The 121,896-nt window shown below is 40.1% G+C and overlaps 3 protein-coding genes across 24 annotated transcripts in view; 2 read left to right on the top strand and 1 right to left on the bottom strand.

Annotated features, from left to right (window-relative positions):
* The first annotated feature begins 1,221 nt into the window (after nt 1-1,221).
* On the top strand, nt 1,222-51,215 carry DDC (dopa decarboxylase). Its single transcript, XM_062610901.1, has 13 exons — nt 1,222-1,564; nt 7,056-7,169; nt 7,843-7,962; nt 11,882-12,016; nt 15,188-15,331; nt 24,696-24,762; nt 26,829-26,923; nt 28,730-28,797; nt 31,132-31,208; nt 34,948-34,967; nt 35,708-35,806; nt 42,768-42,869; nt 47,097-51,215. Exons 1-13 carry the CDS (start codon nt 1,364-1,366, stop codon nt 47,319-47,321), a joined length of 1,467 nt encoding a protein of 488 aa, XP_062466885.1. The 5' UTR covers nt 1,222-1,363; the 3' UTR covers nt 47,322-51,215.
* A 1,827-nt stretch (nt 51,216-53,042) lies between these two features.
* FIGNL1 (fidgetin like 1) lies at nt 53,043-58,474 on the top strand. Of its 3 annotated transcripts, none has more exons than XM_062610876.1 (3): nt 53,043-53,151; nt 55,733-57,808; nt 57,943-58,474. In XM_062610876.1, the coding sequence occupies exons 2-3, from the start codon at nt 55,741-55,743 to the stop codon at nt 57,990-57,992; spliced, it is 2,118 nt and encodes a 705-aa protein (XP_062466860.1). In that variant the 5' UTR covers nt 53,043-53,151; nt 55,733-55,740; the 3' UTR covers nt 57,993-58,474. The 3 variants fall into 3 exon arrangements, with proteins under 3 accessions (XP_062466860.1, XP_062466861.1, XP_062466859.1); XM_062610877.1 differs by lacking the exon at nt 53,043-53,151 and adding an exon at nt 53,463-53,653; XM_062610875.1 differs by lacking the exon at nt 53,043-53,151 and having other exon boundaries at nt 55,493-57,808.
* Nucleotides 58,475-72,976: 14,502 nt separating this feature from the next.
* Nucleotides 72,977-121,896, bottom strand: part of IKZF1 (IKAROS family zinc finger 1) — a 106,348-nt gene continuing 57,428 nt past the window's right edge. For 11 of the 20 annotated variants that reach the window (XM_062610896.1, XM_062610893.1, XM_062610891.1 and 8 more), the window contains 7 exons: nt 121,495-121,614; nt 96,555-96,614; nt 94,184-94,444; nt 88,364-88,531; nt 86,259-86,384; nt 81,685-81,819; nt 72,977-77,495 (listed from right to left, as the gene is read on the bottom strand). In XM_062610896.1, the coding sequence (XP_062466880.1) occupies nt 76,789-77,495; nt 81,685-81,819; nt 86,259-86,384; nt 88,364-88,531; nt 94,184-94,444; nt 96,555-96,614; nt 121,495-121,614 (1,577 nt within the window). In that variant the 3' untranslated portion in view covers nt 72,977-76,788. The remainder of the gene's footprint in view (nt 77,496-81,684; nt 81,820-86,258; nt 86,385-88,363; nt 88,532-94,183; nt 94,445-96,554; nt 96,615-121,494; nt 121,615-121,896) is intronic. The other 9 variants (XM_062610882.1, XM_062610887.1, XM_062610885.1 and 6 more) reach the window with 9 other exon arrangements.

Here is a 121,896-nt window from a genome sequence, read left to right as displayed (position 1 = left end):
TTATTTCTTCCTCACTTTATTTTAGGATCACTGTCATATCAGTCATATCAGTAACCACCAGGCGGTTCTGGCAAAGCTTATCTTAGTAATTTCCTTTTCTCTATAGTTGCTAACAAAGCCTAACGTTCTTGAGGTTACTTGTTTGCAACCCTATTCTCCAATCCCCCCCATTCTTCAATCCACCCTATTCTTCAATCAATACCATTCTTCACCAAATAGCTGATATCTAACAAATTGTCTCTTAATTACCTAATATTCACATTGTGCTTAATATAATTATTTTATTAAAAAATTGAAGATTTGAAGGTATGTGAACTACGTGTAGTAATTGTTTACAGTAGCAGCGAGTATCCTTGCTTCACTTCCCAATTTTCTTATTAGATCACAAGGAACAGTATCACTCAGAGTGTATAAAGACTCTTGGACTTTTTTCAGGCACTGTTGTCTCAATCTTATATTTACTGAACACTCAAAATGCACAGCCACATACAGTTAAAAATGCTGGGCAGGCCAGGATAGCAGGAGCAGGCACTATAGCAACACGAATTATGCTTACACAGCACTTTGCAGGCAAACTCCAGCTTGTCTTAGCTGAGCCATGTATCACCTTGGGTGTGCTCACGCAGTCTCTGCCTAGCTTAAAGCACCCTTAGAGCTCCTGCACAACATCTTGAAAACAGGGACAGCCCCAAAGAGCTTTCTCACATCTTGCAAAATACAGCACAGATCACATCTGAGTGTATTCTAATTGAAGTAAGATTTTGTAAATGACACAGCATGTGCATTTACAGTGAAAAAGTGTGGAAGCTAAGTCCTGGGGCAAGACAGGAGGTAAGAAGTAGATAAAATGACAGGGCAGCAAAATGGATCACTGTGATAACTGTGATTATTATAGCTCATTATTATAGATGATATTAGAGACACACAGCATGCTATTTTCTTAGACCTTTTCTTAATGTGCCACATAACAGTGCCACATCCTTGTGTCAACTGACAACAGCAGGAATTAAGTCTGTGATTCCTGAATCTTCACTGATGCGCCTTTACTGCTTTTCTGTGCTAAAGATGCAGCCTATCTGTGTTAAGGTAATCTACATTGTGACTTAGGCATCAAAGATTTAACAGTGTGATTTACTTCTATACGATATTCAGCTGATACTGGTGTGAAGCAGAATGCAATACTGTATGAGTATTGGCCTAATATGCAGAAATGAGAGCATATGGTCTATTCAGAAAGGCCATATGAGTCATGCTATAAATCTGAATAACAGGTTTAAAGCTGGTAAAATTTTCTTTCAAAAAGTGACTTTTCCTTTTTCTTTTATTTTTTAGTTTTTTTTTCTGGTCCTAAACTCTGATATCCATGGATGCTGCAGAGTTCCGCAAGAGAGGGAAGGAGATGGTGGAATATATTGCAGATTACCTGGAGACAATAGATAAAAGACAAGTCTTCCCAGATGTGGAACCAGGATATCTAAGGCCCCTCATTGCAGACTGTGCACCCCAGGATCCTGAGAGCTTTGAGGATGTCTTTAAAGACATTGAGAAGATCATCATGCCAGGGGTAAGAACAATGGATCCCTAGTGTAACATTCAATACTGCATGTAGGCTTTCAAAGGCTTTAGGGAAAGTGTGGATTGAAGGCTGTGCAGCTAGACTTTACAAACATAAGTATCTACACTGATGCTTTTAGAAGGCAAGATTCTGCTTTGTATCCCTAGTTAAATATGACCTAACACTTTACACAACAAATGTTTTCTGTTCTTGCTAAAAATAATCAAATCATTCTTTTGCTTCATGCGATGATTGCTTTTGGAAATAATCCCCTTTCCTCTCCTTGAACTGGTTAAGGCAAAGCTTCATAACTTTCAATTTTATGTGATATTTTTGCTACTTGCAAAGTACAGTAAATATTTTATAAAATGTGCTTTTTTTTTTTTTTTTTATTAGTTTGCTGTGTCTAAAGTGTTCCTTCAAGCTGATCTTTAAATGTTAAAATTCTCTTAGGAGACTTCCTTTCATTATAGGGCTGATTAGAAAGGATTCTTCTTTATACTTGTTCTGTTGACTTACTCTCCTAAATGTCAACTTCTAGTAGCTTTTAAGGCAGATGGCCACTACCTAAATATTAGTCCTTGGACAGTGTTGAACAGACAATGCAGAACAAAGTTTTGAATCTTTCTTGGTTTTCCACTCTTGGTATACCTTTTTTATTTTAAATATATGTTTGTCTCTTAAGGCCTCTAAATAACTTGAAGAGGACAGGATTATTAGTAAATGTTAAAGAGGAATCTCTCTTTGGATCTCTGCAATAACAATTTTGGGTTCCTTCTCTGGATGTAGCTAGGTGATGTGACTAGAACCACTGCTCTGCAAATGTGCTTAGTCAGTGTACTATAATACCAATTCCTTTTCATTGACCAATGTAAATATTTGATATTCAATATGGCTTTACCTTGTTTCCCTTGGAGCCAACGCTGCTGTCCTTTCACAGGCAAAAGCTCCACTGAAGTTAATGAAAATTTCTCCACTCTTCTCAAAGATTTGTGGGTGAAGTCTTAAATTCAACAGAATTAATTAGACAGGTGAATTATGTCCAACACATGCAAATACTTTCATTGCTGCTCATAGATGTGATTACCTTTTCTTTTTCATTGGATAAAAATACTAAACAATTATTTTGTCTGTGGTGTAGAACAGAAAACACTTTGCTTCAAACAAGTAAGAACATTCAAGAAAATAATATCAAATTAAAATAGATGAGTCATATGAGAATAGAAAGTGAGACATCGAATTCCAATTATGCCATCAATATGCCATATTTCCTCTTAATTAAATTGATTTTTTTCTTGATATTTACATGCCCTGCAAGTAAATTTACTTCTACAAGGTGATACATGCTGAAGAAGAAATGTTCTATCCAAAACTTTCCTCTACTGTGAAATGTTAGTGGTTTTGACACAAAGAACACAAGTACATAAATCCCAGTTCTTATAGTAACTCTGGTTCTGCCTATGTTGTTTATACTAAATATTGAAGACTCACATGAGCATAGAATCATAAAGTCACAGTGTAGTAGAGGTTATATGGCACTTCTGGAGATCATTTAGTCCATCCCCACTGCTTAAAGCAGAGTTAGAGCAGGTTGCTCAGGACAACGTCCAATTGGGTGTTAAATATCTCCAAGGATCAGCTCTTCACAATCTCTCTGTTGGGTTTTAAAAGCTAAATTCCTGTTATCAACACTAGGGTCAACACTCAGGTTGCTTGGGTGCTTCACTACACACAGCTGTGCCCCTAGTCCATCTGCAGCTAGGGCACTGAACCTCTTCTGTAGTTGCAGACCTGCAGGTGGAGCAGAAGCCTTCCTTCCTTCTCGTGCCAGTAGTTGCAAGCTTCTACTCTCCACCAGTGTGGGACTCCATTCCCCAATGCAATAAGCAGAGACTCTGACTGCTCCTCCTTTGCTGTGTTTTGGGGTTCAGGCTTTTGTATCTGAGATACTTAGTGCAGTGTCTTGGGAAGATCTCTTTTTTATCATCTCTGGTACTGCACAGTCAGCAGCACAAGATCTCCTTCCATTGTGTAAAACACAGACCCTCCACTAGTGCGTACCTCCTGCAGGCTAAAAGACCATCTTGCACTGCCCCAACCTAGGCAAGAGGCCTCGTCATCTCTGCAATCCCAGGTCTGTAGAGCTGCATACTCCATTGGGAATTTAGTCTGAGTTGACACCTATGATGTTCCGGGGGAGTTGTCCAGTTGCTGCTGGGGACTGTACCTTATGGAGTGTCACAACCACTGTGGGGCCCACTTACACTGGTCTTAATAGTGTTTCTGGACCTCTTCTATGCGTCGTGCTGCACAAGCTGTTGCTTCTGTTGGCTGTGTTCACAGAAACTGAAGTGTGAAAATGATGGTGCTGTACAAACACATAGAGGCAGAGAGTATACATTTGGTTTAGTATCCTTTAAAATCATTTGTAATTTGTTTTAGGGATTTTAGAAATTGGCTATAGGGACAATCTACCCCCATTATATTTTTCCTTAATCTTCTTCCCATTTTTTCCTGACAAGACTAACATTTTTTAAGTACATCTAGTGTTCTTCAGCTATAGTGATTTTCTAGCATTTCACTGGGGAATATCTTATTTCCATTTTATAAATGAGGAACTGGGCTTTTTCAAACAGAATAAGTAATGAGGCAGAGGTCATAGAACCTTGTTTTACCATATGCTATCAGTGGCCCATAAGTGATTCTTGTTTCCTTCATGCTGATATCTTTACTGTGTTAGTTGTGTTCAGATATTTACCACATTGGATGATTGAAAATGTGAAAATGGTGTTCCTTCAGAGGAGGAAGAATCAATTAATTGTGTAAAGTAATAATGCAGTACCCACTGCTGTCTCTACCCTGTAGGAGAACAAGTATTCATGTGTGGAAAAGCTTTTCTATGGAAACTTCTTGTGAAATCGGAAGTAGGCCTTCAAAGGGCTGTCCACTAAATGATAATGACCATAATATGCACACAGGGACTGAGGGAACAACTCCTGAACTCTGATCTCCACATCCAGAAGCCAAGGTGGAAAGGGTCTGCATATAAAAATATCAATGGGAGTCACCTTTCTCTCTCAGATTTCCTTTGTTCTTTTGAGATATATGTCCACTTTTAGAGCCAAGAATTATAAAATTTAGTTGTAACTGCAAGTAGCAGTTATGAAGATGCTAATTTTCCTCACATTGGATCCATTAATCTATGAACTCTCAGCTGAAGTACCTATCCTTAGTGTGTGATAAAGGAAGACTTGCTGAGACTAAGCAAGCCATAGAAAGGAAGACATCCTTGGACAAAATCTGAGCAATGAAATGTCTCTGAGAAGCATTACAGTGGTAATTACCAAAATCAAGACACTTGTGTACCACTGTTTATCAGCAGAGGGCTGAAAAAACAAGCATCAATTATATCACACTCTTTGCAATATTTGACCATGTGTGTCTGTTCCAACATGGCAAAAGAAATGAATTATACAGTTGCTTCAAGAGAAGGGGGAAGGGGAGAAAGGAGGAAGAACTGCAGCTGCACTTGCCCTAGGGCTTTTGGCTTTTTTGCTTTGTGTGAGTGGTGCAACTGAAATCTGCTGTGTTTCATCAGACAAATGCTCCCAGCAAGTAGGCAGTTTAACTTGATTAACCCAAGATAAATGTCACAAGTCTTACAGATCACAGAGGATTAGAGCTGGGGACATGAACAGTGACAGCCCTTGCTCATTGTAGAACGTCAGTGAAAGTCTGTGCATGTGGGTCCTATCAGGGACCACTGTTTATCAGGTATTTTTAGATCTGTTGGTTGTTTTTCTGTGAAGAGCCAAGTCCCATCACATTTTTTTTTCTGATTTGTGAAGGTAGGTGTTTGCCACAGGTGCTCTAAAGCTTTCTTACAGCAAAGAAAGAGATCCTGACCAGTTAAGACCTACAGCTAAAAATGTTCACAGTGGCTGGTCTTTGGATACCTGATTTGAGCAGGTTTGGATCTAGTGACAAGTTGTGATATAACCGCAGCTGACAACTCAGTTTGCTCACTTGCCACCCCTCCCTCCTCCATGGCATGGGGATGAGAACTGGAAAAAAGGTAAAACCTGTGGGTTGAGATAGGAACAGTTTAATAATTGAAATGAAGTCAAATATAGTAGTAATAATAACAGTCATAATAATTGTAATGAAAAGAAAGATAACAAAAGGAGAGAACAAATAAAACTACAAGAAAAACAAGTGATGCACAATACAGTTGATCACCACCAATGCAGCAATCTGCCCCTCCCAAGTAACTCCCCCCCAGTTTGTATACTGGGCAAGATGTGCTGTGGTATGGAATATCCCTTTAGCTAGTTTGGGTCAGGTGTCCTGTCTCTGCTTCCTCCCATCTGTGCCCCTCCTCACTGGCAGAGCATGACAGACTGAAAAGTCCTTATCAGAGTAAGCATTACTTAGCAACAACTAAAACATCAATGTGTTATCAGCATTGTTCTCAGGCTAAATCCAAAACACAGCACTGCACCAGCTACTAGGAAGGAAATTAACCGTATCCCAGCTGAAACCAGGACACCAGTAAAACAGAAATCTTGAACCTACCATGTACAGGACTAGTTTAGACAGTGGAAAATTGTAGTGGGTTGGGACTGTTTTCATATGAAAGAGATAGGGGCATCTGAAATGTTCTATATGGTATATGACACCAGAGAAAGTGATATCTGATTCATTGTGTATACAAGAGTTAAGACAGTTTCCCCTTAGCTCTTCCCTTACAGGAGAGCTGGTTGTTGGCATGAAGAAGGCTAGGAGAGGAAATAAATACATGGTTATTTGCAGCATGTAGAACAGCATGGTACAGTGACGCCTGAGTTAGCTCTAGAACTAAAAACCTTATCGCAGACTGGGAGAGAGGGGAGTATGATAGGTAAAATTCATCAGAGGTGGGAATGCAGAAGAAAACAGGAAGGAAATGTTACAGGGAGATAATAGTTACAGAAAGTATTGGATACTGGAAGAGATTGTTTCATTTTGCGGTGGAGGGCTGTTTGGCCAGATTCAGAGCCTGAATTTTAGAAAATAACTCCAGAGCATGGGCAAGAGTGTTCTGTGGACCTCTGCTGCCCTGAAGATACACTTGCTAGGTCAATTGCATGTCAGAGATGAAAGAGTAAAATATCCCCGAGTCCCTGAAAGCAGAAGCTCAAGAACAGTGCCCTGCACAGAAACTCATGGTGCCACTGCCCATGCAAGTCTTGTCTTCTAGGCAGACAAATGGAGAACTCTGATTTTGGAACTGCTGAAAGGCAGGGGCAAGAAATAATTTATTATAATTTGAATAAAAGATAGATACAAAACAGAGAAAAATACCAAGAAAAGCTATTCTAAAAAATATAACACTGAAAAGTGTTACAGAGAGGTAGTTGAGAACTGTTGAGCGGTCCTTACCTCTGATACTTTCTGATTTTGTGACAATTTGTTTCTGCTTCCTGCATTAGTTAAAATAACTATTTTTCCCTTAATACAGGTGACTCACTGGCACAGTCCATATTTTTTTGCCTACTTCCCTGCAGCCTCTTCCTTCCCAGCTCTTCTTGCAGATATGTTGTGTGGTGGAATAGGATGTATGGGCTTCTCTTGGGTAAGTTTACTGGGATATGTACTGCTGTGTGATAATGGTGCTTCACCTTGCCAAGATCTTAAGCATTTCAGTATCATTTTTCAATGAAAATATTGGTTAATAGCAGTGAAGTCACAGGAGTATTTTTACAGGTAAATTTCCTTGACTAATTAAGTGTTTTCACATAGCCTGTATGACTCAAGGAATAAAAAGCTGTTTCCTCATAGAAGTTTCTCTCTTGAAAGATCACCAGCATTTAGAATCACTGGTAGCAGTGCAAACTTACTGGTAATTCACTGAGTAGTATGACTGTTGCCTATCACCCAGTGTTGTCACTTCTCTTATCAGCTGCATGAATGGCAAATTGTCTTAAAAATTCCCCCCCATTCATAAAAGATGGGCTTTTCTCAAGAGGTTGTTACTTGATGTCAAAAAAAGCCCAACCCCAAGATGCAAATCTTGGCTTTGACATTTGATAGTCAAGATTCTATGTGAGGCCCAGTTTGACTTTCTTTTCAGTATTAGAAAAACATGCACAGAGTGGTCTTCAGGTCCCTAATTTGGCTGGGGAAGTTAGTCAGATAGTCTTTTCCTCTATAGTTAAAAGACAGAAAGAGTTATTCTTGCTCTGGCAGATTCTATTTATCTTCATGGTCTAGTGAGGTTATTCCCTCTGTTCTGTTTTTCAACCCAGGCTGCAAGTCCAGCTTGCACAGAGCTGGAGACTGTCATGCTGGATTGGCTAGGGAAGATGGTTAATTTGCCTGAAGAGTTTTTATCACAGAAGGATGGCCAAGGTGGAGGAGTCATTCAGGTAAGAGGGGATATGAAGAAAGAAATCAGGATGACTTTGTGGGTTGTTTGATTTTGTAAAACCTTCATACCAAAATACTACTAAAGGAATATTAAGGTAAAATGAAGAGCTGCTTAAAATTTCAACTTAAATGGCTCTATCAGTAAATAACAGAATTTTCAGACTACACTGCAGTATCCAAAATAGACCAAATCCCCCAAACTTTGATGTTAACTGCTTAATGAAGGCCTGAATTAACAATTAATACAATGTCTGAATGGAGTATCTGTTAGATAATGAATATATCATCAATGGGCAAACTTGCATGCATAATAAAGCTATGTTGTTTGACAACCATGGTTCACTAGCACATGGTCTTTCTGCAAATGCAGACTCTGGTCACAGCTATTAATCTGACTAAAATAGATCTCTACTGTGAAAAAGACTGAATTTTAAATAGTTGTTCTGTGCTCCTTTGATAGTCTCTGGAGTCTGGTAATTGGAAAGCAGTCAGGGCACAATCCGTTTTATCCTAAGATAGGCTTCAAAAATACATCTGAATTACATTCTAGAAGTAGGGGCTTCTTTCTTTGATCTCAGCTGCAAATGCCTATAGCATTTTCCAATTAATTCTTCCTAACATCTTCCCAGGAAAGTACGAATTTAACCCGAGTGCTTTATTTCTCCTAGGCAGAGCTGCACCTACACGACTGTATTTCCAGCATAGCTCTTTACTCATCTGCTTGCTCTCTTAGGACCTTTATTATTATGATGACTGGGGAGGGGGATTTGTTCAAGAAATCAAGCTTTTGTCACGCATCTCAGCAGTATTTATTTTGTACCAGTGAAAGCAAGCAATTATACCTGATGGTTATCATCAGGAAATATTGCCCTTCCAGGCTAACAATGCTGGATTGCTCATAATTTTCATCAGAAACCAGTCAGTTTCAAGATTGAATGTGGGCTCTGTGTTCCTGCTTAAGATGAAGTCATTTGTGCTGCAGATCTTCTTGTCTTGCTCTTGAAACAATAATGATACAAATAAGACAGCGTGAGGCAAAGACAACAGAAGAATGTGAAAGTGCCAGTCATTCTCTTGGTAAATACCAAGTAATTATTGTCATATTGGGTACAGCAGCCTATGAAAATTGGCTCTTAATTACATTTGGAAGTCTATGTCAATATGAAGCACTTTGTTGTGTGCAGGATGACACTTGAAAATGGCAAAAGATGAAAGGAAATTTCAGTTCAGAGCTCTGGTGGACATGAACTTCAGCTCTTGCTGATATTTCTTCCGCCTCTTGAGCCTGCTTGCCATGGCAACCTTTGTTTGCTTGCAGTAAAAGGAAAGGTATCATCATCCGTCACTAAATGCAGAATACAGCATTCAAGAGGAGAAAAAAACAGCTTTTAAAAATAAGTGAGAAAGCAACTTTCTTCCTGAAGCTTGTATTCTGCTGTTCATTCTAGATAAACTGCTGAAAAGTGTACCTACTCTGAATTTTAAAGAGTTCTTGCTCTGCAAAGAAAAGGTATGTTTAAGGGTGAAACAAAATGAGATTCAACCTGTCTTTGGCCTGGCAAGGAACACTGATGATTTATCCTTCTTGTAAATTAGTCAAGTAGTTCAAGAACCAAGTTTTGTTTTCCTCAAAAATATTTAGCACAAGGTTGATGGCAGGTGAATAGAGAGATGTACCGTCCATGTTCTGTAAACACTGTATGCTTCAGTATAAGAAAGGTGACTTATGGAAACAGAGGTAAGGTGAAAAAGCCTATGTCTATTGTGAAACATTCAAAAATGTTGCTGGATTCAAGTGCCTTTAGGCTGCGTTCCAGCTGTATATCAGGAGGGAAAATTCAGCTGGGCAACAGGCCCTTTCCTTTTCATCCTTCTATGTAAGAAAATTGATACAAGAACTGTTGTATGCACTGATTAAACACCAGCATGGATGAGCTGCCAGGATGCCAGGGCATCTTGTGGCACTCCTTAGAAGGCTGAGGCTATTCTTGAACCTAAGTCATTTGCCTGCCCATCCAGGCAGTCTCCAGAATAGTGGGGGCTTAAATTTCCAAATCTCAAATTAATGCCTGAACCTTTGGAATTTCCTACAACTGTTTACTTTTATACATTTGTGTGCATTTCTTTTACATGTATGTTCCTTACATGTCCTGGAAAGACAATAAAGATTTTACAGGACCTTATCATTGCCAAATACATTTTAATAAAAGTAATAGTATGTTTTCCCACATACTAAAAGCAAGGGTGCTAGAGCTACCTTTACTGTGAAGAACCCAGGTTTAGAAAGGTTGCTTTCAGTGACTTGCCTGATGTGAGTTCTTCCACACAGGCTTTGTGTTGCCCAGCTTCATTATGAGGACATGCAGCTTACCTGAAACACATCACAATAAGCTGCAGTAGTTTGCACAAACAAAAATTATTCTCACCTGCTGAATTTCTGGAAAGGGTATTTCAGACAACATTGTCTGATAGCATGCTTAGACTACTACATTATATATTGCTTGTAAAAAAATCAGGAAAGAAACCAGCTTATCAGAAAATAGGTGATGTCCTTGACTGAAACATTCCTTGCATCTCCTGGACATCTGCAACCAGAGTAATTATATTCTAGCTCACAGGACTGTTGGGAAGCACAAGTATTTTTTCCTGCTGCTACTTCACTATTGTGCTGAGCATGGAAGAAACAGTTTTGCTAACAGAGACATGATGACAGAAGTTTCTCATCAGAAAACTTAAATTCTGTTGGGATGCTGCCAGGTATAGAAGGCAGTTTCGTCTTTATATAAACAGCTCAGCTAACTTCAGTTTTAGCAGAAACACTGAACTCATTGGGAACATTCTTATATATGAAATTGTAAGATCAGGCACACAGGTCTTCAACAGAGGGAGCATAGAATTTTGGTACAGGATAAGAAAGATCACTCCAAAATTAGCTTGTCACTGGGGATATTCCTGAAATATTAATATAAGCAACTGTATTCATTGCCCTGGCAGAGGAAGATTCACACCACAGTTGTTCAACTTTGAAAGTACCTAAAACCAAAATCTTATGTATGGACACTCAAACCCACTGAAATTTATGAACATGTTTACAAACTGTTACTGTATTTTAAAGGAGCAGTTTAGAGCATGTTTCATCTGCCTGTTCTAGAGGAAAAACAGTGAGAAAAATTGTGGGATCTTGTATTCTCTTGTGAAGTTTACAAATCAAAATTCCTCTCTTTGTTGTTGCAGAGTATCCAATACACAATTTATACCCATGTTTTGTGAATCAAAATGCAATTTAGAAATAGTGTGTGACTGTTTGTTACATCTGCGTGGTTTTGATGAAGAAAACATACATAACTAATACTTTGAAATGCAGTTAGCTGTATTGAATCATAACTTTTTTGCTTTGTCAATGTTTTTTTCTCCTTTAGCTACAATAGCTGACTTGCCCAGGATAACTGTAAATATTAAATAAGCATTATAATTGTGTATATTGCTTGATAGAAATGAGAGTTGACAGCCAGATTCTGGTGGAAGTTTGCAGAAATCCAGCATAAAAGAATTCAGCAGCATAACAGAATTCAGCAGTTACTCTGCCATTGTCAGTGATTAACAAATGATTGGTGCGTGGTTGGAGAGCCTTTTGCCATACGTTTATGTCTTGAGTCCCGCTTTCTAGCATGGATTGCAAGGCTGGTGCCTAAACTGAATAAGTGTAAAGAGAGCAGACAGAGGCATCAGGAAGGAGGACATTAAGATCAAATAGAGATTCCTCACTTGCTGTCACACATATTCTTAAAAAACTTGAGATTGTGCAGTTTCTCATATGCAGTTTCTGTTGACCACTTTGCAGATTCATACATAAGAAAACATTGCTTTTCTTCTTCTGGAATGTCTTCCTTTTGAACTTTCCTTCAATTTGTCCCATAGGGAAGTGCAAGTGAGGCCACCCTGATTTCACTGCTTGCTGCAAGAACAAAAACTATCCGACGGGTGCAGGCAGAAAAGCCCGAGCTAACAGAAGCAGACATCATGGGCAGGCTGGTGGCCTATGCTTCTGACCAGGTGAGTACCTCTCAAAACCATGTAAACATGGGGTCTATACTTAACAATTCATTCATCTCAATAGACAGGTGAATTAAGTATAAACTCTTTAGATTGGTAACTATATGGTTTTGTGTGTCTGTGTGTGCACACGTTTTCCTCCTATATATACATGTGTGAACATCCATCCATCCATCATCCTCCCCCTGTATGCATGCATAGTTGCAGGTGCATGCACACAGAAAACCTGATGCATGAATATAAAGTAAATTGGTTGTAGTGTTTCAAGAAGCCCAAAACATTATATCCTTTTTTTTTTTTTTTTTAAAGAAAAAAACTCTGCAAAGATCTTAATGTATAAATCCAGCTAAGAAATCTTGTAAGAAAACATAATCCTTGATTTCTGGCTGTGAGTGGTATTTAGCAGACTGAGCTAGGCTAAATTCTCAGCAGGCCAAGACCATGAGAGGCTTTTACTGTTAATGAAACCAAATTTGAATCTTGTGAGTTCTGCTGCTACTACCCTTCTGACACAGTAATCCTACTGAAGGGCTAAGCAATGTTGTTTCTCTCAATAGCTGTGACATTTTCATATCTAAATGTCAATGAGACAGAAGAAACTTAGCACCTGATGTTTAGTTTAAAATCATATCTGATTATGCAGAATAAAATGGCCAAGTTTTAGGCTTACCTTGATTTACTATGAAGTGTATGTATGTTCAAAAGCACTGGAAAGCAAGTTAGAAGAACACAGCTCTTTGCTGGTGGGAAGAGGGACTACACTTGCAGGGTGAGAAGAGTTAGAACAAGAAATACGAGAAAAAATAACTGTTTTTAAAAGGCATAAATGATATTTGTGGTTTTGTTTTTGTTTTTTTTTTTTGTTTTTGTTTTTCTGAGACCCTAAGGTCTGTGCTGTGCAGACTGCCGGTTCCAGAGCTCATACTCTGACTCAGTGATGCTCAAAGCCTTTTACTTGTTTTCGGGTTTTGTCCCATGTAAGTGGCTGACCTGAAATAAGGTCTGACAGGCCTTACTGCTTACTGAAGGTCAGAGGATCTTATGTTTACAGAAGGATTTGCCTTAAGATAGTGCTGCCCTTTCAAAGCAGATTGTTGCAGAGCTCACCGGTCCTCCTTCATTAAGAACAGACCTGTGTGACTCACAGACAATAATCCACAAAAGAAAGTAAGCCTAAGCCATTCTGTGGGAGAGAAAGTCATGCACAGACAGAGCACAATATTGCAAGAAAGCATTAGGAGGGAGGTAAAAAGGTGGCTAGTAAGGAGGCCCAGAGCAGAAAGCTAAACTCAGATTTTATACATCTTCCTAGGCATTTCTAGAAAATCTTTATCCCATTGAAATAATTTTGCTTTGTGCTAATGAGTACAGAGCACAAGTGGTAACAAATCTTTCCCCAGTAACTACCTGGGGGGTTGGAGACAACAGATTTTCTTTTAGTGCCTGGGCTATCCTGGCTGACATTTTGTTTGCAAGAGACACTGAGACCTAGGAGCTGAAAGGAGCATCTAAGAGCTACCCCTGACAACAGACACCTGACTGGGACTAGGACAGAAGTCAGGGTACTTTTTGATGGTCTCAACTTTTCTCAGGCCATTTCTTCATCAACCTTTTTTTTTACCATGTTTATTTGGCTACCTTAAGCAGCTGCCCACTCATTTCACTGCTTTCTGCTTGGTTCCTTGCCCTCCTTAAAGGTGGTGGGAGATTACTTAGTATTTTGCTGAGGACTAGGAATTCCGTGGAGCAGCAGGTTACTGAAGATGTGTTATAATGCAAAAGCATCTTGGCAGTTTTAACCTTAAGACTGTGAATGGCTGTGCTTATCAGAGAGCCTTATTACCATTTTGGAGATTCGAAGATGCAGTTCAGAGGTTCTGACTGGCTAACAGCCTCAGTGTATTGTTATAGTTTGCTTAGCTGCAATTCAGTTATAAAATACCTCTTTCCATTGTACACTTGAATGAAGTATGGTATTGTCGTGGTACACACATTGTTTTCCACTTTAAAAGTTATATTTCAAGTCTAGACTTCCAAATTTGCTCAAGTTGTTGCCTGATTAGTTTACCAAAGTACTTTAACAAGAGACAGTGCTGAGATGCAAGCTGACAGTAAATCTGCCTTGTCATTCTATGGGAACGTGAAGTTGAAAGGCAGAAGCTTGTATCTTCATCTGGTCTTGTTCAACCTGTGCTTTAGCTTAATCTTTTCTGTGTTTATATGCTAAATTAGAATAGAATTAGCACATACTCTTGTAGGCAGTAGCAAGAACTAATAAGAGTAGGATGGAGATTAGGAATGAGAATAGTCACAATATGAAAAGGTGAGAAATTATTCAAATTAGTGGCAATTAGTGAAATTGTAGAAGATGAAAGGTAAAATAGCTTTTTGGGGGGTTAGTCATGCTCTAAAGGAGTATTTTCTGGCTAAAGTTATTATTGTACTTCACAAATTTATAAGAATTTTTTAGTGATAACTTTGATTTTATTTACTAATATGTGCTTTATGTTCTAAAAATACTGTTTCTGGAGAATTCAGATCAAGTGGATTATAAATAAAATAATGTATTGGGAATGATCCTTAATTGGCTTACAAAATGAATGAATGATTGAGCCACAATTTAGTCAGTGTGTAATCTAAAAAGAAAGGATTATCATGTAAGAAAATATCTCATTCTATACCATACCATGACATTAACTTTTTAGAGTTCTGCAAAGCTGTATGCCATAAAAATATGGTAGCAAGCAACTGAATCATTGTCAGGCAAGCTGATTATCTGCATGTCTTTTGGTTGATTTAGAGCCAAATCCCGAAGCTCTTTATCACTCCTACCTAGCTGTGAACATGTTAATTAAAGCTCTCTCTAAGGTTGATTGAACTCTTGTCTGAATGATGCCATGGCAATAGTCTCAAGAATACTTCAGGGTTTCCATCAGTGTATTTTGTGTGTGTGTGTGTATGTATGCATATATATGTATGTGTGTCCATATGTCTGTCTATCTGTATGAAAGAGGGAGAGGTATGTGTCTGTTTGTTATATACCAGCAACGGTCCCAGGATCTCAAGTATTCCTTTACTTAAGGGAAATTGTTATTTTATTTTTAAATTCAAATTAACTTCTTACATTCCAATAAAAAGTATCTGTCTTAAAATTTGTCCATTTCCTTGTAGGCTCATTCATCCGTGGAAAGGGCTGCACTAATTGGGGGTGTGAAGATTAAAAATATTTCTTCAGATGATACATTTAGTGTTTGTGGTTCAGCCCTAAACAAAGTTTTGGATGAAGACAAAGCTTCTGGTCTTATCCCATTCTTTGTGAGTACTGGATTTAATTAATCACTGGATTTATTGCTTCTGATAAGCTATTTTTGACGTGAATAGATGATCTCATCCCTAACAGAGGGGTCAATAGGCAGCCTAGCTAGAATACTAGAATAGGTTCCATGAGTGTTCTAAATACACCTTTCTGTGCAGGAAGATAAACGAATTTGAGCAACTGGCTGCCTTTCTCAGCAAAAATGATGTTTTAAAAGGACTTGAGGTTATATTAGACAGCCGAATAAATGGAGGTGAATTTTTTAGTTGCAGTGTTTTAATCTCCTAACACTTGAATTCTGAACTGCCAGTTTTATAAACTTATACGGTTATTTTTCAGGTTCTAATTTACCCATAAAACAAGTTTAAAAGCACAAAATTAAATGATGGTATCTCACACTTAAATATTTTTAAGAAACGGTAGTTTCCCCTCCTCACTACTGTAGCAAAGAAATGAACCTCCATAATATACTCAAGTATCATCAAGATCAGACATTGTCAGGCAGGTATTTGTGAATATGTAACTTGCCTCTAACTGTGGAAGCTCTAGGTGTCATCCTTTCTTGTTATTTGTCCATTCTTTCCACAGATTTCTGCTTCCACAGCAGTCTAGCAAAAGCAATGGGTTTATATCTCAGCAGCAAAAGCTCATAATCCCCCCTTTTTTGACATAAAACAGTGTTAGACTGGATAAAATTCTAAAGTTTGGTTCTACTATAAGTACCTGATCAAAAAGAACATTTGCTTACTTATCAGAACTACTCTTCCTGTCAGTTCAGAACACCATCCTATTATTTCAAGTTAAAACAAGATTTTGCCTTTCGGTTTTGGATTGTTCTTAGGGTTTTTGTTTGTTTGTTTGTGGTTTTTTTTGTGGTTTTGCTTGTTTGTTTTTTGTTTGTTTTGTTTTGTTTTGTTTGTTTTGTTGTTTGCTTTCCCCCCCCTCCATGGACTAAGTAATCTCTGTACATCATCAACAAAATTATTTACTCATTTCTAAGCAAATGGCTGTCTAAGGAGTATAATACGCTACCAAGAATATGTTTTTACTGGCCTCCACTGAAGGAAAATTGGAGAAAAAACTACCTCTATTTTAGAAACCCAGAACTTTAGAAAGGGGATTTTTTAAGGCAGCCAAAAATATGTCAACATTTTTTCAGAAAAGTCATGTGTGACTTGATAGTTGTTTCTTTACTTTCATGTGGTAACATTTTGAAAAGGGCTAAAGCGACTTAAATTTCCATGAACTGTTTTCAGAAGAATTAGCAGATTAAGTTTGCTTATACTTGTGGTTAAGTGCCAAGTGGGACAAAGAAGCTTAAATTTCACCAAGCTCTTTTGAAAATTTAATCTTTTTACTCTTCTTGTTATTAACCTTCAGTGTCTGTTTTTATGTAGTATAAGAATGAATAAGCTGAAAAGTGGTTTTGATACGTGCAGAATGCTGCTAATTTCTAGTCTGACTATAACTAGTGAGTCCTTAGGATGACCAAGCACTTCCCATCAATTTTTTTCCAATATAATAAGACTCTGACTGAGATACAAAGCATTTCTAGGTATTCCAAAGTGAAATTTCTTCTGTGGGCTGCACCTATTGAAATGGAGATGTGCCATAAGGTATGGTTTATTTCTTTGTTATATGGTACCAGCTCATAATATCTTATATTATGTACTATATCATATCTCCATACACTAACTGCAAAGTTAATGTGTTTTTTCCTCATCTTTTGTCCATTAGGAAAAAAAAAAAAGCAACTTGCCACTCATAAATATTTATTTCTTATTTTTTTATGTGTAGCAAAAGGAAATAAAAATTCTCTTTTATGTATTCAGTGACATCTTTACAAAGGGTGATTTAAGTGTTGTTGTTCTTCCTCTGTTTGCCTAGCTGTGCAAAACAGGCTTTCAAAAACAGTAGAGGCTGGTCTGAGTTCATATGGCCTGTACCAGGTCTTCCATTTATTTGTATACATAAAACATGTCAGCTTAGATTAAACTAGATCTCATTATCCTTATGGATGGCCTCTTAACTCAAAAGGTGTGTTAATTCTCTGTCATGCTGAGCAACAGTCCATGCACTCTATTAGTGCTCTGTTTTCTGGCTTGCAGATTTCAAAAGCCTTTCCATTTCTTTTGTTCTTGAGTATTTTGGTGCAATTTTATTTTGTTCTGGTGCCAAAGATATGCACATTGCCAAGGAAACACCTCATGCCATGTTATTCCTTGTCTCCCTATATTCACTGATCCTTCACTAACGGCTGTGATTCAACATCAAAGCAAAAGGTTTAACAGAAGAAATTCTGCCTAAAGAGACTTGCAGCAGCAGAGAGATCATTCCTAATGAAGACATCTTGGCTGCATGCAAGCTGATGCAGTCTCCCTTATAAGAAAAGAAAAAAAAGTTTTGTAGAGGATTAAAAAGAACATGCAAGCAAATTACAGTGCCTTGTAGGCATGATTCTCCTCTTGTATTTAAGGAACAAATGAGGAATTATTATCCTGAACTTGATAGAAGTCTCTTGCTTGTAGAGGTGAGTGGAGAATAAGTGGAGAATTTGCTTGATGTGAAACAGGTTCTCTCATTGCAGCCATCTGGTATTTATAGGTTTGCTTTTTATGTACACAGGATTTGGCAGTCAGTCTTGTTTAGGGACAGGCATTGTCTTTAAAATGAGTCTTTGGATTCCTATTCACCATCAATATCTTTTAGCACTAGTAATGTGTATATAATTTTGTTCATTGAAGGCTCTTGCCAGTCAGTGTACCCAGACCTCTGCTTTTGTTTCCTTTTTTTAAAATTCAGATGTGTGATAATTTGTCTCTTTCAAGATACTTTTGCAGAAATTGAAACAGATACAGTTTTGTATAGCAAAGCAAGCAGACTGTGCAAACAAAGCACTTGTGTCCAATGTTAAGGCACTAAAGTTGCTGCAATTTACCGAGGAGCAATTTCCAAGGGTGGCTGATATGCAGCCCTTCATCTGGCCACCAGATAACAGGGAGCTTTAAAGCATATGCTGAGGTCATGACCATGTCAATAATTACAAACATTAGGTGGTGGTTAAGCGCACACATAAATGACTTTCTTGGTTGGACCCTATATGCTTCCAGCTTGAGACAGGCCTGTACTTTGGATGAGCTCAAATATGGAGACCACCAAGTAAAGCACTGCTAAGTTCATGTGTAGAGTCCACTGCATTCAAGCCTAGTTCACTTGAATGTGTCTAAGTGGCCTGTGAGCTTTACTCTATCTTTCACAATTCAACACTGATATATTGCAGCTGGCATATATATAGTACAATGTACTTCAACAACCTCATCCAGTATAAAGCTTCTATAACATAATTGCCTTGCTGCTGAACAAAGGCCTGCATGAAATCAATCTGATTCTAGCTGAAATGACTCTTCTGAATGATGATCTGCAGGATATTATGAAGCAGGCTGTTTGTATCTGGACTCACTTGGGAAACAATAAATCAGAATTTGAGTGACAGAGGAGCCATCTTTTCAGTAGAAGTTAACACTAAGATCCTGATCACAGATTCCTGTTTGGAAGAAGGATTCTTGAGATATGTATAGATGTCCAGGGTGATGTTTCTTAATCCACAGTTTGTGAATGATCACTGTTTTGTAAAATACTGAATGGTTTAGTAAACTGCTGCACTTTTCTTCAAGCCACAGACATTCTCTTGAGTGCAAGATGGCAAACAACTGAGTAGGGGAAAATAAATACAGTAAGAGAACATTGAAGGTTCTGCCTCATTATAGTTAACTGCAAATGAAAAGCCTTGTGGTGAGCCTGTGACTTTTCCAAAAGGTGTAAGGGGTCTTCCAGTTGAAAAGATTGAGAGTCATTGCTCTCAGGCATCATAAAGATTCATGCGTGTTTCCTGACATAGCTCTTCATTTCAGAAAAGTAGTATATGAGATGACTGATGCAAGCACTTCTGCTGCTTTGTATTAGCAACCAGGCTTGAGTCAAATTTGAAGTGCACAGCCTGAAAAGGATAAGGCCTGCAGGCTATACTGAGCCATCAGTCCCATTTCTGTGATGCAGCCTGTCTCCAGCCCTTTGCACAAATGTGATTTTGCCAGTGCTATACAGGATACAAATTGAGTTAGATTTGTTGTGTAGAAGTGAGACAGGGTAATGAGAGTCCTGACAAGAGCAGATGCTGCCACTTTAAGTGGTTTCTGAGAGTTAAATCAAGTAGCTTTGAGGCTTAGACTCCTGCAGAGAGGACAACAAAATTATGTTAGAAACTGAGGTACGCTTTACAGAATAAGCCATTATTTAAATAACCAAGCATATGTTTGAACTCATAAAATCTCTTACTGAAGCAACATATTCTGATTAGAAGGAGAATACTTTAACTGCAGTACAACACTAATAACAATAATATGTAACTTTTCTGTTGTGAAATCTCTGTCATTATTTTAATTGCTGGACTAGCCAAGAAAATTTCACTCTCATCCTGTCAGAAAGACTACAACACATTATCATAAAATATATGTATAAAAGCAGAACTAAGTCTATAGTCTACTCTTTATTAGGGTTAATCCCTATTCTTTATGTATATAGAAACCCCAGAATTTTCTTTCCATTTCTTGTGACCCAATTTGTAGATCTGCAGTTCAAAGATGAAACTCAAGCTTCTCCTGGTTGTGGGAACATCTTAGGTAGACAATAATGTGATAAATATATTTTGACTCAACACATGCACGCCGCCTTCGTAAGAAAAGAAACCAAACTTACTTCTTTTTAAAAAAAAAATATCCTGCAATCTTTTACAAGCAACCTTCCTCAAAGGATGATTAAACTTCCAGAGAAGTCATAAATGTACCTCAAGGCACTGTAATTATTCTGTTCTTCTCATGTGTCTCAGAAATATGGGTAGGCCCAGCGTAAAGATTAGATTATTCTGAGAGGAAAATGTGCTAGCAGCAAAATGCTCAGCTCATTTGCAGAACTGTATTTGTTTCAAACTCAGGTTCTTGGTAGCTTGATTTAGAAAAACATACTGATTTTTCCCTTTCTTATTTTATAAAAAATTATAATTATTATTAATAATTATTTTTATTATAAATATATATAAAGCAATACTATTATTTATTATTATAAAATTAGAATAATATATTCCCCACAGCTGATATTTTTAATTGGCGCAATGAAACATGATGATAGCTATTAATATTGCCGTAATTGTGAAGTTGGGGGAACATGTGTGCTGTCAGGGATAAAATGATTTCAGCATTTTCTATGACTACATTGAATCAGGTCTCTGCTAACAGGATACGACTTCCTCTAAGAGTGTACATAAATTCATATGAATAGAGTACTATCTGAGTACTTTCCACTAAACAGAAAAATTCAGCCCCCTACAACAATTTCAAATGTCTCTCAGGTATGCAGTATGATATAGATAGGGAAATGTTCGAAAGTGTACTTAAAAGAGGGGGTTTACCTCTAGCAACAGATTATTGATTATTTCAATATTCTTGGGATGTGTAGTTTTAAATATGTGGCTTTTCGAATACATCTCCACCTGCGCATCTTACTGAATGCTCACGCTAGTGTGGGATTTCCTAGAAATTTTGAAAAATCCAGTTTGATGAGTAGTGAAAAAGCCATCTCTCATGTTGTGTGAGTTCTCTAGAAACCTGGCACTAGTGAATGAAAATCCTAACGCATTTATCCAACTCTCTGTCTCATAATCAGATTATTTTTGTCAAGCTGCCAGGCCTTTCTAATGTGCTGTTGCTGCTTTATTTCATAGAATGAAAAGAAGAAAAAAAAGCCTGATGGGAAATGTGAAAAGCAAAAATAAACAAGCATGTTAAAACCTCATGAGAAGTTATGGAGAGGACTAGTTAGGGAACCCCCAGAAGGACTGGTTCTGAGATGTGCACAGGACCTGCTTCAAGATGTGACCGTAGATGATTTGTAACAGTCTCCAATATCCAACAGCTGGTAGAAGTGAAAAGGCAATAAAATCTCTATCTTGAAAGCAGGTGACAATTTATGAATGAGGATGAGTGTTCAAGGGAACAAATAAAGGGTAAAATATTGGTAGCTATCAAGCATTCTGTCTAATTAGAGCAGAAATACTTAGTGCAAACGTGTACCGCCTTTTAAAAAAGAGGGAAAAAACACCCTCCTTTAAAAAGCTGTTGTTGTTTGAGTATGGGAACCCCTAGAATTAAAGAAGTATCACTGAAATGCAGGAGAGACAGCATGTGAATGTCCAAGCCAGAACAGTAAAAAAGCATACACTTGGCAAGTGAAACATGGTATTAGGCTAAAACAGATGATAGGATTTAGGCAAACAATTTGCTAATGCCATAATAACATGGAATTATTTTTCTCAGAAGTAGAAAGCTTGTGCTAGAGTAAAAGCTGAAGCAGATAAGGCCACATCAGGTAACACAAACATGAGCAAAATCATTTACTAAGGAAGTGCTTACTCACATCATGATGATTGTAACTGACAGGCCAAAAGTCCGCCCTGTCCCCAGCTGCAGCTCTCAGCTGGTCATCAGCAACAAGTCCCCATTCTGCAGGAGCTCCACAACTGCGAAGCAATGACAGATAGCATAGCAGGAAAACCTACTGTCCTGGACAAACTAAACAGATGCTTAGAAACAGAAGATTACTTGGCATGTTGGATGGGCCAAAGAAGTCCAGTGCAGAGAAGGAATCACTGGAAACTTTCCCTCATGGCATCACTCCTTCTGCAAGGGAGGGCAATGAACCCAAAGGCTCTGCATAGGTACTCAGTATGGAGCTGTGACCCAAAATTGCACTGCATGGAGTTTTAATGCATAATTGTACCTATATTTTGCTATGAAGGTATGGTTTTGTTCTTGAAAGGTCTCGTGGATGGACAGGTATCATCTAGGCGTTCCTTTATCTTCTTATAGGTCTTGTCATGAGTTCACTAAGGGATGTGGACACACAACAGAAAAAATGTGGCTACTTGCAGATCTGAAGGGAAAAACAGTGAAAGCAAAAGATAGTGCACTGACAGTGTACTTGGCAGAAAAAGTAACCAGAAGTACAAAAATAACCCCCCCAGAATCTGGATTTCACGTATTTATAGTCATGCCCTGGCTGCATTATAGTTGTGTGTGACCTTGGATAAATGATCCAATTCCTTTGAACTTATGGTGGGGCTACAGAACTGATGGACAGGGGTAGAGCAGTTGATGTCATCTACCTGGACTTGTGTAAAGCGTTCAACACTGTCCCACATGACATCCTTGTCTCTAAATTGGAGAGACATCAATTTGATGGATGGACCACTCAGTGGATAAAGAACTGGCTGGATGGCCGCACACAAAGAGTTGTGGTCAATGGCTCAATGTCCAGCTGGAGACCAGTAACGAGTGGTGTCCCTCAGGGATCGGTGTTGGGACCAGCCTTGTTCAACATCTTTGTCGGTGACATGGACAGTGGGATTGAGTGCGCCCTCAGCAAGTTTGCTGATGACACCAAGCTCTGTGGTTCAGTTGATACCCTGGAGGGAAGGAATGCCATCCAGAGGGACCTTGACACGCTTGTGAGTGGGCTGATGCCAACCTTATGAAGTTTAACCATGGCAAGTGCAAGGTCCTACACCTGGGTCGGAGCAATCCCAGGCACAGCTACAGATTGAGCAGAGATGAGATTCAGAGCTGCCCTGAGGAGAAGGACTTGGGGGTGTTGGTTGATGAGAAAATGAACATGAGCCGGCTTCAGTGTGCGCTCATGGCCCAGAAAGCCAACCGTATCCTGGGCTGCATCAAAAGCAGCGTGACCAGCAGTTCGAAGGAGGTGATCCTGCCCCTCTACTCTGCTCTTGTGAGACCTCACCTGGAGTCTTGTGTGCAGTTCTGGTGTCCTCAACATAAAAAGGACATGAAACTGTTGGAACAAGTCCAGAGAAGGGCCACGAGGATGATCAGGGGACTGGAGCACCTCCTGTATGAAGACAGGCTGAGGAAGTTGGGGCTGTTCAGCCTGGAGAAGAGAAGGCTGCGTGGAGACCTCCTAGCAGCCTTTCAGTATCTGAAGGGGGCCTATAGGGATGCTGGGGAGGGACTCTTCGTTAGGGACTGTAGTGATAGGACAAGGGGTAACGGGTTCAAACTTAAACAGGGGAAGTTTAGATTGGATATAAGGAGGAAATTCTTTCCTGTTAGGGTGGTGAGGCACTGGAATAGGTTGCCCGGGGAAGTTGTGAATGCTCCATCCCTGGCAGTGTTCAAGGCCAGGTTGGACAGAGCCTTGGGTGATATGGTTTAGTGTGAGGTGTCCCTGCCCATGGCAGGGGGGTTGGAACTAGATGATCTTAAGGTCCTTTCCAACCCTAACTATTCTATGATTCTATGATTCTAATACTCTTAACTAAAACCCAGCATATTTTATTTGCCTATTTAACCTATGAAGTGTCTTCTATTGTATAAAAATCCGGAACAAGGCAAAAATCAAACCCAGTCTTTATTAGCACTTGCAAAAAGGAGACAAAGTGTTTAAAGCAGAAGTGTAGCAATGAAAAATAAAATAATGTCAGTTTATATGCACTTGGTTTTTGGGGGTTATAATTCTACCTGCATATTCTCAGTAAGTTACCATAGCTCATTTTCACCTAGTTATATTCTTTTTTTTACTGTGAAAATACAGTATTTATGTTGCTTCTGCCTTTTGCCCACTGATAATGCAGCATGATACATTAAAGGAGGCATTAACCGAATGAAGGAAGGGTGTTTCTGGTATTTTGGGATGAATTTGGGAGAAAATGTTTCTCTGGCAATATATCTTGCAAACCTAATGTGCTACTAGTGAATAGGTCCCAGGCTGCAGATGCTTTGAGCATGAAGCACTTACAAGTCTGTTACAGAACTGTGGCTCTTTAATTCAGGCAGTAACCTTTTATAATGGGTTCTGTCAACAGCACTTCCAGCACCTTTAAGTTGTTCAAGTTCAGAGCTTGCTTATAGACCACAAACTGCAAATCATTATGGTGATAATTGTATACATGAGGTTAGTATTGGGCCACATGGTAAGCATGTGGAACACATGGGAAATCTATAAAATATATCATTAATGTAATACTGTGACTGTGTTGCATTATTTGTCAGTCAATTTTAGATTAATATTTGATTTTATGCATCTGTTTCAAGAGATGCCTATGGGAGCTTTGAAATAATTGATTCTCAAAAGTTCCCCTGAAGGATGGTTACTGGCTGCTAAAATCCATTTCTTTTGCCCTGTATCACCTATTCTCTCTATTTATTGTTGCCTTTGCAGACAGGGTTTTTTTTTCATTTGATACTGTTCTTTGCTGTAACGTATTTTTTTGCCTTTGTGTGTTTGGCTCTGCAGTTCTGTGCAACACTTGGAACCACACCTTGCTGCTCCTTTGACAAACTGTTAGAACTGGGTCCTATCTGTAAGTCTTTGCTGCTACTTTTTAAAATTGCAGATACCAGTTAAAGCCATGCTGAGTCATTTCCAGGGTATTGTGCAGCATCAGTGTCCAAATTCAATAAGGCTACTTGTAGATGAGACCTTCAGTTACAGTTTTCTTTCTAATATTAGGTCAAGCAGCAAGCTTGCGTTCTCAAACTGTTATAGTGTACAGAGGACATTGCCCCAAGGGTTTCTGGGTGGGGAGTATTTTGGAACACTCAGTTAAAAATTAGTGTAAGTGCTTCAGTTTGTAACATTTTTCTTCAAGTCCTTTTACCTGCAAGTGCATTAGAGCAATGGTCAAGAATGTGGAAAAACTGAATTCTAATTATCCTGTGCACCAAGTGTTTTGCTTCTGTTTGGTTCTAATGACTATAAAAGCAGGGAAGTGTGCACCAAAAATCCACGTATATTCTCCTTAATCCTCCCTCTCCCTTTGCCAGTTACTTTCTCAAGAAAATAGAACATGTGCCAGCCTGTTTATAGTGATCGAGTCATGGACTCAAAATATGTATTTCTGTGCTATAGTTTGCTGTGCCAAAAGCACACACCTGCTGCCCCATGAAAATGCACAGAAGTGCATGGTATCTATTCTCAAGGGTGCATTTAGATCAGGAAATTTATAAGCAATTGGAAGCACCCTCATAGAAACACAGCTAGATTTGATGTTCTGTTAATTTATTCAGGTAGGGCCTAAAACAGTTGGGTCTTTTGTGGAGGTGACTTGCTCTGTGAGGTCTCCTGCCCTCCAGCTCAAGGCCCACAGACTCAGTTTCTCCCAACCCTCCTTTCTACAAATGTTTCTAGCATTCTGCTTAGCAGCTAGAAATTTTACTGTTCAGGTGATTTCTATAGACCTGGCCTAATAAAATAGTGACACCTATACTTCTAGGTATAGCAGCTAATCGTGTGTGTTTCACCCATTGCTTTCAATGATTTCCTCCTTGAGCAGCAGAGACCAGCAGAAAGATTGCACACTACTCAAATCATAATCGCTGCTCAAATCATAATCGTTACTCATGCTAGTTTTTCTGTGTGCAGGTGAATTTTTCTTAATATACATGAGCAGTAGTCTATGAAATAAAGGCAGTGTCTCAAACCAAGTATGTTTAAAAATACATAATCAGTTGAACTTTGACCATGTTTTCAAATAAACCTAAGTCATGGATGTTATGAATAGCACTTTATTAGCTTTTTCCAGATATTCATGCAAAAATATAATGTAGTTCACAAGAATGCACATTCCAGCATGAACTTGGTGCCCAACTGCATTTGAATTGATATACCTCTGTATGTGGAAATACCCATCAGAATTATTTGATGACCAGTGTAAAGATGTTATGTGGGCTTCAGTCACCAACTTACAGACCAGAATTCTTACTATTTGCATTAATAGAGGTGATCTGTAACAGAGAGTGAATATTAAATTACACAGGATACATAAGAGGCTTAAATGCTTAAATATTTCTGCAGAAACCATTCAGTGACTAATCAAAACTGGTACTTCCTTAACCTTTCAGTCCTTGCTCTTGCTTGTCTCAGTCCTTGAAATAAATAGCTTGCTGCACATAGTTCAAAAGCATAAACATGCACACATATCAATACACAAAAAATACTGTTTAAAAATGTGTTTGTGATTCATGAGTTAGAAGTGGGGAGCACAGCTAAACCCCTAGCTCCTCTTGCCAGCATAGATAGTTTTAATGCTATAGAAAGAATAACTACACCTCCAGATACATATTTTTAAAGTGCATTTTATAATGGTTCTTAAAATTGTTTAATATTTTATTTTGCTTAATATTAATAAGATAAACCTAGACATGAAAGGACTTTATTACCGAAGAAGTGTGGAGGAAGAATAATATGTTATGTATACATCTTTATGTATTAACAGAAACCCAGATGGTAGAAACCTCTTAATTCAATTTTAAGTTGGGAAAATAATAACAACAAAGAAAAATCTCTCAGGCACTTGGCTCATGCAAATGAATGGGGGTTTTTAATCTGCTCTTTATTTACCATTCAATTGCTTTTTTTTATTTTTAGGTAATAAGGAAAATATCTGGATGCATATTGATGCAGCCTATGCTGGGAGTGCATTCATCTGCCCTGAATTCAGGCATCTTTTAAACGGAGTGGAGGTGAATAAAGTGTTTCTTCTCTAGCAGCCTGCTAAAATCTTGCTCTTCCATAGAATCTGTGTGTTTCTTATGCATTCTACATTAACGGCTCTTCTAGAATCTTTGAGTGCACTGCACTTCAGTTTGCACTACAAATCCTTGTATGTTCAATTACATTGCTTGTGTTTATGTAATTTCTGCTGCTTTGTTCTGGAGTATGATAGTTACCACAGTATGTCATTCAGAATAGCAAGTATTAGTGAATCAAAAGTAGTGAAACATGTTTTACAAAGTAGAAAAGAGGAACTTTTTCCCAAATATCCAAAAAGGCACATTTATAACATTGCACAAAAAGGAAAAAAGAAAGAAAAAAGAAAGAATACGTCTAATTTTTAGCTTATATCCTGAAAGTCACAGCCAGTAGCTGTATCTCAAACAGACAGGGTTTAATAACCAAGACAGCTAAATGAAATATTTCTCCAACAGCACTCCTGTTCCTTCCCCCCCCCACCTTCTGAGCTACTTGGCATTCAGTTGCTTAGATAAGAATACTTCAATTTCCTGCTGCTTCCCTCAGACAGTCAGATAAGTCCTTCTCTTCCACATCAGTGGAGAAAATATTGCTGTTTGGTAAAGCCAGAAGTTTAAACACAGCACTGATAGGTAGTGACTAATGAAGAAGAGGAGGGAAAATCCCCTCACAAATAAAGCATTTCTTTCTGCCTCTTCTTTTATCAGCAGATGAAGCTTGTTGTAATTTCCTGTGGGGGAATATTTTTTAAATTATTGTTATTGGTTCCTGAAGAAAATGAAACCGCATCCCTTGTCTGGGACAGCATTTGTTGTAAAAGTAAATATTTAACAACTAGGAACAGGTTTCGTACCTTACACAGTACAGGGAGATAGCTAGATAGATGTATGGATAGACGGAGAGACAGACAATCTTATCTTATTAGAGCAATCATTAATTGTTTACAAATGACAAGGAAGGTTATGAGAAGCAAATGAGAAGAGAAAAGTGCTATATGGAGTAGTTAGACACTGGTGCTGCTCGGCCCTCATCTCTTTTTTAAGGCAGATGGTTTCTGTCTTTGTTAAAATGCAAAACACCAACGAAGCTTTTTCTACAGGATGGCCATCTTACCTAGGTGGGTTTCCTGAGATGCTATTCTTAAACATACATCAAGTAAAACGCGCCTGTTACATGATGTACAAATATGTATTGTGAATGCTCATTCTGTGTTGGTTTTTCTTTTGACTTAGATAAAAATGACTTCTACTAAAAGAAAATACCCTGGCAGTAAAAAAAAAAAAAAAGTAATTTCCTGTTCAGTTGTAATTTTATGAATGAATGTGATAGAGGATTCTGAACTAAATATATCATTTATGTTTATATATGAATTTTGTGTGTGTGTGTTTAATATTCTTGGAAATAGAAAGCTTAGTGAAATGTTCTTGAAAATTGAGATATGAACCACAGTGGGTGTTCCTGAGTATGCAGATACTTCTTTTTAGTTTACACTGATCTATATACTTTTCCATAATATATGTATCTGTGAAGTATAATTGTTAGCAAATGCTCAAAATGTTGATAATGCCAGTAGCCTATCTGCACATCTAACCTGAATTCCATCCCCAAAATAAATGAAGGCTTAGCTACAACAGTTAGTAAGTCAGGTGACACATCAGTGGGAACATTAGCTATAAAGACCGAATCCAGGAATTCATTCATGGTTAAGGTGTACTCAGACAATTCGGCAGCTATATCATTAGCACATGGATCCTTTTCTCTTTCATAATTCTGTTTTTTTATTTATCCGTTCTCAGTTTGCAGATTCATTTAACTTCAATCCTCATAAATGGCTCCTAGTGAATTTTGATTGCTCTGCTATGTGGTAAGTGTTACAGTAAACATTACAAGGGACAAAAGTCTCATGTTAAATTAGTCTGCCTTTCTAGCAGTAGACATTTATTTTCATTTCTCTATTGAATGAGGAATTCTGGGTAGCTTTGACTCTTGTAAATTATTTACAAAATTTACTCTTTTAATATAAGCTTCAAAAAAGTAAAATTTTGAAATAGGCATGAGCTCTGCATGATGTTCCCAAGAGAAATCCTGAAAAGTCTGCAGGTTCATACTTGCTCCATTTTGGGACTGTTTAAAACATACATGAAAAAACTTCATTTAAGGACGGTAATGCAATGAACAGCATGCTAAACAGAGCTTTTTCTTATTTTCAATAAAATTTCTTTTTGTTTGAGCCTTGATTCTCTCAAATGCCTTTTAAAATGCTTTGGATTTTGTACTGAATTTCAATTTCCCCAGATGACAGCAGAGACAACACTTTGACATAAAAAGATGCCAAAATAGAAACCCATGGGCATACTTTGAAACAAAGCAAAGGATAGTAACAGTAATAATAGCAGTAACAAAAGCATTTCATGGAAGATGATTCTGTTGTGTCCCAGTCTGGATCTCCAGAACCTAGTGTCTACCAGTATAATGGCTAATGATACTTATTAGCAAAACAGCTATTCAGTAAATGCAGACTATTTATCAAAATAAATGGGAACATTAACTTGAGTTCTAATAGAAAAAAAAATTGCAAAAAGAAGGAAAAACTGATCATTAGAAAGAAGACTCTAAAACATCATCTATAAGAAGGTCACCTTGTTTAAAAGAATAAATGTGAGACAGTGATCACTCAATTGCCTTTGGTTCACCTTTGGCTCTTTTAATATCCTTTTAATATCTTTTTAATGTCTTTTAATATTTTTTAATATCAGCAAAGTTGACTTTTCCACAGGTATACAGATTATTCAGATAAGACATTACATTTTCTACTTTACTCTTTTTCCTGACATAGGCACTTCAAATATTCCAGGACATTATGTCAGGTTTCTTTTTTTTTTCCTTAGAGCAAATGGCTTCCATTTTGATGCTGAGTCATCATCAGTGGCAGTGATTAATTCAGACTCCAGTTAATAAGTACCCCATAATTAGCAGGGTTTTTTTATTCTGTATATGGAAATAAGAGGATAAAACTCCTTTGCTAGTTTGTTCCCTTCTTTTTCACATCACACGAAGATATTGTTAACTAAGTAGCCACTCAAATCAGACACTACACCATCATTCTGTGTAGTCTGTAGAACAGTCTGGGGCCAGAGTCTATTCCCTACCAGTTTAATTTCTCATTAATTCTGTCTTCCCGAAAACCCCGTGGAACTATGTTAAAAGTGTTTTACCTCTCATATATACATACACTCTCATATATACAATCACACTGTCTGTCAGTTTATGTTCCTATCTCAGGGAATTTTAGTGTCTTCCTAGAACAGCTTACACTTTAGACTTTTGTCATTTAGTGTGTCTGTGTGTTGACATAATTATTACTTTGTAATATATTTATAGGCCTAATATAATGTTGTTACAGTCTTTCCCTTTTTGATTTCTGGTTTCTTTTTCTGCCTCTGCAAACTCCAACATTTGTGGAGGTGAGTCAGTCTTACACATAGAGTGAAGCATAAACCAGGAAAATCTTGTTATTACCTCCTGGCAAAACATAGCTGATTCTCTCTAAAAGGGACACATTGACCTTTGAACCTCAGTATAGTCACACCATGCACTAGCCAGCAATCCTAAGGTATGCTTCCCAGTTCTACATTGTGCTGTAGTACGTTTGTCAGTTATCGTATGCTGGATCCAGCTAAGGGCAGGGTGGTACAAGAGGGAAGCCTGAGTCTGGATCTGATGGCTCATCCTTACTAGTTTCTACCACTGCAGCATGAAGAGACAAGGGCCAGCACCCATAAAGCCTCACCGTGGCTGTGCAAGGTGTCTAGGAAGCCACAGCTCTTCCCACACAGCTTTGTACTGCAGTAATTTCAAGGCAACTTCTGTTGACTGCAAACAGTAGCATTGCTTCAGCTAGTCTCACATTCTGGTGTGAGTGTCTATCACCATAAAAAGATCCTCTGTGTCTGTTTCTTGTCTGTTTTTAAATATGCAATCGTGCAGTCATGCTGCCCGTTCCTGCTGAGCCTTACACTTAACTACTTGTAAGTACAGTACTGATATGGCTGTGAAAAAGCACTGAAAATGGCACAGGCTGTGCTCAGGAAATGCGCCAGTTTAAACACATTCAGTTTGCCTTCGCTTCTTGTGGAAATTTAATCCCTTCAATTTTAATTCTTAGATTTCTCATTTTGATGTCTTTTTTTTTATACAGGGTGAAGAAAAGATCAGATTTAACAGGTGCCTTTAAATTAGAACCTCTGTACCTGCAGCATCACCATCAGGAGTCTGGTAACTTTATAATTGAGACTATTACTATTTTGTTTGCAGATTGATATTTAATGGAAAGAAGGACTCAAGATAAAAACTGAAATTCTTAAGACTACCTATGTTGTTTAGGAGCCTATTCCCATCTTCAGAGTGTCCTAGGCAGTTAAGCTTGTTAAAGTGCAAACACGTCTGGTGAGATTTTAGTTAGTATAAAAAGCAATCGAGGGAAAGCCGCTTTATAAAGCATTATATTAATACTTTTGTATTAGGATTTCCCCAGCTCCAGACTCACTATTGACTCTTTGTAGGAGTGTTGACAAATTTATTAATGATCTTTTGGCAGTCAGATAAACATATTATTGGATGCTGTGTGTGGAGTCCCTTAACCTGCCTTCCCCAACATACCTTTCTTCAGAACGGTTTCAAGATCTGATTTGGTTTTAAAGTTTCTGTAGTCTACAACTTTTTTCTTAGCTATGAGTGCAAGCTCTGATTCAGTTTCAAAAACCCATGTCAGGAGCAAACATTCCCTGAAACCGCAGGCAAGGGGTGAACTGTGCTTAATATCTGTGCTCTATTTTGAGTGATATTATCCTATCGCTCTCGTGTTCTTAGATTGATTGTAGAGGAGGCAGTAAATGCAGGCTACCTGTCTTGCAGTAAATGCAGGCTACCTATCTTGTAGAAAATGCTCGTGAAAGCTTGTCACAAAAGGCTTACAAAGAACTTACAAATCTTAGGCCCCATACAAGGCTTCTTAATGAATTAGTGCTGCTCCTTGCATATACCTAGCAACTGCAGACTGGAATTTGCCATCCTGAAGCCCATTTTTACACATTCAGTTATTAATTGATTAATTGTGAAGGTCCAGAAGTGCAGTGTCAACCTGTGGTGCGAGTTCCCTCACAACTTTCTCAAGAGGGTAAATCACATGCAGATGTTCCTATCATTTACTCTCTCTGATTTTTTTCCTGGAATTACTGGTGCTGATCTGTGTTCAGAAGCATATCCTGAGTACTTTTATCTTCTCTCTGTTATGTCTATGGACGTACTGACATTTAAATAAAATCCATCCAGAATTCCACCTTTCATTAAAAAGCCCTAGGAAAAATGGATTCCTGTGCCTTAATTCTGAACTGGCAGAAATTTTGCCTTTTATTCCTTTTCTACATCTGCAAGCAATGCAAATATAGAGCAGTGCAATAAACAGGAAAATGCAATAACTCTGGAGCTCAGCTTCACTCTCCAAAGGCTCGAATTGTTAAGAAAAGATTTTATTTTTTTTCTTTTTTAAATGAAAAATACAAGTTACAGAAAATACACAGAAGTCACCAGCTTTTACTTACCATACATGAAAAACACTTCAGGAGAAAAAATCCAACCTTAACTAAATTGAAAATATGTTCCTGTGACAAGTGACAGTGCTGACACAAGAACCGTGGGTCTTCCAGATGCTAAATAACACTAGAAGGAAATGAAACCTCTCTTAAAACCAGGTGCTGCCAGTGAGGCCACCTTTCAGCTGATGTGAAAACTTTATCTGCTCAGTTGGATAAAAAGTTGCTCAGCCTTTGTCTTGCCTGCAGAAGCTGTGATAGCTTGTAATGTGATCTGGTCATAATGATTTCAAAGAGATCAACTGATTACTAGCAGTCTAGTGACACTAAATCTTTCTATGCTCTATTCCCACTTGATATTTCCAAAGACCTGGACAACACTTTTCAAATGCAAATGCCCATAGTTAAGCCGTTAAACCGGATCCACAGCTATGCCTTCAATAAACTTAGTCAAATTTGCAAAGGTGCTAGGCTGTTACAGTCCCTATTGATCCCTATGGCATTTATCAGCATAAGAAAATGTGACTTTTCTAGTGGAGGGTCTTATTTTTTGAGTATGTCTCACATCTGAGAATCCCTATAATGGTTTACAGGGCAAATGAAGTAGCATTTTTGAATTTGCTCATCTCTCACTCAAGAATTTAAATGAGCGGAAAAATATCTCTATCTGTGAGCAATTACTCTTAATGACCATATGGCAATTATGTTTGCCCCCGAGGGGAAAGTCTTTATTTTGTCATTAATTATAATTTTATGTTATTTGCATCATCACACCAGGAAGATTGTACTAGCTTGCCTGGCAACTCAGGATATAGGTCAAATCCTAATGGCAGTGTTGGAAGAATGCAGCTTTATGCTCTATTGTGAATGCCATGTATGCTCCCACAATGCTACTCCTCCTGGTTAAATACAGATGTAAGACCAAGGCTTGTAATCAAGGACTAATCATTGATTGCATTCTGCTTCACAGCTTGTGAAAGGCGTTGTTGTGGATCATTAGACATAGCCCCTTTCAGGAGTGTAGGATTATTTATCTGTCACCAGTTGCTTTACTCTCTTTGCTACCAGTCTTGCAGCTATCGAACAAAAATGGCTGCTACAATGCAGAAGAATATGAATGTTATTAAATTACCTCAATACCAAGCTGAGACAACCGTGTTCATTTTGTGAAGTCCAGGAATAGGTTAATGATTGTTGGTTGTTGTGTGATTTTTTTTTTACTCTGGCAAATAACCTAGTAACAGGTTAAAGAACCAAATGTCTTTACACTGCAGGGAGGAAACACCCTGTTTTTTGGTATGTTTTGGCTGTGGAGATGAGAAAACATTTACAAGAGAGCTTGTAACACAGGAAATGCAGTTTTTTTAACTCCTAGAAAATATAAAGCCTGAGAATTATGCAAATGACATAGACTGGACAAATTCAGAAGCTACAGTTCTATATAGAATCTCGTGGTTCATTATTCCACGAGCACTTTGACAGCACTTTCCCAGGGAATTTAAGCAAATACTTTCATATGAGGCTTATACTCCACTGCAGAATAATAAAGCAGAGTAAGAAAGCTAAGCAGATGCTTCTACATTTTCCTAAAGAAGTGCTTTAAATTTTATGTCAGTTTAATTTCTGTCACTGTCTTACTATAAGTAATTCAGTTTTATGTTACAATTTACTGTGAAGTCAGTTTAATTACCTTATTCAAAGAAAAGGTGGATGCAACTTCTCTCTGTGTGCTTCTATAAAAGATAACTAATAATGCCCTCTACTTGCCTCCCTGGACTGCTCTGTGGCTTTCTCAATCACTACATCAAATGAGAAGCCAAAAAAAAATGCAGACTATTATTCTCCAAACAGGACAAGATCAATTCCAAGTCAAATTTTCCAGTCACTTCTTAGACGTGCTGAAGCATTAGGAGCAAATATAAGAATGAGTTGAAAAGGGTTAGAAATGGATTATTTTAAGAAGTGTTAACAGTTCACTAGAGTAAAGGTGGTGACATTTCACAGCAGAAAATGAGTGATGAAGTGAGTTTGGGGATTCTGCAAACTGTTTAAAACACAATCAATAATAGCCGGTTCTTTTGGTACTTCTTTTCCTTATAAGAAGAAAACAAACACAGTCCATCTCTCCCCACTATCTGTGGTATAACAGAAAGAAAAATTGTGTTTCTTCTCTCGTAAACTGTTTAATTTGCTAACGGTATATTCTAACATGCTAATGGATGAAGCTTATTACAAGCACCTTCATTCAGCATGCAGCCAAGTATCCTACTAGTTATTGTGTGGTCCTGTTGACCCTGATGATGCTGAAGTTTGTAGTAAACATAAAGGATAGCTAAGACACAGCTGTTTCAAAAACATTAGAATGAATGCTGGCTTTGTGTGTTGTGATGAAGCAATGTGAACATTTTTCCTTTAATTTCCAGGCCTTGTAACAGATTATCGGGTAAGTACAGCATCAATGTAATAACTAATGCTATTACTTGTATATACTGCTATTTTCAGGACTTCTATTTTCCATTACTATCATAAAACCTATTCACTATCAAAACCTTATGTTTATTTCCAGAAAGCATACAGCTTGCTAAATTTTAATGTTCCTCAGACTGAAACTTTAAACCTTATTTTTGAAATCTGTTTGAAGGCAGAAAACGCCTTGCATGTACAATATCTCAATGTTTAAGCAGCAGGAAGAAAGGACCTAAAATGTTGTGGCTTTTGCTTAAAATGGTGAATAATGCATTTTTAAAAAAATGCATGTGTTTCAATCTTTCCCCAATAGAAACACAGTCGCTTTGAAATGGAAGATGGGCCTGTCATTGTAGATGATAGCCACACAACTGTAAACAAGCCACTGTACACAAGCTTCTAAGATAGACATTTTTCTAAAGCTTTCGAGGAGATTTCAGGATGGACAAAGGACATTTGATTTCCCTTTTGGCCCTTCAGTTCTGACACCAACCTCCTTTTCCAATTTTAATTTTAAAATTTTGAGTATTAAACAGTAAGCCCAGGGCATTAACCAGGAATAGACATTTCTACAATTATTTGACCTACCTCTACCAACTGCCTGTAAGATATGGAAATGTATTACGCTTCAAAATTGTTGTAGAATGTACAGTTTCTGCAGTATCACTGCACTGGTGACTTGTCATGTGGGTGCCCTCCCTTCTCCCTGGCTTGCAGCACTGGCAAATCCCCTTGGGCAGGAGGTTCCGCTCGCTGAAGCTCTGGTTCGTGCTGAGGATGTACGGGGTCACAGGACTGCAGGAGCACATCCGCAAGGTGACTGGAATTTGCTTTCTTTGGTAACCTGTGGTGGGATGGCAAGGGAAAATGAGCAGGCTACCTACCTAATTTCCATGATTTATGGACACATCAGAATGCACAGGAAACTGCTTTTAGCCAGCTCAGATTATCAGGGTGCTGCTCGCTTGCCCCATGTAGTGTTACAATTTCATATGGTGGCAGGCTCAAAACTCATCCATTTTGTATTAAAATTTAGGGAAGACAAGTCTAGGAGTTTGGAATTTCTGTAATGTGGGACCATAGTTTCCTCTCAAGTTAAGCCAGAACACATCCATAATTTTATTGTGGAAAAACATGTTTATTCATTACGTCTTTATTTTATTAATGTGCATGCCATGCATTGATAGCGTGTTTAGATTATGACTAAGGGATACAGTAACTTATTGGGCATGTCTACCTCTGCTCCTTCTTTGTTTCCTGTTTAAAATACATCTCTTCAGGAAAAAGAAAAAAAGAAAAAAGAAAAAAGAACATGTACAATTTACAGTTTGTTAAGATTGCTGTAAGTACTAAGTTTATTCTTGATGTAAAAAGAAGGGGGTTTTTATCAATAAACCCCACATCTGGCGCCAGTCTAAATTACATGTATATTTCCTCTGCAGCAGTAAAGTAAAATTCAAGCATACCTTTCATCTTTATGAAGTTTAGGGAAACTTGTAGTGAGGGGGGGTCCATGACGTGGCTCTAAATATTTACAAAAATATCCATTAGCTAAGGGTCTGGTCTAGTATAGCAAACTTCCTGCAGACACGCATTCCTTTCTGTTGTGGTACTAAACAGATTAATTCTTAAGAAAGACTTTTTCCACTGTTGTAAAATCACTGCATGAGAAAGTCTCTTTAAATTTGGAAAGGTTTCAGAGTGGAGGAACCTCTTTGCTTGTCATTCTTATTACACTATAATTTTCAGCTGACTCGACATATATCAAAATTAGGTTTTTATCCTTAATGAGGCTTTCAGAAATAAATTTTGACAACAGTGGTGAGCTTGATGTTCTGTCATCCTTGTGGCAATCTGATATATACCCTTTTGATGAAAAATTGATGCAAGGTTTGTCAGCACTTCACTAGGCTACCATTACAGTTTCTAGTGTGATTCTCTCTCAGGTTAGATTTCTGGAGACTGCAATTATTTCAACATGATGCCAAGTCTTTAAGTAGGGCTTAATCTCTCACTGGGAGAATAGAGGGTTGGAACCCTCATATCAGTTACATGGCCTTTTATCTTGCTGGTTTCCACAGGTCAGTATTTACATTCAGTAAGTTCCCTCTTTCCCTGTCTCCCAGACATTTCCCTCACTGTCCAGCCAAAAAGTGCTTGTTTTCTTAGAACGATAGCTGAAGACCAGGTTTTTGTATGTTCTGTGACAACACAGTTCAGGAAAGCGAAGCAAATCCATCTTTTTCTGAAGTAAACCCCTAATATGTTCCTTTATTTGTAACAGTAACTCAGACAGGTAGGTTTCCAAGGGCTTGTCGAATTAAGCACGTATCCTTAATATTTCATTAAGGACTAAATTGTTCCCTGGTATACAGAGAAAAATAAGTTATGACCTTATGTTTGCAACTTTGAAAGGGCAAGAGGGGTAATTAAGTGCAGAATTTGGCTCACTGTTTACAACTGTCAAAATGAAGACACTAAGTTAGTTTCTCCTCGCCACCCCCCTCTCTCCCCAGATTAATATTCATTCATTTCAGTGGGTTCCAGAGCAGCTTTTTCTCTTTTCTTAAACAAAGTAACTTCTATCTCTAGCAATTCTCTGTTTAAGCTACATTTCAAGAAATGCTTGCAGTTTGTTTGCTCCCTGCTCTGGCAGAATTTAAGATCTCTTGGGAGTTCACAGGCATGTTGGTAAAGTTCTATCAGTAGCTGCAAAATAACGATTATAAATAAATGTGTTTCATATCTTGCACATTTTCCTCTCTTCTCAGGAATTATTGTGGGTTCCAGTTATATTGTGATGACTTTTCTTTTGGCAGTGTGGTAATGAAGTATGTGAACCAGCCTGATGCTGGTTTGTATTTTCAAATCTATAGACAAGTTTCCAAATGAAAAGTAATTTGGAATTTAACTTCACTTGTTAACTGAACTTTATCATTGCTTATCCCAGTGCTTGGCCTTGGAAAGTGGCTTCCTTTTAAATATGCTGTAGCATCTTGCAAGTAACAGCTTTAATATTCCCATTGTGGGCAAAGGCAGCCCTGAAAAGAATAGCTGGTACTGTATCTTGTGTACCTGTGTAGCTGTGTTTTAAGGGAACCCATGTAGTTGCCAGAATTATGTCTAAAGCTGCATTTTCTTACAGTGGGTGATGGAGTGGCCATAGGTAGAATAAGAGACCTAGAAACAGTGGCAGAAGCAGGTATTGCAGCCTTCAAGGGGAGGGCAGAAAGGCTGGAGCTGGGAAGTAGGAAGAATTGCTCTCTCTCTCTGTTGTGTTATTAAGGAGCTGCTCCAGGGAAAGGGCAACAGAGTCAGGCAGAAGAGTGGAGATTTGAAACAGCTCCTTGGGCTGGGGAAGGGGCTGCCTACATCTGGGATGTAGCATGAAGTCTTACACCACGCAGGTTTCATGCATCAACATACTGTATGTGAGACATGTTGTTTCTGTCCACACTATACAACAGTAACTAAGGCATGCCTGTTCAGATACAGGCCTGGGCCTTATTGAGAGATTCAGGACCTAGGGTTTCAGTTATGTTCTGAGTTTATGAAATTCCCCAAAAAGACACTTCTGCTCCTAAGTCCTAGAAAACTGTAGGAAGATTTATCCAGAGTTTATGGACTTTTTTTGTGATGCCAGGTGTCAGTTGCAAAGTGATTTGAGATTTTCAATAGTAATAAGCTTCTAACATGACATAGAGGGGGAAAATACTGCATAAGCTTCAGAAGCCAGCCTATTTACTGTGTGATTAACAAGATTCTATATGGAGGACCAAAGACATCTGCAACTGTCTCTTCACAAACTTTTTTTCTGGATGTAAACTGTCACAGACCCCCTCTTTGTCTCTCTTTTCTTAAACTTTATTTTTTACTAGGGTGTTTTAAGAAAAAGATGTTTGTTGTGTTTGCAGCCTTAAGGTCTCCATCAAAATGATGTGATAACCACTGCAACCTGGCATTTGCTTGTACTGAGGAAGGCATTTGGGAACTAAAATACTCCTGGGAGATGAGAATGTGTGACTTGGATTTAGATACAGTTACTTTTTTTATTTTCCAAACCTTCCAGTTATGCACTCTTTTCCCACACAACTGACTGCAAAGTATAGGTCTTAAAGCAGTGGTAAAAGAGAGGAGGACAGTCATCTCTGAAGGATGTGGGGAGACAAAAATACAAAATTTGTAGGTAAGTCAGAGGAGATGTACAGAGGGGGCAAACCCAACAACAATAACAGCCTTCTGGACTAATTCCAAACACCCAGAGTTGGTATAAATGTGAAACCCAAATGGCCCATTTGCAAGCTGCTTGACCAGCCATTATTCCTTCCTTGCTTTAAGTCTTCTCAAAGAGCTCAGAAGTCATTTGAGAAATTTAGACTTGTTTGTGATCCCCATGAATATTCCAGCTCAGATGGATCCTCCATAGGATCAGAAGAAATCAGTTCACTGTGTCCTTCTTTCTTTGCTGAGGATAATGGATTCCATTAAAAATTAACAGCAGAGACCAAGAAACTGCAGAACAGCAATGCACTGTTTCAGCTGGGGACTGGCACAGTCCAAGTGGCTGTTGAGAAGACTCTTGACAGCATTTTCCTTCAGAATGTAGTGGGATGCAAGCAAAGGCAGACAGAGGTTAAAATCTATAGGAGGAAAAGAATTAAAATACCAAGGCTAGGCAGGTATGCTTATTTGCACAGTAATATTAATACACTCTGACACTTCAGGGAAGCTCAATGAAAAACTATTTTAGCTCTTGAAGGCTTTGCCCAAAAATCAAAATTAATTTTATACACCTCAATGCAGAAGTAGCTATATTCACACATATCAATACACAGATTTTTTTTTAAAATAGGGACCACACCTTAATGCCTCGCAAGTTTACTGCTCCTATTAGTGATTATGAAAGACACTTCCCTTAATCCTGAATAACCAAATGAGTTACATCCCTTTCTTGCTTCCCTTCTCACTGCAGAAGAGCAATGATTTTCTACCTGAGATAGTGATACACAAAAATTCCATACAAGCTTCTTTTGTTCAGTCTGCTAAATTTCACTGTGAAAAAAAGGGCTGGTATTCTGTTCCTATATACCAAGACTTTTCAGGCCACTATAGAAGTCCTTGTGATTACACTTCGGGAACTCACAGGATAAAAAGATTGTCTTGCTAGAAACAGTATGTGAGTTGGTTTGTAATGGCAGGTGTGGTACTTCAGAGCCCCTCTTACAGAGTTTGAGCTTCCAGGCTTAACAATGTTTATTTGGTTTAATTATTTTTTCCTTGCAACAGTCTTTGCAAAAGCAATTCAGGATAACAGGTGATGGGTCAAAGGTGCAGGCTTCAGTAGCTGTGTTAAGCAAAGTTTGCCCAGGGAAGTGGTGGAGTCAGCATTCCTGGAAGTATTTGAAAGACACATAGATGTGACACCCAGGGTCATGGTTTAGTGGTGGGCTTGGCAGTGTTACCTTAACGGTTGAGGCTGACGATCTTAAGGGTCATTTTCAACCTTCCATGAGTAAAACAGGTGAAACTTCAGTTATGTCTCCACTTTCTCTCCTTCCAGTTCTGTAAAATCTAAAAGACTTGGTGCCCCCCAGTGGCTTTACAAATTATTGCTACATGTTCAAGGATAAAATTGCATCAAAACATGACTCCAAAATACTTCCAGAATTTTGATCTGTGTTTTACTGAATACTGTCCATTTTATCTTGCTTTTATTTCTTTAAAATTCCTTAAAAATTCTTTGGTGCAAAAAGTGGGCATAGATACCTGCTATAAAACATACAGCATGGGTCTGGAGTTTTCTTTTACAAACTACTTGCAGTAAGCCAAATCTTCAATTTTTGTTTTATTCCATTGCTACCCAGGTGAATTCTGGTTAAATTCAGTCTGTGATTACATTCAGATGAACAGCTGTGAAATTCTCATCTCGTTAAACATGAGGGGTTTTATGTCTTTGATTTCCAAGGCGTAGTGTATGCAGTGTGAAATTTTGCAGAGCTGTGTAACAGGCATCACTTTGGTTAAGGCTATAGAACATGAGGATAGGAGGAGACAATAAAAGATCACTGCAACACGTATGCATATTTCACATACTTTTCCATGCACATATGCATACAAGCATCTGTATGTATACAGATATTTCTGGTCACTTTTCATAGCTGTAAACTCATGCTGTTTATATTAGCAGAACATTCAAATGCCTTGGAAAGGATTGGGCATTTTACTGGTCTCAATCCTGACTCGAAGAGCTTTCAGTCTAATTTTAGAGGGAGATGATAAATGGATGTAACAAATAGCAGGGAGGAAGTGGTAACAACAGTAAGACTCTGGTTGTGTAGGGTACCAGTATGCCCAGTATACGATTTTGGAGCAATGTTTTGATTCAATATAAACAATGTTTTTCTATGTTAAGAAGTAAGCAAGTATCACAATGCTATGATTAAGACTGCAAAATATGTTTGGGTTTTGTCCTTTCTTCCTTTCTGTCTCTCTCTCTCTTTCATTCTCTTTCTTTCTCTCTCTTTCTCACTTTCTCACTTTCTTTCTTACTTTCTTTTCTGTAAGTTCTGTTTTTGCCTTGCTCTTGCCCTTTTGCAAAAAGTTCCTGTGAGCTGAAACATTCCACATCTAATCCTAGCCCAAAGTGAAATGTTTAATTTTTGTTTGATAACTGTCCTTGAACATGAAAAAAGGCAAAGTGCAAAAGCAAGAAAAGACACGGGCTTAGTTGTTTATTTTTCCAAAATTATTTGCTCTCATAAATGTATAAAAGCTAAGGAACTTGTAAACATCATTTTAGGTGTTGCTGATAATTTCTGGTGTAGGCTGGCATGAAGACAAACTGTAATTCTAACAGCTTTATTGTTGTCTTTTTTTTTTTTTTTTTTAGAGTAGTGAGTACTAGACTAATGACAGCAGAGATGGGGACTGGGTAAGGTACTACAGGTACCTGATGAGGACAGGGGTTCTTTTTTCCTAAATGCTTTTGTATTAATTTTCTGTTTGGAAGAATGTAAAACGTGGTATGAGAATGCAAGCATCACTGACTGAGTGTTAAAACTTCCCAGTTCGTTGTTAGCATGACTGTTTTTTCCTATTTGTTTGATTTTGGAAAAGCACCAGTTTCTTGTGCTACAAAATAATGGCTCTGGCTTCATGTCCAATGTCACTCTTTTTTACCCAGTAATTGTAAACAGATTGTCTGAGCTTTGCTATCTATTTTCTTGCTTATGCTGCCATCACCCTTCTTTTCAACTGAACCTGAGCACTGAGGTCAGAAGAGCAAGCAAGTTTTCCCCTTCTTTGCAGTTATTCTCATATTAAGTAAACTATTTAGAAAATGTCTCTTTCCAGCTCATTTTGTACTGGAATTTTGATAATTTTCTCTGTATGTCTGTATATCTCTCCCTTTCCCTATAATAACTTTTGCACTCTTTAGATATTCCCAGCCAAAACTAACAGTGGTAGAAAACCTAAAGAAGAATTATTACAATTATTTGCTATTAGTATCATATGAAACCGTGCCTAAATGTTTCATTAAGAAACAGATTAGTACTGCCTAAGATAGACTAAGCTACTAATATAGTAACAACTCAGTCTGGTCTTTGGAAGTCATAAATGGGATGTAATTTAACATAAACAGATGGCAATATGTGAATATTATCATATATGAGAAGAATTAAGAGAGAAAAGAGATTAGGGATGGAAAGAATTTCACACATCTTTTTTCTTGATGAATCAGATTTCTACAATGTAGATACTGTCTTTCTTTTCTCAGCATGTCAGGCTGTCGCATCAATTTGAACATTTAGTCCGTCAGGATGAAAGATTTGAGATCTGTGCTGAAGTTATCTTGGGACTAGTCTGTTTTCGGTTGAAGGTAAGAAAGCTGAGACCTACTTCTTCTGTCATGTTTTATAGCAGTAACTAAAGTAACCTCAATTGAACATAATCTTTGTAGTTAATATACTTTATGATTTTTTAAAGAAAATGAAGAAAGTTCGTGTAGGTCAAAGCACATTAAAGAAAGAAGCTTAAGCAATTTTCTTAAAAATTACTCAAATGCTTAAGAGAAATTCAAGCACATTAGGGTACGCAAGTACACAGTCAAGGCAAACAAATGGGCTACCCAGTCGTACAAAATGACCATTATGTTCTCTGCTTGATGGGCTTTGATGAAGAGGATTGTTTTAAGGTATTTCCCAAGACATTTGGATATGTGTGAGTGCATGTGTGTGTATTACATTTTCTTGTCAAGTTAATTTTATATGTATTTAATGTCCTTTAAAAAAATAATAAAAATTATATATATATACATATAAAATTACTATCATGGATGAAGATTAGAGTAGTAAACCTTGTTTTGTTTTAATTTTCAAAGGATACATTTTCATTTATAAAATCTTACAGTCAGACTGGCAAATTGGAGCCAGATACAAGTAAGAGCAGGTTGCATGGGAACCAGCTTCCCAACTGCTGTTGGCCTTGGTCTGCTTCTTTTTTTTTTCTGTGCTGAACATGATCCTTTTGCCCTTTTCAGCCTTTCATTCCCCAAAATCTCTGTAAGAGCCAAGTTCATTGATGTAGAGACCTTACCCAACAGAAACCTGAAAACTCACTCGGCACTCAGAGCGTAAGAGCTGCAGTAGCTGGGAGGGCTCACTTGTTCAATCAGACATTAAAAAGGGATCAGTATCTTATTTTAGGTAAAGAACACATTTAATAGAGGGGCTTGCAACTAAAGCGTCTATAAAGGACTGGATTGTGACACTGAATCTGAACACTAAGCAATAATAATAACAGCACTGGTGTTTTCCAGTTCACATGATACCTAAATGAGCTTTTTGCTTCTCTGAAGGCTCACAAGCACATCTTGGCTCCTTCTGGCCAGTGTGGTATTACTGCTTTTCACCAGTTCTTTTCTCAGTCATTCAGTTGCCACAGTTACCTGAATGTGATGCAGTTGGCTGAAGGGGCCAACAGATCTTCAATAATAAGGTAATGGTGAATTCATCTGGAGTAGGAAAATGGTTTTGTCTGAATTTATGTTGTTTAAAATAAAAAGAAAAGAAACCAAACATCTGTTGCTAGAGAATCAGAGAGATTACAGAACATGGAGGATTCCCAGTATGAGGAAACATGAATATAATTTATTTCCTAACGGGAACTTTTAAAAGATTTGAGGAATAGGTTCTGAGGCTTTTATTGCTCAATAACAAGATGTTGGTTGTAGTCTGCTCTCTCACATGGAACAGCAAACACTAATTTTGCAGATCCAGAGAGAGCTGTTAGTCAGTGCTCTGCATTTACTTTAAAGGACCAGTCCTGGTGAAATAGAGCATAGCAACAAGGAATTGTCACTACTGATCAGACCAGTAGTTCATCTACATCTGCCATCCTGTCCCTGATGATCCAGAGGAAGAAATCAGATCTACAGGGAAAAACAATTTTACAATAGGAGATAAATATTGGGTACCTAGCTAAGAAACTTTTGGACAAGTTTCTGCTGAAAACCAATGTCAAAACAGCAGTGTTTTCATTGCTTGCTATACCAGTCCAAAAAGCAAAAAGCAAAAAAACTCAAAACAAACCAAACCAAGAAGCTTTTAAATGAAGTTATCGTTATTTTTTGCAGCCTTACTTGCTTTCTCAATCGCTTTTTAAAAAAATGTTTCTGTGATTTCTGTGTTTCATATTAAAATGCATCTTCATCTAGAAGTAGGATACTTGTAACTTTAATTACAGGAGGACTAAGAACTGTAATGCTGCACAGCTGTAAAAAGTATGAAATGTTTTTCCTTCCTTTGTTCTTAAGAAACCTTTTTTAATTTTTTTTTTTTTTGCTTAGCTGTAACTGTTAATTTTTTTGCCTTTTGCACTGTTGCACAAATGCACTAATAACCCAACTTTACAACCATTTCATCAAATGTATCACACCAAAGGGTTAATTTTTGGCCTCCTTGTCAAGTCTGCAGATGAATGCAAGTCAAGCTAGTCATTACTCCAAGGGAGTGAGAATACTGTCTTATTGAAGCTGACAGACTCAATCAGAGCTGGCTTCTCAAAGCTCTGGGAGAGGATTAGTCACTACTAACTTCAATTTGACGTGACAGCCAAGTGTCAGAGCAGCCCCTAGGTGCAGCTGTGAGAGTAGAACAGAAGAAAGATATATAAATCTTTCTCCTGTCTCCCCTCACCCCTGCCAAAGGCACAAACTTAATATCATATAACTGCCTGCATTGCCTAAAAGTTAGAGCTGCACATTTTATATTAAAGGCAAAGACCATAATTTTAATGATGGAATACCTTCGTTAAGAAAATGGGATATCATTGTCACCAGTGACAGACTAATAATGGGTGGGGACCTGCAAACCACCAAAGTTGGTCGTTTTCTTAGTTAGGAACATTCCAGTTGCATGAAAGAGATTAAGGCGAAGCTATGAATTTCAGGCTCTCATCCAAATTCCCTGACAACTTGTGCTAAGGCAGAACAAGGTTTTGACTTGGGTTCAGCTCTAATATGATCCAAAACCATCAGAATAATACATTTATCCTCAGTGCCAAAGGAAAGCTGTGTCTGCCTTATGCTTTGGTTTTATATGGAAAAGGCTAAGCAGGCAAGTCATAACTGCATAGATTTGAGAGAACACGTTTTCTGATACAGATACTTTTGAGATGATCCGTGCTGCTACAGGAACAAAAGTGCTGCTGAAGAGATGCATTTGTCCAATTGTTACCCTTTTACTGCAGTCAGTGTTCAGTAAGGGAACTCTGTGGTAAAAGCACAGGTGCTCCTAGCATCGCCTGCAATTCCGTGTTACCAGCATTGTAAGGGAAAGAGTAAAGGCTGTACAGCAGCTGAGACACTTCCCCAAATAATAAAATTATAGCATTCAAGATCAACGTGGTATATCTTAAGCTATTACAATAATAATAGCTCTTGCCCAGCTTTTGCCCAGCAAAGCTGAAGCCATCTCTTAGTCTGCTAATATTGAAGTTAGACAGATGGGTTCCTTTATTTTGGGTAACAAAGTGTCAAAGATATGCAGCTAGCACTTCATCCTGCGTTGCTGAATCAGACAAAAACCCCAAGATTTTTGAGATCCCTTCTTCCATTGTTTTCATTTAAAGTGATTTACCACTGGTTTTGAAAAATCTGATGACATCTTCAGTTTTATTCTCAAATGCTGACGGACGTGAACTGGGAAAACCACTGATTCAACATTAGCTGAACTCCAAAAAAGCCAGCACTCCTCTGTACGATCTTATTTCTTTTGAGATTTGATATTAAAAGCATACAGCTGCTCTAAAATAAATCCCCACATTCACTATTTGAGCACAAGGAGAATGAAGTACGCTAGAAGGAGATAAAATCCAATACCACATGCAGAGTCCCTCTGACCTTCTGCAAGATATTTAACATTTATATCTTTGTTTCCTGGAATGCAAAAGACTCTTTACTTCCAGTGGGAGGGTCAGTTTACCACATATCTAAAATCTCCTGTCCCTCAAAACCTTCTCTCTGTAGGTCTCTGTGGTGGACACTTCCTATAGAACTTGAGGGAAATACTTAGGATTTCTGCTAATAGTATGAAACTTACTTATGCCAGGGATACATTCCTGTAACTATTTCTTAATTAAGGGTAGGATTTCAATCTTCATATTCAAAAGGCTCTCTCACAGCAGCCATGCTTAAGTGAAGACTGGAGGGTTTGCTTTATGAATGGTAGTATAGCTCATTGCAAAACTTCCTCCCATGTTTGATCAGATCTAAGAAAAGTGTAATGAAATAGATGTAATAATGAATGCTTTTACATGAAGCTACAGAGCTCATGACCTTAGTTCACAAAAAAGCAGTCAGCTATCACAAATGCCCCAGTGTGAACACTGCTTCTAAACCCCAGTTAATCCATAAATCTCTTGTGACTGAAAAAATATCTCTTGCGCCGTCATCTTTTTGTAATCCTTTGATGTCAGAGCACTGAGAGATGGGAAAGTGGCTGCGTGTTACTGGTGGTACTTGGGTTTGGCTGGTTGGCAGGATTTGCATATTCCAAGCTTGTTTCTGAAATTCATCACCATATCCACTGAATTACAATGATTTCAGGGCTCAAATGAACTAAATGAGGCACTTCTTAAAAGCATAAATGAGGCCAAGAAGATTCACCTGGTCCCGTGCCACCTGCGAGAGAAGTTTGTGCTACGTTTTGCTGTTTGTTCACGCACGGTGGAATCCACCCACATCAAGTTTGCCTGGCAGCACATCTCACAGCTGGCAACCGATCTTCTGCAAACATGGGAGCAAAACCACCACCAGCAGAAACAGCAGTGAAGTAGCAGTGGGGAGGAGGTAATTAGCTGGCTTTCTCTGTGTGGCCAAGTTTTATTTTAGGGGCAGGTGGGAAAGTCAGGATATGAAGGGAAAAAAAACAAGAAACCAAAGTCTGTTGTTATATAGCCCAGCTGCAGTAGCAAAATCCTTGCCAGCAAGTTGTGTTGTAACCTTAATCATTCCTTCTCTGTACTGTGGTTTCATCTTGCCTGTTTCCAGGGTGCAGATAGCCATGGAGGCTCAAGCTGTGATTTCCTACCAGTTTGTAATCAGAAGCATTTATTGAACCAGGCAGTGGAAATGGGTTAGTGCTCCCTCTGTTGTCCCCATTAACCTTTAGCACACCCACTCCTTGCTTCACAGATGAAACTGTGAGGAGTCATCAATTCATTTAACATTGCTATGACTTCAGAAAGAATCCAAGTTGGGGAAAATTCAGTAACCTGGATTTAACACTGTTCAGGTCCGATTTAAATAAGCTTGTGCAAAGCTGCTGTCTTGATTTGGGGAACTATCATGTCATGACATGCTGTTTGCTGCAGTACTTTTGTAAATAAAGTTCGTGCTTCAAAACTTTCTGCATTACACAGCCAAATCAAGGGATGGTGAGTACTAAATGAGCATTAACTGTCCTTATGGCAGGGTGCCTACCTTCTCCTAAAGGGTTTGCTTTTAAAACAGACATTTTGTCAAATCTGGCAGCTGGTTTTCACTCTGATCATTCATAATAAGACCTCCTAAAAGCTCCTTCCTAAGAGTTTTGTCAAAAGCCATGTGCTACCTGATATTCTGTATTTTAACAACATTATTATAAGCAGCGATTATTTGAAAATAATCAATGTGTTCTGTGAAATAGAGTGGTGATTCCTTCTTATGGCTACCATTCTGCTTATGTCATTGTGTAATAAATCTTTGACAAAACATGCTAAGAAATGCGATGAAAAAAATGGTTCTCTGTTTCTCAATTCAGGTAACAAACAAGATAGCAAATTACAATAAAAATAGAAATTAAGAGAACCAACCCTAAAAATATGGTGTGGTGCCCCCTCAGTGGTTTTCTTCCATTAACAGTGATGCATGGAATATGAAAATATTGGAAAACAATTAATCTTCAGAGAAAGTCAAATAATGTGTACTTGATACCAACCATTGCTATGTCATACTGTTGAAGGCAGGTACAGTAAAGAGGTGAAATGGAAGTCAGAAATCATATCTGACTTTAATAAGTATTTCTGTCATTTTGAAAATATAAATTCCAGGCAGTTATTTCTATCTAAGTAAGATCAAAATAAATAGCTACTCCAAGAAAAGGAATCTGCAGGATTCATTTCTACATTTGCATTTGTCTTAATCTTTTCCTTTTATTGTTCATATTAACTTCTAAAGCATCTTGAATAACTTGCACAATTATTCAGCTTTCTTCCTCTGTCCCTTGCAAATGTAATTCCTACATATGGGAAGCTGCAGGTAGACCATGAAACATGCACCGAGGCAGTTAATTTGGCACACAGTCTGCTTCAACCCACTGTCTTTCCAGAGGGGATTAAAGAAGTTGACTATGGATCTGGTGACTCCTAATCACCCCACTTCTGCTGTGCAAAGTGGAGAAGGATTAGTATTAACACATGTGCAAGTGGTATGTGAGAGACGTGCATGAATCCTGACAGTAAGGAAAGTAGACCAACCTCTGCACTTCCAAAAGGTCAGGCTGTGTGTCCAGGGTAGATAGTGACATGCCATCCTTCTGTAGGGCTTGCCAGAGCCTGCATTATCCACCCAGATGGAAAAGCTGCTTACTATTTCTTTAAGGAATTGCTTTCACAGGTAACAGATGAAGGAAGGGATGACGAATCTGGCAAAAGCCTGTAATATTTGAGCAGGTGACAGAGCCACTCCACCAGGCACTGCTCTCAGCTACAGGATCAGAAATTCTGATGGCATCATTCTCATTAGCAGAACCAATATGAAATTAAGCTTTTCTGTAGTGGCACAACGGAATAGATTGGTAGACTGAAAACAGCAGAAAAATGCTGGCAGTTGTTTCCTTTCTCTGTTATCAGTTTTTTTAAAAACAACATTATTCAGTTCTCCTGACTTGGGAAATGATATTCATCCATAGCCCATATGGTCCACACTGGTACAATTTCACAGCTTTTACACTATGACAACACTAGAATCTAGGAGCCAGAAAAGAATTACACCTTTGTTATGAGACAGACCAGTGTTTTGTATGTGAAATATCTAACCAGATCTGTCCATGAACATAAAAGAGATCAGATTCTGATCAAAGCTATCATAGAGTAAATCCAGGATAATTCCATTTAAATTAAACGGAGCTGCTTTGGGCTTATATGACAATAATTGAAATTAAAATTCTAACTAATAAGTATTGGAAAAGAAATGCATAAGGTAAGGCAAAACTAGCTGAACACAAGAGGATTTTGGTGGAAATTCTCTCCATGGAAACTAAAGCAGAGGTGGATGATGCACGCCTGTGTGAGCCTCAGACTGCTGTAGAACCAGGATGCAGGCAGAATCCACATCCAAAGTCAGGAGAGGATAAATGCTCCCAACAGCCCAGAATTAGGTTTCTAGGTCCCTCTAGACCTTTGTGGGAAAATGTTGCCAAAACCTGACATTCAATTAAACATTTTTCAGATTACGGGTATCAGTTTTAGAAGGGGCTGCTGTCCAGAGACCAGAACTTCTGGCAAAGAATTTAGGATAGGGGTTAATTTAAAATATTATAAATGCAGTAAATGATTTTTGTTTTTAAGGAAGCGTTGTAAGTAAATCTTCCAAGAAACTGCAGTGACAAGACCCATAGAATTAATTTCCCCACAGCCAGCCCAGTACAGAAATCTTAATTTCACAGTTCTAGTTTTTCTGAGGTGATTTGAATATGTAATTGGTGAAGGGCTTCTTAGGATTGAATCTCACATACCCTCTTTTCCCCACCTGGCAATTCCTTTGCAGACTATAAATGTTAGGTCATCTGAGAATGAAATCTGGTCCACATTATCAACTCCAGAACAAAAGTGTTGAAAAGAACATTCTGAAAGAACATAATTGCTGTTCTGTTCTGTAGCTTTGCAACATACCTGTGAGAAGTACTGTATTTATGAAGAGTTAATATGTGAACCTGGATTTATTGTGCCTTGTGTGCAAAAGCTAATGCTGTCTGTGCTGATTAATACTGTTTGATGTTAAAAATAACTAGTAAATCTCAGAGCTGTGCTTTAGTAGAATATCCACATCTCAAGGGAGAGAGTGCGGCTGCTGGATAAGGGTGGGGGGGAAGTTACTCCTCAATAAACATATGTTTGGTTTTTTTTCAAACTAGCAGGGTGCTAGTACTATACTTACATTCTTAGTAATAATAAAAAATTATATTTTATTACTGATGGTGAGATACTGAAAAGATGTATTTATGAAAATGTTGCTAATATATTATACTCTGAAATGCATTATAATTGTTTAATTTCTAATATTCTCTTGCCTTTACATATAAGATTCTGCTCATGGTTGTTGTTTTGTTGTTGTCTCCTCTAAGGATACCATATTTATGAGCGGTACTTACACTGCACTTGCCTTAACAACAGCAATCTAAACCTTGAGATGTGTGATCTTGCATTGCTCAAAGACGGGAGCAAATGAGAGATGAAACTGAGAACCCTGAAGACCAGGGTGGTGGAGGCAGTTTAAATAACCATTGGTGGCCAAAATCCATACAGCATATGTACAGCCTGTATGACCCAAATGGGAAAATAATCAGATGTTTAGTGCTTTTTTAGTATAATTTATTGAGTTCCTTTAAAATCTGTATCCAGGGCCTACTTGAATGGACATATAGGTTTTAATTGGCAGCATTAATAAATGGAAACAAAACTACAACTATTGTCTGTCTTTGTTCTTTCCCATTTTATTCATGACATATGCACTGTGAGGGGTCCAACTTCCTCGCTGAGTGGGGGGGAAATCAGTGCCCTGATTTTCACCATCAGTGCTTTTTTCTCATTGTCTCAGTGCCTGGCCAAACCAGAATCCTGCAGCTGGATGTGCCACTGGAGCCAGCTGTCCAGCTTTGGCTTTGGTTTCCAGTCTAGGCATCACCAGATAGGAGAAGGCAGCAGCCCATTCCACTAGCCCTGCCTACCCAGAGCCTGTGTTCCTTAGGGGAGCTGAGCTGTGGGCTCCTTCCCTCCCTGCCTCTGCACAGCCCAAGGGAAACTGGGCAAGCACACTTTGGGGGAAGTGGGATGGCAGCGGTGTTACCAGCTACAGACGTTAGCCCAATTTGGTCTCAGATGATAGCTTGCTAGTAGTGCAGACAGTTTAAAATGCTGTTTGCACTAATGGTATTACAAGCTTGACGTAGAACAAAAACCTGACAGTAACAAAAGAAATGTTTCTCACGGGAAATTAAACGTTCACCTACACTGAAGCGACTGTGTTAATACCAGAGGTGTAACTGCAGCGTAGCGTGCCAATTTGCATCAAGATTGGTGTGCTAGTTTGAACTTGGGCTGGTGTGATCCAGCTAGGGACTCCACGACGAGGCTGAGTTCATAGGACATATCCCCCTGAGCCACCATCTTCTGCCTTGTTAGGCATACTGTTACTCGTCTCATTACTCTGACAGAGAGCCCTGCTACTGCTGCCGAGCCCTTTAGCAGAGCTGTTCCCCAGTAAAGGTCTGTTCATCACCTGCTGTTTCTGAGGGTGTTGGACACCATTAGCCTCCAACACTGCCATGGTGGCTGCAGTACCCTGCAGCCTCTGACACAGTACGACAGGTGGAACAGGTGGCCGTGGTGTTCTGGTGCTGTGTGCGCAGAGGTGTGGGTCCCCGCTGACAGCACCCGAACCACCAGCTGAGCTGCAGCTTGTGTCTGGGCTCACGGCATGTGGAGCCTGTCTCCCGTGGAGCTCATCCTGCGCAGAGGGTGGTCGCTGAGGGTAGAGCCTGGCACTCTGCTGGCCCGGCCTCCCCCAGACTGAGTCAAGGGCACCCAGAGGGCCTTCTACTGAGAGAAAGGCGGGCAGCAGTCCACGTGAGGTAGCTGCCCTGCTGTGTGGGGCAGCCATTGAATTCAGCACTGAAGCAGCCAGTAGCACTCCTGCTCCTGCGGTCACTTCATGTGTGACCAAGCCTTTATCAAAAAAGCTTTTCCGAAGCCTGCCTTGGTCCTGTGGGCATGCGGGTACCCTTCTGGGCAGACAACCGGCACCGCGGCTCGCTCACCCCCGGAGGGACGGCCGCCTCCGGGACCACACTGACGCTGAGGTCGGCTGAGGGACCCGCGCGTGCAGCGGCAGGAGGCGGGGCCGACCTGCCTCCCAAGGCACGGATCCCGCGTCTATTGGAGGGCGTACGCCTTGGGCGCAGCCAATAGGGACGCGTGTCGTCCCCTCCCTCTCCATCCCCTCCCATAGCTCCGGTAAGCCCGAGCGGAAGACGAAGGCGCGGCGAGCCGTTCCCCGCTCTTCTACTTGTCCCTCCCTTCTGATCACCGATTGGCTGCGCCACCCAGAGCCCTGTTATCCGATTGGTGGGCGGGAGCGGGGCGGGGCTTGGGGCAGCGCGGGATCTGCAGAGGTGGCTGGTGGGTGTGTGCGTGGTGCGGGTCTGGGTGTGTGGGGGTGGCTCTGCGGGACCCCGTCGGCCCCCGTCCTCTGTGGGTTCCCTGCTTTCTTCCCCCCCCCGCCTGTGCTTGCAGGCGCCGGGCCCCGGCCCGGACGCGGTTGGCGACAGCGGGCGTGAGGGGCCTCGCTGCGCGCCAGCAGCTGAGCCCACCCGGGCAGAACGCTGAGCCCCGGCGATCCAGAGGTGAGGGGTCCCTTGGCCCTGGTGCGGCAGAGCGAAGGCCGCTGGGAGCCCTCAGGGATCTGGTGTCGGCTTCCCCCCCCTCCGGTGTGGCGGGGGTTTGACCTGATGGAAGCTGTGCGGGTGAGGGCTCGTGCGGTAGCGGGTTTCTGGCCGCTGGGCGGCGTCGGGCTGTGCGCGCTCCGCTGGAGCGGAGGAGCTGGGCCGCTGGCGTGGTGCCCTGCTGGGTTCAAGGCCTACGGGCAAGCCTGCTTTGCCCTGGTTTGGGATTACAGAATCATGGAAGGGGTTTTAGAAGTTTCACCCCCCCCTGCCATGAGCAGGGACACCGCATACTGGAGCAGCTTGCTGAAAGCCCTGTTCAGCCTGGCATATGTGTTCATATATGCATGAACGTGGCTTGCAGGTAGTTACTTGCCCCTCGGTTTGCTGAGGCTGAAACTTGCGTGCCAGAGATTCGTTACTGTCAGTGCTTTGGTAAACCCACAACTTCAGACACTTACGTGTAAGTATGATGTCCACATCTGGCAATGGGTTTGGCTGTTGAAGAATGACTGACTATATGTGTACACATTTGGCTGTCTCTTGGGGGAAAATACTGAAGCTGTGAGGACAACTAATAGAACAGGGAGAGAATGTGATACTGGAAGATACTTGCAAATTAAAATCAAACTGAAGTTTTAAACTGGCTACCAGTGTTTACTTATGACCTTCCCTCAATGCTGTGAAGATGATTATTAAATCGTTACTTTGCAGGTGGTGAACTTGAGGTTTTCTATTCTGAATGATGCATATCTATAGAAATATTTCTTGGGAGCAGATGCCCGATACTAAACTTTTTCTGAATTTAGCTTTTGTGTTTCACAAGATGTTTTTGATGCAACAGTTACAAAAAGGTAGCGTGCACAGGGACAGTTATTTAGTATGGTGTTAGAGAAAAGAAAAGGCTCAGCTCTCTATCTCCTGTTCACCTGTTACTCAGCTGCAGATGGGTTATGGTGGGATTGTGTGCCTAATTCGGTAGGTGCAAGCTGGACTTCTCACGGTACAAAAGTTGACAGTGATTTTTCAGAGGAAGTCTTTTTTTTTTTTAATTAGCTTCCTGTTTAATTGCACTGAATGTACAGAGAAAAGGTATTTTGACTTTTCTAAACAGCACTACAAAGTTTTGATGCAGTCCCAAAAAATCCAACATAATTTATCTCCTTATTGTTTACCACATGTGTAACCCCTCCTGCCAAAATCATATTGTGCTCTCTGTTGTCCTAACACCGTTGCAGACTTTCTGGAAATGAATAGGGAACACCCTCCCTCCCTTCAGCTCTGTCTCCCCAGTCTTGTATGTACATTACACCTCTGCCTTAACCTGTGCTCATACATAGTCTGTAGCTGATTCAGGAGAAGACTGCAGATTGATTTGTGCTTTGTTGGAAGGGTTGCAGAATACAGTGTAACAGGTTTTGTTTGAAGTATTCTCTGACTGGAGCATCCTAGTACACAGTGAATTTAAGAGAAAGGAGAATTTTACCTGTCATATCCTATGTTGGGCGCATGTCCCATATGAACAGATGAGAAGATCAGAATTACTGTGTGTTACGAGCTTTCTACAAACCCTGTTGAGGCGGTGATTAGTGACTTGTAATTTTGCCTGTGCCTGTGTCTCTTCTGAAATCATGAATCCTTGACATTACCAGAAATCTCTCTGCACATGAGACATTGCAGAGAAAGACTTCTTTGAAAATATGTTATAAATATGAGCATATCTTTTCAAGTGTAGCAAAATGTGCCTTACCAAACAAATGCCATCTTTCCTGTTTCTTTAGGTAAAAAATTGCTGAAGGAATATAAATTTCCCTTTCTAAAACTGAGAAACAAGCGTTGCTATAAACACACAAGAGCTTTGTGTCTCTAAAATGTAAAATGGAGACATTTTAGTATGTAATAAATGGAACAGTTTTGAACTTTTGCTCTAAATCTGTAAATATTATCTTAATCTGAAAGTTTACTGCATTCAGGGTTATTCATTCCACTTTTACCTCCCTTCAGATACTTTGCATATAGTTTCATTTATTAGCTTCCTTGTTTCATTTTTATTACCATCACTGCAATAGATTTTGTTATTCTGGTGTATAATCTGTCCTCTGGACTGCGCTGTATTCTGTCAAATAAGAGTGAAAGCACTGGTGATTGCATTTAACAAGGCCAAGTTTTGTTTGTCCATCTGTTACCATTCTTTGCACTTTACTGACATCCCTTGGAGACTTCTGATTAGAAGCAAACTCTCTTTTTTGTGGTGGCTGTGTTTTGTTTGGGATTGTTGTTCTTTTTTAGCCTTTCTTTCTTTTGATCAAGGAAGAAAAGAGAACCCCAGTCTAAATGACTTTACACCACAAAGCTGGTTCCTTTTTGGAAATGGTAAAATGCCCAGGCTAAGTAGCTTACAAGATCTACTGCACTATTTCTTTCAATTAAAATAATGTATGTTTTCAGGTATATGTATTTAGGAAAGGGGGAAAGCACCTAAAGCAAATGGTAGTGCGATGCAGTGCATTTTCTAACAGCAGGTATTTTATGTGTATTTCAGTGTCGGTGATGGAAAACCCCAGCCCCAGTGCTGTGCACCTGAGTGACTGGCAGAAAAGTTACTTCGCGATTACCTCTGGCACCTGCACGCCCGGGCAGAAGGCAGATGAATACCGTGCCAAAATCCTGCGTATTCAGTATGCATGGGCAAACTCCGAGATCTCTCAGGTCTGTGCTGCCAACCTGTTTAAAAAGTATGCAGAGAAGTACTCTGCGATTATTGACTCTGACAACATAGAGACTGGCTTGAATAACTATGCCGAAAACATCCTGACTTTGGCAAAGTGTCAGCAGAATGACAGTGACAAGTGGCAATCTGCCCTGACAACAGACAATGTATTTAAGTTAAAGCGTGTGCAAGAGAGGATGCAGGCTGGCAAAAGTTTCCAGAGCTCTCAGATGGCACCAGCAGATGCCTCTGTTCTAGCTGAGAAAGGGGTCAGTGCCTCTGCTGTTCCAGCCTTTCCTAAACTCAGTGTTTTCAGCAGTGCCAGAGAGACTGAGCTCTGTGCTGGCTCAGCAAAATGTATGAGTCAGGGACCAGATCTCCTTGAGCATCCTTCATCTTCAAAGTCTCTTCAAAGCAGTGTGCTTCCTGTGGCCAAAACATCAGATACACTTCCTGCCTCTTCAGCATCCTCAAATGAGCAGGTTAATGCAGGTTTCCAGGCAACTCCACTATTTGGAAACAAAGAAGTGACAAGTAGTAGTTCTCTGAAAACATCAGGTAATTGTCATGATGGACAGAATTTGCTTCTTTCTAATCAGTCAGCTGTACCTGCATGGTCCACGAGTTCTGGGAAAAGAAAAGCATTTTATGGTCTGGCTGATGAAGACAGCACAGCAATTCCTAACCTTGCTCCATGCCAGGCTTACAGTAGTACAGAAACCAGTAGTTTCTCAGGGTATAGAAACAGAAGTGAAGAGGGCAGTGTTCCTGGTTTTAGAACTGCAAAAGAACAGCTGTGGATGGATCAGCAAAAGAAACCTCAAAGCCTACCACAGCGTGCACCAGTCTCATCCTACGGAGGCATAAAAAAGTCGCTGGGAGCAGGCAGATCTCGGGGTGCCTTTGGCAAGTTTGTTCCTCCAGTTCCAAAACAAGATGGAAATGAAAATGGAGGAGCACAGTGTAAACCTCATGCAAAAGGGTCAACAGATCCATCACTGCCTGTAGATGAGCGACTGAAGAACATAGAGCCAAAAATGGTTGAACTCATAATGCATGAGATCATGGACCATGGGCCTCCGGTCAACTGGGATGACATTGCTGGGGTTGAATTTGCTAAAGCTACTATAAAAGAAATAGTAGTCTGGCCTATGCTGAGGCCAGACATCTTCACTGGGCTACGTGGTCCTCCTAAAGGAATTCTTCTCTTCGGCCCTCCGGGGACTGGCAAGACTCTCATAGGCAAGTGCATCGCATGCCAGTCTGGAGCAACCTTTTTTAGCATCAGTGCCTCTTCTCTGACTTCCAAATGGGTAGGTGAAGGGGAGAAGATGGTCCGTGCTCTGTTCACCGTGGCACGATGTCAACAGCCGGCAGTGATCTTCATTGATGAGATTGATTCCCTGCTGTCCCAGCGTGGAGATGGGGAGCACGAGTCATCGAGAAGAATAAAAACTGAATTTCTGGTCCAGTTAGACGGGGCGACAACCTCCTCAGATGATCGTATTCTGGTGGTCGGAGCAACCAACCGACCCCAAGAAATTGATGAAGCTGCCCGAAGGAGGTTGGTGAAGAGACTGTACATTCCTCTTCCAGAAGCCTCAGCGAGGAAGCAGATTGTTACCCGTCTAATGTCGAAGGAGCACTGCTCCCTAAATGAAGAGGAAATTGAACTCATAGTTAAGAAATCAAATGGGTTTTCTGGGGCAGACATGACACAGCTCTGCCGAGAAGCGTCTCTGGGCCCTATCCGCAGTCTTCAGTCCCTGGACATTGCAACCATCATGCCAGATCAAGTACGGCCGATTGCTTTCCTGGACTTTGAGAGTGCCTTCAGAACTGTGCGGCCCAGCGTCTCCCCGAAGGACCTGGAGCTGTATGAAACCTGGAACCAGACATTCGGCTGCGGTAGATAAATTGCACCCTGACAGTTTCACAGAACCATTTCCTTACCACTGTCATGTATCAAACCCAAGATGATTTAGAGTGTCTGCACTTCTTTTTGTTTCTGTCTTTGAAATGTATCTTCTTCTGTTATGCAGGCAGATACCTGGGCCCTGGCCTGAGGTTTCACCAGCTGAAACGACCATGAGAAACTGCTGGTCATGGTATGAGAAACTCTAAACAGTAACAGAGTGAGAAGCTGACAAAAGTTACAGATAGCTGCTGTGAAAGATGGGCAGATTTCAATGGTATGTAAGGAGAAGGTGGTCAAACCTCACAGAGAATTGGAGGGAGTACTTGGGGGGAATCTGGCAAGGCTGCTGTGCTGTATAAGTAACACTGTGCAAGGCTGAGGGATCACAGCTAACGTTACCAGAAATAGCAGTTTGGGGTAGGAACGCAGCAAAACTGGGACCAGTGGGGAAAAGTAGTTCAGGGTGCATTGTCTGGGAGGAGATTGGAGCAGAGGGAGGAAAGGGTTGAGGTGGGCATGGGAAGAACATGCATGGAAAATAAAAAGGGGGGGTAAAAGGGGTTGGGCCCCATGTAAGCAGTGCTCTTGTCTGACTGAGCCCTGTGCCATATCGCTGCTGTCTGCCTCAGCTTCTTATTAAATACTTTTTCTGATGATTTTTGGCCTGACCTTGCTTTCTGCTCTGCATCTGTGTGTGTGGATGTGTGTTACTGGGAGGTCTGGGCACCTGCAGCTGGAGAAGAGACTGTGGGCAACAGGGGCACCAGAGTCGGAGGCCGGCCATGGGCTAGCCAGCGTGTTCACAAGCAGCTGCTGTACTGAAAACTTCACTGACAAAACTTGGTAGCAAGTTTGAAGTGGGACCATGCAGGAAAAAAAACGCATCTGCAAAGAGCCCAGACACAAGCCAGTGGCAGGAGAAGAGGCTCAGCGTGTTGAAGGCTCTGTAAGCATGGTGTCTTTGTGAAGCTGGAGGGTGCATGTCCTGCGTGTCTCACTGGTGCGCTTCAGTCCTGGGTGGCTGGAGGCGAGGGATGAGATGGGATTGTGTTGTTGGATTTGTGTGAGTGCATTTACCATGTATGTGCATGTTGATAAGGTTCTGCTCTGTGTCAGTGTGTGTTTATCTGTTGTTTTGGATTAGGGGTTCAGCCTTACTCCTGGCAGGACTCGCAATCAAAACCAGTGGCAGCTGCATCCATCAAAAGAAGATGAGAGAAGCTATAGTTTGGGGGTTCTAAAGAAAGCTGGAGAGGGACTTTTTACAAGGGCAGATAGTGATAGACTGAGGTGTGTTGGCATTAAACTGAAAGAGGAAAGATTCACACTTGATGTTAGGGAGGTTTGTATGATGAGGGTGGTGAGGCACTGGAGCAGGTTGCCCAGGGAAGTTATGGATACCCCATCCCTGGCAGTGTTCAAGACCTGGTTGGATGGGGCTTTGAGCAACCTGGTCTAGTTGAAAGGTCAACCTGGAAGGTGTTCCTGCCCTTGATGGGGCTGGAACTAGATGATCTTTAAGGTTGCTTCCAGCCCAAACCAGTCTATGATTCTATGGGCTCTAGTGTCTGGGAAGGAGAAATCCCATGTCCCAACATCAGCTGGGTTCCACTGCTTTTTGAATAATCTTCATGTGATAATAATAAAATTCACATTGACCTTGTATTTGGTGTTCTTACCTAAGGTCTGACAGAAATAAAACAGCTTTCATTGACAGAACCTGTCCTTGCCCACTGGCTGGACAGAGCTGCCTCTGAATGGAAAATAAATTGAAAGCTTTCCTTTGGATTCTTTTGCCAGTGTGGCAGAGCTGGCAGCTGTGGTGTCCATGCTTTATTTTCAGTTTCTCTAAAGCACTTTTTCTCTTGGGGAAAGGCAGAGCTTAAAAGCTACTCTTACATAGATTCTTTAAAAGAATGGATAAATGCTGCTCAGCTAGCACTGTTTTAAAGCCATTTGGGAGCTACAGGAGCTGTGACACTACAGATAACCTTCAATTCAGAATGACATAAAAAACTTGGAGTTTCTTAAGAGCTCATCCTGATTTAAACATTAAAAAATCAGTTCTAATGTTTTTAGGGAAGTCCGGTATGTATTAGAAATTGTTTTGCAGAGATGAAAGAATTCAGGTATGCAAATTTATCTTGATTTTAGGAATAGCGCAGGTAGAATAATTAGATTATTTTGTGAGAAAAACTGTGATGGGGTCCAAACTGATTGACTTTTGGCCACTTGGGTAAAGATTATGAGATTAAATCTGCTTTTACAAGTTTAGTATTGGAGAGCTATAAATAAGTACTGAGCAAGATTTTTGCTTTCTCCAAATCTCCCACCCTAATGAAAACACATTTTTTAAAACCTGTTTTTAGGCAAGTGAATAAAAAACCCAGAGAATTTTGTTTAGTAAAACTTAAAGGTAGCTGAAGGGTAGTAAACCCCTTCTGTATGATGCAATAATAACCTTATTTATGCTGGAAATTATCCTGGTAAGCCACGTGAGTGCACTGTGCTCATCTGTGTATCTGAATACCCATATTTTAATGGAAGTGGCCCTACTGAAAAGACTGGTGAGAGTGCACACAGTGTCAGGGAATAAAACGCCTCCCAGGATGACAAGGGCTGGGAGAGAAACACTGCGCTCCTGTGTTTGTCTCCTGCAAAGCAGAACTTGTGAAAGAGATAAAAGGTAGAACCTCAGTGCCAGACAGGAGTATCCTTCCTCTTACTTCAAGGCCACGTTTGACAGGGCTTTGAGCAACCTGGTCTAGCATGAGGCATCCCTGCCTGTGGCAGAGGGGTTGAGATTAGATGATCTTTAAGGTCCCTTCCAACTCAAACCATTCCAGGGTTCTTGTGTTATTCGTTACTTGCGCTCTCTTGAGTTACATGAACATGCTTTTGTTTTAGAAAACATGTAGAAATAGTAAAAGCGACCATCACGTAAAGTTTATTCTTTTTCACTTTTGGTAATGATGCAGGTGATATGACTGTCTTCAGCCATCTAGCAATATTCAGGCTTTGCTGCAGGACTCACAAGTCATCAGGACTTCCAATATTAGCCCCACATGTATTTCACAACCCACTATAACAGTGCCACCAAACAGAATATTAGATTGCCAGGAACATAATTTCACAAATACCGAAAATTGCACAGACATAGGGCATGATTGTAATTTAAGGGAAATGGTGCAGATAAATCCACTTTAATGGATCTGTTTAGTGAATGCAGAAACCTATGTCCTTCATTATTTATTCTTTTTGGCTGGCTGAACTTTGCAAGAACAAATGCAGGACTCTCCTCTGGTTTTGTGGTTCAGCAACGTTTGGTTCACAATCTCAGTTTCTCTTAAATAAAGGTAAATAATTGCAGTCCTGGAAAAGGGAGGTCTTATTAATAATCAAGGCAATCCAGACTCTTCATTTTCTCAGTGCATCTCGTATTCGAGTTAGCTAAATTGTCCCAAAGCAGTCTGAAATCGCCAGATGAGTTTTCATTTGTATAAAGCTGTGCCACACAAGTAGTTAGAAAGCTGATGAAGCAGCAATGATCACCATCTACTAACAGCAAATGAATGAAAACCAGACTGACCTCCAAGAGCATCGTTAAGATTGTCCTATTGAAATAAGTCTATTATTTCTGTGTTTCTAATAGGAATGATGAAACTTCTCCCAAGCCAATATGTCACTGGAATAAAACCACCACCAAACAAACAAAACCCCACTTTTTCTGTTCAAATATTTTTTTGATGGCAGCGACTGATTGGTGTTGGTGAGCACTTGCCTTTACTATGACTTAGTAGATGCTTTGAACTGTGGTGACACAAACAGTGCTTGTGCTTGTCTTCCAACCCAGGAGTGCACCTTCCTTTGAAATGTAAATGGAAAGTCAGGCTTGGGAGAGTTTTGTAAGAAGGTGTCACAAAATGGAGTGACTGCTTACCCTTGCAGATCTGGTGTAACCAGTGAAATTTCTTGTAAGCGTTGTCACAAAACAGCTTGTGCTCATATGCTTAATTCAATATACTGAAGGAGGAGAATTTGGCCTTCATTACTATTTCACCTTTGGATTTATTTTTCCCCAAATATGAGAAGAAATAAGAAGAGGTTTGAGATATTGACACTGGGAGCTTAAATGCTTTCGACATACCGTATTTCTTGCATACTAGTTATTTGTGCTACAGAATGGATATAGACCTGTTACAGTGTGGAATATATCCAAGTAAGAACAATTAGAGAGACTCCTGATTTGTCTTAAATAGTAGAGTATCTTTTTCAGCAACGGCATGAGCTCTGGAAGCTGCTCTGGTGCCAGTTACCCCTAGGAAAACAGGGAAATTCACAAAGAATCAACAGAGGAAATGGAAAGGTGTTGTGGGCAAATTATTATAGAATCATAGTACCATAGAATAGTTAGGGTTGGAAAGGACCTTAAGATCATCAAGTTCTAACCCCCCTGCTACGGGCCGGGACACCTCACACCAAACCATGCCACTCCAGGCTCTGTCCAACCTGGCCTTGAACACTGCCAGGGATGGAGCATTCACAGCTTCCCTGGGCAACCCATTCCAGTGCCTCACCACCCTAACAGGAAAGAATTTCTTCCTTATATCCAATCTAAACTTCCCTTGTTTAAGTTTTAACCCATTACGGTAAAGATGCAAATAAACAAGTGAACTTTGAAGTGATTCTGGCAATGATGATGAGTTTTTCCATGTCTGTGGGTGGTTTAATGTAACTGAATCATTTAGTAGTGATGGCATAAAACTAGGAAAAAGAAAAACTCTGCTTTCATGAATGTCACAGAAACTGTGGGCTGCAGCTGGAGAGGAGGAAGAGGTAGAAAATGCACCTGTAGTGACATGGGAGGAAGTAATAGGTAATTTGCTCCTAGGTTCTGTGATTAATCTGTTATTTTCTAACACCCCTGGTAATTCTTTTTTTCAGTGATTTTAATGATATCTGAGAAGTTCCACCCTGTCACTTCACGTGACAGTGAGCCTTACAGCTGGCTGCAAGGAATTAAATGTGATAATTAAAACACTGTGATATCATTCCAGACCCAGAAGTTTTGCACCAAAGAAACGCAGAAGAACTCAAGATCAGATTTTCACCAACTTGTGCTGTCCTCTGCTAAAAATACACATGAATGCTCTGTGTGTAAATGTCTCAGAAGGGATAAACCTGAGCATGCTGGGGCCTGCTCTGTGGCAGTATCATTCATGTAAACTGTTTCTCACGTGCTTTTAAAAGTAGTTGTGGTAGTACAACACCCCAGATAGTCCCAATAGAACAACTCCTCCTCTAGTGACCCCAGAGTAGGGGTAATTTATACAAGCGAAGGTTACCTTTTATCTGTATGACATAATCCCCATAAAAAAAAATGTCATTTAAGAGACATTACCCTTGCAGCAGTGGGAAAGTAACACCTTACTTGTATCACTGTAGAAGGATGGAGTCATTGTCTGTAGGTCAGTCCTGATGTCCTGGGCACATCTGCCTGTAGACAGGTGGCAATGGTGCTGCTTCTTCTCATCATCCACAGGCTGGGGGTGTCTTTCCTACAGCGGTGTCATCAGGAAAAAGCGTGAGATGGGATACAGGAGCCACAGGAGCTCAAACGCTTTTGCTAGACATGTATTTAGGGCACTATTATTAAGACTAAAAGATGCCCTGCTCGGTGTATCCTATGTAAGGTTTAAAAGTTTATGGGGAAAAATAATTATCCACAACAAATGCGCTGCGTTTCGGTAACATCAGTGTGTTCAAGGGGGAGTAACGCCTCTGTAGTTGTGTTGACGTGCTTCGTTTTATAGCCTGCCACCAGGTGGGGATCTTTTCCCAAAGAAGGCCATCCAATTTCTTAAGGAAAGCCCAAGGGGACTCAAAAGTTGTTTCCTTGTTTTGTCACTTAAAATCATCCAGTATTAGTAACCGGTTACTGCCATTTCATTAAGGGTTATTGTTGATTTGTTGGGCAGAAGAAGATTGTTTTGGAGGGAGCTGTGAAAACCAGCCTGGCATCTCTAGACCTCCCTATTTGACAAAGGTAGGATTTTAAAAGATGAATTTTACCTTGTGTCTCAGGCTGTACTATTGTGCTGGGGTTGGGAAAAGAGGTGACAATCCTGATACAGTGCATTTGTGTTGAAACTGATCCTCAATCTTAGGACTTTTAATAGTGGATTAAACAAGCAAATAGGAGCAGTCTCCCAGGCTGAAGATCCTGAAAATGCTTTGAAATGCGGATACACAACAGGTAGGAGTTGAGTCCAATTAATTCAACAGTCTCAATTCATTTGAATTTTGGTTGATAGCAAGCACCATTTGTTGCTCTGTTTGTTAGTCATTAGTGCTGTTGTAGTAGGGTTGAACATCTGGTGGGACCACTCTTATCCCAGCTGTGCAGTGTGGGGACCTTCCCCCGACAGAAGTCCCAGAAGACATCTCCTACGTGCTGGGTAATCATTAACCTTATGGGTGATGCCTCTGCTCACATGTGGCTGATTTGTGCAGGCAGCGTAAGGCACACCCATCTGTGGTCAGCACTGGAGATAGTTTTTGTGAGTGAAGGAACCACTGGACTGATTTCTCCAATGGAAGAATTCTCTGGAGCTGCTGAAGAGCCCCTTGAGGAGCATATTTCAAGTGGATATTGCTGATGCCATCCATGGTCACTGATCACATGTATTAAAACCCCACATATATTTAGATATAGGTGGCTCATATTGCTCTATCTTCCTGAGTCCTCAGTTTCTCACTTCCCTGCTTTGCGGGTCAGATGCTTTGCAGCCAATTTACATCAATTCCTGGCACTGTTTTTAAAGGAAGCAAGGGGGAACAGCATGAAGTCTCGCTTTCTGCCAACAACAGGAAGTGTTCACTCTTTGAGTCAGGCAGCTTGTTTCAGCCATGCCTGCTGTGGAACCAACAAGCTACTGAACTGGATTCGGTCTGCAACACGGTAGTGCCGACAGCACAGAGGGGCAGAACGGATGACCGGGGAGAAAGCTGTATGCCGCTGGAATTCCGTTTTTCCTAGCGAGCATTTCTTTAAAGTCTGAGGAAAGGCAGAGGAAATGGCGACAGCATCTCTCTCTTGTTCTGCCTTATGGGACTGAACATGCTGTTGCTAAAGCCTTGCTGGGGGTGACCACTGGAGGGCTCTGGGATGATGCTGTGAAACACAGCTGTCCTGCCTATTGAATGGAGAGAGGTGCGCTCTTGGATCCTGTACTTCATTTTCGTGTCCAAGGCAGGCTGAGTTACAACATGGGCTCCAGGAACGTGTTATAAAGGTTTTTGAGACTTCCACAAGTCAAGCTAAAATTCCTGTTTTATTTTTTTCCCGAAACACAGTTACAACTGACACTAATGTGAGGCTATCTTAAAACAAAAACCCTTCTCCAATATAAGTGTATTTGCAGGAGCTGTTTCCAGCCCCACTTTTCGTACATGGCATTTGCACTACTCCGCTTTTTTTCCCTGCCTTATCACTGTAATAAAACTTCTCAGAAAGCTACCCGCAAAAGCCAGGTTTTCTCCCACCTACCTTCATTCCTCCCTATGTTTCCCTGGTGCGGAGGGAGGCTCGGTGAAAAGGAGCCAGAAATGAGCAAAGTGCTCTGCAGAAATGATGTGTTTGTATTTTACTGTCCCGCAAATATCTTTTGTATGGTGTAAATTTACTTTCCCCTCTCTGCTGCCACCAGACCCCTGTGTTTGTTCCGTCCTTCCAGGTGTTTCCTTTCTAACTACACACCAGTGAACGCATCAAGGTGTGCTGTGGTGCTGACGACATCCCTGCTCAGGAAACGGGGTGTCTGGAGGTGCCTGGCTAAGACTTGAAGCTGGTTAATGCCCTGAGGCAGTTGTGTGATGGCTGAGGGCACTCCAGGAAGAAGATGCACAGAGGAAGGGCTCTAACTGCAGGTACTCAGGAGGCAGCCATGGTGGGAGAGCTTAGAAAGCGAGACCCTGCTGACAGAGCATCTCTTCTGCTTTTCTGAAGCAAAAGCTCCAAGGGTGACCACAGAAAACACTGAGAAAGATGGGAATGGTGGGAAACAGGAAAGGGATTTCTCCCTCTATCCCTGCACTTCTTCTGGAGAGGCTCTGCTGAGCGCTGCTGAGGGGTACCACCCTCCCTCTTCACACTGCCCCAGAGATTTTGCCTTGCTTAATGTTAGTGCAAGATATTGTTAGGGTGAGGTATTGCTATAACTATAATAACCATTGTATAGAGTTATGGACGTGGCCAGAGGCTGAGTAGCAACAGCATGCGGCACAGTAAGATGCGGAGAGGAAGGGTCTTTGAGTCAAATTATTTCTCTAATTGCAAAGGAAATTAGGCAAGCAGTTTATATGGGAGAAGCAGAACCAAAAGGAAAGCTCTTCGCTTTCCCCCTCTGCACATACTGTTTCTCCAGAGAAGCTGTGTTGATCCTGCAAAACTTGACAAGGAGGGTGTAACAAGTTCTTCCCTATTTTCTGGAAATCCCACCCTCTTTCCACAGCTTATCTGAAATTTCTATTTCGCACGTTGTTATTTGAGCAAAGTTTCTAGCGAGCCTTCTGTTTTCTGTTGTAAATCAGCCTGCTCACTAAGGCCAGCATCGGGTGCTCTTTGTTTGGAGCATAATATTTTCAACATGGCCATTGCCCTGTTGGGGTTTGGTTTGTTGTGTTCTGTGGCATTTTTTTATCTTCTTTTCCCTGAAATAGTTGGGAGGGCAAATGGAGTGACTGCCTTCTGGTGTTAAGGCTATAGAAGAGCATCTCAATTTGTTAAACCAGTTGGGTACCATGAAGCTGTGGTTTGAGCAGCTCATTAGGTCTCCACAGGAAAACTGAGGCCTGCAGTGCCAAGCACTAGGCAGAGAGCCCCTCTCCCAGAATCTGTGCATCATCTAAAGACATTTGCAAGGCAAAAGCTGTCTAACTTCAACAGCTGATCATGGTTTATAGGTCTTTGTACATTGGGTCAAAATACATAAAAAAAACATAAGATGTTTTCAGTAACAAAGAATTGGAAGGAAAACTGCAACTGTTGGATAAAAATGCATAAATTGCTGAATATTTTGAACTAGTCACACATATAGTATATAACACATAGTATATATTGCATTTTAATGTAAGCTAAAGCCCAGATCCTTAGACCTGTGGACTTATTACAGCTCTTAGGAGTTAGTGTAAGGGTCTGCAAGCATGGACTCCTGATACTACTTGCTGAAAAGGAAGCCTGGTCCATGTCTGGAGAATAATCCAGTGTCCGAAGATGTTGCCACCAATCCAGATTTTGTGAAGAACCCATTTCATGATCTTGCGTAAGGAATTCAGGCCTTTTTTTGTGCTAGAATTTCCCCCTCAGGGCAGGGGGAAGGGTGTGATAGTTTCACAGCAGTGCTGCTGCTGCTCACCAGCTTGTCAGAAATTGTGCCTTGGGTTCTGGAAATTACAGAATAAATTTAAAGGTAATAGGATGAAATTATATTCCATTTTGACTCAGCTTCATTTCCACTTACTGTGATCTTACCCCCCCCCAAGCCCCAAAGCCAACAGAGCTACACAGCTCCTGTATTTGAAACAAAAATGGACACACTCCATAGATTGGGATATTAAAAAAGAGGTATTTTTACTGTTTACATTAGTGACAACATGAATTGTTAAAAAGGATTTGCACTGTGTGATTCTCTACTTCGTCACACGTTGAAGAAACAAGGAAGCATGAATGCATGGTGAGAACACCTGCACTGGCTGTCTCACCAGGCAGCTTTGGTGGTGGGGGATTTGGTGGTGGGGGAAATTGCTAAAATCCAAACAAAAAGTAGTTTTAGTTCACAAATTGATTTTAGATTGAAGGATCATCGAGAGAAGAGGCCAACTCTTCCACAGCATAAAAGGCATGCAACTATTAAGAAGGGTAGAATGTTTTATTTCCCTGAAGTGCACTGGGTTTGGCTTTTCTAAATGCTGCAGTAATAGCCCTTATGGTAGAGAGCAATTTCTTCACTGCTAAACTCAATGTGTTAATTTTTCCACCCAATCTTCTATTACCGTTCATTTCCCTCCGGTCTTCCTATCACTTCTGGTACATTTGCCTCTACCTTCAATGACCAAATTACGATTCAACCATCAAGAGCCATTCAATGAAACTCAGGCAGATGCCTGCAGCCTCCTTCTCCTGGTTTGGGCTTTGGAGTTTCGTTGAAAATGCTTCATTTCAGAACTCTGAGTCTATCAATACACGCATTTCACTGTCTTCCTAAAGCCGCTCCTGCTTTTCTTCTTGTGCACTTCTACACTTTCTGCCGATCAGGATCCAATCTCTGTTTAAAGGTCAGTTAAATGCAGTGTGGTTGTGTCTTAGGGAGCAGCAGCAGCACGCTGTACGTGTGTGAACTGAGGGTCTGTCAGTACTGCCTGTCCTTCAGCAGCTTGACTTGTTCCACTTGTTCAGGTTTACCCTGGTTGCTGCAGTAAGAATCCTCCTGCCAAGTACAGTACTGGTAGAGTATCAGCATTAGACCTTATAAAAGCGGTTTGTGTCTCAGCCAGCTTACATTTACAGAGGGATAGTGAGACAGATGTTTCCAAAGCAGAAGTAATCATTCTAATTTGTACCAATATTTAATGAGTCAAAAAACCCCCTACATACCTGCGTGTGTTAAGTGCATTTCCCATGTGCATTTGGTAGATTATGCAAATATAATACTATATATAGTGTTAGTCTAGAACTGAGTGACTGGATGCAATGCAAAAATAAAGAGTTTGTGAATGTTTCAGAGTAGGGCTTCTGAGGTGGGGTATGTGCTTTGCTGAAAAAGAAATAAATTCATATAACAGTGCTTCTGTTAGTGCCTGCAGATGAGTTTTCAACAAGTATTTGCTCCTTCTTTTTTTCCCAACACAACAGAGAATGAGCCTGTATTCACTCCCACAGCTATGTGCAGGAATCTCCCTGGGATGATGAAGGTACTTTTTTGTGCAATAGAGGTATCAGTGAAAGAGGACCTGAGTCTTTGTATCCAGACTTGAACCCCCCTTAATGCTACGAGCAATTTGGATCTCTGTTTTGAATGAATTAAATGTAAATTACGTTATTATCAATTAAATTGCATTATTATCAGTTAAATGATGTATTAAGGCTGAAGTATATTTAGCCCTTGTCAATGTAACAGGAACTCTATATAGTAAAAGCTGTAATTAAATAGACATTACTGTGTCCTTTGAAACAAAATAGGGAGAAGTAGAAAAAAAGACATCCCTCCTTTACTCATAGTATATTGTACCCATATGTTAACCTTATCCCTCAATATTCACAGTGTTTTCCCAGGGTCTTGGTTAAGGTTTTTAGTGCAGTGGTGGCAGGTGCAAAGGCTCTTAACAGGATGAGGAGCTTTTACAGCCAGATCTCCCCAGTCCCACTCCCCCGGGGCAGTGGGGTGAGGTGGTGGGCTCCTCTGCACCTCTTGGCTCTGCTCATGGTAGTAAGGAGCTTGCAAAGGTCATTAGCCTTTGTACCAAGCCTTTTTTAGCTGCAGGTTACAGCCTTGTGGCTGTATGCGTTTCTGTGGCATGCAGATAGAGGCTGTTAGCTCAGGTTTGGTTTTGCTGCTCGTTCACAGGGCGACATAAAGTCCATGGCCTTAAATTGAAAATCAGAGCCCACTGAAATTAGTCCCTACAATTTCTACTGGCTGAACAGAGATCAGGGGTTAAGGCCCTGAAAGCTCCAACAGAGACCTCCTGAGCCCCCCGCCTGTAACGCAGGTTTCCCTGCAAGAGCTGGAAGCCACCTCAGGCAAACAGGAGGCTCAGAATTCAAGTTTAATCTGGCTGAACACTGAGTGGGAAACAAGAAGTGAAAACTGTCAACTGTGCCCGGATCCATCCAGATCACTTCTAGGGACAGTTTTGATACCAAATTATCCTTGTTATGCAAATTTCCTCACCAACCGGCTGGTTCCCAGTTATGCATGGGGAGAAGCGGTGGCCACATCTGCTTCCCGTTTTGCCGTTTCAGAGACGAGCCATCTGTTTGGCCTCATCCCGAACAGCCTGCTCGGGGCTGATTAACTTCCTCACCCCACCAGCCCGGGCCCACTGTCTGCTGCAAGGTGTTGATGGGTTTTTCTGCTTGCTTTCTTTTTTTTTTCTTCTTTTCTAACTGCTTACAAACCAGAACCTTCACTTCTCTCCCAAGGGACAGGAAGGCGTTGGTTTGTGTGATTTGCAGCCACCACCATCGGCAGCAACAGCAGCAGCTGCCCTCTATCACTCACATGGTTCCTGTGTGTGGTCAGGATAGATAAAAATGGGAATTGTTCCCTGTCCTGGGACAGGCTTTGAAGCAGCGAGACCTTACCTTATGTGAAAAAAATATATAAGAATAAAAGGTTTTAGTCCCTCTGCAGTTAACATGGATCTGTTCATTAGGTAAGAGCTGGATTTCGGCCGTGCTTGCTGCATCCTTTTTCCATTTACAAGTGCAGACCCCCTGCTGTCTGAAGCCTGGCTTTGAATTTCTCACTCCTGTCTATCCCGTCTGCAGTGAAACTCCACAAATTCTTGTCCCTCCTGTTTCCTGAGTCCCCATCATGTGGCAATTGTGGCAGGGTTTCAGAAGCGCTGCGTGTCCGCAGCTGACAGTGGCTTTTGCTGAGCATTGCATGTGCAGCTGCCCTGAAAATTCAAAGTCTGCATAGTCAAAGATGCATCAAAAATTAAAGTTGAGAAGCTGAGATAATGGAGCTCCTGTCAAGAGAAAGGATTCTGCTGCCTTCCTCAGGCCAGGTCTGACGGGTTTTTTCTTTCTTTGGACCAGAGTTTGCTCTCATGCAGCATTTTCCTTCCAGAAAAGAAGCTGGCAGTGTCTCCTGGTGGTGGACACAGCCTGGCTGGCCCACAGCAGGGCAGGATGCCCCGGAGCTCCGACCACAGGACAGGCAGGAGCAGCTTTTACAGAAATCAAACATTTTGGTTTTCCAGTTGCAATGCTGTCAGCTTTCAAAGCATCGCTCCTGCTGCTGGAACGTGAACCTTCCAGGGCAAGCTTCTCCTTTATTTTCAACCATCTCCCAGGCTGACATTACCAAGGCAATAATACCCCTGGTGTACTGGCAGCCAGGAGCATTTGTAACCAACCCCTTTCCCCCAAATAAGATGTTGAGTGATCTCCCTCTGCTCCCAGAAAACGGGAAATTGTGACATTATCAGGTCTGTGTGCTCCAGGTCTGGCGCCAAGTTCTCATTTTGATATCTACTAAAAGAACCTTGTGTGTTTTAGTGCATTTCTTGGTTTCAAAGACTGACTACAAAACAGTTGCTGAGCACGTCAATGCTATTTTGGTGTTTAGATGCTCGTATATGGATTGGGAAGTCTGTCTGGGGACTTGAGGCTGAAAATACTCATCCCTGCTAGTTGTATGTTTGTGTCTATATAACAATTTGTATCTTGTCACCTACCACCATTTCTGATGTCTTTTAATCAAGCTATTGCAGTAGGAAAATTATATAAACATGATGATTTTAAGAAAGTCTTTGAAACTTTGTAAATAGGTACCCAGAATAGATTTTTAGGTACACAAACTTGCATTTAAATCTGTGGATGTCTCTACTTTGGTTCAAGGACTTAATAACATTGATTGAGACTATTACATTTGGTTTATTTTTGTGATGATGATACTGACTTTAATTATTACTACTATTATTAATTATGTAACAGACCGTATTTACTTTGCAGAATAATCCACCTGAAACAGAATTTTGTATTTCATTTCATTTACTGGGAACCAGCTATGATGAACAAAAAAATCAGGATACTTAAAAGTTCTTTCTTATAGAAAAGTAGGGGTAGTTTATGATGAAACCTCATTACAGTAACGTAAAGAAAATTTAGGCTCTGGGAACCTTGAAGGGAACTGATTGCAATACCATTAGAGGCTTGTTTGGTTTTTTTTAATCTCATTTTGTTCATAATAATACAGCTTTACAAATGGAAATATTTCTAAAACTTTATAAATGGTGCTTTTTCTATGCAAAAGAGTAATTCTTTTTTGCATTAAATATGTGATGTGAAATTTACTGTGCTGGAATCTGAAGGAAAAAGGGACACCTGCAGAGAAATCACCTTTGTTATGGCAAATAGTAGAAATAATTTCTCAGTGTTTTATTTTGAATTACCATGACTCTACATGCAGAAGTAATTGTGTTCTGCAATGACTTTGGCTGGTTGATGAGAGGGAAGGGTAAGACGAGAGGGCTGGAAGAGAAGCAACCTCCTCAAAGTCAGCTGCTTTCAGGAGCTGTGTGTGTTTTGTGGCCAAGGATGTGCTGGGCAGGAGCAGCCAATATAGAATCACAGAATCATAGAATGGTTTGGGCTGGAAGGGATCAGCTAGTTCCAACCCCCCTGCCATGAGCAGGGATGCCTCACACTAGACCAGGTTGCTCCAAGCCCTGTCCAGCCTGACCTTGAACATTTCCAGGGATGGGGCCATGACAGCTTCTCTGGGAAACCTGTTTCAGTGCCTCAGCACTCTCACAGTACAGAATTTATTCCTAATATCTAATCCAAATCTACTCTTTCAGTTTAAAGCCATTGCCCCTTGTCCTGTCTCTACATATCCCCATAAAACGTCCCTCTCCAGATTTCTTGTAAGCCCCCTTAAGGCACTGGAAGACGCTCTAAGGTGTCCCTGGAGCCTTCCCTTTTCAAGGCTGAGCAAGCCCAGCTCTCTCAGCCTGTCTTCACAGGAGAGGTGCTCCAGCCCCCAATCATCTTTGTGGCCATAAGGCATTGGATTAGGTAGGACTTGGTCTTCAGCTGGAGCTGGTTTAGCAAGGCCACTTCACATAGCTGGTGAATGCAAGGTGACTGATACAGAGTGGCTTTTTGTGGCCACAGATGATAGTTTGCGAGGATGAGCTCACCATGACGTGGGCTATAGGCATGGCAGTGGAGGCTGAGGCTGTGCATGGTACTCAGTGCTCCCTGACTGCCCATGGGGTATCTCACCACACACTGCCCCCCCCCCCCCCAGTCACAAGCACAGACACATGGGGCCTCCAGCTGTACTAAACAACTTCTTCACTCACTAAGAGAGTGACAGAATGTTCTGGTGTTTGGGTTTTTCACCATGTTCTCTTGTCTTAAAAGATACACCTCAGTTTGCAGGCATAATTTAATAACATTTCCAAATTTTATGAAATTTTCTCTTTTCTTTTTTTTTTTTTAAATACAATGCTCCCAAAGAAAAATGAAGTTACAATATAAAATCACAGCAAAAAAAGAAGAGAAATGTGTAAATACAACTCTTCTATTAGAAAAGGCAGTGTCTCGGGAAGGGCTGGGAAGCAGGTACTTTTTACTTTTTTAAAACAGAGATAAACTTAAAGCCATTCACCATATTTACTCATTTAAGGGTTCAGCTAAATCATATCAGGGTATTGCACCATAGCAAGAAAAACAGAGAAAAAGGGAGATTACGCTAAACTAGTTTTCTGAGAGCACAGTTTGTTTCGATGTACACACACACAAAACATCTATTTTCATGCCTTACATATGGTCATAAATAAAATTGTTGAAACACTTGTTGCTAAAGAAATTGAAGATGATTTTGTGCAAAAAAAGAAAAGCAAACCCTTCCCCCCAAAAACAACAAAAAAGGCAAAACTATAAATGCCCCTTCATGAACAGAGTGCTGTTTGCTCCTGCCTTTAGACTACGTCCTCTGATACACTGTCTTAATATAATTACTTATACTACTGTACTGTTTAATATACAACATCAACATATTCTGTTATAGCATAAATAAGAAAACTCCAGACGCAGAAAACAAACCCACTGTGATTGACACTGCATTATCATGTCATATGAACCATTTTAGATGTATATATACATTTGTATATAAAATATTAATGATGATACACAAAACCACAGATAGGGCATGTACATGTTGACAAGAAAAGTGACACAGAAACCTCTATATGTGTGTGTGTGCACAAAGATGTTGTGAAGGCAGTGAACATACCCGGTGATCAGAAATCACAGTTAACAGCTAAGTTCAAGGCAGCCTGAAACTGCACTGGAGCTATGCTTGCATACACGGTTAATGAACGTGGCTTTATTTGTGTTGGATTTTAGTAAAAGAAAAAAAACAAAACCACCTGAGTAATCTTCTGTCCCCTCCCCTTTATAGCTTGGGTGTCTTAAAATGGTTAAAAATATTATGGCATGGGGTATACCATGACCTAAATCTAAGAACAGTAGGAAAGAGGTGTAAGAGCAAAAGAAGTGGAATATTTGTGTACAGCCTACATCTGGCTTCAGATGGGACATTGCAGCAGGACTGGGAAATTGCTCAGTCTCTTGTTGGTTGGTATCAATCAAAAGTGGAGAGAGGTAAGAACAGTTGACTGTACCCTACCAGCTATGAAACAATAAACCCATTTCAACTTTATTAAAAATAAAATAGAATAAAGAGGACTCATCACTGTTAGCTCCCCCCCTTGAAGGTCCTCTTCAGGTCATTCTTATACAAAATATTTGGTAATACCTCATTACCAGGTACAGTCTGCCTTGAAGCTGAATGTGTAGCAGGCATTGATGATAAAACCATAGCTGGGGCACAAATTCCTATGCCCACCCCCTGCACAGTGTCTCAGGCTGGAAGGAGATAAGCAATAGCATCACATAAGGCAACTGAGTTATAATACAGGAGTAGAGGGGACAACCTTTGGGCCTGTAGTTTACACTACTCGTTTGGGGGGGGGGGGGGGGGGTCACTGGTCATCCTGCACGTACCAGCCTACCTAATATGCTACTAATTTGCTTCCACCGTTGTGGGTACGTGCATCAGTCTACAGATGCTCATACAGAGAGTTTCACATCTGATGACAAAGCTATGAGATAGGCATGCACACATGCGCTTTTCAGTGTAAAAACACTTCTGTGCCCATGTGCCATTTGAGGTAAATGTCTTAGTTGGCATGAGAAGCTGAGACATGAGACTGTAAAAGCATGTATTTGTAATTCATTATTTAATCAGTATCTTTCCTCTAACTTCAGTGTTGTTGCCCCTGACTTACACCTGCAAAAGTGAAAGCAGAAGAAGGAGCTCTGTGTGCCTGTAATAGTTTGTATATATAGGAAATGTATATCAAATATAGTTACACATATCAGGCCAAACTGGCTGGGGTACAAGCATTCATGGTTCCAACAATTCGTTCTTTTATAATAAATATAGGTGTTTGGATGCACTTGTGAACAGAGAACATGTACCTGTATAACAAGACTGCTGGTCTTGTTGGTTATACAGTTGTGTTTATTGTGGAATATCCAGTTATTAAGCAGAGTGGAAGTATTTCTAGACTAAGTTAATAAGATGGGTTATTTTTATGTGTGTTGCTCAGGAACTATTGCAGCACCAAATGACAGATTTTTAGGCAGCTGCAAAAATTTCTTTTTTGTCCAGTCTTAAAGTATGAGGGTGCTCAGGGAAAGGAATGAACTATTTGGAAGAGGAAGTTAAGTAAAAGCCTTTTAAAAAGGTATTTTTTGTATCAACTGTGCTTGGGGTTAAAATCTTGTCTTCTTAAAGTTAGAAATTTTTGTTCTAACTGAAGTTACAGTACCTGTAGCAGAACCCACCATGGAGTGGTGGACTTGACTACACTCTACAAGTGCTGCAGTCTCTGGTCGCCATTCAGCAAAACACTGTTTTTATTTAACCTTAAGATTAGTTCCACTGAGGTAAAAGTAACTTAAAGCACATGGTGAAATGATTTGTTGAATAGGAAGCCAGGGTTCTCAGCACTTTTGCGGGGCTTGGTCCTTCATTAAACAGCGAGTGCAGGGAAGTAAGGAGAAGGCTACAAATTTTGACCGGCTGATTTAATTCAGGTCAGTGCTTTAAAAAATAATTAAGTGCAACACTTAGGAGTGGGGCCGCAGTATCTGCAAGAGGACATCTGTGCAAGCAAAATAGGGTTTTTTTATATGTGACAGAGGGACATTTGGATCTTTTTCAGGCATTTAAAAAAAGATGAAAAATGTGCATAAGGAGACTTTCCCCACACATATTTCTACCTAGTGCTTTTCTCAACTGTACATCATACTTTCCTAAATAACTAAAACTTAAAAAAGAAAGAACAATTAAATACATTGTAACTTGTTTATGCAGAGAGAAGAGGGGCTGCTCTAACGAAAAGTGGGGTTTTATTGGGTAGGGAGAGAAAACATTTATTCAAAGAAGAGCCAACAATACCCTTTTTCTATACATTAAATGCAGTTCATACTTCACAGAGTATATTACAAGGGTGTTACTTCTATCTTTCACATACCTGCTTGCCTGCCCAGTGACACAAACAAGGCAGCACCCTTGCAGGTGGAAACATTCTACATTTACCACCAAAGCAACTCAGAACTCTGGCTGCAGGGTTCCATCCCACCCCAGCTGTCTGTGAAGTCATCTGAGATGGGCACCTCCATCTTTAGTTGAGTTTAATCTTCCAAAAGGAGTCAAAAAATACCAGGAAGTCAAAAAAACATATATCTGGTGTAAGAGACCTACGCTCAGGGTGTTAAGTGAGAAAGCTTGGCCACTCCTGCCTGTTATGTCCTTGTTGGCATAGTGCATCCTGCACATGGTTAACACTTTTGGCAAGGGAGGTTTGCAAGAAGCATCAGTTAAGGGAAGGGCTTTCAGCTATGTGACTACAAAAGCTCCTATTTAAATTACTAAAGGTTTTTGGTGATCAAACATTTTCAGTAAAAACTTTAGTACTCATTTTAGAAAACTGAGATGCAATGCATGCTACCAAAAGGAAAACTTTTCTTGTGGGAGAAGATAGATGAACTTCTGATTCTTTCATCACTTTTACAGTCCAGCTGACTCGTGCTTTGCTGCTGTCGTGGCTCGTGCAGCTCCAGTAACGCAGCTGTTGAGGCTAGATCTGTGCCGGAGGAATTTTAACTCATGTGGAAACGGTGCTCCCCTCGAGTTATGTGGGAAGAGAATTCGTACCTGTCCTGGCTATGGTAGCCACACATATTGCATTCAAAAGGATCACGGAACCCATGGCAACCCATATGGATCGTATACATCACATGATCCAAGAAAAGGACTCGACAGTGTTCGCACTTGTAAACTTTCACTTGCTCCCCATTGCTGCTGATCACTTTGAAAGCATCCTGGGAATTGTCAGTACCTGCCCTCAAGACATCATACTGCCTGTTTTCTTCTTTTATAGAGATGCCATTTCTTGCATGGGGACCTATGTGGTTTGTCAAGTAGATTAAACCACTGCGCTCCTCATTATTGCTCTCTGTATCTGTTGAGTCTTGGCAGCTGTTGCTGGGCGAGGCATCTCTTTCAGAGGAGACAGATTTGGCTTTGGAAAGCAGCAACAAGTTTTCTACTGCGCTGTCCTGAGATGCATGGTTGGAGCGAGCCTGATTGTCCCCAAGAGGTTTGTGGAGCTGATACATGGGGCTGATAACGGGCACCATTTCAGAACTACCTGGTGGTGTCTGGACAAGGGGACGCAAAGACTCTGCCCCCAGGTAACTGATGGCATTATTAATGGCCTGGTCTATAACGTGCGTCTGCATAATCTCATTCTCCTTCTCATAGTTGGTGGTGGCATCGTATGGAAGATCAGGCAGACATTTCTCACCTGTAGTGAAAACCAGCCAGGAGTTAGAGGGTTGATTTCTACATAATTAAGGAACCAAACATCATGGTTTAATAGAACAGCAACATGGAAGAAAAGAATTGCTCAAATACCACCTGAGTTATTCATAGTTCTCTAATATAGCTGGTCAGAAAAATGGTTGGTTGGTGTTTTTTTCTTTCATTTTAATCTACAAAATAATCTGGGATCTTTGGAAAAGCAAACGGATGAAAACAGATCCTGGAACTAATTATATGGAAACCCATGGGAGCTAAAGATAGAGGGCTCCATCCTCTCTTTCTCCTTTAACTGGACTCCTTCATCTGCTTCCTACAGTGGACTGAGGCAGGCCTTTGTGGTGGGTAAAGACAGTGAAAACAAGCACAGTTACAGTGAGCCTGGCTTTCATGCTTCAGAGCATGATGCACATTGTCAATATCTTTGCCCCCAGATATTACAAATTTTTAGTGGAAATTGTATGTTTTAGTTTTAGACCTTCAGTTTCTTACAAATAACCCACATTGGCCATGTGATTATATGTCATTTTGGACAAAAATTAACAAAATCTTAACTTTTCAATTTCTCCTCCTTCCCACCTTGTTGTTTAAATAAGCTGTGGTAGACACATTACCAGAAGCTACTTATGTTTCTAGAAATTTTGTAGTGTCAAAGAGTTGTCATGTACAGAAGCAGCCAAGAACCATGGGAAAAAATTAAGGGCATTTGTAGTTGGAATATATTTTTCCTAGGAGATAAAAAGCCCTATATAGAGCAAGATTACTTCTTACTTATAACTTCAACTCTGATTTGGAATGCCAAATATAAGGGGGGACGCGAACTTTTTTAAAATCCGACTGCACTTATGTATCTCTAGCTGGATTCCCCAGTATTGGATGCTGAGTTTCACTACAATTTATCAAGATTCCAGGACAGATAGGACTAAGCGAAACATAGAAGGAAAAATTTAGGAGTGGAAGAAACTGTTTAAATGCATAGATGTTGATTTTATGAACCTGAACAGTCTTCTCAAATGGTGTAAAACATCAGTGTTCTTTTCAGACCCCTAATAAATTTATCCAAATGCAAAGGGATAAATTCTCACTGGTTCATAAGAACTATCAATAACAGCTTGTTTACAGTCTGGATGGATTTTCTAGCTCTTCAGATCTTGGGAAATCCACTGAAAGCCACAAACATCTCTATGAGGGGCTGTCACCATTTCCTAATCAGAATGACATTGCTGGCCTTGGAAAGTCCTAATTTGTCTAAAATAAATGCTAATAGAAGCATATAAAGTTTACTAAAAAATCTGCAAATTAAATTAACAAGAATTACCCACCCAGATTCTAGTCAAATTCACTATTCAAAGTCAGTGAAGAGCTTGGAAAGCATCTAGCATGACTCTATTGCAATGATGAGGCTGAAGTGTAGAAATTCCTGCTGTCTACATTTCCCACAAGATATGGTTTCATACTAGTTTGTTCATGCTCTGCAAGTAGAGAAAGAAACACTGAGCATTTCATAAGTTCCTACAAGGGATGTAGGGTACAGACACCTTCTAGGTGTGCTGCACAAGCTTCTACTTCCTCTTGTTTCCTTTCCCTATTATTCTGTCAATATGAGCACCCCTCTATGGGGGTGCATTCTTTTTTTCTTCCAGATTTACCCTTTCTATTGCTATAGTCTTCAGGCAGACTTTGAGGCTTAAGATTCAAACTAGGCATTGTGAAAGACTCTTGAATTAAATATAGAAAACCTGCTAATACGAATGTATACCCTTGACTCAAGGAGTTAGAAATGAGATCAAAATCATTTATATTGCATGGGCACTGTATACCCCTGAGAAGTGAGACTGGTCTTCATTATACACAAAATTCTGGGCATCCAGAAGGCATGATTTTAATAGCTGTTTCTTGGGTAGTCTTTGCTTTATGTAGCTTAACTAGTCGGTGGTTGGACTAAGAGGATTAAGTGCTCATAAGAGAAATCATTTCCAAGCAGTGTCTGAAGCAGAGACAAACTTGAGGTAGGCAGGTATCATTTCTATATCTGGGCAATGCAGGTAATACTTGTACTCATTAAAAATAATAGTTCATTTCTGTGGTTATTAGAGCGTAAGTAAATTAAACTGCTAAAGGTTTGATGCACTTCAAGCTTTGCACTGCTCATGGTTCTGCAGTAGGTACCAAACTGTAAAAATGCACTCAGTGCATTTTTTTTTCTTTCTTTCTTTTAACCTCTTTTTACTGCCTTTTGTTTCCACATGATAAGTATGTGTTAACCTCACCACCAGTTCTCACTCTCTGGTTTGGATGGCACAATTCTGCTTTCGGGTCTGGGAGCTACTCCAGTTTGGAATACGTAGAGAATTTTACAGATAACTGGCTTAATTTGGTGAACAATCTCAGTTTTGAAAGGTAATGATTTAGCCTTAAGAAAAAAGAGAGAAGCAGCAGATCATCTTTCCCTTATGCAAAGGGTGCCATTTGCTCCTTCTCCCTGGAATTCAACATGGGATTTGGGATGACACAGTGATGTACAGGAGCAATAAACATATTTTATTACACAAAAGCTCTCCTGACTATCCAGCCCAGCCTTGTATTAGTCAGGAATGTACCTATTACAAGAAGCAGCAGGTGAGGATTGGAAAGGAAAGGATTTGGGGGCATTTTCTTGTCAGAAGAGTTCATCCTTTTGAAGTTTAGCAAATTTCCATAAATATCTGCTGCCAGTAGGCTGTCTTCCTACACCGCACCCTGAATAACTAACTGACAGGAAACTCTGCCCTCCTAAAACTCATAGTTAAAGTGGCTGTCTTTACTATTTCTCAGGCTGAAGCGAGAAAAGGAGAACAAAAAAGCTAGTCCACACCCACAGATACATCGCATATAAGATACTTGCTAGCACCTTTTAAATTTTAATACTTCTTTCTGGAGCTTTCATAGAATTAGTATTTTGCCTAATGCAATCCGGTACTAGGGTGTCTAAATGAATCAGGTTTGCCTCATGTAGCTGATATATTTTTGGCAACTACCTCTACTACAACTTAAGTCCTTTAAGAAGCATAAGCATTTCTTATCCTTGACTACCTCCTGCAGTTGTTGCCTTTCGACTTTAAAAATCTTGGACTTTCATTTCAAACCTTCTGTTGCACCTCCTGATGTGCAACATCCCCTTTCCTTGTCTCAGAAATATTAATTTTCCTTTCATCCTTGTGTTCTCATTTAAGAAGGTTTATTTGGAATTTCTGTTCCATACACTAGTCTTTTTTGGCCTTGACTTCTGACTGAAGACCTTCTTCACATGTATTTTGTTTCAAAAAATTCAGTTTTCTCTAATTGTCTCCTATAGAATATTATAAATGAACAAGCAGAGAATTATAAAAGAATCTGACTAGATATGAGTAGATACTGTCCTCTGATCTCCCATGTTTTTATTTATGTAAGACTAACTCTACATAGCTGACAAAATACTGTCTGTGTGTTACACAAAACTCATGTGACCACTATTTGGTACAGACTTACAGAACAGAACAATATATGTGTAGCCTCCTTTTTTTTTGTTTTTCACAGTTAAGACAAAAACTACTATGTGTAAAAAGGCCATGAAGTTTTTGCAATATTTATAGAATGTACCCAAAGGTCTTTCAGGTATTATTCTCAGACCTGGTTTTATTTGTTTCCATGATTATTTTGGGCTGTAAAAGTAAAGTATACAGACTTTATGAAGGGATGAATAATATTATCCAGCCTATGTACTGTACACCAATATGCCCAGATCTGAATGTCATCCAAGTTGTTAATAAAATGACCCTGAAAGTGTGGTCAAATGCTTTCCCAATAGGAAACATCTATTCCTATCTGCAGCTTTTTAAGGCAACTTCAGGAACCTGTCCAGATATTGTAGCGATCTGGTTCATAAGCATTAGAAAAAGTTGGGAAAACAGAGTTAAAACCAATCTCCAGATGTGTAAAATTAAACATGCAGAAATGTATGCTGGAGAAGTTTGGTTGATTTGATTTGGTCTGGTTTGTTTTTTCTTACCCCAACACATCTCTGTATTTGCTTCTATAGATATAGCTAACTTAGTAAAACAAGTAAAATTAAAATCATAATGCGAAAGTTAAAATCTTGTGAGATGGCTTTTGGTTTTGTTTTATTTTTTAGGAGACAGCAAATGTTTGACTCTTACCAACAAATTTCTGAGGCATAGAGCTCTTACGTCTGGCGACGTTACTTGCTAGTCTATCCAGCACGAGGGATCTTTCTGACCCTATCTTGCACAGGTCTTCAGCCATTTCACTCTGGTTAGTATCCTCTTTTATGACTGAAATCAAATGACATCAGAAGGGTTAGGCATGCTTGTTCCATTTTAATGGAACTGTTGTCTTCAGGTTAATGTTTCTCAGCTAATGTCTTTAAGCTCACAACCAACTGGAAGGAGAAGCTCACCATCGCAGACACAGAATGATTCCGACTCTTGTTAACAAAGTCCCTCATGCTGATCAATCTATGTACATGTTCATGTTTCCTTCCTTTAGGATACAAAAATGAGATTGCAACTGCAAGGCATCTGCCTGTAAGCAATGTAATCCCTTCACCCTTGTTCTAGAGCACTCTGCATTTCTGTGAATAAATGAGGTCCTAACATTATACTGGACATAAAGGAGTTAATCTTTTCATCCTGCTCTCACCCCCACCATCTCTCTGCTCCTTTCTCAGTGGAACTGCCTGTATAATCATCACTTTTTCAGCAAGAAAAAGGGACAAACTTCTCGCAGAAGATTCATTTGCAAGCTACACCAGCTCTTCTCCCAACCCTCTTCTTTTTCTTTGGTAAATATTTCTATACTTCACTGATGCAATTTTAGACTTTAAATGGCAATTTAAGTTGCTCAAGTCACATATCTAGGGGAGCACTGATATCCAATACTCAAACCTGTTTCCCAACCTCCTGCTGCTGCTGTGACACTAATGAATTAGAAAGGAGCTCAGCTGTAAGGCTCAAAGAAAAGGAGACTATTTCACTTTCACTGTGCTTTACTTCAGTACTTTCCTGCAGAAAGGGAAGGGACATATGAAAATGCATTGTCAAAGCAATGACTATGATGGAAAGGTATTTCTGACTTCCAACATCTAAAGGAAAAATGCCATGCAGCAAGATCACAACACAACTGATAAACTTATTTTGTTTGGTTTTGTGTTGTTTCTGTTTTGGGGGAAGAGGGGAGGGACGAGTTGGCAAGAGAGGTCAGAGACAGGAGAGAAAGGAATTAATTTTACTTTTACCTGATACTAGGATACAGGTATTTTTCCTGAAGTAGTTAGCTGCTATTAAAGGGAGATGCAAAAGATGACTTTTAGACTTCGATTCTGCAAGCTGTTTCAATTAGGTGTACCACTCTGCTACCTTTTGCCTTCTGTGCCTACTGAGAGTTTGTTTTATCACTGAGTTTACCAGCTCACAGAATCCATTACTCTGGCACCTGGGTGTTTCTCAATAGTGGAGAACATGCTGTTCCTATGTGGTATTATTTTGGCAATATACCACTACCATAAAAGGATGATTGTGAAAGTTTCATTGCTCCTGAAAGATGTGAAATCAGGGTCTGGTGGATAATTAGAAGGAGCAGGTGAAGTGTCCCAGACGACAACACTCTACAACACAAAACTGAAGAGCACACAACTGATTCTTGAGTCCCTGCTGCAGTAACACATACTGCAGTGACAGTGACAGTGACAGTAAGTCTCATGGAATTATGCCCCAACCCCATAAGATACTTAAGACTGTGACAAATGTAAGTTATGAGCAGAATTTGATCATGAAGTTGAAGAAGAGTAAAGGGCATCGGTGGTGCCTTGTCATCATTGAACAAGCACATGCCAGCATCTTGTGCTGGCTTAGGCTTCCAGATACCACTTCAGGAAGAGACAGAGAATGTTCTAAACCAGCTTGTTCAACAGGGAAACAAATGATCAAATTGCTAGCTAAAAGTAGAAATGATCAGGAAATATCTGTTTAGGATATAATAACATTCAATTTCTAATCAGTTTGAGAGAGGGTAAGTTATGTATTCAAGTCTCAAACTTTAAAACCTGCTATACAGAAAAGTAAAAATGACATACTAATTTCAAGCCTTTGCAACTGAGCCCCCCTGAAATTTGCTACCAACCCGATAACTATTTTTCTGTAATTTGGTGTCTATGAACTGAAAAAGATATCATTTTATATTTTCAAACAAAAATCCACAAGTGACTGAAGAATTGTAATTGACCCTTTTTAAACTTCGTAAACTGTGTCGTCTGTTATTTTATATAGGCCTGGTAAGACTTCAGCACACTTCCATTCAACTCAAATGCAAAACTCCAAATAATACCTGTAAGAGAAGAACTTCACATAGACAGTGAGGTTCTAGTCCTCTAAAATAAGAATTTTGCCATTAAATTCAGCAGGTTCCTAATTTCATGATGAACCTCCTATCTTAAAGAAAGCAAACAAGAGTTAAAATGCGAATAATCTCTTGCTCCCCTCCTTACTCTCTTTGCTGGATCTTTCCTTTACTGAAGTACTTTATAATATATCAATTCTATTTCTTAGATTTACAAGCTGATGAAAAGCTTCTACCAGTTCAGGTTCTTTCAACTGATAATTTTTCTAGGTACACTGCACAAAGTATTTTAAAAATGCTGTACAAAGCAATTCCAATCTAGCAGAATATCAAATCAGATGTTCTAGCAGATTTTTGTATAAACTTTTTTGAGTCTGAAGGGCCTGAATTTTGACTCTAATACCTCTATATCACACCCTGAAATATTATTAGGACAGTGGTAGTACAGCTATTTGGTTTTCTAGATGTAACGTAGAATGCACTAAAAATCCCAGAAAGACACCCACTCATTCTCAACTGTTTCACTTGTACATTTTCGTCTTTGAGTTTATAAGGGAAATAATGTAAAATGGCAAAATGGTAAAATGTTATGTTTGCAATGAAGTAGAATAGATTAGAATGAAAAATACTAGGAAAAATGCAGGAAAGTTTCCTCTTTTAGATACACAAACGTTGATTTATTAGTTCTGAGAACTCAGTTCATTTAAGAGTGAAGTTTTTGGCTGGATATAATGTCTAAACCCTGAAGCTAATCCTCTATTTTCCTAATTTGAAAAAGCACTCTTATTATATTAAATATGGGTTTATATAATACTTTCAATATATGCAAGGAAAAAGTAATTGCTCCAAAGCACTCATGAATTCCATAAGTTTTCATCCCACTGAGATATTAGTCCTAAGTCAGTGTAAACTCTCCTGTCATGATTCGCTATAAACAAAAGTCCATCTCTAAAATGGTATTATTCCTTATCGAAGTTTATGATTCCTGACATCAGTTTCATCTGGGCATTTTTGCTTAATAAGACTTTAGTAGTAGTTCAGCTACTCATTCACACAGATTTTCATGTTCTGTGTGCAGGCATTCAAATCCATGTGCCAGACACTGAAAATTCAAATACCAACACAGAATATTTGCTTCTAAATCCTATCACCTTTTTGAGGAATAAGTATTGTCGCCTACTGTGTATTATGTTGAGCTTTTCTATTTATACATACATTCTCCAGCCCCTCAATAAAATTAGAAGGGGTGCTGCTGTAACATGCTGTTTGCTAGAAGTATCTCATCTGTATTTGCTGCTATCATTATGTGCATATACTTTACATTATTTGATAGCATGTAAAAACATATTCAGGTTCTGTCCAGATATAAAATATTAAATGAGTCATTATTGCAAATAGGTCAGAAGCAACCTTTCATTTTCATAATTTGAAAAGCCAAATAGCATATACAGACAAGATGAGAAGGGTATGCAAGAAGTGTAACTTACTGGGTGGGCTGAAACTCCACCACGGAAGATGGATCTTATATTCTCTATCTAAAACTACACATGCAAGGGGATTTTGTATGGTTATCTACTGCAATCAATCCCACATAGAACTTTAGGACCTTTGTTAAAAACCAATCCAAATCCCAATACCTGCTTGCTGTATTTCTCGGCATAGTTTTAGATTGGATGCTCTTCAAGAAATGGACTTTACCTTCATCATAAGGCTGATCTCTCAGAGAAGCACAACAATTCATCACATCACCCAGTTTTCTTTTAAAAAGGAGGTTGGGAAGAAATCTGTCAATAAATTATTAGCCTTTCTGGATTTTCTCAGACAGACAAACTATATTAAATGCCTCTGGCTTCATGTCCTCATGCTTGGAAAAGTGAGATCAGAGATAGATGGCTCATCCTTTTTAGATGAGCTGGTACCAGTGGTCAAGTAAGCCCTTTAAGGTGTGCCTGGGAAGGGCAGAAGATGTGCAGTGTGGAAGCTTCTCCAGCCCTACCCAGAACACTGATATTAAGCCTTTATTAAGAATACATCCACAGGAGTACTGCAATACAGGACTCGGGGCAAAAGAGAAAGGTGGTGAGATGATGTGGTCATACTGACTTGAGATGGTGAACTGAAATTTTCCATGTCTTGCAAGTGTTTTGCTACACACCTGAGTTTTACTTTGGCTTTTTGTTTGAGGTAAACAAAACAAGACAATAGCCAAATATTTATCAAATGTAGAATAAATCCAAATACAATATTATACATATGGGGTGCGTGTGTGCCTCCCCAATGCAAATGATGCCGCAAATAGTACTACTGTTCTTTTTGCACTCCTTTTTCTGTGTACATGACAGGGAAGAGTTAACCCCCAAATGGACACGTTCATTACCTGAATAAAGGCTGCTTGAGATATTCATGGTTTGCAGGTAGTTATGACAGCGTTCTTTATGTTCTTCCAAAGAACTGCGCTGCTTATAGCTGCGACCACAGTATCCACATTTATGAGGTTTGCCAACTGCAGAAAACACAATCAATGGAGGGATTCAGATGAAGTATTCAACAGTCTACTAATAATGGTAAGAAGAACAGGAAAAAGAAAACCATCCCAAAAATAAACCCCATGCTGTGATGAACTGAAGGAAGATTTTGTTAAAAAAAAAAAACGAACAACCCAAAACTTAAAAACCGAAACCCAAACTAATGGAAAACTAGCTAATTATGTTCATATCAACAGGCCATTTCTGTGGGTACTGCAAGCTGATTTTAGATGATTCACATCAGATAAAGACTGAGACATTAAACCTTCAAAAATGGCATCTGCACAAATTAGAAACTGAGACACCTTCAGAAGTCTGAGTATAGCTGCTGTAGTGCCTAGCTCCCACAGAGACTGCTGTTGGGGAACTGATAGCATAGGTAGAGACACCTGCCCATGACTGGAGGTCAATTCTGACGTAACCACAATCAGCTCAGCCCTTTTAGGACAATGTTAGATTTCTGCTTCTGGAAATTCAAGAGAGATGGCATGACAAAACATTTTCTGCACTACACCAATCCAGATGTAGGTAGTTACAGGAATTTCACAGTAACAATACAGTTTCATAGACTTGTGGACCTGAATTTTCTGTCTTAGCATGAAAAGACTGTCACCTTATATGTGCTTCCACAGTTTTAGATGGTTACACAGCTTAACTTTTGAATTCCATTTACAAATTCTCAAGTTTAAATCAGACTCAGACATTCAAGTTGTTTTATAATGTATTGATATCAATTTGTCAATTGCGAGAACTAATCACAATCTATAGTTCATGCATTGTCTCTTTAGCTACCGAATCTTCAGTTTGCCGATAGTGTCTAGGTGTAATTTCATGTATGAAAGATTATGTTTAAAATTGTGCAGCGATGAAAATCAGTAACAGTAAGGAGAGAGGCAAAGTAGTATTTTAAAAGATACGATTTCCTGAGTTGGGTCAGGGCTGGACAGGAGAAGTGGAAATTATTTTGGATATCTGGGACCAACACTAGGGATCTTATTATTTAATGTGTGCTCTAATTTAACGTGTAGAGAATTTCCTTATTTTTGTGTAACACAGAAATGTCACTGTGAGAGCTTCCCTTCTGATACACAGAACTTAGTCCCAAAGTCAATTTCACAAGTAAAGTTACCAGTGTCAGTTCCAGCATTGTGTTTTGGAGGTCTATCCAAATACCAATTTGCATTTCCAGCTTAGCTTGGGAAACTAGATGAGACAACACTCTGCTTTTAAAGGCACTTTGAAGGCGCTAAATTGGTTTTCCTTCACAGAAGGTGTTTGACTATGGCTTCTGTCAAACAATGAAAGGTCCATGGTAACGGAAAAGTGCAGCTGTTAAAAAATATTTATTCAATATACTGTTGAGATAGAACACTGAAAAACTCTTGAGAGTCCTCTCTTTTTGAAGATTATTATCTTTCTCTCTCCCACCCTCTCCCTCCTCCCCACTCTTTCTCTTTCAAAGTAGTTGCAATAACAAGGTGTAACAAATAACTGCTGCTAAATGCTGTAGGTGGTATTTACTCCTTAGGTCGAGAATGACTACCAGACTGGAGGTTTTTGAGACTGTGACTTGAAACCTACTCTGTTTAGAACTTACATTATCTCTATATGCTGATAAATGCCATCCAAACCCTAAACCAGTCCACCAGTTTTAATTCATGTTCGTAGTTCCATGAAATGGATTACTCACATGAGGCTTGTAAGATGAAACCCAAATACAGAAACTTTTAATCAGCTAAGTATGGGAAAAGAAACATGACCATGAGAATGAGATGTGTTTAGTCATTTCTTTGCTGCTAAAACACTGTGGACAGCTCACAGCTTGGTTAACCCCAACATGGGGCTACTCGCCTCCCCAGGGTGAGAAGACCTTTCAGTCTTGGGGGTCACAAACGCCTCCGTCTTCTCAATGGGTACAGTGATGAGTGCCCCTGGATGGTCCTACACCTTCACTTACCCGAGTGAGTCCTCAGGTGTCCCGTAAGGGCATCCCTGCGACGGCAGGCGTAGTTACACAGGTGACACTTGAAGGGCTTTTCACCAGAATGCAACTTTATGTGGCGCAGAAGGTTGCCCTTCTGCGTAAAGGAGGCTCCGCACTGATTGCACTGGAAAGGGCGCTCTCCTACAGAGAGAAGGATAAAATATGTGAGAACAAAAAATCTTAGCAGTAACAAGAGAAAGATTTCAGTGAGAAAGTTGTTTTCTCACTGCTGCTCTGTGACTTCCACCGGCTGCAGGTTTGATATAACATGAGGCTTTCAGACTAAACCTGCCAGTTTCTTAATGCTTCACTGGCTGGGTCAATTTGATCTGAAAATCTAATTTTTTTTTTCTAAATCAGAATGGCACATCACAATGCAAATTCAAACTCATTTAAATAAAGTGACTGCAACATTTTGTGTTGAAGAGCCACTCTTCCTGATCAGCAGTTTTGGAATAAACCAATATCCAATTTTGCATGTTGTGGCATTTGGTGGGGTTTTTAATGTGGCTTTTTTCAAAGGGTCTTTAAAATATGCCACTGAAGCAGCAAAATAAAAAGGAAACTCATTAAAAATGCATTTCAGGATCACAAGTTCATTTCAGCGTTACATTCTTATATTTAAATGAAAGGCACTTCATTATAACAGTTATAATAACTTCTTTTCATTTACATTTTCCCTGTATTTTCCCTTTCAATTTCTTCTCCATTACCTGTCTGTCCCTAAGCAGCCAAATCAGGAAGGAGACAGAGAAAGAGAAAGAGAGACAGTAAAATCACATAAGTTAAGACAGTGCGAAGGAAGCTCTGTACTTCCATGCTGAAGTCCCAACCCTTCCTAGGCCAGGCATGAGCAGAGGAGCTGCACAAATGGCCTCTGCTGGTCTATAGTTTGAATGGACACTTGGGATAAAACTTGGAGACACAGCCTTGATTTGTCTAAACTGGTGCCTGCTATTAAGGATGCGAATCAACTAGCCGTTGCAAAAACTAGTATGGCAGTTGCTTGCTTTTTAGTGCTGTTTAAAATCAGTATGTTCATTTATTCACTTAGCTGGTTTTTTTTTTTTTTTTTAATTTAAGACATTTGAAGCCTTTTCTTAAGTCTGGGAGAAATAAAATATGTTTCCAGTTGTACCAGGTAGGAGTAAAGGAAAATTTATATATGGGAGTATTGTATCAGCAGGAACTGCTCCTGTATGCCCATTTCTCTGTAGCCCTCAACTAAGTCAAATTAGTCAACTTAGTCAAATTTGAAACTCATTTGCTGAATTCTGTTTCTCTTAGGCATAAATGTAATCTGCTCTAGTAATTACGACACACTATTGGTACTAGAAATAGCCCAGAGATGACCTATTCTTAGTTTTGATTTTCTTTATATAACAGTAATATTGAATTTAAAATGTTAGTGCTGAAGTTAAAATATATATAAAAATAAATACAAGTTAAACAGTTTCTTTCCCTCACTCACTTAACTATCATGTATTATTTTGCACACCTAGGACCCACTTGCATGTCCATACATGATATATATGCAGCATGATAATTTCTGATTTTTGGGTAATGCAGTAGAACAGCTGAAAATCAATTAGACAGCAGCACAGTAATAACCCAAAAATCTGTAAACTCAACCATCAGGGCTGGTAGATTTAGCATTCAGCAAAAAATAAAAGTAATCTGCTTTATAGCAAGATATTACCATTGGTCAAATAGCTGTAAGTAGGTCAGCATAGCCCCTGTCAAGCCAAATGAGCTCACTTTCTTTGTCCATCAAGTAGCTGTATTCACCTAAACTATAGGTGCAACTGGTTCAACTGGGGTGGTCCACAGAAATGCCAAAATGAGCCTTATAGATTCTGCAGTGTACTTCATAAGCCATGTGCAGTAGTTGTTAGGGGAAAAAGAAAATGGGTAAGAGATTGTCTGCTTTACCACTCATTCTTTGAGCCAATTACTCAGTGTGGAAGGTATTTTTCAGAAATGGACTGAAACAGTATTGAAGAAGTCAGTTTGTCATGGAGGACACAAATTCAGAAGAAATGGTTAATTCTTATAAAGAGCTTTTTGAGCATTCATTTCTGTTATTTTTACTCAGAGGAGCGTACAAGGAGAAAACAAGGATCGTAGAAGTACTCCAGGAATGAAATGTAAAGCAAAGTAACACTGAAATCTATCTCCAGCCTATAGCTTTTGCTATTACAGGGTGAAATCTTGCACTGTGTGAAGACGGGTGGATGGAGCATTTCAAATGAGACTGCTGCATTTCAAACATTTCTACAGAACATACAGTTCTGTAATGGATCAAATGCAAGAGAACCTGCACGTACATTGCTGTGCAAGGAAAATGACACAAACACTGCAAGATCCTGAAACTATGTGTAGCTTGACTGGCCCTTGGCTGTCCACGCTGCATCTACCTGGGTGGGAAAAGCCTGGCTTGTGAGACCAGGAAAGCTCCTAGCCCTACTAGGATGGAGATGGTCACTGGTGGAAAATTACTGGTTGCGGCACTACCCTCCCAAAATGGGAAGGATGGGAAGAAAAAATGTTATGCATCTTTTATTTAAACAATCAGCTTTGTATGCTATTTTGTTGCCAGTTCTGAGCAACCTATCCTGGGCCAATTTCACCACACATTGAGTAACTATGGACTAATATGGGCCAAGAAGCAAAATTTGCAATGGGAGCCTTGAACTGAACCAACCACCACTGGAGTGATTTGCAAGCCTTAGTGGCAGCATGGGCCCTGAGCTACTTATTCAGTGAAGAATATTGATCCTCTTAATTGAAATATTTATTATTTCTTAAACAACATAATGACAAAGTCATCCAAAACTCAGAGACATGTATAGCTCTTTTCTCTTTGATTTGTTTTGTTTGGGCATTAGTTTTCTAAATAAACTGGAGGCATTCAGACCCAGCTAACAAGACATAAGTGAACTAATTGGTGACTTACTTAAGTTAAAGATGTGTACATGTAAGGAGGGACTATATATACCTATGCACACACACATATATATGCACATATACATAAGCACACCATGCACATACATATGTGCACAATGAGCTAGCGAAGCCTGAATCAATACCCTGAGGTCTCAGCACCAAGGAGCAGAAGGGGATTTCTCTGTCCTTTCTAGATAGTCTTTTTCCTAAACACCAAGCACGATAGCAGCAAGCTGGAGAAAATCAATGTACTGAAAGCCTCAGGGAAGGTGAGTGAGAAGAGCTGGGCATCTGTGAGTGGGATTTGCTCCACAGATGGGAACAACAGGTAGCAGTCAGTGCTGTACAGCTGCTAGCAGACAGGAGGGGACAGAAATATCAGGTGCTGTTCTGCGTATCTGCACTTGGCAGGTGTATTCATTTAAAGTAATTATGCTTTTTATCAGGTCAGGAAGTCATTTTATTTTGGCACTTTAGCATGCTAGAGTTTTGTTCACTTATCAAATATTTATTTAAGGAAGCCTCACTGTATATGCAGGTTTTACATGAATTAGCAGCAAAGTAATTCATTTGTGAGGCTTATTCCTTCACCAGGCATGTATTGAAATGGGCTTTGGCATAGTCAGTTAAATGTCTGTAATAGTATATCCCGTATCTACTTTAATTTTCACAGTGCAGCTGAAAGGAAAAGCAGTCACCACAGTTTCCCCATGACATCCCTTTAATTTAAACTACCAGCTCTGAGCCTCCACTCCCTTGCCAGGCCCTGAAAAAACACCTAAGAGGCTTCTCAGGAGAGCAGCTGATGACAAGGCTGGAGGGAAAGCAAAGGCTTTCTTTCCATGGAAGGACTCTGGGGTGAAACTTCACACTCTTTGGTTTTATTGAGTGCAAAAGAAGGGGTTCCTGCTGAGCAAAGTGCACCTCATGGGGTGCTTCCATTATAGGCTTTAACAATGTTCTTTGATTAAAAAGAAGGTCCCATTGGCAAGGGGAGGGCTCTGGAATGGGTGGAGAATTCTTAGAGAGACAGCTCTTGTGTGGCAGCATCCTGATCACCCTTGGCAGGCATATGAGCCCCTCTAACACGGGGCATCTGGAGGTCTATGCCAGGGAAACCAATGAGGTGGCCCCTGGTGATGCTGTCATGGGGGACAGGCAGCCCAGCTCATCCTCCGGAGACTCAGCGTGCCAGGCAAAGGCAGCTCTGCCCACTGCTTCCCTAAAATCAGGTATGCCCCACAATGGCCATTCAGCCCTAGTGCAAACGCTGCCTTTGATCCACAGGGACTCAAAACAGCTCCTCCAAATGCAACAGCATACTTTTAATTAAACAAAAGCCTTCTTAAACAAGCACAAAAACTTCTACCTCTAAATGCATTTTAATTTGCAACATTTTATTTCAACTGCTACAGCATCCTCATCAAGCCTATGGCTCTGTCTAAAAGGCCTCATGTCCAAGTCATTTTCCATATGCATTTATCAACTTTTAAAGGATAATATTAATATTAAATTAAAAAAAAAAGGGAAACAATAGACCAACAAGCACTTTATTATATCTAGGAAGTACGCTGCAGCCTCTCTTCTGGGAACTAGATGTGGCTTTTCCAATAAAGATAATTATCTGCTCTGCCCTGACAGAGGGATTTATCATATTAAATTGAAGAGTACTTTGAAGTAGTCAATGTAACACCATTGCTATCACCAGCACAGCTTCTGAGCATGGCTAACCCATGTTACACTAACACATCACACCCTTCCAGAGCTTGAACAGCCACAGTTACAGCAGACAGCACTGGAGGGGGCAGACAACACTCAGGGTCTTTTTGCGGATCCTCTCCATTACTCTGAAAATAACCTTCTAATCTCATTCCTTAGTCATTCTGGGGAAATCAGTTAAGCACGACTGTCAGGATGCAGGGGAAGAAAGTATTTTTGTGTTCACTAGCTGGACTATTTCAGTGGAATCTAGCCATCTGACAGGTTATTCTCACCTTAAAAATATTTTAAAATTCCCTCTCATTTGAATGTTCATGAAAAAATGCCAAATACTTTATTTATATTCAAAGTAACTTGTGTAGCACAACAGTACAGTTCAGTTCTGCTGTGACTATGAATGACCTTAGATTTTATATTGGAAGCCTGATTTTCAGATAGCTTATATCATGTAAGATGAGACTTACCCTCATCTTTACTTCTTCATTTGTATCAGCCTCTTCATTTTTTGCATTCTTTAGGACTAGTTAGAATTAGAAAATTATGGCAACAAGATTCAAAGAACTGATAATGAAAAGCCATCCATATGGAGAACATCATCTTTACATGTCTCTTTTAGTGTCCCAGTGGAAAGAAAACCTTTAGTCCAGATTTGACTAGTGGCACTTCTTGGTTTTACTTCATGAACATTTGACATAAAGTTAACTCCTTTTTTACTGTCAGTATAGTTCCCTTAACATTTATTTTTCTAATTCATAATCACTGATCCATAATGAGTTTTGTTGCATTGTTGGAAACATGAGAACTGGATCAATTTCAGAGTTAGCCACAAATGAGTTTTTCTTCAGCAATTCTTTAAAATACCTTAGATATCAAAAAAAAATATTAAATTTGATTTTTCATGTAGCTTCAAACCAAACATACACTTTCTAGCCCGACAGATGGAATTCTGTCAAAAAGAAATTTTAATTCCTGTGCTGTCCAAAATAACAAAATAACTGAGTTTCAAATGCCTACCCATGCTACATTGTCTTACAAGAGGGAACATGTGCATGATACAGAAAATAAGTCTTAGCTCCTAAAATATGGCCAGTTCTTGCCAACTAAAGGAAAAACTATGTCACGCCTTACCAGTGTGGCTTCGTTTGTGAACCATGAGCACATTGGGACCGATGCAAATTATCCCACAGATATCACATTTTAGCTTTCCATTAGGAAGTCGAATGCCTCCAACTCCTGACATAGCCTTGCTGCCTGGGCCATTGTGTGAGCCATTCATTTTCTCTCCAGAGGTATCAAGCATTCGTAAATCCTCCGCACATTCTTCCCCATTCATTTCACAGGCACGCCCATTCTCTTCATCACTCTGAGTCTCTATTTTAATATTACCGGCTGAAAAAAACAATAGAGGATGCCACTCAGTTTTGTCACAGAATACATACGGTGGCAAAGAAACAATCACATCAAAGGAGACAACTTGCAAATAGCATGTACAATATACCTAAATAACAAAAGCTACAAACACGACTACATTTCCATGGGCAATATGATGAGTTTGTAACACATTAACAAATGAACAGTGAATATCAGTGAGACAAATACAAGGCATCCAGGGAACTGGGAACCCAAGCAACATTACAAGTCTGTTCTTAGATCACTTTGAGAGATTTGTATTTGTAATGTTCGCTTTGACAATTCAGGATTATTGGAACTGAACTTTAAATGAATCCAATTTATATGGATTTGTCCAAAACAATTGTGCAAGTAAGTAACTCATCAAGGAAAATGGATGAAAATTAACTGAAAATGCAACATTCTCCACTTGGCAGGAAGATCCCAAGGGTTGTACTGAAACCAAATATTTGGCTTGCAGTTCTATGGGGCAAACGAGGACAATGGGAAAGTGAAGAGTACAAGCAGGGATCATGAAACCAGGGTGGGGAAGGATGGAATTAAGAATTTAAGAGCAGGAACTAGCATTACAAGAAATTGTAGGAGTGATAATTGTGTTTTTAGGACAGCAGGATTAGGATCACTGAATGAGAAAAGAGCATCTCTACAGCCATAAGCTACTGGTAAAAAAAACAGTCAAATCAACAAAGGTGGGTGAGAGAACTGTTTTGACTCTATTGGATAAGTCCTTTGTGTCATAACCCTATATGTGACAACTGCTTGAAGTTAGAAGAATTCAGGTATAAATTTGACACAGCTTCACTACATTTGATAGTGTAAATTAGTAAATTTGGTCTGATACGATCACAGCAAACCTAAGTGTTATGGAAAAGGGCCAAGATTCAGATCAGTCAATGCCAGTATTCATTCCTCTTCTCTCCACAGGACTGTTTGATGTTTTGTGTAGAATAAATCATCTTTATAGTTATTTCCGTCTTTTCTATTGTTACAATTTGGGGTGAAAAATTAGCTCTTCATTTCACTGCCCCAAATCTTAGTTTCCTTTCTGTGAAAAACCTCTTCCTTCACCCCATCCGAAAAAGGAGAGCATTTACTTTAATGCCTAGGTGAGTGCATGAGAGGTGTGTTTCACCCAAAAAAGATCAAGGCTTTTCCTTTTGTAGTTTCATGGTAGCCTTATTGGTAAGTGGCGGTGTACCAATGACATAACTAAGTTATGGACAGTATTACCTCAAGATGTGAAAAACCTTGACATTCATTTGAAATGAAAGGGTTAGCAAATTATTCTCTGCTACATCCTACAACCTCTCAGGTGTCCCAGGAGGATTGCATGGATGTGACTGACAAAAGTGTCAGACTCAAAATCCTACTGGGAAACGGGATGAGTGCAAAGGTGTTCACATTTCTTAACACTGACTAACTGGACACATTCTATAAAGTTTACCAATCTAAGCAGCATTTTAAAGCTTTTTCAAATACTGCCATTTTAACAGAAATCATATGCAAGACAGAATGAACGCACATCATAAATAGCAGATTTTCCTTTAAAATGTATGCCCTAAAAAGAGGAGTAATTTAGAGCTATGGGGGAAAAAAAAAAAAATCAATGACCAAACTGTTTTACAAAGGGGGCATGACTGGCTAAACAGAAATGACCTACACTATTCTGCAAATTTAGTGGACTACAACCCCGTACTGCTGTTTTCACCATGGCGAATGGAAGCAATATAACTATTTGGCTTGAGCACATGACAGATTTTACATAATTCACACCCCATTGTTTTAATTTTAATTATAATAATTTGAATGTAAATATATTTATACAAAACAATTACAGAATCCTTTCCTGCCAGGGATCTGGAGAATGTGGCTTTTGAAGTAGGCTTTGTCTTAAATTGAAATAATACATATGAGGGAAACAAAGAAATTGGACTGATGAAGCTCTTTCTTTGGTACTGTATGCAGACAAATTTACAAAAAAAAGCATATGCAGTACAATACTGAGAAGTGAAATGACACAAACAAAAATTATAGAAGTCAGAACTAGGCAGAAATGCTCTGTAGTGAGCTGAGTTTGCAATATACTTACGGGAAAAAGATTTGGGAATTATTGCATGAAAGTCCCTAAAGCCTTCTGCCCCGTATACAGCTGCAATAAAGAAGGCAAACAGGATGCTGGTTTGTGGTACTGCTATTAGCAAATGTAAAAGAAGATGGCATTATTGCTATAGGAGAAATACTTAGGAGAAAAACAGAGCTATCATCATAGAAGCAACACAAGCAGTTTAGGATGAAGCAGAAACAGCAGGACAGTTTGCAGGGGAATCCCGACCTGCTCAGAATGACTCCCATTTGTAAAAATGCCCTTTACTTCCAAAGCATCCAACAAGTTTCATCATGTTTTCTGAATTCATAACCTCTCTTGGGTATTCCCCTCACTCACAGGTTAACTCCTGCTGAAGTCAAGAGGAGCTTTTGCTGAAGTGTCTTGAAAGGGTCAACAGGAGCAGAGCACCTAACACAGCCTTCTCCTGACCCCAGGGAAACTGCAGGCCCCTGCAATGCAAGCTTCCTCTCAGGATTTACTTTTTGCCAACATGCCTGCTTTGTACACCAGAGGTCTCTTCTTTCTACATCCTTGTTTCTAGTCACTGCACTTATAAAAAGCAAAATTGCATTGTTTGCTGCTCATGCTGGCTGGTCTTATGCAATGGAAGAAGAGGGAGTTCAATTTTAAATATATATATACTATTGTATATATTGGCAGATTTTTTGTTTGCATTTCTAAGGCTTGTCCTCATAACGTATCTACACAAAAGTAGCTGCACAGACACACTATATGCTGCATGTTATGAGTAGTCATGTGCAAATTAACATGCCATGGGGCACACTGATACAAGTAATGATGGAGTTCACTCCTTGACATGAGCAATGATAGGGATATTGATTCAGTCAATCTCCACTAAAGCTCTCTGCAGCTATGCTCCTGGACTGCCATAGCTGTGCTGCTCGATGAATGTCCACACGCAGATGAAGCCAAGCATCCAGGATGCCTTTACAAGGACATCCATTCAGCAGTGCAGCTTATGGCAGGGACTGTGTTCAGGTGTGGAGCTCGCTTTGCCAGTGAAAGCTGATGGATGATGGGGCCACCTACCTCACCCTGGGTCCTCATGGACTAATAGGTCTAATTAACAAATAAAATCTCTTCATGGTCAAACTTAGCACTTTTTGCAAACCTGTTTTCCAGATAAAAACTAGTGAAAAAAGCCCCACTGGTGTAGGAAACACAACGGGAAAAGACATCACTCCAGTAGAAACATTAAGGACTTCTATTAAATCTGAATGAAGAATGGGAAGGCAGGCTATATATTTTTCTCTTTTTTTTTTTTTTTTGTGGACTTAGACTGAAAATAAAATCAACAGTGTTTTCTATTTCTTTTGTGAGAGAGGTTCCTGTCCCTCCCTTGCTATAGGGAGGAAAATCACTCTTGGAGCACTGATGATGTGACAAATACCTGGCAAACAGGCTTTTCAGATGCACTGATCAAAAAAATACTCAGCATTTATGCAGGTTTCTCAAACAGTTACTTGATACAGTGTTTGTAGAAATAATCTGTGTACACATCCATACACATACATGCAGATATTAGCTCTATGACAATAATTTCTCACTGGCTTTTGTAAAACCATTAAGAAATTACTCATTAATCAATTCAATTTGGTTGGAGATGACTTTAAAAGGCTCTGCATTTTACTCTCTTTGTACATATTTGTGAAATTCAGGGGAGTTCAATACAAACCCTTTTATTTGTGCAAGGAGTGTGGCATGCACCAGCGTCATTGAACTGACAGCTTTCCCCTGCTCCCTTTTTACCTACTCAGAGTGTGGAAAAGTTACCCAAAAGCAGGGCACTGGGTGAGTCTGTCTTTCTCTCTGAGGTCTACTGGAAACTTCAGTCAGGGTTTTCTGAAGACCATTTGAAAATAATGTTACAAAGACCGTTCTGTATTCTACAGTTAAAGGTGCTTTGTGCAAATCTTTGGAAAAAGAAAAAAAATTGTCATGTCAAAGGGGAAAGGGGAGATATGATCTATCACTGAAGAGCAGTGTATCTGGCTCAGCACAAGATTCAGGCTGGGACAGTCAGGAAGGCAGGATGGAGGGAGAGGAGACTTCCCTAGAAAGTGTTGAGCAATGCGGAGAGGGAAGGGAGGCGTTTTGCAATGACTCAAAGAGTTGGTAGTGGGGAGAAAGGAGAAACCAAATGGACCTCCTGGAAAACAGGATGTGGATGGTGGCTTTTAAAGGGCAGAGAAACAGGCAGCTAGAAAAAAGGCAAATGAAGAATCAGTAATTTGCTTTCAATCCATTGCCAGTTTACCATCTCTTACAGTTATGGGACTTCATCCCAGATGTAAAATCGTTTTGGCTTTGAGAGACTTTGGCACTGGTACAGGTTTAAATGGACAAAATCCCATTTGGAAGGGGGTATTCACCTCCCAAGTCATATTCTTCTCCAGCGGGAATTTTGCTGCTGTTGCTATTCCAAGACAAGTCAGAAGTATTTTGCTGCTATTAGTTGATGTCTAAATGGTAGCTTTAAAGTCCAACAAGAGTTTTGTATGAAGGCATCATAACTATTCAAGAAGCAGACAGATGAATTTGCAACAGTACTGGCTGATTTGACAGTGCATAAGCACTGATATGGTGTGGAGGAGAAAAGTCTTAACACTACAAATCAGAGAAAATGTTGCAAAAAGGCAGAATAAGATGAAGAAAACTCTATCAGGCCAAACTAAATCACCTCAGCATGTCAATATGTGTCAACAAAAGCAGCCAGGATCTCTTCCTCTTTACATAGGTGCAAACCCCAGAAAACAGAATATTGCCAGCAATTCTGTTATTTCTGATGTAAGACGTAACTTCTGTTTTGTTACAGAGTACCAAACTCTAGCACTTTTTTATGACCTGAAATCCACTTTCCCACTTTTCTTTTTACATCATAGTTGTTTACTGTGGCATCAGCTGTGTTCTTACCACATTAAGAGCACTGTGGATAGAGGGTGCCGGGTGCCATTCTCAGAAATAAGAAAGTATTTTGTCGACAGAATATTTAAGGAGTCAGTATTCACTGCGTAGGCTTGAAAACAACAAAGACCAACGTTTTAACTTAAATTATGTTTCCATTAATAGCATATTTCCCTTATGAGCTTCTGAAGTGACATGAAGAATCATGTGGATGTAAAAGGCCAACAAAGTTCTGGGCAGAGAAACCATAATTAATTATGCAATGGCTTCAGCCCTTCTTCAGTAAAATTTAGAAGACACAATATAGGTGCAAGTAATGCAAACTTAGCCAGAGAAAAAGCAGATGCATCTAACTGTGCTTAAAAACAACAGTTTTACCCTCTCCTTTCTACATATAGCACTGCATTGCCCAGTTAACCAAGCACCTGTGGTGTCTGCATGTGCAAAACGCTTAAAATTAGAGGCAGCTCAGAACTGCCTAAAAAGGTAGACGCTACAATGCAACTTAACTGCTATGGAGGAAAGGAAACACATCAGTAAATGTAAGGGGCTGTATGCAGTCCATGTTGAGCAAGCTGTTTTGTAGGGCTTCTGTTCTGACAGGACCCAGCGCTCACTGGATTGCAGGACAGAGACCACTAGCACAGCAGGAAGTAGATGGCTGAGGATGGCAAGGCAGCCCAGTGAAGTGGCACTGGCACTTTACAGTTTTGGTTGAGAGAACTGCAGTGTTTACCACGAGCTGCAACGTGGTGGAGAGTGGGCAGCAGATAAAACTGAAAGCTCCTTAACGAGAGGCTCTCAGCTGGCTTTTTGAAGGGAAACAAAAATAACAGAAAGAAGAGTAGTAGCAAGAACTGTGGAGACACACCTGCAAGAGGAGCAGACTGGTGCCGATGGATAAGGAGATCCCCACTGTGGGGTCCGTGCTGCCTCCTTTGACTCCAAGTGCCAATCAGCCCTGGGCAGTCAATTTCTTCCCTACTCTAATTTTGGCTTTCAATCAAATGTATATTATTCCAGAAACACAGGCGTCCTCGATAAGCTATCTCCCACGGGACAAGCGGTGTGAGGAGCTCCACCCAGGTCATCACCCGCGACTGCCATTTCCTCCCACTGCTGGGTGCCCTGCTGCCTGGGGCAGCGCCAAGCCGGTATGCAGGAGGTGCCCGGTGTGCCAGTGCCAGCCCCCGTCGGCATGAACAAATCGGCTTCAGGGGCAAGGAGCAAAGTGCAAAATACATCAACATCGTTTTCTGGGGGCTACGGTGAGATCAAACCGTAGGGAATGCAAACAAGTGAACAAAGCAACCAACAAAGTATGTCCTCTAGGTACAAACAGTAGCATTTGCTCCATGGTGCAGACTCCTGTTAACATCCTGTTAGTTACCTGTGGGAATCCTCTAATGCACCAGTGAAAATAAGCAGGTTAAAGACCCTTGCACACTTGAAGCTAAGTTCTTTTCATGTATCTTTCTGAATTTGTGTTTCAGCAGGAAATGATCTGTAACGAAGCCAAAAGGCTGATGTAGCTCATACTTACTGTCTTTGTTTGTTGTGCTACTTACTGGTACATTTTGCACTGGTTTTAAGATGATTTTTTTTCAAAGGACTGTAAACTACCTGGCTGCTTGATGTTCGTAATCTGAATTATGACTAAAGTTAAGTTTTAAAGGCAAGAGAAAGAGCATTATCGAGAAAAGCCACGCTAAACCTATTTCTCAAGTTCCACATGCATGTGTAACCCATGCTTCCTCTATACAAAGTGCTCTGTGTCTTTACTGGCTGCATGGTAGAGAAGCTAAGGGAACTGCTGCAGGCTTGCCAGTAACAGACTTTATTGACACTTTTCTGTTTTGAGAAATAAGCTGGGAAGATTTTCAAACTGGAGAGAAAGCTTTGCTGACAAATGATGGCAATAACTGAGCTTCTCATCCTCAGTGTCTTTGTCTCTTCTGTTTCCATTAGCTGGTTTTTTATGTGGGCACTAAACAATGAGGAAGTAGCAACAGGGCATTTAGCAAGAAATTTTTAAAAAGCAAAGTAACCTCAAGTAACAATACAAAACAGTGAGGTAAAAATGGTACTATATATGAAACCATTCTCAGCTCACACAGATATATCTGCGTGGATACACATGCTATGTGCTGAACCTAGCACCTGTGAATCTGTGTTCTCCTGCTGTAGGCACAAACATGTGACTTATGCTCTTTCCCACACAACAGTTACCTAACAGAAGAATAGCCTCAGCTATACTATAACATTTATAAAGCATCCCCTTCCTCTAATCCTTCCACAGAGCATGCTTTGGTGACATTCATGGGTGTTAACCCATCCTTAACTAATGCAACAAAATTTTAGTTAATGGCAGTTGCACATGTCAGCCTGGGAGAACACACAAGAATGTGCACCCGCAAAGGTTAGTGTTTTGGAGAAGAGGAATGACTATGTTGAGATTTAACAGGGAGACCAAAGAAGCTCCTCACAAATGGGAGAGACAGGAAGGTTCTTACATGAAGCAATGCTGTCATGGCTGGACTTTTCCTTACCCTGCTGCAAAACTGACGGATACTGTGGGGATTCCCAGCCAAAGGAAAGGGCTTAGCAAGTGCAGAAATATGAGTGAAGCACAGCTACAAAGTTAAGATGATCAGTTACGCACAAAAGATGTGAACTGTAGTTCATCTCTCTACTGTAGAGAGGGAATTCTAAGCCTGTTTGACTAAGGCTTTCAGACTGTAAAATCTGAACTTGTATAGAGGGTATTGGTCAGAACTGTACTAGCTGAAGACAGCAGTTATTACCCCACAGAAGAACACTTGGGAGCAGCGAAGTGTCTTAGGGTCTGTGGTAGGAAGGGGAGGACAGCTCCTAGGCTTGCCATATAGCCAGTGCAGGGGAGGGGGGGGGACACTGGGACAGGCAGGAAGATGAGCTGTTTTGTATATTGCTTCAGATCACCTAAATTTCCCTTGCCTCGAATGCAAAGTTAGCTCTTGCAAACCTTCCCCTCTTCCTGCTCCAGCTCAGTGAGCTGCTTGCACATCTTTAATTTTGTCCCTTAAGTGGCACAGAGCTACCCTGTCTGAGGATCAGGCCCTTGCAAGTCCACCCATGTGAGCACTCAATGTGATGTGCCTTCATTGTCAGTGAGACAGACATGGGGACTTTCACCAGGGACTGTTTAATGACGTTTTGAGCACTACTTTACACAAGTGTCCTTAGTTCCCCAGTTGTCAAAGGGTCAGTGGATCTAAAATTAGACTAAACAGCTGTGTTTAGGTTTGGGGAGATGCCTATGGGTGCTGTGCCAAGGCTGTGCATTGTCAGTCTCCTCTTTCAAGAAGAGGTCAGATAATGAAATGGAGAGGATCTTAGCCATTTCAAAACTTGAGGGAATACTTTACGACAATTTTACTATCTTGCCTACTCAGGAAACAAATTTGCAGAGCAACAGCATCTGTGTCCCCCTCACCAGACAGGGAAAAAACAAAACCCAGGGATACTGAAAGTTTATTTTAGACTAAAGCATATCAAATGTAGTTATTGCTTTATGAGTGATAAAGTAGATGACCTTTCTTAGTACTGTGCAAAGAAGGTAATCCTGAGGTACCCTGCGTTAATCCTGAGTGCTCAATTATTCTTCTAGAAGTATTAATTTCATGATATTGAAGTTTTTTCTATTTGGGCTGTAGAAATATTGCCAGAAAGTTTTGCAATGTAAACTGTTGTTTACATGATTGCAGTCCAGTGAAAGGAAATCCTAACCTACTTCTTCTGGGGAAGAGGCACAAATTGTTCTACACAAATCCTAAAGAAATTGTCTGAATGTGGACACACCAGATAGTTTGTGAGGATAAAAATGTCAGGACAAAATTAGTTCTTTATCACCACATATTGCAGCTAATGCTTTGCTAAAGGAATCAGAGTACCCCTCAGGCAATCAGTCCTCTGTGCTGAAATAGCAAGAAACCCAAAATGGTGCTGGGAGACACTCAAACACTCAGTGATCTTGATCATTCTGAAAGTCTTCAAACTCAGTCCACCTCAGGAAAAAGAAGCCCTCCTTCCCCTTCCTGAATAGAATCCATCTTTAACCACATTAGCACTATGAGTAGTCATCCCTGATGCAGGATGCCTCTTCCATTAGCCTCCAGCAATTACAAAGTTGTATACCATTTCCTTGGATCTTTGACCACAGTGCGAAGAGAAAAACCTAGATTTCATTCAGCACCTGGCTCAATAAGAAGGAGAGATTGTAAAAAAAAACCCAAACGGTTTCTCAGACAGATGTGGAGAAATATATGACACAAGTTCAGGATAAATAGTTTTCTATATGTGAAAGATATTACATGAGGAACAGCATCCTAGCTGAACTTCCTAGCTCTGCAAACACACCTGAGATGTGATTTGAAACTATTGAATGTCCTGAAGGGTATCTCCAAAATAATAAAGGAGCCATGCCACAGAAGTGACCTCAAAGTTGAGGTTTAGCTGGTTTTCTGATGCAGGTATAATCATGCCTCCAGAAAAAGGCCAGTATGTCATCCACTCAGGAGCAGCTTCCTCAAACTTTGAAGAAATCTTCAATGCTTTTAAGGCTGGTGAATGTAAGACGGTGGCTTAAAATTATTTTACTGCTCTCTTGAATGAGTAATCCGACATTTGAAACTCATTGGAAAGACAGTCAAGATCACAATCTTCAGTCACAATCACCATACTGAGTATCACTACCTTACATCAAAGGACAACCGTTTTCTTAACATGCATAGATCAACAAAGCACCCAAGCCAACATGTTGCTGACAGAGCTTCAAGGGGAAATGCTTTCAAAATAATAGCAGTTGAATTAAATGGTTTCCAATAGAACCACTCTAGACTAAATCATGGTAAGTAGCCAAGAACTGACTATTATGAACAAGAGAAGCCTACATAATGCAGGCCACAGAAATCATTCCATCAAATTCTTCATTTCTGTCTCAAATTATCGAATAAGAACAGAATAATCTAATATGGTTTAACTAGCATTCAAATACTGCTTGAATTTCTCTAACCCCTTCCACTCATTTCAATATGCCTACCAATTATTTTAACATTTGCCTATCAACAAAAGATTAAAAGACTTTAACAAAAGCAACTGACATTTTGGGGCTCTCCAGCTTCAGACACTAATCAAACTAGATTGTCAGAAAAGAGATCAGCCTGACCACTGAGAAATCAGACCACTCTCTCAAGCCCCATATCTGAATTCTGGGCATCCAGTCACCTCTGAAAATCAGAACCATCCTCTGTTTAGTATGCATGTGCAGGCAGGCATTTGTTAGCTCCTTACAAGCTCTTTTTGCTATAACCTGTAAGTTGATCAGTGGAGAAGCAGTTAACAAAAAGGACATGGATTAGCATATTCTGATTTGAAAGCTCAGAGCTGGCTCACGCATTGCTTTCCAATCTGCAGCAGGGGAAGACTATCAAACCCTTGTTCTGCTGCAATACCCCACAGATTGCAAGAAACTGTATGGCAGCGAAGAGCAATACTAAAGTATCTAAACAGTTTGGGAACTTATGTCTCCTTGACTTTTAGTGGTATTCAGATTTTTAAGACAACCTGAGCTTTTCATGGAGTGTGGAGAAGCACCAAATCCACACTGAAAATGCTGTTGAACTTGAGTCCAATTACAGCCATAGCTGAGAAACATCACAGGTTCCCCCTTGTCCAGCTTAACAGGAAACCTCTATCTACTGTTCCTCTAACTCCTTCCACAAACACACAGAGCAGTCTGGACATATTACCCATTTCCTCCCAACCCACAGTTGTTTATCTCCTTAGCATCTGTCATGGTCTAGAAGTTTGGAGCAAGCCCTATACCAGTTGCTATGATGTATATTTAAACCAACTGAGTTGAAAGGCTTCTATGAGACCCCAGGGAAAAAAAGAAAAGAAGAAAAAGAGAAAAAAAAAAAAGGAAAAAAAAAAGAAGAAAAGAAGGGAAGGGAAATAACACCTCTAATTAATGGGTGCCCTAGGAAACAGTTGGAGCAAAGTCCATGGGAGCGAGTTTTCCCAGCTTCCTGGTATCTCAAGAAAGCTACAACATGTCCTCATTTTCATCCATGGCATCTTCCAAAAGTTTTAACAGACATGGCACTAAGAATGATTTTTCCTTTGAGTTTTTATTGTTTTATTTTTTTCTGTTTTTGAAAGGGTGATGCTGCAAGCTGTGCACCGTGCATACCTAGCTCATATCTTGTAGTATATCTTGTCTAGTCTAGTATATCTTGTAGAGGGAACTGTATCTTCCCTGTGGCAGCAGAACTGTGGGAGACCCCTAGACTGGCACAGACTGGCAGCTCTCCTTTGCATTCAAGGACACAGTGATGATTCAGTTTCGGATTATGTTAAACGATTATCCCAAGTTCCCGAGCTGGAAACCTTGTGACTTTCTGTCATTTCGCTTCCTTGTTTGTAAATCTCTCCCTTCTTTCCTTCAGCCTCCCAGCCCTTCTTCTCCACTCTGCCCTGCTTCTCCACAATCCTGGAGGTGAAACCAAAGAGCTGCAGTTGTGACACTGCAGTTTGTGTGTCATATTGTAACTAGTTTCCACATCCTCCTCACTCTGTTGTAAAAGCACTTGAAGAGGAAGAAGGGCAAATAATGAAATATAGGAAAGCAGGAAAAGAGGAAGCAGCCAAGAGACAGCAGCCCAACTGAAATGCTAAGAATTATGGAGAAGTGACAGAAAGGGAAGCACAGACCAGGAATTATACTTGGTGGCTTAGCAGAAGAAAAACTAAATTTAAACAAACAAAAAATATATATGCTTAGTCTTCTCTGCCTCTGCAGCAGTCCTCTCCGACTTTCACCTGCTTGACCTATATTCCGCTTCCCACTGACCAACTGTGCTGCTCTGTGTGCTGCTGGATTTCACCAAACTTGAACCAGCCTACCCTCCCTCTCCCTTGTCTTCATATCCACCAAGAGGAGAACTCCTCAAATCACTCTCAGGTAGAAAAGAGGGAAATCAAACATGAAGAAAAGGCCTCAAAATGCCTAGCCACAGGGTGAGAAGTGTTGATTAGGCAATGGTCTTATTTGCTGAAGGCAGCCGCAGAGGACAGAGTGATGGAAGAGTACAGAAGGAAATTGGCTAAAGCAGAGTAGGGATTGCCTAACTGGCAATTCTGCCTGGCTGCCAGTGGATGGAAGAGACAGCTTAGGAAGTCCTTCCACTGAGATCATGTACTATTCTGTCCCGCTTGTTCAGAATGAAACTTGGCCAGAGCAGAAAATGTTTGAGATTCACATGAAGAATTTTCTCTTCTCCATTTGCAGGCAAAAGAGATACAAAGCAGAAGATAAACCTCTTTAAGAACAATGCAGGACCCAGATTTTTACACTGTCTGATTTCTCTGACTTTTCAGCAAGAATTTGTCTGATAACAGCCTGTGTAGAAAGTAAAAACTTGAGAAATAACCCTCTATGAATATCTCAATTCTGATAGTTGTGCATCCCTTTCGAGTCAAACTCCAGTCTTTATCTGGTGGCTAATTGAATTTTGTAGTTTCTCAAGAAGATAGTGGTGAAATCCTGCATGTAAATGAAGAGCATTACACAAAGGTGTACTGTGGTATAATTATTTGTTCATCACCGCATGAAAACTACCCTGTTGGAAGAGCTCCTTCAAAACCATTTGGGGCTATTCCCCCACAAAGGAGGCTGTCAGAAGGTAATACGAAATGGGGACTAGTGAGGCTTCATTTTCTTTGAGACACTCTTGCACAGAGAATATCAAGAGGTTCAGCTATTTTCCCTACCATTTATCTGTGAATTAGGAAATATCTTCTGGGTCACTTGATTAGCATCCACTTCTTCAGCAAAAATTAATGTCTCTCCTCTGTCCCACATTTTGGGATGTATGGGACCTAGAAGAGATGACTATACCTGTGTAGGAAGGAGTTAGCAGATTCCTCTTGCAAACAGCAACAGTCCCTTAGATGTTATGACTGTAGGAGACTTGGACTACATGTCCCATCCTGCACCTGTGACTGCTCTTCCACTTCCCTACAGATACAGCACCAATACCTCTACTTCACAGTGGCGTAGTTTACACATGGTATTATTTTTCTATGGAAGGCAGTGTGACCAAGCTGTGTAATACCTTGTAGATGTATGTGAGATGGACTATAACCATTGTGAAGGTTTTGCCTAGCTTGACATGTCCTACCTATTACAGGGAAGGGTTGATGCATCTTTTGGTTTTGAGGGACATGACCTGCTTTCTGGCTTTACTAGTTCTAGTCTGTTTTAAACTTCAGTGAAGTCCCTCTTGATTTAGTTCAGCATTTGCAAAGACAAAAACCAGTAATGCAGTGGTTCAAGAAACAATGCTATGTCAAATCAAGTGAGTATTGTAAGAGAAAACTTAGCTATGAGTGCTTTCCATGGAAAATGGACATAATTTTTCTATTTGATTTGGATGAGGCATGTCAAGCAAAAGAGGCAGAAATATGATCATTTTCCTGTCAAGCCAGTCATAATGTCACTTATTGTTAAACCAGGACAGCTGGAAATAGCTAAGCATTGTCCTGTACTGCAATTGTAGCCGTAAGGAAAGGCATGAGTAGTTTGCTTGGTTAAGGAGCAATACCACAAGGGGATTTTCATGCTGATGTAAACTTGGAAAAAAGAGAACATTAAATAGCAATAGAAATGGGCAACACTTCATCCAGAACTATTCTTGGTTTCTCACTCATTACAGGTAATACTCATCTTTTAACAAAGCTCTTCTTCACAAGCAGTAGCCTTCTGCTTCAGCCTGTAGGGAATTCAGGAACAACAAAATTTAATGGCCTCAAAGACGGACAGGGCACTGGATTCAGACAGTGGAAAGCTAGGTTCAACTCCTAGCTGAGCCACAGACTTCCTGTGTGTCTATGGGAAAGGCACTTAATCCATCATGTGCCTTTACTTCCCTATCTGCACATTTTTCAATTCTTTTTTAATGGGGATAAGACTTCTTTTTTTTTTTAACAGGGAAACTAAAAAGCTATGTTGCTGTCTAGAGTGATTCCTACAACTGGGTACAAGCGTCTCAAGGGTCCTAACACATGAGGCCAGATTCTGACCATTGCACTGGTCACCCTCCTGGCATGTAACCCATGGTTCCACAGAAGATGACTAGGGACCATGGAGCAGGCAGCAGTCATAGCTTGGGAGGCTGCATCACTTAGATATTTGTGAAAATGCTACCCTTATCTGTGATACGTCCTACAGAATTATACAAAAGTAGGATTATTGTCCAACCTAATAAATCTTGGTTACACCCATAAAATACCACATATCAAATGCTTGGAGCCCTTGGCCAGCTCTCTTTTGTTCAAGGTAAAAAAGTAGGCTTTTTCTTCCATGGACTAATGATGCAGAAGAAGAAGAGGAATGATATTTTTCCTCAGATAGCCTTTTCCCATGCTACCACTCTGTTTCAATAGAGATGCAAAAATCCCAAAGGCAAATACCTCAAGAAAATAAAGCATAAGCTGTTTAAAACATCCAAACCAGATTTTAATTTCCTGCCACACTGTAGCCAACATAGGAGAAGTTCTCAGTGGTCTGAGAAAGGAAACAAGAGAGGGGCTCAGCCTGTACCTTTTTGTAGGAAATGACTTAATTCTGAAAACTGTGTCATCTCCAGTTCAGATTCACAGTATATACATGTTCAGTTATGAGGTGTGAAATCTCACTCCAAAACCAAATTGCTAGAGTATTTTGTTTTTCTGTAATGCAAAGGATCTTCAGAAACATCTCAGCAAAGAGAAAAGCCTGGACAAGAGTATGGGTTTGACCCCCTGAAATTTGGGTTTCTATCCCAACTTTATCCTCACCTGCCCACTCTCCTAGCACCAGCCTCATGCAGTGCTCTGTCACGCCAGCACTAAGCTGTAATTACACTCATTGCACTGACATGATCCAGGACCTGCTGGCACATATCAGGCATGGAGCTGGAAATCAGCTCTCCCCTTTTTCCAAAAGTCCAAGCAATGTAGTGGATTGCTCCTCTGTAATAAGATGTACACTAATTAGAAGTCAGGAAATTAATTATTTCCTGATGCCCCAAATGATCTAATCATTCACTGCCAATACTTATTTTATTCCTTCATGTACCATCATCAAATCCTTCAATTATTTATATTTAAATATACATAAGATATATATATCTTGAATATATATATTTAAGATATATATTAAATATAAATGTATATATTTTTTTTTATTTTTTGATTTTTTTTCAAGCTAAAGAGACACATTGTTTAAAACAAAGTTTTAAACTTTGAACTAAACCAATCCCACTGCACCTTGGAAGAACACAGAAGACTACTTTGCTGCTGCTATTAGAAAACTTTGCTCTCTGGACTCCAGAATACTATCTATAGTTTAGATTCTGCAGCACAACTGATGACATCTCATTGTACCCTACCTCACACTTACCTTGGCTAGGACTTTTAAGGCTTAATTAATCAGTCACATATAACCTTAATTAGATTGTAAACACTTTGGTACATGCTGTTGGTGTTTGCAGTTTCTAGAGCAAGAGAGCTCTGTTCCTTTTCCTGGAACCCTGTGCCACAACATATATTCATACATAAAAACAACAAAATCATTGGAGAGAAATGGCAGTAGAAACATCCAGAGCTTAATTCAATCCCCTTCCCAGTGTTAGATAAATAGTAAGAGCTAGTATGCACAAGCAATTACATGCAACTAAAACAAGATCTGTGCTATGAAACTGGTGCCATGCATTCAGAGAATGATCAAAACTTGGCCTCCCATAAGGGTTGGCGATCTGTTCAGGCTATCAGCATTGGCATTTCCTGCCCTTTCAGCATTTATGGAATATTTGAAAGTGTCTAGTAGGCAAAGTTTCTGTCAGACTTCCTCTCTGCTCCTACTCATGTGTCCTAGACAGTGTAAGTGCCTTTTACTTGGAGGAATCCTTTTGTCTCTTTTTAAAGCATCTGCCCAGCTTATATTTAAAATGCTTTTCAAATACTGAAAAGCAACAGACATTGCATTGCATTTTTACCAAATGCAAAGGATTCTAAGTGTAGAAATACCCAGATATATGCCCTAATATGCTATTACACAGTAGGAATCCTTCTACTTTCCCATGAAATACCAAGTTGCAACTCCTTGTCCCTACCAAGCCAGAGAGAGTACATCAGTACTACCCAGTCCAGGATTCATAAAGCACTGAAATTTCATACTAACACCCAGACAGTGTGGCTGGTCTAAGAGTGAGGCAAATGAAAAGTGTAAAAAATCTTCCCCGTTAAAATGCAAAGCAACTCTACAGAAGTTGCTATTTATTATTAGCCAAAGTAAACTTTGATATCTGTGCTGTGGCCATGCTGCACTGTGTAGTATAGTGAGGTCAAGAAGGGAAATGAAGTCCTGCTAACTCCACCACTTAGGAACACATATATCCAGAAATACAGTTTGAGCTATACAGGCTGAACAAGGTAATGGCCAGTCAGGTTTGTCAGAGGCTGCAGCAAATGTTTGTCTTCAGAAAAATTAACTTTTACCTGGTAAACTGGTCAACAACCAGAGGCAAAGATATGGGACTGGCAAATGATGCTTTCGTCATTTGGAGGACAGCATCTCAAGGAAAGTTGTTTCTGCCTTGTACAACACAAGATGACAACATTGTGCTACCTGAACATTTCTGAGCACATAAGGCTTTCAATTCTCAGTGATCCCAGTATCATGTTGACAGGCCTTTGGACTCTTGGAAACTGTTAGATACCAGGACTGTCACTTGCATTAGTGCAGTGCTGAGAGCTCTCCTTACCACCAGGACAAATGAAGCATGGCTCATCCACAGCTTCAAATTCCTTTACCTGAAAGGCACCATGTCAGCCACAGGCTCACTCCTTTGGGGTAATGTGCTTCTCAAGTGTTTGTAGAACAGAACGTTGAAAGTTTCATTCTCTGTTGTCATCTTTTTTATCAAATGAATGTGCAGTGGCTGTTGGTAGTGCAGGACTGTTGCACGCTGCGGCAAACCTTCCCAGCAAGTCTTGTGAAATTTGTTTCTGCTGATGCAAATGTGCTATTGGCTAGAGCTCCCCATTGCTATCTGATGAACTCCCATCATATGCCTGAATGTGAAAAACACAACCCGCAGCCCAGAATGTGTGGATCACTGTGTTCTCAGGAAGTATGCAACTAATAAAACTATTTGTGCTCTGTCTTACTGAGGGTAAAAAAGATGGGGGAAAACACCACCATTGCACAGCAAAGACCAGTCCTAGCACACAAAGGTTAGGGACTGCATTTTGCTCAACTAGCCTGGCCTTTGTGAGGGGGTATATTTCACACCCAGCTGTAGCTCCCCAAGATGCACATAAGAAGATTCCCTGAATATCACTCTCACTTTCCAGGATGAGAGAGTAGAAGGGTTCAGGGAAAAAGTGATTCTTGTAATAATGTTTTTGTAATTGTTCACTCACCTACTGACAAATCTCTAAGAAAGTTACTGAGTTAGAGATGCAACTGTTTTTAGTGGAAACTTGTATCTCAAGTGAGAGATATATTATATTTCATTAGGTTATTCCAATAGGTCAGCCATCTATCATTCTGCTGTGAGGACTAGATGTTCTCCAAAGCTCCACTATGCAATCCTAAATTTGGTACAGGACTGTAAAGGAGTGTTCTGGAAAAAAACACTTCATTAGTGTAACTCTCGCTCTCCATCACAGACTTTACATGAATAACACTGTAAAAAATTAAGCAAATAAAATGTCTGAATGCTGGAAGGAACAGCAGTTATGAACTGCAGGGGAGGATCCAAGAGCCCATGAAACCCTTCACTGCAGAGCCAGCAGCAGTAGGCAGAAGTGTCTTTCCAGGGCACTGGTTCAGATAACAAACTCCAGCAGGAAGGATTGACAGGGGGTGCATGTCTCTCTCCTTTCCTCAGCAACCCCTATCTTCATGAGCTACTTGTGCTCCTTCTAGTACCATGACCCCATCTGCCTTCACAGCAGCCTCAGCCCAGCAGCTCTATGCAGACTGCAAAAATCACAATGGGTACAAGCAGATCTTTCTCAGCTGCTGCCCACTTCCCAAATGGAATTTACACTTAGGTTTCTTACAGGGATACAGACAAATTAGCAGGAACTAACCTTTTCCTCTTTTAGGTTTGAAAAAAAATAAATCTACATGACATAAGTTTATTTTGCGGAGTGTATACTTGAAAGATCTTTCCCTCTTAAAAGAGAGAAAAGCTCAACTTTCAATAGAAATGCTCTTTTCCATACATGTGCTGGTTTTTAAGGTTTTTTACACAGACATACGCAGAGAGGAATTTGATTTTGCAGCCATACAATTTTATGTGTGCTAACAGGCATATCTTTATATGTATATGTGTGTATGTGTGTGCATTTACACATGTAAAAGAGAGAACATGGCATAAATGGCTCCTCTTGGCTGGAAAATGCATTGCCATTTCAAACTTCAAAGAGCGTATTAAGGAGCAGAAATGAATTACAAAAAAGTTTTAGAAATGAAAAATATTTTTGCACTGTCTCCTCAATACTGAGGGCTAAATCGTGCATTGTATAAATCAGTCTCTTGCATGGCACACAGGAAAGATTATTAGCAATTCTTCCACTGTACAGTGAATGTACAAACTTATTAATGTGTAATTACAGTAATAAACAGCATCAGACTTCCCTAGATTGTTTTGCATGGAGAAGAAAAATTCCACTTAACACCACAATAAGCCTGTGATAGGATACCAATTTTACTAGGATCTACTAGCAATGTGGTCGTAAGATTAAACAAATGTGTTGCTACACCAGAGGTAATGCCTCATTACCATTATTCCTTCCCCATCTTTTCCAAGTGTTGGGCTCCAAAGCCACTGAAGTATTTTACTAGTACAATTATAATTTCTCATTTTTATTTCTACTTGCCATTATGTGGACAAATGGTCAGGAAGTTCAACCTATCCCCAGAAAAGCCTAGTTCCCTGTTTGACTTCTAGACAAATTGTTGTAGGTCCACACCTGCAGCAAAAAAAGTCCCATCGACCATGTTGGCCCTCAGGGCTTCCTCACCTCCCCTCCAATGTCCAGTGACGGGACGTGCCAGTTACAAAATTATTTGAATTCTAAGAGCAGAAAGAACAAACCCCAGCTTGGGAAAATGCCATGTCAGTGTGGAAGGGATGTTCTCATCTCTTCACTCATGGCTTTTGCCTGGGGAAACCAGGAGGGCTGCTCTGCTTAAGAGAGACAGAGGCATTTACAGCCTGAATTGTAAATACAGAGAGGTCGGGGTCAGGGTAGGAATGGGAAATGGACTATTTGACACTTCTCTTGTCCACATAGGTGTTTCTTTCCCTTTGCAAATCTGAGCACAAAAAACGAGCAGTGGGTCTCAGTCTACCCTACTTGCCTAATAAGGCAAGTAAATTTTTCATAGTGAACTTTATATGCGCATGTGTGGTTCTCACTCAAAAATAAAGTCTCATCTGGAAAGACCTGGAAAGATACCTTCTAAGCCCAGATGCAGTGCAAAAGGTGCAGAAACAGCAGTGTTCCCTAGCTGGCAGTCACCATTTCGCTGCTAATGAAACCATCCCGCCTCAACACCAACCACTACCACCACTTCCGAGCATTGCAACACAGATTTACAGCAGGAAAAAACAGGCTTAATAATTCAGTCCATATATTGCTGAGATGCACAGCACTGTGAATGGGAAGGGACTGATCTCCCTCTGAAAAAAAAACACAAACTGTTATTAAAAATCCAGAGTGCAAAACACTTAGCTCAGACAAAAACCAAAACACAAAAATCATCAAAGATTTAGAAAGTTCAAATCCATAATGGGGATGTTGGCTGATCATGATCACAGCTTCTTACAAATACAGGATGTTTTTAAATGATGAAATATGGAAAATGAATATTTCCTCTTCTATTAATTGCAACACAAGCTGAAAGTGTCACCAACTTTAGTTAAAACCCACCTTTCCATTGCATTAAGCATTTCTGTTACATTACTTAATCCGCAGGGAGAGCAAAATCCTGTGCAGATACACTCTGCAATATGAAGGAATTAACAATTCCTTTTAAAGCTCTCAACTGGTTTTATTTTTTTTTTTTAAGGAGGGATCAGGGAGCCAGCGAGTTCTTACTTTGTTCCATAAAATAGTCTAGAAGTTAGTTGTAGGGGAAATGGAAGGTGAAAACCAGAGTAAATCATGCATCTTAAGTTTTCTTTTTGGATCAGCCCTGTTTTGGTTGGAAATCAAGAGTAATTCTGTTCTTGCTCTGCATTTACAAATTCTCTGCAAACCTTCAATGGCTTTCTGAATCCCATTTTTAGGTAAGGATTTTGGCATGCCCAGGTTGAAATCTTATTTACATCAAAAGAGTAGGAGTTACTCACTTCCAAAAGTCCCATTTGGTGCCTGTGGTGTTACTATGGCTGATGGTGGGATGATATACTCCTTCTTGAGATTTCTTCTCATGCCTATAACTTAGACACCTAAATGCTTCTGGAAAACACATCCCTAAACCGCAATAGATACAAGAACTAGACACTATCCTTTTTTTTTTTTTCCAAAAAACAGTTATAAAGAAGCACACACCAAATGGGTCACTCTACTACATTCCCTGCATGTGTATCTTTATAACTCAGAAAACATTTACTAGGGGGGGAGGGAGCAGCACAACGTGTCTCACATCATCTCTTTGAGGCTGCTGCTCTGTTGGCTTGCTTGTTCAGGGAGGACCTTGGATGATGCAGGACAGAGTTTCCAACAAGCTGTCTCTGGAGGCCATAATTCTGAAGTGCTGGCTGATCCACCTTCACAAGTTATCGGCTTGCTGTGATCACACTTCTTCACCATAAATAACATGCTGAGGGTGAGCCTGCACTGGCTGCTATGGCATACCTAGCTGCTGTACGTGGAGCAAAGCATTTTCTGGAGAGACCATCTTCAAAGGCTTCAGGAAACCTCACCTAGTGAGCTCAATCAGAAAGATTCAGGGGCAAATCTCTATCCTGCTGCAATGAGTGGTACTTGCTTCTGGCTTCGGGACTAGAGCTCCAAAAAGAAGCTCCTTTTATTTCTCACTCCTTAGCATAAAGGGCACGACCATGCTGGAAACCCTTCCCTGAAAACCTCTAATTTGGGGATACAGCCATGGTCATAATATGTTTGCACATTTTGCAAATGGACAGAACCTGGGGAGCTCACACCTGATGGAAGAATATCACTGCAGGTCCCATGCAGCCAGAAACCTCTCCTCTCTCAGGGGAGAGGCACCAAAGCGGGAGTTGAAATTACAGAAATGTGAGGACATGCTGAACAACATCAAACCAGCAGCTTGTTCCAAAATGGAGACTGTGTAGAAGCAGGTGGTCCCTGTACTGCACCTGAGTCCATCAGTTAAGATTTTCACTCAGCAGACACTCCTGAAGAGCACTAGGGTTGAACGAGAACTTGCTCAAGAGAGAAAACAAGCCTACAACAAAAAGCAAGCAAGATATAGTACAGAATAAAGGGATGACTGGCATTCAGAGGGCCATCCAACATTTTGATGCAGACTCATTCCCTTAAAATAGCCTGAGGTTTAGCAAGCTGCAGTTATAGAGGTGTCCCCCAGCTTAAAATATGCCCCTCTTCCACCCAGAGCCTTGTATTTCTGAGTTGTGCTGCAGCCGTGGCTGAGATCCTGCGAGATAATTTTAACTCCCGAGCTAGAATGGGGCTTATCTCTGAGCCACATCTCTTCTGCTCAGATAAAGACAACTTACTCTAACTGCAGATCAGATCAGCAGGCTCAGTATCCGTACCTAAAAGCCACACAGCTAAACACACTGCATCTTTCCAGTTGATATTCGCTGCTTTCTCAACGCTGCAGAAACAAAACTTGCACAGCTCCCAAGCTTTCACTGGCTTTTACACTAATGTTTCCCTCTGAAAACATAGCAGTACTCAGCAGGTGCCCATGAAATTGGCCACAGCTACACAAGCTACACAGTGAAATAAAAACCCCATAGGTTCACCACTCACTGCAACATCATGTTGCCACACAGTGGCAAAAGAAACTATACTCCTACCAAATGGGCCAGGAGTAAAATAATTACTCACAAAACTAAATAGAAATCACTGCAAAAGTACAATAGCCTGTTAGGATTAATTCTGCTCTCACGGTTTTGATTTTATCACGTTTCAATTGCATCAGAAGATGAATTTTTACATGCCTGCTTACACAGTGGTTCTGCCCTGGCTTATATGCAGGCTGAGTTAACTGTTCTAATGCAGCACAGCCTGTGTGTGGACTGTGACAGCTCTTCTTTCCAAACTAGCTCACTCTTCCTTCTAGAAAGTACTTGCAAGTTTGCTTTGAAAATGTTCACCCTCACTACTTGCAGAAGCATTTTCAAATCTGATAAAGGAATTTGCCTTTCGAAAGACAGCCATTTCCTACTGACCTTGTGAAAATTCATGCGCATTTTTTTTGAAGTCCTAAGTCATTACATTGAGCAGAGCTTGTCTCTGGGAGCGTGGCTAATTCCTCAGCTTACCAATGGCCCTGCATACCTGGGTCCTCTGCACTTCAGTCCAGCACACACTTTCATACTGTGCACATGCAAAACATACCTTTGAAGGCTCGTATATACCATATATCCTATACATCATATATAAGGGCATTCATGAAATTTGCTACATGCTTTCTCCCATGTAGTAAACCACCCCCATCTTTCTCTCCATAAAGATTCCCAGAAAAGTTTTGCATACAAAATGAAAATAATCCAGACAGAAATATCTGCTGTGTTCCTCTTAAGAACAGATAGGTCACACTGGCAGGCTCTCAGAGCATACTATATCAGTCCATATTTTGGGACTAAAACCAGGGGCTTTGGACCAACAAGATGGGAGATTCCCAACTTCCCTATTTCTAAAAGTTCCTAAAATATTTAGTTACAAGCCTTCCAATTCCTTCAGAAGCCTCCTTAGTAGGACTTTCAAGGACTTGTTTCATTGTGGATGATTAAAAATGACTCCCCAAACCATCTTATAACAAATTTTCTCTCTGCACTCAGAGCCAGTAGGGCTACATCAGGTGAGACAGCAGTTACTAGCAACAATTTACAATGGCTCGTCAGCTCCTACAAGCTTTCATACTTCTGAGCAACAGAGATGCCTGTCTGAAACCTGAGAAAGTAAAGCACATTACAGAGCCCTCCAGGTTACTTCAGTTCTCTGAATGATTACGTGTCCACGTGCACACAAGCCACACGTGCATCTTATAACTCATACACAACATACTTCCTTCGTAGTGAATGAGCTTCTATAGGAGGAGCACGCAAAGATGTTTAGCTGTGGCAGTCTTTTTCCTCAGCCCCTTTTCCTGCCCTCAAGAAATGCCAGGGCAACAGCAAGCTGAACCTGTCTGAGTAACAGGACTGATTTTGCAAGCTGGGGTGGGGCACTTCCCCTTTTGGCTTTCTCCCTTCTCCCCTTTGTCTGCAGCCTTTCCACACTTTTACTCTGCCTCCACCCAGCTATGTGTGGGTTGCAATGGATTTATGTAATGGCAAGCTGCTGTGGTTTGCCTGGTGGCCCCTCAGCAATGCTCCTGTCCATGTTCTCAAATGGTTGAGTTCCTTTTAAGGAAATAAAGCACTGAAGAAGCTCAGAGTGAGGATGCTTGCCTGCACCAGAAACCAGTTACTCGTGCAGATTACCACCTCTGACTGCCCATGGCATCCCCAGGATGCAAAGGCAATGTCAGTGATGCCAGGCACTGAGGCTCTGCAACTTCCCAGGCTTCTTCTTCAGTAACTGGGTTGTGGGAAGAAGGCAACACCACTCACTTGACATTTTCCACTGGAGAAAAACGACAAAAACCTCTTTGCTTTTAATATCTCTTCCTGTACTAGTGTGCTTTATTTTAAACAAATTGTGAGTTTCTAACTTCATATAAATTTCATCTGTCTTCTACTGATGTCTAAGATCTTGAGTTGTTACTTTAGGCATCTTCTGTCAGTTGCTCAAGAGTTTCAACTCAATTTTGTGAGATGAGTTCTCTCTACCTCTTGTCTCAGAAAGAACATACACGTTATATATTCCAGGTCCAGACTGTAACACGTGACAATGATGATGATCACTTTTTTTAGTGAGAAACCCTTGATTTCTGAGTTGGAAGTCATCTTCAGCACCTGACAGCCGCCTGTGCAGAAATGATGAGCCCACAGACTCTTTCTGAGGCCAGTAACACTGTGAGATGGCATCAGTGGCTTTTATCCATTGATGGCCAGCTACAGTACAAGCAGTTACTGATAAAGGAAGGTACTGCTTGCCTTTCTAGACAAATACTGCAGCTACAGCAAATGGCTTTTTCTTCATGAAGTAAGGTCTGGCCTACAGCTCACTGAATCATTAGTTTCCCAAAAATGACTTGAATTAGTCCCAGGGTAGAAACAGCCCTAAATTGCAACCTCTACCACATACAGGATGTTCAGTACTGATTATCCACAAAAGGTGCACCAAATATTTAACCTGAAACTTGAATAGAGACAGTAAGAATCAGCAGAAGATATTTCAAATCAGCTCTTATGTTACATGTTAGCGTGGGAAATAGGGCTGCGTGTCCAAAATAGGCTGCAAAGCACCAATTCTGAATGGAAATTTAGGTGGGATGTGTACTTTTGAATAAGTTAGATCATAATTTCAAAAGGATATTTAGGAGAGATCCTAAAAGAGTCTCCAGTGCCTTAAAGAGCTGTGAGAAACCAGTTCTTTGCTTGGCTGAAAACATTCCCTGTGTTTTCTAGAAAAATTAACTGTAGAGCAGGTTGGTGAGCAGAGTAAGAAGACAAAACAGTAAAAAAGTTTTAGGCATCAGATCAGTCTGAGAAGGAACTTTGGGGTGGAGAAGATGACAAGGAAGGAGGAAGCACATAAGCATCAGAAATTAAGCTTGCAGGAAGAAGCTGCTGAACACATAGTGTCATTCTGGGAGTCACAACATTAAAAACATAGCAAGCTCATCAAGGAAATGAAGAGATATAGCAGTGACCAGAACATGTCTTTTAAGATGTTTCTGCTTTGTTGAGCTGCTTTGGGTTATATTACTAGAAACTTTTGATGACTTTACTTCCACAAATGACCTTTTTACACTAGCTATCATTTTTGTATTGGTCAGAAGCAACACACATCTTGGGTGCCCCTGTCTGGGGAAACACATCAAAGCATACACTTCATGAACCTCTGGACACCTCCTTTATGACATTTGCACCCTCTCTAGTAATTTTAAGTGACACACTCAAAATCTGAAGGCACCCAAGAAAATCTGGCAGGTGATTTGAGTACTTTAACTTCTGAAGTCTCTACTGTGCCTTCATTCTCAGAGCAGGTGATATGTTTCAGATGGCACTCTATCAGGTCTATAGCACCACATACAAGCCTCAGCCTTCAGGATGGAGGAAGTGAGAAAAGATTTTTTTGAAGCTAGAGCCTATCCTTCTTTTCTAAAAAATAGCTTATTTCCTTTAATCCTTGATCTTTAAAATGGTAAATTGATGAAAAAGGGTGATAAATTTTGACTCCAAGGTTAAACGTTAATACACAAGCAGTAAAAGCAAGATTTTGTCCAAAAAGCTTTGAACTGAGAAACAAAACACTAGGTAAGTGATCAGATATTAAAAAGCATTTTTAAAAATCAATTTGTTCATAGAGTATATCAGTATGCATGTAGGAGCTGAACTTTATGCTCACATTTTTGGAAAGAGGGGATCAAGTGTTAAATAAAGTGAAGATGCACAAGATGCATTCTCTACTAGGTAGTCCTGGAGTTTAGGAGTAGGGTCTACTCCTAATGCTAACACCATTCTGCTGTACTACCTTGACCTGATTATTTTGTCTTCTGTGGTCTCCTTTTCCACCCTACTGACTTTTATCAGACTTATTTAGACAATAAATGTGTAAAGACACTTGCAGTCTTTCTGTAAGCAGTCTTCCACCCTGAGCCTTAGTACAGAAATGTAAAAATTATGAGCAGGACTTTTATTTGTGGATAAACAAACATATTTTGATAATCATTCCTCTCCTGAAATACTTTTATCATACAGGGCATTGATCACAGTATTCTGGGAGTCACTGTGCTTTTACCACCGACCCCCCCCCCCTTTTTTTTCTTATTACTAGTAAAAAAGGATTGTACTCAAATAATATCATTTAGTCTTTTTAAGTGGACTGTATGTGAGTTGGTGCATGCAGTAGTCAGCAGTGTTTCTAGTCCATGGTGTGGAGTCTGGGATCCCTAAGAAGAACTATCATTTTGTAAAATTGTTTCTGGAAAATAGCTTATCTTTATCCAACAAATTTTATCAATTGTGGACTTTCCTAAGAGAACAAAATTCAAGTGCTTTGTAAAGTTCTGCCAGTTAGTAAAACTCAAGAGTAAATGAAGATCAGCCATTGGAATCTGAAACATATGAATGCTATGTGTGTACTAATGTGGCATTTATAGAGAAATCTAAATAGTAGATAACATTCAAGATAGCATTCAAATTAATAATAAAAATAATAATAAAAATACCTGAGAGTTCACACTAAATTTTTATCAAATCTGAGTTCAGGAGACCAGGAACCACATATTTAATTCCATCTCCTACGCAGAATGAAAACCATCTTTCCTGGGGAGAATTTCATGCAATAAGTGACACTTTAGAAATAAGATTAGTAGGATCTTTATAACTAACTTCTCTGTGGATGAAAAGGCTTTCTGTACTTCAAAATGCCTTTCTCAATGAAAAGGTTGCACAAAAAACAGTAAGCACTTGAGTCATCCTGTGCTGAACAAGATGAAAATTCACAAGACCTGCCTGTATACCACCTCATTATATAGTGCTTTAAGACTACTGGCATATTATATTATGTACTAATATTTCTTATCAGAGTGGACTAGTCATCTTACCCAAGAATCTCTCATTCTTGGCACTCTGTTGTCCTCCAGTACTAGTTGAAAGGTCCTCTGGTACAGGCATAGGTTCATCTGCATCATCTGGCACATCACTAACTGGAGGACTTTCCTTTCCTAGTAGTGAAGAAAGTAGCATCAGTCAGAGTAGTCTTATTTCAAAATAATACCATAAGAGGAACCACAAACCAAACAACTTAGCAAAAAGACCTAAACAGTACTGAAAACATGACATTCTTAGGACCAAAACCTGCTGTCCTGCAGATAAAAGTTTTAGTGCTGAATGTATGACAATAAGGAAAATAACTCTCGCTAAGTAATGCACTTTCAGAAATGATGAGGTTTCTTGGATTAGCTCTCAGTCACAGCACACATGTCCTGCCCACAGTACTATCCCTG

The sequence above is a fragment of the Pezoporus occidentalis genome, unplaced genomic scaffold, assembly GCF_034315485.1.
Source record: "Pezoporus occidentalis ecotype Australia unplaced genomic scaffold, CSIRO_AGI_Poc_V1 ctg15, whole genome shotgun sequence".
In the NCBI taxonomy this organism is placed as follows: Eukaryota; Metazoa; Chordata; class Aves; order Psittaciformes; family Psittacidae; genus Pezoporus; species Pezoporus occidentalis.
This window is presented reverse-complemented; position numbering and strand designations above follow the sequence as displayed.

Coding starts and splice junctions, on each gene's coding strand:
- DDC (XM_062610901.1), top strand. CDS start 1,364: ATGGATGCTGCAGAGTTCCGCAAGAGAGGGAAGGAGATGGTGGAATAT. Junction 24,763..26,828: donor GTTAGAACTGGGTCCTATCT/GTAAGTCTTTGC, acceptor TTTTATTTTTAG/GTAATAAGGAAAATATCTGG. Junction 28,798..31,131: donor TTTGATTGCTCTGCTATGTG/GTAAGTGTTACA, acceptor TTTTTTATACAG/GGTGAAGAAAAGATCAGATT.
- FIGNL1 (XM_062610875.1), top strand. CDS start 55,678: ATGGTAGTGCGATGCAGTGCATTTTCTAACAGCAGGTATTTTATGTGT. Junction 57,809..57,942: donor GAACCAGACATTCGGCTGCG/GTAGATAAATTG, acceptor TCTGTTATGCAG/GCAGATACCTGGGCCCTGGC.